Source organism: Dipodomys spectabilis, unplaced genomic scaffold (assembly GCF_019054845.1).
Source record: "Dipodomys spectabilis isolate Male_0828 unplaced genomic scaffold, ASM1905484v1 ptg000122l, whole genome shotgun sequence".
Taxonomy (NCBI): Eukaryota; Metazoa; Chordata; class Mammalia; order Rodentia; family Heteromyidae; genus Dipodomys; species Dipodomys spectabilis.
The window spans coordinates 1,287,813-1,431,991 of NW_024870799.1; the positions used below are offsets into that span (position 1 = coordinate 1,287,813).

The window sequence follows — 144,179 nt, forward strand, 5'->3', positions numbered from 1 at the left end:
CCATTTTTAAGTTCTGTGTTGATTTCCTTTTTCAAGATTTTGAAGATTTCATCAAAGAGGTCCTTCACTTCTTTAGTTAAGTTAATTCCTAGGTATTTTATTTTTTGTGGGGCTATTACAAATGGAGTTGCTTTCCTAATTTCAGCCACACTTTTCTCATTGTTGGCATACAGAAAAGCCATTGATTTTTGGGGGTTAATTTTATAACCTGCTACTTTGCCAAAGTTTTGAATCAGCTTGAGTAATTTGGGAGTGGAGTCTATGGGATTCTTTAAATACAAGATCATGTCATCTGCAAAGAGGGAGAGTTTTATTTCTTCTTTCCCTATTTGGATCCCCTTTATGTCTGCATCTTGTCTTATTGCTGTAGCTGGGCATTCTAATACTAGATTGAAGAGAAGTGGAGAGAGTGGGCATCCTTGTCTTGTTCCTGAGTTAAGAGGAAAAGGCTTTAGTTTTTCACCAGTGAGTATAATGCTGGCTGTAGGTTTGTCATATACAGCCTTTATTGTATTGAGGAATGTTCCATGGATTCCTAATTTTTCCAAAACCTTCATCATAAAGGGGTGTTAGATCTTGTCGAATGCTTTTTCTGCGTCTATTGAGATAACCATGTGGTTCTTATTCTTGCTCCTGTTGATGTAATGAATAATATTAATTGATTTGCGTATACTGATCCAGCTTTGCATCCCTGAAATGAATCCTGTTTGATCGTGGTGTATGATTTTTTGGATGAATTGTTGAAGTCGGTTGGCCAAAATTTTGTTGAGAAGTTTTGCATCAATGTTCATCAAAGAAATGGGTCTATAGTTCTCTTTCTTTGATGAGTCCCTGCCTGGTTTTGGAATGAGGGTTATGATGGCATCATAGAATGTGTTCGGTAGTGAGCTTTCTCTTTTGATTTCATTGAAGAGTTGGAGGAGAATTGGTGTGAGCTCTGCTTTGAATGCCTTGTAAAATTCCGCTGTAAAACCATCTGGTCCTGGACTTTTCTTAGCTGGGAGGTCTCTTATGGCTGTTTCTATTTCAGTGATTGATATGGGCCTGTTAAGATCGTTTAACTCATCTTGGCTTAGTTTTGGCATGTCAATATTTGCTAGGAAGAGGTCCATTTCTGTCAAGTTCTCAAACTTATTAGCAAAAAGTTTTGAGAAGTATTCCCTTATAATGTTCTGAATCTTGGTTGTTTCCGTGGTGATGTTTCCATTCTCATCTCTGAGTTTATTAATTTGGGTGTGTTCTCTTCTTTTTCTGATAAGATTTGCTAAGGGTCTGTCAATTTTGTTAAGTTTTTCGAAGAACCAACTCTTTGTTTTGTTGATTCTTTCTACAGTTTTTTTGGATTCTAATTCATTTAATTCTGATTTAATTTTGATTATTTCTTTCCGTCTACTGGATTGGGGTTTATCTTGCTGCTCTTTTTCAAGGAGGTTTAGATGTGTCATTAGATTGTTAGCTTCAGATCTCTCCAATTTGTTGATGTAGGAGCTCAGAGCTATAAACTTGCCTCTGAGTACTGCCTTTGCTTTGTCCCAGAGGAGCTGGTAATTTGTGTGTTCATTTTTGTTGAATAGCATGAACGTTTGAATTTCCTTTCTAATCTCTTCCATGACCCACTCATGATTCAGCAGTGTGTTGTTCAGCCTCCATGTGATACCGGACTTTCTTTGGTGGCTTTTGGTGTTGAGTTCTAATTTTATTCCCTTGTGGTCAGAGAGAATGCAAAGTATAACTTCAATGTTTCTGAATTTAGACAAGTTTGCTTTGTGGCCTAAAATGTGGTCTATTTTAGAAAACGTTCCATGTGCTGCTGAGAAAAACGTGTATTCTGATGCTGCTGGGTGAAATGTTCGGTAGATGTCTGTTAAGTCTAGTTGATCTATGCAGCTGTTTAGATCTGCGGTTTCTCTGTTGAGTTTTTGCCGAGTTGATCTATCTAGTGGGGAGAGTGGTGTGTTAAAATCCCCAACAATTAATGTCTTTGTATCTATATGGGATTTGAGGGAAAGTAGTGTTTCTTTGATAAATTTGGGTGCTCCATTGTTTGGCGAATAGATATTTAGAATTGTAATATTCTCGTGAAGGAGAGATCCTTTAATTAGTATGTAGCGACCTTCTTTATCTCTTCTCACGAATTTTAATTTGAAGTCTATTTTATCTGATATTAGGATTGCAACTCCCGCCTGTTTATGGGGTCCGTTTGCTTGGTAGATTTTGTTCCAGCCTTTAACATTGAAAATGTGTTTGTTTTTACGGGCAAGATGTGACTCCTGCAGGCAGCAGATAGAAGGGTCTTTTTTTTTTTAATCCAACTAGACTGTCTATGTCGCTTAATTGGAGAGTTCAGTCCATTAACATTAAGAGATAGGACTGAGAGATATTTGGGAGTTCCTGCCATGTTATCTACCTTCTTGGGGGCTGCGAAAACTGGGTTCTTCCTATGGTTCTTGGATTCTCAGTTTGGGTGCAGTTTCTTGGCCTTTATTGCGGTCTTGTTGGTTTTCTATGTGTAGGACATCTTTAAGAATCTTTTGTAGGGCTGGTTTGGTGGAGATGTATTGTTTCAATTTTTCTTTGCTATGGAAGGTTTTCATTTGGCCTTCAGTTATGAAGGAGATTTTAGCTGGGTACAGTATTCTTGGTTGATAGTTGTTTGTTTTTAGGGCAAGGCATACATCATTCCCGGCTCTTCTTGCTTTGATTGTCTCTGCTGAGAAATCTGAGGTGATTCTAATTGGTTTCCCTTTATAGGTGATTACCCTTTTCTCCTTGACAGCTTTAAGGATTTTTTCCTTGTTCTGAGTTGATCCTGTGTGGATTATAATGTGGTGGTGGGATGTCCTATTCTGGTCTGGTCTATTTGGGGTTCTAAAGGCTTCTTGTATCTGGACAGGCCTATCTTTTTGCATGTTTGGGAAGTTCTCTGCTAGGATCCTGTTAAACAAATTTCCTAGACCATTAACTTCTGTTTCTAGGTGCTCCTCTACACCCATTATCCTTAGATTAGGCCTTCTGATGGTGTCTTCCAGGTGTTGGATAGATCTATCATATTTCTTGGACTTGTCTTGGATGGTTGTATGTTCTTTCTCTATAATATCTAGGCTGTCTTCAATCCCTGAGATTCGATCTTCTGCATGGTCTAACCTGCTGTAAAGACTCTCTACTTTGTTTTTTATCTCTTTTCCTTCTAATTGGTCAGCTTTGATGGCTTCAAGTTCTTTGTTGAAGCTCTGTTTTAGGTCTTGTATGAATTTCTTTACTTCCTTAATTTGGTGTTCTGTGTTTGTCCTCAAATCACTTAGTTGATTGGTTATGGTTTCTTTGGGCTCCCATTCCTTCTGTTGAGTTCCATTCATCATTCCCTTTGTGGTCTCCCTGACTTCCTTCAGCTCTTTGTTAATGGATTCCATGAATGCCTTTAGTGATCTTTGTGTGTTCTCTACCTGGTCTCTCAATTCCTGTATTACTCTTTGATTAGCTTCCTCCCGTTCGTGGGATTCCTGCAGTTCTCTTTGAGTGTTCTCAGCCTGCTCACGCCATTCCTCCCTTTCTCTTTGAGTATTCTCAAGTTGTTCACGCAAATCCTGTATCAGTTTTTGAGTAGCTTCCTCACGCTTATGATATTCCTGTATAAACTTCTGGGATGCCACCTCTCTCTCCCTATCACGCTCATACAGAGTCCTTTGCACGCTGTCAAACTTCTCGTTTATCATGTTTGCCAGCAGTGTTTGTAGAGCTATTTGGGAACTCTCCTCTGGATTATTCATTATCTGTTCTAACCCCTGATTATCAAGATTGGGAATTGAGATACCCCAATTTGCCATTTTTCTTGTGTTTTTCCCTCTTACTCTGCCCATTTGAGATGAAGATAGCACCAGTTTTGTGCTAGAACACTATCTTAAGGCAACCATCAACCAAAGTTTACATTTGTACAGTCAATAGTCTACAGATACAATCTAGTTCAACAGATACATCTATTCGACATCAAACAACTATATGTTAAAGGACTTCGAACCGCAGAGAAGAATTTGGAAAACCAGAAATTATTAGGGTTAGGGAGAGATGTGGGTAAAAAATAGGAATAGATTGGTGTGGGGAGGCACAGGGAGAGTTAACTATGTCCTAATCATAATGCAGGAAATAGGTTGGGTAGGATGCAAGTAGAGAGAGAGAGAAAAAGAAGAAAGGGAAAGGGGAATGAAAAGAGACCAGAAAAAAAATAGAAATGTAAAAATTAATGTTATTATAGAGATTAAAAGACCATCTATTTAGAGAGGAATGTGAATATGTTGAGAGAAAGGGAGGGACATAGAGGAGATGTGAAAAACTTTAAAAATATGCTTAAAATATTATATAGGTATAAAGAGGTAGTACTGCTATTAATGAATTTAAGTCTCAGAGGTTTTGAATTGAGTAATAAGTTTGTGGATTAAGTGTGTACACAATGGGGGATAGGGTCTACTAGTTAACTACGGGTTTATCTGAGGATGTGCAGGCCAAGAGTTAAGTCACATAAAGAAGAACAAACGAGGAAAATGTGGAAATGATAGGAAAGTGAGAATAAAAGATCAGAAGTTCAGTAGAGCTAGACAAAAAACAAAAAGATAATTAAGAATGAAAGAAAAAGAGAAAGAAGACAAGAAAAGAAAGGAAAACACACATTCACGTATTCCTAAAATAAAAATTATAAGAGGAGAAAAAAAAAAGTTACTGGAAAACAATTATTTTTTCAGAAGAGGCAAAAATTAAAGATTAATAAAAGTTTTAGAAAAGGAAAAAATTTTTTTTATATATATAAGGTAACAAAAAACGAAAAAAAAAACAAAACAAAAAAAAAGAAAAAAAGAAAAGAAGAAGAAGAAAAAAAAAGTTCTTTGATTTTTTTTGGGGGGGGGAGGGGTGGGAAGAGTCCTGTATCTCCCTTTTGTCTGTAACCAGAGTCTGGTTGGAGTCTCTGGTCAGCTTGAGGTCCTGTGGCTTGATTGGTTTCTTAAGTCAGTTTGTTGGAACAGGCAGAAAAATGCTCTGCTTCATCCAAGATTTTGAGATCCCCCTCCCAGGTTAGTTTACTGGGAGGGTGATCTGCTTTGAGAATCACAAAAGAGGGGGATGCAGTGATGAGGCTAGGTTCTGGGTAGAGTTGAGGCCTTTCAACAAACTGTAGCTTTTCCCTGGGGCTATTTTGTGGAAAAAAAAAACTCACAGCACCCAGCCTGGAGCCATCTCCAGGTTTCTGTTTTTCAATCGATTGTGATGGCTGCTCGAGGGAGGGGCAGCCTCTGGCTCTGGTTACCCGGTGAGGAGAGCCACTCCAATGGCTGGCGCCTGAGCTGGGTGACTTTTCCCTGGATGGAACTGAGTCTGTGAGGTCACTTCTCCGTTAAGTTCTTGTGACCTGCTAAATGACTTGTTTTATTCCAAGTCCTGAGCTGGAGCTAGCCACTCCTCCGAGCTTTGTCGGTATCCAAGATGGAGATCACCTGTGCTGGGGGGGGGAGGGGTGGCCTTCCCTCCTCTGCTCCCTGAGAAGGAGTGAGGAAATCGGGCTTCTACTCATGCCGAGTCTTGGATCCTGGGTCGTCTCTGGTCTGCAAAGTGCAGGATGCAGTTGTCCGCTGCTTGTCGGTTCTTGCTGGTGTTGAGTAGAATCTGCTTGTCCGCTGCGTCTGGCTCCTTCATCCCGGACTGTGTCTCAGGTATGCCCCCGTGGCGGTGGTCGCCACCGCGACCCTGCCGCTGCAGCAGCAGCTGCTGGCAGGCGCTCAGATGTGTCTGCTTGGCTTCCCCTCTCTTGACTAACTCTCTGTCCTGTGATGGCACACTTGGTGTGATTCTCTGGCTTGGGACTGTTCACTGGAACTCTGAAACTGCTTTCTATGCAAGAGCTTGTTCAGATTCCAGCTGCTCCTCCACCATCTTCCCGGAACTCTCCACAGGGTGCATTCTTTCATCTGGTCCACAAATAAGATGATTGTGCACATAAGAAAGTTGAAGCTCAAATATGTCCCCATATCAGGGCCAAAATTAAGTATGTATTGAACTCTAATGAGTTGTCTCCTGGCTTATTTTTCTCGGTTGTGACCCTTCCCTGTTGGGCTCATGGCTAGTGCCCTATCACGTGGAACCAAGGACCCTAGGCATCTGTAGCTGAGGTCTGTCATCCTGCCTACTCAGGAAGCTGAGCTCTGAGGATCTGGGTTCAAAACTATCCGGGACAAAAAAGGTCCCATGAGACTATTATCTCCTACTCACCACTTAGCAACTTGAAGTGGAAGCCAGCGTTGCTGACTCGTGCCTGTTATCCTAGCTACTCAGGAGGCAGAGAGCTGAGGATCACATTCCAAACCAGCCTGGGCAGGAAATTCCTTGAGATGGTTATCTCCAGTGAACCACCAGAAAGCCTGAAGGAGTGCTGTAGCTCAAGTGGTAGAGCTTGAGCTGAAGAGCTCGGAGACATAAACCAGGCCTGACATGGGAAGTGGCACAAATGAAGGCTTCCTGTCAAAACAGAGCACTGGGGAGAGAAAGAGCTTGGGGTACAAAGAGGCCTTTTTCTCCTGGACTTCAGAGCCCACCCACATTCATCCTCACCAATTGCCCCCAGATGAATTGCTACAACGCTGTACAGGAGTGAGGCTTTTGTTCTGCCTGTTCCAACAATGAAGCAGACTTCCTCCAGCTGCCTGGGGTGCACAGAAACACTCAGGCTACACTGGGAACAGTGAGGGGAGCCCCGGAACATGCACTGTCTTGAAAGCACTCTCTGTGCTATGAAATCATTCTATTCAAAGCAAATTTCCTAGCTGGGTGCTTTTCTTCATAGAGAATCTGGATGTTCACCAATAGAAATACATGCATACATACACAGACACATGGAGTTACTGGCTTTTTTATTGTGTGGCAGGTCCTGCGGCTTGAACTGTGAACCTAGACATTTTCCCTGTGCTCTTTTTGCTCAAGGAAGCATTTTATTGTGTCTTAAACCATGATTACTCTAGGCTGGGGTGCAGCTTTTACACCCACAGATGATCCAGGGATCCTAGGATCCGAGTTCAACTCCCAGCACTGGCAAAAAAAAAAAAAAAATCAAACCAACACAAATGGAGGAGGAAAAAACCAGGAAGTTTTACATAACTGTTTTACCTTTGTTTCCTTTGCACTGTGACCATCCTGGGTCTCAATGACTTGGCTTGAAAATTGAACGTGACCTTGCATGGCTGAAAGCTGGTGGGCTATTAGTGAAGCTCAACTGACACATCTAGGCCCTGAGTTGGATTCTGGGACTGGCACCTACACACTGCTGAAGATCCTAGGAAACTTGTTCCTATGTATAGGAACACTAATAGGATGTTTGAAATGTGCTAACTGAATTACTAATTAGCTTGTCATTCTATAAGTTTGTATGCAATAAATACAACTCATTGATAATTTAATATTTATTAAGTCTTGTACTGTGATTAATTAATGGAGGCATAATTTTAGACCAAATAGTTGGTAGTATTAGAATATATAAAAGTAAGATATAGACATCACTTTATATAGAGTTATACACTAAAATCTACATAAATGTCTATCTGTCTCTGTATACATTTATGGATGCATATACATACGTAAATACACACACACACACTGAAATCTACACATCTATGTGTTTGTATATTGGCCACCCCTAGGGCTTGATCTCAGGTCCTCAAAGTTGCCCGACAGCTTCACTTGCATCAGACTGGTGTGCTAACATTGACTCATTCATGAAGTGGGCCTTCTAGGTCCGGAGTTCAAATAACAGAACTGCCAAAAACTTGATCCTGGTGGAAGAAGCCAATTGTCACACTTATTTTCCTTATCGGTGAAAGTCCTGGGTCTCAGGAATGATGTACAATACATAGGCAAATTTATGTCCTACGAAATAGGATGTAAAAAATGTTATATGTGTAATCATACTCACTAAAATACATAATAAATAAATAAAACAGAATAAAATGAATAACTACACTAGCTGCAATATGCAGTAAACGTGTATGTAAATATAAACCATGGATTTAAAATGTATATGAGTGCTAGGACTTGAATTCCGGCCCTGGAGACAGGTCTGACTTTCTTGTCTTCCAGCATGGTGAGCTTCCCCTTCCCCACAATGCTGCAGATTTACCCAGACCCTGAGTTCAAATCCCAGGCCTGGCAGAAAAAATGGCCTGAATTCCAAGCCAAGGATCCTCAAAATATTTTATATATTTTTAATGTATGTATGTATGCATATATGTATGTATGTATGTATGCATTTTTATTTTGTCAAGCACAAGGCTTGAACTCAGGTCCGTCAACTCTGCCTCAGCTTCTTTTACTCTAGCCACTGGACCCACAGCGGAACCTGGGTTCCTGGGCCCCAAAGGCTGATAGGAAACAAAATAACATAAGAAAAAAAAAACCCTGACAACTTGCATATGGCTGAAAGTTTTACATTTGTTTTCTTTGCAAGGTGACCTTCCTGGGTCGGAATGACACAGTTGAAAAGTGTTGGTAACCTAGCATTGCTGAAGGCTGGCAGACTATCAGGGAAGCCATAGGCCAACATGGCAACATAGGCTCTGGGTGGGAAGCCCGGTCCTGACCTTACCAATGGCAGGAGATCCTAAGAGTCTTGTTCCTATTCATAGGAATACCGATGGAAGGTTATGAATTTCAAGGTTGAATTGGTTGTTCCTGAATGATACTACTATAAAATTAGAGTTATTTTAGGAGGCCGATGGAGTTTAATGAATATTTTTGGCACGCTAAATGAATACTATTAATTACATGGACGCAATTATTTTGGGACAGTGGTTGATTTAATTAATAATTCATTAAGGATGAAAACAATATTAATTACATGGAGGCATAATAAGTACTCAATAATTGGTAGGAAGGTAGCATATATAACTGAATATTATATAGACATCTCTGGCACTCTATAAAGATCTATATTTATTTGTGTACTACCATCTGCATGTCAATCTGTTCTTATTTTGTCAAACCCAGGGGCTTGATCTCAGGTGCTGGGAACTACTTGTGGGCTCAATATGCACCAGGCTGGCATGCTGACATTCACCCATTCATGCATTGGGCCTTGTAGGCTGTGAGTTCAGATGTCAGCACTCACAAAAATTGAATCATGGAGTTAGAAGCCCATGGTGACACATGTTTTCCTTTTCTGTGAAAGTCTTGGATGTCAGGTGTGAAATTTCATACATAGGCAAATCTATATCCTCTGTAATAAATGTAATAAATTTTCCATGTGTAATAACAGTCAATAAAGTAAATGGCAAATAGATGCATAAAAGAAAAAATTTAGTGAATAGATACACTAAGCACAATATGGAGTCAACATATGGGGCTTGATTTCAGGGCCTGGGAACTGCCTAGGAGCTGAATTGGCTGCTGTGCTTACAATCACTCATTCATGAACTTCTAGGCCATGAATTTAGATCCCAGCACTGCCAAAAGTATAATCTTGGAGTGAGAAGCTGAGCATGACACGTTTTCTTTTTCTTTGAAAGTGCTCAGTGTCAGGTAGGATGTATAATTTGGATGCAAATCTATATGCTATGTAATAGGATGTCATAAATGTAATAAATGGCATAGGTGGAATAATTGTCACTACAATAAATGATAAAGGGTTGAATTAGTGAATCATTCTAGATTAAATTAGATGCAACAATTATAGGAAGTGTGTTAAGTTTTATTAATATTTTATTAAGCATTACCAGAATAAAAATTACATGGAGACATAATTAAATACCTAATAATAGGTAGTGACACATGATGCATAATTTAATTATATATAGACATCTGTCTCATTCTATAAAATATGTAAATATATGTATATATGTACATATATAATAAACAATAACAGAATATTGAGTAATTATTAATCAATACTTTATTAATTGCTCAGCTGGGATGCATCATTAAATGGAGACATAATTTATTTATTTATTTATTTATTTATTTTTATTTTTATTGTTTGGTCGGTCGTGGGGCTTGAACTCTGGGCCTGGACGCTGTCCCTCAGCTCTTCAGCTCAAGGCGAGCGCTCTACCACTTGAGCTACAGCACCACTTCCGGTTTTCTGGTGGTTTATTGGAGAGAGGAGTCTCACGGTCTTTCCTGCCCGGGCTGGCTTTGAACCGCGATCCTCAGATCTCAGCCTCCTGAGTAGCTAGGATTACAGGCATGAGCCACCAGCGCCCGGCTGGAGACATAATTTAATATCTAATAATTGGCAGTAATTCCTGCAACTACTGCTGCTTCCTTCTTGCCCTCATCACTGGCCTGTCAGTGCCAAAAAAGGCCTCCAGGAGAACCCCTGCACCCCTGCTCCAAATGTATCCTGTACTTCCAGTGACTCCTGGTGGTCAGTATGATCTACATGACCACAGAAGAGCATGAGGATAAACGTTACACACAGACATGAAGAACTAGTATGATGGCTTGACCTTCATGGCCTCTGAAAATGAAGGTTTAACCTGCATAAATTTTGCTTCACTATGAATTTTCTATTTTCACACTGAACACCATATACTTTCCTTGTGCTTCCTTTATTGGTTTTTGTCTTATTCTCTCCAAACAAGTATATTATCATGGGTTGAGACCACGTCTCTGGTGATGGCATCAGCAGATCCAAGTGGAAAAGAAAGTGGGACATAGAGTACCCATCCTTTTCACAAGAGTCCACCACAGGTCAGAAGAGCAAGTATTAGGAGAGTGGGCACAGCTGCTGCTTCCCTCTCTGAAGCATGGCTCAAGTTTGGAGAGGGATTTCAGGACATCTGAAATATTGAATTATTGAATTATTGAATTATCTCCAAGACCAAAGAAACAACCACATCTAGTAATTGAGCTCACAAGTATACCATGGAGATCCAGTGAAAATGATCAATCAGATGAAGATAGGACACTGTTTAAAATACAGAGAAACAATAGGATTGGCACTATTGGCAGGAACAATTTGTGTGCAGAAGATAGGGCCAAGGAAGATGAACTGTAGTTGATTGACTAGAAAATGGTGGCAGAGAAGAAACCAGTAAAGGCAATGAATGTGAAGATGGAGAGGGTGCCATGGAAATCTCAGATGGTGCTTCTACTGCAAGTAGTTATTCTTTGGCAAGTGATAGTAGGAAACCTGAGCTTCCTAAGGCAAGACCTGGCTTTATTGCCTAGCTGGACTAAAAGTCAAGATCCTCCTGCCTCACATTGCAGAGTTCTAGGATTACAGTCATGCATAACCACATTTATGTTTGAAACATTTAACTTTCATGTTAGATTATTTCTTTTTCACCTGTGGCCTTTATAAGCCTGACTTGGACATTTTTGGACCTTGGCATGAACATTTGTCTGGATTATGAGGAAAGAATAATTATTCCAACAGTTTCCCATATTGAAACACCCACTCCTTGGGTACTTGTCAACTCACTGTGTTCATCTGGCCTGTGTGGAGATTGTCCATTCTGCTCTGGTCCTTAAGAGGTCTGCTAGATTCTCAGCTGTGTACCAGAAGAACACAGAGATGGAGGGTTTTAGATAGCAATGAGAAAAAAGAAATTTACTTCACTGAAACTCGGTTATTTGCCTTATTTTTGCCTGTCATATTTACCTTGCTCACAGTTTACATTCTTTTATGGTATAATGAAGTAATAACATTTATTTTCCCCAGCATTTAAGTTTAATTCTTTGTTTTCATTGAGACAAACTTCTGAGAAAGAACAACTAACCTCATGCTCATTTCCACAAATGGATGTTTTTATTTTCATATTCCCTTGTAAGACAATAATTCTTGGTGTGGAAAGTTAGGAAATAGAAATAGATTAAAATTTTAAACATGATACATTTATTTGTGATGTCAGTAGGCTTTGGAATTTTAGTCACTAAAATGTGTGTGACTACTACGCTTACTCTTGCCCACTCTGGTGAGAGCATCCTTAATTACTAAGTTATTAACAAGTGAATGGATTGCCAGGCAAACTTTGAGAGTTTTTGTTTTCTTGGCAAACCATTAAACATTTCTTTAGAGGAAAAAATACCACACTATTTCTTCTCTTCATAGAGTCTACTATACTTCAGTTAATTCATCTGTAACTATTAGTATACAACTGAGTGAATTTGCTTTTGGGTTTATTGGAGCATTCTAGCAGCCACAAATAAGGGAAACCATGAAGCTTGTGTTCTCTGGGTCTGGATTACTTCCCATAATATAATGCTTTCCCAGTCTTTCCACATTATTACAAATGGTAGTGCATCATGCTCTCTGATGGATGAGTGGGATTTCTCTCTGTTTGTGTGTGTGTTTATACATACATTTATATATATGTATATATATGTACATATACACACATATATGTATATATTTATATCTATATATACATATATGCATATAAAATGTGGTATACATGTATGTAACTTCATACATACATACATATATATATATATATATATATGTGTAACCTCATACATGTATGCCACATTTTATTGATCCATTCACCATATGAGGGTTTTCTGGGTACTGGAAAGTGAGAGACATGAGCCTTATCCCTCTGTTTGTGGGAAGACATGAGCTCTTGTAGCAGCAGTACTGAGCCTTGTTACCCTTTTTTATGGCCTGAAGTGGTAAAAGCTGATCAACAATTTGTTCATTTTTGCAATTCCTGGGGCCTGAACTCAGTGCCTGTGCACTGTCCCTAAGCATTTTTTGCTTAAAGCTAACATACTAACCTTTGAGCCACAGCAACACTTCCGGCTTTTTCTGGGCATGTGGTTACTGAAGAATCAAACTCAGGGCTTCATGCATGCTAGGCAAGCACTCTACCACTAAGCCACCTTCCCAGCCCAATATTTTATTTTTTAAAAGCTAACATGTAAAAGAACCAACTACATGAACAACTGTATTACAGGAGGCGAGCTCCATGACTAGAACCATGACTTCCCTGGCCAGAAACCTGGGAGACCAGGCCTTTGCCACAAGTCTCCTGTGTGGTCAGCTTCCAACCACTGAGCATCGTTTCATTGGCCTGAAAGGAAGGAGAGTTTTGAGATGTGAAACATGATGCAAGCAGACAGAGGGGGCCTCATCCCCTACTGTCAACAATGAGCATGGGTACTCACAAACCCCAGACCCTGTGGCACACATGCTAGTAGACACTAATTATGAATTGTGTGGAGTCATGATCCAATGGGCAGATGGGCTGGGCTACTATGAGAAAGGCATAACCTCCTTCAGAATCATATGGACTCCAAAAATGTGAACTAGAAAAGGTCTACTTTGTGTTTGAGATTATTGTTTTAACTTCCTTTATCTGCACTCTGTCCTCTAAAGCCAGCTCCCATGTGTGAACTCTTCATATGCAGAAAATGAGCCATAAATAAGGCCAAGTAATTGTTAATCTTATGGAAGTCAGCCAGGCATAGAATGGCTGTCTGGGGTTTCTTTTCCTCTCTGAGTTACAAAAAGTGACTTGTTCCTGAGACACAGAGCCCATGTTCTAATGGCTGAGCTATTACTGCTGGATATCACATTTCACCATGTGGATATAACTATAAGAGACAAAGCAGCCAGGACTTTGATGTTCCCAAAATTATTGCCATGCTGAGTGAGTCTGACACATGACTTCGAATGACTGCATGAAGGAAGTGGACATTCTTTTGTTTGTACAATATGTAATAGTGTATACATCGATACATGCTTATTCACTTTACACTGACTTTAATTTTGTCCCAGGTTTTCATTTTGGTTTCAGAGGAAAGTGTCTGGATTTACCATTCCAGCAACAGGCTCCCAGATGCTCATGCAGGGTGAAGAGGGGAGAATGGGTTGAAATGATGACTTCCTTCTGTGTTTCCCTGGCAGTGCTGAAAACCAGACCCAGAGATTCTGGGCTTCAGGTAAACAAGCAGTGGATAGAGTCTCCCTTCTCAAGAGATGAAATCTTCATGAAAAGTGCACAGAGGACACTACAGTTTCCACTGCTTTTTTACTTCCACGCAGTGCACAGAGCACACGAGCAAATGCTGGAGGGCACAGGTATGGCTGACTCACCACCCTTCAAGAGAGTCAAAAAAGATGAACACAGTGGCAGGGGACCTGTTCCTCAGCAGAAAGCCTTGCAAGGTTCTGAACATCACCCTAAGTGAGGCTGGCATTTGAGCACAGTCTTGGACAGGTCATGAGCATCTGAAGAGTGTGGAATGTTCTGCTAATCCACAGGTTGACTAAGCAGCCTCTCCTTGGGGGAAAAGGATCTACTATAAGTAAACACTTATCAGAAATCTCACTAAACCTTGTTCTTTATATTAAGTCAGTTCTTCAAGGCAGACAAGTGAGAATGGATAAAGGAGAAGGGCCCTAGGACCACTGAATTTTCCCATCTTAGAGCATCATTTTCTTTCTCAACATACAGTAGGGAAGCCACAGCCTAGTCCAGCTAGCCAATAGAAATATATTCTCAATAGTATATGCCAACATGTTGAGGTCCAGAGAACTCAGTGATAGTGGTTCCACTCTGTTCTCTCAGTAACTTCTCTTCTCTTTTTTGAGATAGGGTCTAATCTAAGTAGGACTTTGGGCTAAGCTCCCTGTGTATGCAGATCATAGGCATGTACCACCATGACTAGCCTCATTACTTCTTTTTGTTTTCTTCCCTTTGAAAGTCAGCCAATAGCTCTAACATCGCTCTCTTCCATTTACATTCTATTCACGCCCTTATCTGGTTCTCTCCATCTGGTCTAACTGGAGCCATCTGTCTCTAGCCAGCACACTGTCATGGTGGTCCATCTTCCTTCTTCCCAGCTAGCTCCATACACATCTGTTTGTTACTAGGGAGTCTTTCCTGACTTGTGCTTTTCACTTTTCCAAATGACTGGATGTGCAAGACAATAAAAGGAGTTCCTGAATTTTGCCAAGAGTGTGAATGACATGGCTGATTCAAGGCTGTTAACTATTTTCCACTTAAACACACAAGCAGTGGGCCAGGATTGGTGGCTCACACCTGTGATCTTAGCTAATAAGTAGGCTTAAATCTGGAGGATGGTGGCTCCTAGACCAGCCTAAGCAGAAAAGTCTTGAGATCCCACCTTCAAAATAATCACAAAAGAAGGGCTGGAAGTATGGCTTACGGTGAGCATACAATCTGAGCAAGAGCTATCATAGTGTAGGTCACCTTGGGCTGCTGGTAGCACAGGCCCTTTAGTCCCAGGTCTGTACTAATAACATCTCTTCAATTCCAACTTTGTGTATGAGTGTGTATGTGTACAACTTCACATACTCATGCACTTGTTGTGTACACTGATAATATTAAGTTGCACGTGCTTATGTTGCAGAGACTTCAATCCAATTTGAATCTTTCCAAACACAATGAACCATCAAGAATTCTACCACTGAAACATTCAGTACAAAGATTCCACTTCCAAAATGCCATTTGGTTAGATGGTGTTTACCTATCCATATTTACTTAGTCTTTCCTCTAGTTGACCCTCATCCTCCCATACCATTGCACCTCCACACATTCCCCCAGATTATTGTTTACAATGATCTTAACAGTTTCCTGGAAATAAAGATTCTTTAGTGGTAGAATTAGCATTTAATTGTTAGCAAGTCACCTTCTTCAGTAATAACTCACAATGAGCTTAAAGATCTACCCTTAATCAGGTAGGGATAGGTGGACACAGCATAGTAAAATGGACAAAACAGCATTTCAATGCCAGGTGGAGCACTATGGGACCTGACCCGATACCATCATGTGCTAAACATGGACCTCCAAGGTGAGGGCAGAATACCCTCTTGTACTTATGGGACTCCTGGATATCAGGAAAGTAGGAGGCTGAGACCTGAGTCCAACCCTTACTCTTCTCAAATTGCCGGCGAAGTTTCAGAAAAACTCAGTAATCTGCCCAAGGAAGGTATGCTAGGCTACAGGTGAAGAAAGACAGGAGCCTAAAACGTAGCATGCAATTTCTGAGAAGACACCTTCATACTTACTAAGAACTTATGAGCTTATAGAAATGGATTGGTTGTGGTCAGACAGTGTGGGTATGCAAGCCAAGGAGGGGACTGACCACTTCCTTACAGTATCATCCTATAGTGGCAAGAAGAGGAAAATAACCCCAAATGGGACTGCACTGGTCATCTACTTGATGTCAAAGTATTAGGGCTGAACAATACTGAGTGTTAACCTGGACTGCTGGTCAGAGAGCTGGAAAAGTAGGGAGTAGGATGTGAATTGAATGATAAATAGAGGGATGAGTTGATGGAAAGAATTGTCAACTGCAACATCACATTCAGATCTACCAGAGATCTCTCATAAAGGGCCAATACAGTCAACCATGTGAACCCATTAGCACTGGTCATTCTTGTTTGCTAGCCAATCACTTTCTGACTTATCAGACATACACACACACCACAAATGGCCATGGTTTGGTGGACACAGAGGGCTAGAATATAAATGTCAGTAAATGCCTACATGTTAGCAGAGAGTATCAAGGTTTAGCCACCCTGCACTGTTCATTTCCAAGATTCTCAGCCTGTTAGGTCCTTGTGGCAAACTCAGTGCTCCAATGGGAATAGATGCTGCCTCCAGGCCTCCCTTTCGTATTCTCCAGGTCTCAGAAGTCCCCAAAAGGCTGGTCTGGAAGTGTGGGGGAATAATGCAGGCAAAGCCCAAGTGTTGGAGGCTCCAATTCATAGCAATGATAGGGTGATGCAGAGCTCTGGATTGTGTTGTGCCTCCAAGGGAAGGAGGCACTGTTGGCACATGAGTGCATCAGGGCTTCCTGATCCTCCCTGCCCAACAGCAGCTGTTCTGGATTGAGCAGCACACTGGGATGGGGTATGAGGCACCCTGGGGACAAGTACCCACCAGTAGAGGGATGGATAGGGCAGGTAAATCTACAGACAACAGTGCCAGTACTGGGGAGCTGTGCTCTTTTATCAACTTCTCCACATTTCAGTTTTCAAAAACAACTTAGACTTTAGAGTAAGTTTCAACCTATGGAAAATTTACACAAGTGTGTTTCCTTCACTGCCCTAGCTCTCCCTTGATTCACATGTCATAAAACATATTATTCAAAGTCAGAACATTTCCACTGAAGCCATATTAGTCATTAAACACAAACCCCATACCAACCTCAACATTGCCTCCTTCTGCCCTTCTCTCACTCAGGAGTCCATCTGGTCCTGCAGATCATTGCTCTCCTCCCCTTTGAGGGGCCAAAGTTCCAACCAAACCTCCATCCTTGGCCATTGTGAGGGGTTCTGCTCAGCATTTGCTGTCTTGGTAGACATAGATTGAGGGATGTCGACGGACTGTTCCTCTTTGGCAGGAGTCTACAGAGCAACAGATGCTGCAGCCATCTCAGTGAATCACACTGGGGCACCGAGGTCACCATGCTTATCCTTGTTCATGGTACTCGTGTTAGAACTCAGAGTACTGTACTTGCTAGGTAGGTGAGCTATATGCCTATTTTGTGCTGGTCATTTTTTAGTTATGGTCTTGCTTCCTATCCAGGTACATGCCTGGGCCTGGACTCACCTATTTTAAGCTTCCTGTTGTAGTGAAGTTGATATTCATTGCTAGCTTAAGAGGAGAAGTCACCCAGTTTTTGGCCTGGGCTGGCCCTGAATAATGATCATCCAAATCTCAGCATCTTAAATAGTTAGGATTACACATGTGACTTCCAGCTCCAATGTGCCTTCCTTCTCAACCCTACCAACTCAGCAGTGACTGACAGCTTGCTCTCCTCAGTTACTCTTACCCTCTGGAATTTCAGAGAGGAGTCATGCATTTTCTTTTTCACTGTACTCTAATTGCTCCCAAGATTGCCTGAAATTGTACTATCTCCCCTCATTGTAGGCTCCCCAAGGAAGTGATACCCTTGGATACTGGATATTTCTACATGAGGAGGTAAACTTAGCTGTGAACCCCAAAGGGAGATCCTGTTATTTCAGCTGTGGGCTGTCAGTTCCTTCCGCAATTCCCTCAGCTACAGTCATTTTCCATGACACAATGGTCTTCCTGCACTCCCCACACTGATGGGTACAAAGACAGCATCATGCCAATTGGCCAGGTCAAACTATGGGACACTCAGTGGTGGAGCTGGAGGAGTTGCACTTGTCCCCTATCCAATCTGACATCCAGTCCCTCCCTTCAACAGAATTCAATCTCTGTGCATTCACCTCTCTGCCAACACTCTCAGTCTGTCTCTAGAACTAAGGAACAAGGTATATGTAATTGAGAAAACACAAACACAATCTCTCATCATGAATGGACCAATTTAAATAGTGAAAAAAATGAACCACAAAATTATACTGAACCCCTCTCCCCGCTTCTTTTATTTGTGCAAGTTTGCTCCCTAATTGCTCTTGTGTGTTTGTTGGGGAAGGTGTGTGGGTATGGGTGTGGGGGACATTGTGTATAATAGGATTGAACTCAGGGCCTTTGGCTCTTAACCTGGCTCTTTTTGTTCAAAGCTGGCACTCTACCATTCCAGCCACTGATCCCTAGTGGCTTTTTCCAGGCTAATTGCAATAAGAATCTCTTGGGTTTCTCTGCCTACACTGGCTTCAAACTGCAATTCTGGTATCAGCCTCCCAAAAGGCTAGTATTACAGGTGTGTGTGAGCAACTAGTGCATGGTCTCCCACTGCCACTTTAAAAGGGCAGCTTTTAAAGTGAAGTAAAAGAAAATTCTTGATTGAAAACTGAGTATCAGTGTGATTTAGGTAAATCTGGAGGCTCCTCATGGGAGGAAAGGCCTACATGAACCAAGTAGGTTTGATGAAATGTCCCCAGAGAACACACAAGATACCCTGAGTGGAACAACACCCAAAGCACAGGTTCTTAGGACATTGTCTAAAATAAGTTTTTAACCAAGGTACTCACAGATGTGCCTCCTATATCCTTGGGAAAGATACCAGTAGAGCAGCCATCTGAATCCTGTCCTACGGAGGTACAGAGTGTTTGGAACCAAGCCTTTTCCTTGGTCCAAACCACATCACAAAGAGACAATATGGATGCTTCTAGTCCAATGGCTGGGCCCTTTACTGCTACAAAATTAGGCTTCTTAGACTGGATGAAAGTATTCACTAAGTTTCTAAAGTTAAAAAGAATACACAGGGAACAAGTAAAAACATTGCATATGTGAGCAGATGACAAAAATATATTCTAGATTGGAAGTTGCCAAGGAGAAACTGTGCAAATCATAAAAACAGATTTCTTAAAAAGCCTCCTCCCAGAAAAGGTAGACTGTGGATCTACCTGCTGCAGGTTGTAAAGGCTTACCTACAGCCTGGATATTACACAGTTGTGGCTGCTGCCACCGATTGTAGGTGACATAGCCAGAACGGCTTTCATATTTACAGTGGCTCTTGGCCACTCTGACTATTGCATATAGCATTTCCAACTTTTTCTCTTTGAAGACCCAAAGATCATACTGATTTTAGGGAGTTCTTTTTTTTTTTTTAGGGAGTTCTTGTATCCAAGAAAAAGGAAAATTCAGAGTGAACTTGGCACTAAGATTGTCTGGTACTGACTGAAGGGTTATTGACCAAGGGATATAACCTGCCCCTGCAAGGAGACTTTACACATTGAATTGGAAACACGTATTTTCTAAGGTCTTATAAACTGGACTAAATTAACTTATGGACATGGAGATAAGCTAATTTAAGACATAAGGTTGGAAAGAAAGATCAGCAAGCATCTCAATGCCTGTATCCCATTATGTGTTGGTGGATGCTACTGCCACAGGAAATTGGAGAGCAAAGCAGACATGGGAGAGGGTGGCCTTTGCAGGGGACAAGAACTTGCCATAAAACACAGCCAATGCTGTGCTGGAATTTGTTTTATAGGCTTTGTAGTTCCAGGGAGGTTGATGCTATACTATATAGGGAATCTGCTTCTTCCTCCCTACCATACAGCTGATTCTGTTTTCAGAGGTAGTTTCTTGTTCTGATTTCACACAGTAGATCAAAGCATAAACTTATACCTATATACATATAAAGTTATTCTTTATAGGTAGTTTGAGCCTGACCATTGAACAATAACTACAACTTTTCATATACAGAGTTCTAAGCCAGGGCTTGACTGACAACAGCTATTGAAGCACTTCCTACTAGTTCCTCATCCTCTGAATACTATCAGATGGAATATAGTGCTGCATCTCCCCTCCCCCCTTCCTCCCCCCCCCCCTCCCTCTGCAAGTCCTGCAGTTGAACTCAGGGTCTTCTGCTTAGTTGGCTGGCACTTGGCTACTTGAATCACACTTTCAGTTCTGTTTGTACTAATCATTGGAGGCTCAATTTTAACAGACTTTTCTAATTGATCTGGTCTTAACACAAATCCTCTGGATGTATCTCAGACTTTTGAGTAGCTAGAATTACAAGTGTGAGTCAATGCTTCCAGCTAGATTATATTGTAAGGAGGGAGGTTGGGAGGTTTGTAAGGAACACAGGAGAACAGGGCTTGCAGATGCAGATTCCAGCAATTGGTGTGAGGTGTAGTCTGTTAGGTGAGGCCGACCTCATCTCAGCCTTGCCAATTGCCTCCAAGGTAAGTAATGTTTTGCATTATGCAAGAATTGATCCTTTAAAAGAACAAGCTGCACTAATATCTAAGGTTTCTAAATGAGATGGCCCAAGGCATTATTCGAAAGCTCACAATGGAGTTTAATGATAAAGCTGTGGTACATGAACACATAAGAATCAAAAACTGTCCACGATTCCATGCTTCTCCCATGATATATTTGTACATATATAAAAAATTCTCATCTCAAGCCCAAAGAAACACAGGTCCCATGGTTTCCCTTATTTGCAATGACTAATGTATGTCTGAGACAAGCAGAAATGTTCAGAGGAGTTGATGTTAGGTGAAATGAACCCCAAGATAAGGACTCACATTTCTTTTCTTTCTTGCTATTGTTTTAAACATATTTATAAGATGATTGCTTTGTGGTTTTTTATGTCCCTTCTCCTCAGTATAAACCCTGTTTTCACTGTATTTGATGTTGCTATAATTTGTGGAGGGGAAGGGAAAAAACAAATTGTTTAAACAGGGATACAGGTGGACCCATTGCAACAATGAGACGTACAAGATGTTATGTCAAAAAATGAACTTTACAACTCTGGTGTGGTATGGGGAGGGAGATGGGAAGGGATGGTAAGGGGAAACAAAGGAGGAGGGAACAATGCTTGATAAGAAATGTACTCATTTGGGCTGGGAAGGTGGCTCAGTGGTACAGTGCTTGCCTTGCATGCATGAGGCCCTGGGTTTGATTCCTCAGCACCACAGAAGCAGAAATAAAAAGCTGGAAGTGGTGCTGTGGCTCAAGAGGTTGAGCGCTAGCCTTGAGGTGAAGAGCTGAGGGACAGTGACCAGGCCCAGAGCTCAGGCCCACGACCGGACTCCCCAACCCCCCAAAAAGAAATGTACTCATTACCTTGCTCATGTAATTGTAACCCCTCTGTACTACATTTTCAAGATTAAAAAAAAATTCTGGTTTCAAAGTCTTTGAGGAAAATCAATACCAGGATTTCAATAGGATTGATATATTGTTTTATAACTGGAATTTCAATTTTTGCCTAGAATGGTAATAATGTCAAATGAAATTATGTCTCTATTTCAGAGGTCCATGCTAAATTCACCAGCAGCCCTGCTCAGAGGAAGGGTGCAATGATGATGTGTAAACTCATTTGTAAACATGAGTTGAACAGAAACTCAGTTTGTTAAAACACAGCCACCCACCAAATCTTTGTAGAAATGACCTGTCAGGAGAGACCTCTCCGGTCCACAAAGCTGTACGATCATGTACTACAAAAATCCAGCGGCAGTGTGGCTAGTGGTAAGAGATCATGATGGACCTAAAGAGGAAATGTGTACAGTTTTGTTAAGTAAGTATACATGTGGTTGTGTTTGCTAGCCATGAGGCTTGAACAGAGGGCCTGTGCACTGTCTTTGAGCCTCTTTGTGCTCAAGGCTAGTGTTCTACAAACTAAATCCCAACACCACTTCCAGCTTTTTCTTAGTAGTTTATTGGAGATAAGAGTCTCATGGACTTTCTTGTCTCAGCTGGCTTCAAACTGCAATCCTCAGATTTCAGCCCCCTGAGTAGCTAGGATTACAGGCATGAACCAGCAGGCTCCTGGTTTTTATACTTATCCTTTAAAACTTAAAATGAAAGCCCATAAACATTAAGAGGTGTACAATGCAGCATACACAATTTGTATTTGTTCCCATTGGATCATCTGTGAACTGAGTTAAAGGCTGTCTTAGATATGGAAGGGAAGGAAAGATTTTCCACAAAGTTAGTTTTTGAAGACATTATTATTCAATAGAATTCCTTCTGAGAAGACACTTGACAAGATCAGATGTTAGGTCAAACACTCATGGAATGGTGTAGGAATTGTCTGGGGAAACCAGGCAACAAAATTTGAATTAGGAGGTAGTGTGCTTCCTTCCTCAGCTTACTCAGCTTTATTATCTGAAGAAGAAAGGAATGAGTAGGAAGAGATCAAGTTCTAGGGCCAGTTTATGCGTTTGTTTTGTTCTCTCTCCAAATCCTGTAAGATAGGAGTGCTGAGTAATAGCCTCTTCCTTTGGAAAGTCCCCACATTATCTCACTCTATCATGAGAGGAGACCTCACTTCTGTGGAGATAAGCTTGCTCTTGGGTCCTTCAGACACATAGTATACAGACATCAAAAGTCCAATGCTATAAAAGGAACCCAAGATACTCAGTTTTATCAATGATGTAAGGGCCATTTCATGACAATGAATCTGCAAACTGGGTATCATCAAGTCCAATAGTGGAAATAGCAGCCCTGGACAATTGACGATGTAACATGTTAGTTGATCTCCATTCTCTCTTCCATTCTGAATATTTACGACAATGAAGATCTTTGCCTCAAAAAGTTTAAGGAATTTGGGTACAGACTACTATAAGCATTTTACTAGTCGACAAACTAGACTACAGAAAACTCATGCCCAGACTGATGTGCTTTGCTTTGCATAGAACAGCAATAAACAGTCTGTACATTGCTTATTTTCTGGAAGGAGAGACATATGTGCTGGGGACAAAATACACTGTAACTATGAAACAAGAGGAATATCATAGGAAAAGAAAGACCCATCTGTACGGTATTTTCACAATAATAATAATAAGAAGAAGAATGAGAAGAAGGAGAAGAAGGAGAAGAAGGAGAAGAAGGAGAAGAAGGAGAAGAAGGAGAAGAAGGAGAAGAAGAAGAAGAAGAAGAAGAAGAAGAAGAAGAAGAAGAAGAAGAAGAAGAAGAAGAAGAAGAAGAAGAAGAAGAAGAAGAAGAAGAAGAAGAAGAAGAAGAAGAAGAAGAAGAAGAAGAAGAAAGCCTTTGTTTCTCTGAAGGTTACAAGAAATGGGTATTTCTGCAGTTTGAACAGCAGGTGGCACTTTTAACTACTTTACAAGTGAGTCCAGTCTGTTTGTTGTTGTTTTTGTTATTGTTGTTGCTGATTTAGCTTAGGATAGAAACCTAAGTGATATGGTGAGAGGGCACAAAATCATTTAAAATGATCTTGGAAACATTAAAAAACCTCACCAGTGAACAGATTGCAGTCTAAAAATGTACCAAAAATCAAGCCCTGAACTAGTTCTGTATGAGTGTAGCTAGCACACAGACCTTCTGTAGGTAGCTTTCCTTGTCTAGAACAACCTACTCAAGCTGTGTACAAAGGAAAAGAAACAACACTAGAACTTAAAATTTGGAAATGCCCAGTGCAAGTTGAGATGTATGCATTTCTAGAGTCTTCCTAGCACTAGGGGCTTTTGAACAACAATCTCTCCAACAACAATCTCCTTGGCCTTTGCAAGCTGCCTTTTCAGGTATTGCATAGAAAGCCCCCTTGCTGTGTGCTCTGCCACAACACTAAGACCATCAGTGTTGTAGGATGATGGGGAAACTTCTCCCAGGACAGAATGTGGCCATTGTTATGTTTAGCAAATAATTAACCTGTCAAACTGGGCACCAGTGGCCCTTGACTGTAAACCTAGCTACTCAGGAGGCAGAGATATAGTATGCCAGTAAAAAACCAGCTTGGGCAGGAAAGGCCTTGAGACACTTATCTCCAAGAAACCACCAGAAAACTGGAAGTGGCACTGTGGCTCAAGTGATAGAGAGCTAGACTTGAGCTGAAGAACAGAGAGACAGCCCCTAGGCCTAAAGTTCAAGTCCCATGACCGACAAAATAAAGGAAAAAAAAGTAAAAGAAAGAAAGAAAGAAAGGGAAAAAGGAAAGAGAGAAAGAGAGAGAGAGAAAGAAAGAAAGAAAGAAAGAAAGAAAGAAAGAAAGAAAGAAAGAAAGAAAGAAAGAAAGAAAGAAAGAAAGAAAGAAAGAAAGAAAGAAAGAAAGAAAGAAAGAAAGAAAGAAAGAAAGAAAGGAAGAAGAAAAAGTCGAAAGAAAAAAACCTGTCATGATGAGAGATATGGCAAAGCTCCAGCCTCTGCAGATAAAGACATCCTGACCTGGGAGATGGCTCAAAAACAGAGGCACTGTTACATTCTCCTGGTAAGAACCAAAGCTCCCACTGGAGCCCATACCATTAGAATGGAGCAGATTCGCAGCACATGCCTACAGCCCCAAGTCAGTGTGGCCAGAGTGATCAGCAGCCAAGCTTCCAAGTCCCCTTTGATTCCTGCCTCCTGGGCACATTGTGGGCCAGCTCAGAAGGAGGTTTCAGAAGAGCATAAAGAGCCATGAAGCAAAGCAGTCGTGTAGAAACACAAAGCACATGACTCTCACCTCTGGTCTTCCAGAGTTATTCTCAGATTATTTTGTGGATAAGAAGATGTGAGTGAATCATCTTGCTTCCTGAAAAATATCTCTGTATAGGTAGGCATTATTTGCCTCACACTGAAAGGCAACCACTTCTCAAAAGGCTGGTCTCATCTGTGGCCAATAAATTTCCTTTTCCCGGCCATCATCCCTTTAACAGACATCTGTATGTTGGCTGATAGCACATCCGTGAATGGAGATGTACCTGCGAAGGTTTTGAATCCATAGTGGTCCATGATGTCCTATCACCATTTCTCTCCCACTGTCATCTCAGAATTAGACCAGAAGCTGGTTGCAATCACAGCACATATCAACACAAGACTGTCAATACCTGAACCTTGTCAAAGTCTACTTCAAAAATAGCTTTCAGTTTCAATCTATGTCTGACAGAGTATCTACCCCCTACTTTTTTGGTCTAGGATATATGGAGCTATAAACTGGGAGACTTAGAGAATAAGATTAGAGAGAATGGGTCTCCTAGACAGGATCTACTATAGGTATGACAAGTTAGAAGGAAAAAGAAACAGCATAAGGAAATATTAACATGGCCAAAGTGGTCAAAAGACATCTCTCCAATGCAAGAATGTGTTTCTGACAAACCTGTTCTTGTTGGGCCATGGCCTGGTATGATGGTGCCACTTTACACTCTGGTCCCAATAGAGTAACATACATGTCATGGCTTCTTCCTTCCATGGCCTAGGCTGACTACCAGAGGTTTATTCCCTGTTTTTACCTCTGCTTTCTAAAAGGGTACACACATCAAGGGGCTCTCTTCTTTCCCCCTACAAATATTCTACCAATGTTCCCTCGTTTCACAACTCCTCATTGCCAATCTAGGTGCTGCTGTTCTATGAGTACTAATGTATCCTCTCCTGAGCCTAACATTTGTTGCCTTTCCTCCTTTTGGTGCTGGGGACTGAACTGAGAGTCATGTGCATGCCAGGGATGTACTCTACTACTGAGCTGCATCTTCACCTCTGAACTTTGTTTATCAAACTTGTCAAGAACTCTATTAAGTATTTGATACAATTACTAAGGTACATGAGAATAAGGGAGATGCTGCACTTAGCAATTGGACAAAAATTCACCGATCTATAGGAATCACCTCCACATTAGCTTGTGTGGCAATGAATGCAGAGCTCTGGCTAGGAGAAAACAAAAGTCATGCCTGAGAAATACATGGTGGTCTACTGGTAAAATTATCAACAGGAGTTTTCTAAGGAGTGAGGCATGAGTCATTAATTATGAACCAAGAACTACTTCTTCAAAAGTGTAAAGAAATAAGCCAAAGCCACCAGAAAAGACTCATGAAAAGACTCATAAATGGGTACTTAAGAGAAAACAAAAATGTTCTTAGTCAAACACTGGTAGATAGGATGGGTGGTGCCTCCATCACAGCTTGGCCTCAATCCTTAACCCACTGAGGAATGAGAGTGCCTTGGCCAGGCCTGCCTTCAGTTCTGACCCAGCAGCCTTAGAAGATTTGGGTTCATCCAACCTGGTAAGTTCTAGGACAAGAGACCCAGGGGTATCAACACTTACTCCCTAGGACTCCCACAATGGAAGCTATTTGCACTTTGATCTCCCTGGGGCAAGGACACAAAATAACCTGCTTCTAGTCACAGATCACTCTCTGGGACAGTTTACTGTCTAATGAGTGAGACCAGCTTGGCTTAAAGATCTCTATCCCACCCCTCCCCACCCTACCCCAACCTCAGGGCTGGTAGAGGAAAACTTACGGAACTTACCATCTCCCAACTTTACTAGCAACAAGGTACTTGCACCTCACCCAGAAGTACCTTTTCCTTAGAGCTTTCTATAAGTTGCAGTATTCCCATAGCCCTGTTTCTGTAGAAAAAGGTACTCTTACAGGTTATTGGTGGCCATGGAGGAATGCTTGGCACAGACAACCTGCCTGGAGCCTCACTGAAAGAAGAGTGAAAGATTCTGGCAAAAAGAACCAGTGATTGATTTGGCCTCCAGTGAAAACAGAAGTGTTCACCCTCTTCCTGGCCATTGTAGGTTCTAAGCAATTGAGATTTCTGTTTCACTCATGTAAAGTAAACATACCCAACAGGCTAGATCCATCCACCCTTATATCCTTACAACACCCTGTGGGCCTCAGACAGCTTTGACTGCTGGAAAAATGAACATGAGAATGGGTCATTGGGAGAGGCCATGTCTCCCCTCCTCTGTTTGACTTGGAAGTACTGTGTCAAGCAGTTCTTGATACACTATGGGATTGGTCAGCTTCTCAGCCTCTCACTCCCTCAAACAGCTAGAATCACTTCTGTACTTAAAGCTGCCAGACACCTTGAGAAACTACCCTGGCAACCAGGAACTTGCACTCATCCTGTGAGTGCTGCTTCATTGCCAACTGAACTCTAAACACAGGGATCAGTGTTCCTGATACTGTTTCTGGGGAATGTGACTGAAATCCCTCTGATGGGACATGAGACAAGAACCTGTGGTTGTCTGAAGGAGAAGTAGCATCTGGATCTAGTTTTCTTTCTCTTCAAACTGCTTTTTTGCTACTTGCATGCTTTTGAGAGATTGAAAACTATAAAACTGGGCCAGGGGGAAAACAACAACATTGGCACTTGTCATCCTCCTCTTCAAAATAGCAGAAAAACCATGAATTTAATACTCCTCTTGAGCACCAGTCCTATATTGCTAAGATTAAATCCTTCTGGCCAAATTTATATTTCAAATACACTGAAAGAATAAAAAGGATTCTAAAGAAGAATAAGGGCTCAGGGTATAAAATGTATACTTCTTTATTTATACAAATAGGGTTTTAAAACAATCATATTTAAAAGAAATCTGCATTTTTACATTCACTGTCAGTGAGTTCCTGACAGAGAAGGCTGAGCATGATGATACATAGCAAGGTCCCACTGCAGGACAACAGTAGCTCAGGAAAGCACCATTTATTTGAGAAGCAGTAGGCAGGCTCTGGCATTCCTGTTGCACTGCTAGCAATGGGAAGTCTTAAACCTCTTCTTCCACAAGACTTCTTCAAATTCCCCCTGTTCATCAGCAGTGGCATCTTTGATTTGCTGGTACTTGGACACCGGGTCATTGATGTTGCTTTCAACCTCAGTGAACTCCATCTCATCCATGCCCTCACCTGTATACCAGTGCAAGAATGCCTTGTGCTGCAACATGGCACTGAACTGCTCTGAGGTGTGCTTGAAGGGTTCCTGGATGGCCGTGTTGTTGCCAATGAATGTGGCCAACATCGTGAGGCCATGTGTGGGGATGTCACACACAAGTGTCTTCACGTTGTTGGGGATCCATTCCGCAAAGTAGCTGCTGTTCTTGTTCTGCAAGTTGAGCATCTGCTCATCCACCTCCTTCATGGACATGCGGCCTCGGAAGATGGCAGCCGCTGTCAGGTAGAAGCCATGGCGGGGATCACAGGTGACCATCGTGTTCTTGGTGTAAACATCTGCTGGGTGAGCTTGGGCACTGAGAGAGCATTGTACTGCTGGCTGGCACGGCTAGTCAGGGGTGCAAGGCCAGGCATGAAGAAGCGCAGGCAGGGCAAGGACACCGTGTTCACAGCCAGCTTGCGCAGGTCTGCATTCCGCTGGGCAGGGAAGCGCAGGCAGGTGATGACCTTGATCATGGTAGCCAACACCAGGTGGTTCAGGTCTCCATAGGTGGGCATGGGCAGCTTCAGAGTGCAAAAGCAGATGTCATACAGGGCCTTGTTGTCAATGCATAACGTTTCATCTGCATTTTCCACCAACTGGTGGACAGACAAGATGGTGTTGTAGGGTTAGGTGAGGATGATAGGGTTAGGTGGATAAAGGCTCAGCCCAGCACTGGGAACTAGAGTGTCTGGATGTTAGGGAGGTGGGGTGCCCGTTAGCCATCTCCCATGGACTATGATGACATATCAAATATGAAGTTGTCTGGTCTGAAACTCTGGCCAAATGGTTCCAATCTCACTGAGTCTAAGGTGCCAGTGTCCAACATCTTGGGCAAGGGCATGACACTGAAGGTGTTCATGATGCTGTCTGGGAACTCCTCTCGGATCTTGTTGAGAATCAGGGTGCCCATGCCTGACCTGGTGCCACCTCCCAGGGAGTAGGCCAGCTAGAAACCCTGGAGACAGACACACCTTTCTGCTCACCACTTCCAGCACTGACTCCACCAGCTCGGTTCCCTCTGTGTAGTGGCCCTTGGCCCAGTTATTGCCTGCTCTGTTCTGGCCTATCAGACACAAAGACATGATGAGACACATACTCCAGGAATAATGACTTTGCTATATGCATTGTGAAGACTATAGGCTCCTCTGAGCAACTTTGGCTATTATTTTAGATACACTGGTGAAATAAAGGAAATGTTTTCTTTTTTGGGGTCCAGTCGTGGGCCTGAACTCTGGGCCTGGGCGCTGTCCCTCAGCTCTTCAGCTCAAGGCTAGTGCTCTACCACTTAAGCCACAGCACCACTTCTGGCTTTTTTTCCTGATTATATGGTGCTGAGGAATCGAACCGAGGGCCTCATGCATGCAAGGCAAGCACGGTACTGCTGAGCCACCTTCCTAGCCCCCAGGAAATGTTTTCAATGTATCTGGGACCCTACAAATCAACCAGGTTCTAAAGAAAGTAAAGACAATGTGGAGGAAGATACATTTTAACCCAAACCACGTACTTCTAAAAATGAACAGAGCCTGGTGATGGGAAGGGGTCTTAGTGGTAGAGTGCTTGCCTCACATGCACAAGGCCCTGGGATCGATTCCTCAACACCACATAAACAGAAAAAGCCAGAAGGGATGCTGTGGTTCAAGCGGTAGAGTGCTTGCCTTGAGCTGAAGAGCTGAGGTACAGTGCTCAGGCCCAGAGTTCAAGCCCCACGACCGACCAAAAAAAATGAACAGAGCCTGCCTCAATACTGGAAAAGTACTTACTTTCACAGGAGGAACAGGAGAACAGAATGGTCAGAGGGAAGCTAAGCTGCAGGCACTTGTCTGCACCTTGCTCACACATAGCTGTGCTTTGATTTCTGGTGTCCTGAAATGGTTCCCTGTTATTGCCAGGTATTTGAAAGGGCCAGCAGCGCTGAAACCTTGTTGGAGGCATTCCCTGCTCACTGTTCATTCCCTTCAGAGGCTGTTTGCAGACTGGTATTTATCTGTGCTGATTGAGTGGACAGGGACATGACTCCCGTGGACTGAAATAGGTGGGTTAGGTGAGGATGATATCTAGTTGAATAAAGGCTCAGCTCAGCTCTGGGAACTGGAGTGTCTGGATGTTACGAAGGAGGGGTGCCTGTTAGCCATCTTCTATGGACCATGCTGACGTACTAAATATGAAGTGTCTGGTCTGAAACTCTATGGTTCTGATCCTACTAAGTCTAAGGTGCCAGGCTCTAGGTCCACCATGATGGCCCGAGGAACATATTTGTTGCCTGTGGGAACAAGAGTTGACTTGGGCCTATACTTGACAAGGAACTTAGGAGCAGAGCTTATGATTCTAAGTGGCTCTCAGCATTCATTATAGAAATTACAGCATTTCAGACATGGAAACAGAAAAGATATCTTGAGAATGAATCACCATGCAAGAGGCTTCAGCAACTTTAAGGACGTTTGCAGTTGTCTATTTCCATGCATTTTATTCCTTTGCTTTGGGCATGGTGGCTGAAATCTCAGCTACTCAGGAGGCAAAGATGAGGATCAGGCTTTGAGTCTAATGGGGCAAAAGAAAGATGACAACACCTTTTTTTTGTTGTTGTTGTTCATGGTGGGGCTTGAACTCTGGGCCTGGGCACTGTCCCTCAGCTCTTCAGCTCAAGGCTAGCACTCTATCACTTGAGCCACAGTCCAACTTTCAGTTTTCTGAGTTGTTTATTGTAGATAAGGTTCTCAGGAACTTTCCTGCCCAGGCTGGATTTGAACGATGATTCTCATTTCTCAGCCTCCTGAGTAGCTAGGATTATTGGTGTGAGTCATCATTGCCTATCAGCAAGAAGCTTTCTCTTTTTTGTTAATTTTATTTTTATTGTAAAGGTGCTGTATAGAGGAGTTACAGTTACATGAGTAAGGAAATGAGAACATTTATTGTCGAACATTGTTACCCACTCCTTTGTTGTTCTCCCACTATCCCTTCCCTTCCCCAATTAAAAGTAGCTAGGTGCAGAGCACCAGTGGCTCATGCCTATAATCTTAGCAACTATGGAGTTGGAGATCATCACTGTTCAAAACCAGCCTGGGCAGGAAAGTCTGTGAGACTCTTATCTCCAATAAACTGATAGAAAACCAGAAATGGCACTGTGGCTTAAGTGGTAGGGCTGCTTGTCTTGAACAGAAGAGTTGGGGCACAGTGCATAGGCCCAGAGTTTAAGTGCCACTGCCGACAAAAAAACAAACAAATAAAACAAAAGAGCCAGGTGTGGCTCTTCAGCAAGTAGATGTAGGGGAAATTCAAGTATAATGCTTTCCTGGGGAAAATACATAAAATTCATATTTCTTGTGTTATAATTTTTCAATAATTGTTATCAAATAGCACATTTCCCTGTATTCAAATACTCAGAGCAACCTTGGGCAATTACTTGCAATTTGCCATTTAACCTGATTTTTCAAAAGGGATATCAGTTAAAATGATATAAACATGAGTTTGAGACTGCCCCCTTCCTAAACAATGACATGAAGAAAACTGGCCATCCTGCCTGATATACAGGATCTAATAAAGACACAACATAAAATACTGTTCATAGCAGTGACACAATTCCACACAACGACTCTCAACCAAGGAACCACAAGATTAAAGTCTTATATCTTACTTAAGCAATATCACCACAAAATACGAAGGTGAGGACATCCCCAAATGTAGATCTATAAAACTCAAATACATTAAATAGCTCTGTCCTTTTGTTTGCACTTTTTCATTGGTTTATTACACAGGAAAACCAATTATCTACGATTCTGTTTGTATACAATGATGTAGAATGGAAACTCTTTATATAAAATTAAATGAATTTCACATTGACAGTTACAAAAACTGACAATCTACTCTGTAGACTTCAGTAAGGTTGTTTGTATTAGGAAAGACAATATATATCACTTAAAAGCAGTGTTTACACATTATTATTGGGTTTTTCTACATCACAACAATGTTTTTTACTTTAAAAACCTTAAAAAGAATTTATTGTTGGCTAAGTATTCATATTCAAAATGCTGAAGTCCAGAAGTGTTATAGATTTCAGGGTGAGACACTTTATTTATGCTTTATGATTTGGACTATTCACATATATATTAGTGACTGAACATCCCTCTTTAAAATTTTAAAATTTTCAATTTCAAAATTTTTTTTTAGAAATTTAATCTGTATTTTAAAGAGGGCAATGCAACTGGGCTCTGGTTGCTGAAGGGTGAAATTCTAGCTACTCAAAAGTCTGAGATCTTAGGATCGCAGATTGAAGCCAGCTGGGGCAGGAAATTCTGGGAGACTCTCATTTCCAAGAAACTACCTGAAATAGTTGGTGTCATGCCACCTCCTGCGGAGTCTGCATGAGATAGCCTTAGACAAAGAGCTTTAAGGAAGCATGCCTGCAGGAAGGGGGTGTTGGTTCAAGGCTTCCCATACACTTGGCTGCACCTTTATAGCCTCTACCTTTATTCTTACTATATTCTTCTTGGCTGTACATTCATTGCTTTTATTCTCGTTTTGGCTATTTTTCTATTGATCCGTGAACAGAGCATGTTGTTTCTTTCCAGTCCAATAGAGATGACTTCTCTAAATAATAAAGACTAGGACCAAAGATTAAATGTGGGCGATGCCCCAATCAATCATCTGATGTGACGCTGCCTCCAAAAACTCCTACAACTTCACAAGCGGTTTTGCGGCTCACGCATAGTAAACATAAAAACTTAAAATTTCCAAATATGTTACAACAAGCAGAATTAATGAATTAAACTAAGCTAGAAGGAGTTATCCCAGAAGCCCAGAGAGTTCTAAAAAAAGGAACCCCTGGTAATAAAAGGAAAAGAAAGATTGAAGAGATGAAGGACAATGCCTATGCCCAGAGTTGAAGCCCCATGACAAAAAAAAAAAAAAATCCAGGTGTGGCTAGTCAGCAAGTACAGGTAGGGGGAATTCAGTAAAAGGCTTTCCTGAGGAAATTCACAAGTGTATACTCAAAAATTAAAACAAAATATATGGTGGAGGGGCTCAGGTGGATACAGCACTTGACTTACAAGATTGAGGCCCCAAATTCGAACTACAATACCACCCTAAGAAAGGCAGGAACTCCTTCCTTGTCATTAGTATTCCCCAGGGACCTATTCTGCCACAGTATTGGAAGCCAGACAGGAGACACTCACTAGCTGCCTCGTTGTAATATACCTCGATTCTCTGCAGCTGTAAGCTGCTGTCTACATAATAGTTGCCAGTGCAGTCAATGTTGTGCTCGTCGCTTAGCATTTCCCAAAACTGAGATGGAACTAGAAGTGTATTATGGCCTAAAATGTTAACTGTCCAAACAATGGATTTTAAAATAACTATAAGAAATCCAAGTCCTGTTGACACAAATATTTTTGTAAAAAAATTAATTTTTTAAATTAAAAAAAGCACAAAAATTGATGGTATTTTAGTTTTGTTAATCTCTTTGCTATCTGGCTGAATAGAAGACATCTGGGTTCTCCTATGTTTATTCTATCTTACGAGATACCATATTCTGTTTGGATTCTATGATGAGAACCTGGCCTTATATGGACATGAAATTGCCAAAGCAGTAACTTGAAGACTCAGCTAGAAGGGTCTCCAGAACCCCAAGGGTCCTCAGAGCATACACCGACAACCACGGATTTAGAAAACACCCAACTTAAAGGAACTGAGATAGGGCATGAAAACTCAGAGAAATTTGCATTAAGGTTGATGAACTGTTCTCAATTATCTAATACTCATCAGTTGACAAAAAGGGAATCCTCTGTATCTGTCAGCTCAAAGACACTGCACTCCTTTCTTTCAAATCAGACCAAAAATGCATTAGTCTATTCCCAGGAAACTAAGTACAATGACTTGAGTCTCAGGTAAGACTAAGACATGCAAGGGATTTGAAACCACCCCAGCCTTGCTTAAAAAACCACACCCACCTGGGCCACACAAATTAGGGAAATTGGGGAAACTATCTGGGGGACTTGATTTCTAGGAGGTTAGGGACTACTATGGAGCCCCACCTACCTCAGCCTAGACATGACCACCACCACCTGCACCCTCCAACCCCGTCCTCTTCCTCCTTATCCCCCTAAATTTGAGACTAGGATCCTAGGCCAGTGTCATGCTCCCCTTTGAGCCAATCTGGTTGCCACAGTGGCTTGCCTGTATGTACACGATCTCCCTCACGGTGTAGGGCTGCAAAGCAGTTGGATGCGTGTCCTCAGCAGTGGTGTACACCGAGGAAAACAGGTAGGGCTGGGGAGCAGGAATCTGACACAGCCAACTCAGATCCCCATTTAAACCTCTGGTTGTTATGGGGCAGAGGAGATGGGGTGGACTTGATAGGCAGAGCCAGCAGGTGCTCCAACTCAGTCTGCCTACTGCTGGGTAGTCAGAGATAGCTACCTGTTATCACTTAGCCCTGGCATCCAGCTGTCAGCCTCAAGTCAATTAGCACAGCTGCCACTATATTTGGAACCTCTTGCCACACTGCCATCCACCTCCCACCCTGACTCACAAGAGAGGCTGAACCCTGGGATCCAGGAAGCAAGAGGAGGGGCTTCCTCTACACAAGGTACTTGTGCCAGAAGCCAAGAACAAGCCTACCATCTATTTTTGATAGGAGGGCCTAGAACTGAAGGGGCACGTTCTGTTGGATTCCATGACTGATTTCCATTCTGGGAAGAGTCAGGGGCTTAGGGCCTTGCCTTCATACTCAAGTTTTCTTTTCTTTTCTCTTAAAAGCAGCTTGCTTTATTACTTAAGCCATAGGTCTACTACAGTCTACTTTTTGTTTCATTTGGCTTCTGCTCCAAGAGTGAGAACTCAGCTCCTGCTCTGTGTGTGTGTGTGTGTGTGTGTGTGTGTGTGTGTGTGTGTGTGTGTGTGTGTGTTTGGCTGGAGTTAGGCACGTTGGTGTTAGGGCTTGAAATTAAGGCCTGGTGACTCTTTCTGAGATTTTTACTATTATTGAGATTAGGTGATTACCTAAATTTCTCTTATTTCAGAATATTGTGGAATAGTGATATTTAGTTGAAGTCACAAACATACTTTAACCTTCACAATGCAAATTGTCATTATTATGGTCGATAAAGTTTGTGAATTCTATAAGCTTTGACAATACAATTCTATAAGCTTTGACAATACAATTATTTCTTCCAGGTGATATATACATTTCTTTCCTTTTGCTTATTGTAAGACGTTCTGTCTTTCACTCTCATTCCTCTCCTCTCTTTCTGAGGTTTTATTGATTTACTTAGTTAACTGAAGGGTAGATGGCTCTACTACTTGAGCCACAGCTAAACTTCTGCCTTTTTTAAGTGATTAATATGAGGCAAGAATTCCATGGGTAGTCCAGGGCAGTACAGAGAGGCTTGAAATCTGAGGATCAGAGTTCAAAGTCAGCCTGGGCAGGAAAGTCAATGAGCCTCTTATCTCCAGTCAACCTAATAGGTGGAAGATAGTAGAGCTGTAGCCTTGAGCAAAACACTTCAATTTTAAGTCCCTCGACTGAACACACTGAAGCAAGTTTCATGGACTTTCCTGTCCAGTATGGCTTTGAACCATGACCTACAGATTTCTGTTTCCTTAGCATTCAGAATTATAAGTGTGAGTCAACATTTACAAATCTTTAATTACCTCTTCTTTCACCTTTTCAGTTATTTATTATTTCTTTCTTTTTGGCATTTGTTATTAGGCACTAGCTATTATGCTGATTTTTTGTTTCCTTGAAACTACCATGACCTACAACTTTGACCACAGGTAAACTACAGGCTGTTTTTCTTTTTTGCAGCTCTTTTTCTAGGGCTTAAACTCAGGTCACAGTGACTGAGGTTCTATTTTTTTTTAATTGAGTGGTGGTTCTTAGGTCTTGAAATTAAGTCATGATGACTTTCCTTGAGGTTTATTTATTTTTACCTTAATAGTAGCTGGTTTCACTACTTGAGTCACAGCTCAACTTTTGCATTTTTTTGTGGTTAATAGTAGATTAGAATATCAATAGAAAGTCAAGAGCATTACAGAAAGGACTGAAATCTGAGAATCATGTTTCAATGCCAGTCTTGGGCAAGAAAGTCAATGAGACAATTATCTCTAATAACCACCTAGAGGTTGGAAGAAGTAGACCTGTAGCCATGAGCAAAACATAGCAAGTTCAAGCCCCCATACTGAACACAGTAAAATATGTCTCCTGTACTTTCCTGCCTGGGCTGGCTTGAACCAAAGTCCTCAGTTTTCAGTAATCTGAGCAGGTAGAATTACAGTTTTGATTTAGAAGGCCTTAATATGCTCCCTTTCCACCTTTTCATTTATTTGATTGTCCCTTCCCCCTTTTTCAAAGTTCATGTCCTTTATTATTAGGGCCTACTCATTTATGCTCAGTATTTAATTAATTAATTTATTGATATTGTCAGTTTTGGGGCTTGAACTCAATGCCTAGGAACTGTCCATCAGGGACACAGCAGGCACACTACTATTTTCAGACATAGTGCCACTTCTACTTAGTTGGAAAAAACAGTCACCAGGGGACCTTTTAGCCGAGGCTGGCTTCCAAATGTGATTCTCAGATCTAAGCTTCCTGAGTAGCAAGGATTGCAGGCATGAGCCAGAGGCACCTGGCTTGTTTTTTTAGATCAAAACTAGCAGGCTCTATATTTAGGCCACACTACTTCACTGTCCATGAGATTTTTGGCCTTTTGTTTTTTGCTCAAAGCTAGCAGGAACAAAAACTCAACTCCTGAGGTCTTTTTTTTGGGGGGGGGAGGAGGCTTGAATTCAAGGCCTAGTGACTCTCGCTGAGGGTTGTTTTGTTTTGTTTTGGGTATTTTGTTTTTCATTTCAAAGCTAGCAGGCTCTACTACTTGAGCCTCAGCTCAACTTCCGCCTCTATTTTTCTTTTAGTGGTTAATAGTAAATAAGAGTCCCATGGGAACCAAGGCACTACACAGTATCCTAAAATCTAAGGATTACAGATTAAAGCCAGCCTGGGCTAGAAAGTCCATCAGTCTCATCTCCAATTCAGCACATGATACAGGAAGTAGTATTTTTAAACTTGAGTAAAAACCCTCAAGTTCAAGCCCATGTCTAGCACACTCAAAAAGAAGTTAGTTGGACTTTCCTGCCCAGGCTGGATTCGAACTGTGATCTTTACATTTCAGCTTGGATTAAAGATATGAGTCTATATTATAAAAAACTAATTGGCTCTTTTCTTCTTCAAATACATTTATTTATTTGTTGGTTCTCTGTCTTGTTTTTAGGGCCTCACCAATCCTGCTGAAGGATAGAATGCTCTAAAACTTTAGTAACAGTTGCAATTTGGTTCATTTTTTGGTTTTGGTGGTTAGTAGGAGGTAAGTATAGACACTCCCACAAGGTCCTGACTTATACTGATTGCGGTTCATTGTCAGGAGACAAGGAAAGTTCATGAGACTCTTATCTCAAATTAACCTCCAAAAGATTGGAAATGGTCAAGCAAAAACTTGTAGATCATATCCCAGAAAGGAACACACACACACTCATACACACACACACACACACACACACACACACACACACACACACACACACACACACACACACACACACACACACACACACACACAATGGGCTTTCCTGTCCTGGTTGGCTTGGAATAGTAATGCTCAATTTCAGTGTTTTGAGTAGCTAGAATTTCAAGTGTGAGCCACCAGTTTCTTGTTAATTTTTATCATTTTTAAGACTCTTTGTGCTCTCTTGCACTTTTTAAAAAAATTTATTTTGTGGTTGTCTTAGTGCTAGATCTGTTTTTCACTTACCTTTTTTAAAACTTTTTTTCTTAGCTTTTTTTATGCTCAAGGTTGCTGCTCTACCACTTCAGCCACAGTTCCACTTCTTTTTGCTGATTAGTTGGGAATAGGAGGCTCATTGATTTTCCTGCCCAGGCTGGCTGTGAACCACAGTCCTCAGGTTTGAGGATACTGTGTAGTGCCCTTGGCTTCCTGTGGGAAACTTCTGTCCTATTTACCACCAGAAGATAAAGAGTGTGGGGCAGAAGTTGATCTGTGGTTCAAATAAGAGAGCCTGCTAGCTTTGATTTAAAAAAAAATACTTGGAAGTCTAATTCTGGTACTAATTGTACACTATTCAAACAAAACAAAACAAAAAAACAAAAACAACTTATGCACAGTGACCAGGTAATAAGGATTCCTAACTGATAACCTGAACTCATTTCCCAAAGCCTTTTTTAGATATATATGGTCATTTGTGTCAGCAGAGGAGAGATTAAAGAACAAGGCTTTACAGGCCAGTTACTCAGGACTTGGAAATCAGGATCCATTGGCAAAGCTTTTCAGAAAATGACTAAAAACTCACTCTTCACAATTCCAAATGGTTCTTCCCTCTGTGCAAGGGAAAGAGGGATGAGAAGGAAGAAATATGGGAACTAAGAACCCTCAAACAAGGTAAGTTATGTTAACTTTATTAGATAAAGTAAAACATAGGTGTACGGTGTGCAATCCAGAAAAGGACATGTCACCTCTGTGTGGATCCCAGTTAATTTAGTTAATCGATGGTAAGGAGTAAAACCCACTATTGTATTTATAGAAAGGAGGTACATGGCAGGCAAGTCAGTTCACTAACCACAAGGATTTTGAACATAAAGGAGTGAAAGTGTTGACTCTGTTTGGGTAACAGGAAGGAACAGAGCTGAGGAGGACTGAAATGTGCAGACATTCCCCAAGAAAGATCTCACTGACATCAAGTCTTCAGATGCATGCTGGTTGCCAGTGGCTTATGCCTGTAATCCTACTCAGAAGGCTTAGATCTGAGGATTGTGGTTTGAAGCCATCTGGGATAAGAAAGTTTGTAAGTCCTTTATGTTTTACAACTCAAGAATATTCATATTTGTTGCTAATTGCAACCCAAGGCAGTGCAATAGGATACCAAGCTGAAGAAAATTAGAAAATACACGGACAGGTATAGAGAAAAAGAAAAAAAAAATCAATGAGGACCTGGGGTCCCAAGGCTTACTGGCACTTGGGCCCCAGGTCATACAAGCAATCATATTTATTTGGATTCACACTGGGAAGGTTACCATGGATACATGCAAAAATGAAGCTTCTATATTGCAACCAGAACCACCACAGTGAGTGAGAAACACTGGTTCCCTTTTTGTTTTGAGAAAGGAGAATGCAACCTAGAGAAAATCCAGACATTTGGTCTATTTTATCTAGCTTCCTAGGTTAAGTTGTCAATTCTTTTACCTCCCAGGCTTCAAGGCCTTTAAAGCACTATGGAAGGGGGCAATAGCTTAACACTCTCCACAGCTGTGCTTTTTTTTTAAATTGTGAAAATACCATACAGAGGAGTTACAATTACATTGACAAGATAGTGAGTACATTTCTTATCAAGCATTGTTGCCTCCTCCTTTGTTTCCCCTTACCATCCCTTCCCCTCTCAACCCCCCTTCCTTACCCCCACCCCCTACCGAAGTTGTAAAGTTCATTTTTCAACATAACATCTTATACATTTCATTGTTTTAATGGGGTGACCTGTAACCCTATTTATATATTTGTTTTTTTTTATTGTGAAAATACCATACAGAGGAGTTACAATTGCATGGGCAAGATAATGAGTACATTTCTTATCAAGCATTGCTGCCTCCTCCTTTGTTTTCCCTTCCTATCCCTTCCCATCTCCCATCCCTCCCCATGTCGCGCCCCCCACCCCTCCCTCCAGCTCTTCCTACCTCCCCCTCAAAGTTGTAAAGTTCGCTTTTCGACATAACGTGTTGTACATCTCATTCATGCAATGGGTCCACCAGTATCCCTATTTAAACAATTTGTTTTTTTTCCTTCCTTTCCACAAATTATACCAACATCAACTACAGTGAAAGCAGGGCTAATTCCATGGGGAGGTACATACAAAGCAACAAAGAAATCATTTTATAAATATGTTGGAAACAATCTCAAGAAAGAAAAAAAAACATTTGAATCCTTATCTTGGGGTTCATTTCACCTAACATCAACTTGTCTGACAGTTTCTGTTTGTCTCAGACATATACTAGTTATTTCAAATAAGGGAAACCATGGGACTTATATTTCTTTGGGCCTGGCTTACTTCACAGAGCTGTGTTTTAACCTTTGCATAGTCAGCTCTCAGCTTTCTGAGTACTATTCAGGTGATGTTCCAACCTCTCAAACCTTTTCCAGGTTCAACAGCTCAGCTTGAGTCTCCTACACCTATTAATATTAATAGTATGGATTACAAACAGTAAAAAGAGAAAAATAACATTATACATTTAAATAGAAATAACTGACTTCATTCATTTATACAGGACAAAAAATTTAGCACTGCTGTTTAAGTCACTAATAACACTTTTTTAAGATATACTTTCATGGCTTTCATAAAACTTCCTATATAGTCCTTAGAGTGTCTTTTTACCTCCTATTTTTATTTATTGCATTTGCATAGTAGTATATCATCCTTAAAATCATATCAACTCATAATTAAAGTTTATCTTGTAAGTAAATACTTGTGAGACTTCAATAAAATATCAAAAAAGCTGAAAGTGGAGCTGTGGCTTAAGAGCTATAGTACAAGCCTTGAGCAAAAGAGGCTCAGGGGCACTGTCCAGACCCAAAGTTGAATCTCTAGTGTCCACACATACACCCCCACCCCCACCCCAGACCCCACACACAATCAGATGATAATGTCTACGAAGTTCTTCCTTAGGATGATCTTGGTGATGTCAGCAACTGTATCAAGTTTCTTTCTCTTACATGCCTTTGTGGTAGTAGACAGCAGAGTCACTGTAGTATAACACATGTCTAAGACCTGGCATTAGCAAAGGCTATCATGTAACATATCCAACATATAGTCCAGCTCTCTTGATGGTAGATCTGCACATCTTGGGACTTGATGGGACCCATGTATTCTTCAACTAGCTTTCCCATCCTCTGTGCCACCTGCTGCAATGATTCATTATCCACACCAAATAGGCTTTCATAACCTTTCCCTAATTATCTGAATACTGGATGCCAGAGATGTCACAGAGACACTCTGTGGCTATTCCCCTCCCTGACAGTCCATTTTACCTCCTATGCTCTCCTCACAGATGTGGGCAATGGTCTCTGAGAGACTTCGTGCCTGATCTTGGAGAGATTTAGTTTTATTGTATCCATAAGCTTTGGGAAATCATGCAGTGAAGGTCCAGGTTAGGAACATAGCTCCTCCTTCTGGAGGTTTTCCTCTATGTTCTCTTGGCCATTGAACAGAAGTGGGGTCTCTGAAAGGGAACTTATATGGTGTTCTCTGTCTGTCTTGGTCCATATAACATAGAACCACTTTCCCATCCCTTTAATGATTTAGACATGCTCCATGTGATTTGTGCTGCACTGCTCTCAATGTAGTAACAATGTAGAGGACACAACTGGATGTTGTGTGGATAGCTGTCCATACTTGGGCATGAGTCCCCTTCCAGGCAGGACCCATAACTCCATGCTGGGAAAGTGAGAGGAAGATTAGCTGGCTTATATCTGTGTAATCTGAATGACCCCAGGAGGCATTGAGGCCTCCTCTTCATGCCCATGGCCCCTCAGCATATTGATAAAGAATGACACACCATGCCCAATCATCACCAAAATGCTCACCTGGTCCTGGGCATTATCACCACCGTCTCACCCACTTCTAGCAAATTCTCTTTTTCAAAGCCTTGCCAATCCTCCTCCTTGCATTCTCAGTTAAAATACTGCTGTCCATGAATAAAGAGCAGAAGACAAGGAAACAGGTACCCTAGGGAAAGTAAATACTGGACCTCTTCCATGGTGAGAAGATAATGCAACCTGCAACTATAGAATAGCGAAGGAGTTAAGATGGTTGTGCACACAGTTTGTGCAGAAAAAATGCCAGACCTAGTATGCCCTGTTCAGAGTTTCAGTCCATAATCGTCTCTAACAAGGACATCTCAGGTACAGATAAACCAAGTTCTTAGTGTCTTTCCTTCTTTTATTCTGTGCCTTTCTGGGGCTTGCATTCAGGAAATGGATACTATCCCTGTAGTTTATGTTTTTCCCCTCAAGGCTACTGCTTTACCACTGGAGCCACAACTCTACTTCTAGGTTTTTTTGTACATAATTGGAGATAAAAGTCGTATAGGCTTTCCTACCCAAGTTGGCTTCAATCACTGATCCTCAGCCTCATGAATAGCTAGGATTACAGGCTTGGCCACTGAGCCTGGCAGCAATACTCTTCCTTTTTTATTTCCTTTTCTTTATTTTTTTTGTAAGTTATGGGCCTGAATTCTGGGCTTGGGCACTGTCCCTCATCTCTTCAGATCAAGGCTAGTGCTCTACCACTTGAGCCACCACTTGTGCCTTCCAGCTTTCTTTCTGCTTATATGGTACTGAAGAATTGAATTCAGGGCCTCATGAATGCAAGGAAAGCACTCTACCATTGAGCCACCTTCCCAGACTCATCTTTCCTTTTCTTAAAAAAATATTATTAGGAATATGACGTTCAGAGGGTAACAGTTAAGTCAGTTAAATTAAACAGTTGTCAGGTAATGAATACATTTTTGGGGGACAATTACACCCCTTCCCTTGCTCTCAGTTTATCCCTTCCACTGTGGCTTTTTTGTGGTTAACTGGAGATAAGAGTCTTCCAGACTTTGCTGCCCAGGGTGACTTTGAACCACAATCCTCAGACATCAGTCTGCTGATGTGCTAGGATTAGAGGCTTGAACTTTAAAGTCAGGATGACTGTTCTGAAGATTGTTCTATATTGCCTATGGGCTGTGGGCCTGAATGGACTTAGGCAGTGAATGCCAGGCAGGTCTGTCATCCGGAAGCATGTGTCCTACTTAAGCCTGACTGGCTCTCAGAACAGATAGGTGATGCTTTCAGAGCAAGAACCAGTGTATACTAGCTCAACAGAAGTCCTCACTATATTTATCTCATTCAACAACTACTGGGTTGCTTATATTATCAACACTTTCTTTCTTAAGAACATTTGTATTGTAAGATTGAAGTAACTACAGATTTGTAATGGCCTAGGAATATATGTGTGTTATCAGATTTAATATCCAAACTACATAACTGCTCTGAATCATGTTTTATTTATCTTAAAGTAGTTCTTGAATAATACTCTTTATTAGTAATGATATTATTAATATAAGTATTAAAGTTCTTCAAACAAGTTTCTCTTATTAGATGACTCCTTACAGTGACATTGATATTACTTTCTTTTTTTTGGGGGGGGGGTCCAGTCGTGGGGCCTGAACTCTGGGACTGGGCGCTGTCCCTCAGCTCTTCAGCTCAAGGCTAGTGCTCTACCACTTGAGCCATAGCGCCACTTCCAGCTTTTTTCTTATGTGGTGCTGAGGAATCGAACCCAGGGCCGCGAGCATGCAAGGCAAGTGCTCCACCACTGAGTCACCTTCCCAGCCCCAAAGATTCTTTTTTTTTTTTTTTTTGGCTGGCCGTGGGGCTTGAACTCTGGGCCCGGGCGCTGTCCCTCAGCTCTTCAGCTCAAGGCGAGCGCTCTACCACTTGAGCTACAGCGCCACTTCTTACAGTGACATTGAAAGCATCTTCTGGACCAGCAATGGAAAAGATACTTGGTGAATACTAAGAATGAGGGATGAGAAGTGTGAAAAACAGAACTAAGAGACTTACAAGTGTGACTGGGAAACATCTTCCACAGAGCAGAATCCCAGACTTTTGAAGGTTAGTCGGTCTGAGAATAGGTCTTCAACCAGTTCACGTGACCACATGGGTGAGTCTCAATGTTGCCACATAGATATTATTTTGATTCCTATATGAAACACTCATGTCTGATGGGCTTTCACAACACCAGATTTATGAAAGTTTGCTGTCTTCTTTCCTTCAATATTACTTCACACTTCAATATTGAGTGCATTTTTTCTTTTAAAACATGAAAACTCAACACCATCTTTTGGACTGAGGTGTTTCCTGTCTCCCTAAAAATAGCTCTGTTATTTAAGAGGCTTCCTGACAGGTTCCAGTGCCTCACTTCTTTAATACTAGCTACTCATGAGGCTGGGATTTGAAGATCAGAGTTGAAGCCTGCCATGGTAGGAGAGTCCATCAGAATCTCATCTCCAATCAATTAACAAAAAAGCCAGAAGTGGAGCTATGGATGAAGTGGTAGAGCAGCAAAAAAGGCATAAGGGCAGGTTGCACTCAGCCTCAGCCTGAGCCCCAGCCCAGCCTTCAGGCACACACACACACACACACACACACACACACACACACACACACACGTGTCTTCCTGCCAGGCTTGTCCATGGGGTCCCATTAAATCGTTGGAGACCTGTCTTCAAATGGACTCACCCTTGTATTCACATTAATGTGGAAATTGGCTCTCAGTCACCTATAGATCTATTGGTTCAGGTTGTGTATTTTGCATCCCACTTCCTCTGCTTGTTTTCTGAGGTGAGTTTTGTAGCTCAAAACAGCTGTCCATACACTTCAAGATGCTGCTTATGGTCCCAGGGCCTGCATTCACACTCCAAATGGAAAAATAAAATATAACCTGAGACACTCTGCTTACTTTGAGGACCATCTATCCAGGCAAGGGCAGCTCCCTATGAATGGCATACTGGAAGCCAGGCTCAGGGTGTTCAAACAGACAGAAGCGAGGTGTGGAGGGCCTGAGTTGTTCTGAGGAAAAGCAGAGAATGGAGGAAGACAGAGAAACTGGGAAAAGACAATCTACCTTCCCATGTTTCCTTGCAGTTCCTGATCAATAGTATAACCTTTGCTAATTGTTCTGCTGTGTGTGTGTGTGTGTGTGTGTGTGTGTGTGTGTCTCCGTGAATGTTTGCATGTACACAGTAGTTCTGGGCCTTGAATTCAAGGGCTGGGCACTGGGATGTCAGGATGAATGTGAGCAAGTATATCATATGCGTGTGTGGAAGTAACTCCATCAAACCTCTCAGTGTGTGCAACTAGTATATACTAATGAAAGTGAAAAAATGATTAAGCAATGCTCAAACTCCTTCCTAAGCTATTTAGAGATAACTTTAAAAAGTATGAGAAAGCATTGTTGGTAGGGGATATGAAAACAGCTAGTTAAAACTATGGGATTATTCAAGCCAGGTCCTAGTGGCTCATACTTGTACTCCTAGATGCTCAGGAAGCTGAGAACTAAGGATCATTATTTGAAACCTGCCTAAGCTGGAAAGTTATGACACTCTATATAAGATATACTACTCAGAAAAAGCTCAAAGTGGTGCTCTGGGACTCAAGCGGTAGAGTGCCCTAAGTTCAAACCACAGGACTGGCAGAAAAAAAAGAAACAGTCCAAACTTAAGATGTCTAGGGAGTTTTAGAATAAATATCCTATAAAAACAAATTACTATATCTTGGGGTTCATTTGTTGTTGTTGTTTTAGATTTATTATGTAAGTGTTTGGTTTCCTTTGTATATTCTTCCCCCTGTGGTATATCCCCTGTTGTCACTGTGCTTGACTTTGATACCCTGCATCTTGTAGATACATTTTTCTAATTTGGGGAGGGGAAGGGAAATAACAAAATGCTAAAACAAGGACACAGGATGACCCGTTGCAACAATGACACCCATAAGACAGTATGTTGGAAATGAACTTTACAACTTCGGGTGGGGAGGGGAGGAGTGTGGGAGGTGGGGGAGGTAAGGGATAGTGGAAGATAAAAAAGGGAAGGGGTAACAATGCTTGACCAGAAATGTACTCATTGCCTTATTTATGTAACTCTAACCCCTCTATAGACTCTTTACAATAAAATAAAATTTAAAAAATGAAAAATAACTAGTTACAGCTAAAGTAGGAAAGGAAAAAAAAACCTTTCACCCACTGGCCTGTGGCAACAGTAATTAGAAATATACAGTCAGTACAAATAAATTGCAATCCCCCTACAGATTCATGCCTATGGCTACTTCACCTTCTTTGTCCCCAGGGGAAAGTCAGGAGAAATCAGTACAAGCTTCCTATCCTGTGACTACTCAATACCTGTACCAAGATTGTCATCTGTAGGATATCAGATGGAAAAAGTCAACATTCCTTCCAAAAGGGTCTCAAATGAGTCTTATAAACCATAGCCTCCTACTGTCCTGATTTAAATCTTATTTCCCTTCCCAAGCTACAAATACATATAAACTTGTGGAGGCCTCTAGAGAGATGGACAAAGACTTATAAAATATATACTATATTTCACACCTGTAGAAAACTAAAACTAGATCCTTATATAGCACCCTGCAACAGAATCAACTCCAAATGGATCGAAGACCTTGGAGTCAAAGCAGATAGCCTGAAAACATTTCAGGAAGGAAGAGGAAAACCTCTAGGTCTCCTTGGCACATGCCGAAAATTTCTTAATAAAGGCCCAGAAACACATAAAATCATAGAAAGGTTGGACAAATGGAATTGCGTGAAACTGCAGAGCTTCTGCATGGCAAAGGACATAGCTAGCAAGATCAATAGAAAGCCCAAGTACTGGGAGAAGATCTTCACTAGCCATACAATGGACAAGGGTCTCATATCTAAAATATATTTAGAACTCAAAAAATTAAATTCCCCAAAAACCAATCCTCAAAGAAACAACTGCCCCATGAATAAGTGGGCTAAAGACTTAAAGAGAAAGGTCTCTGAAGAGGAAATAGGAATGGCCAATAGACACATGAAGAATAAAAATGAAAATCAAGACAATGTTGAGATTCCACCTCACCCCAGTTAGAATGGCTATAATCAAGAACTCTAATAATAACAGATGATGGAGGGGATGTGGTCAAAAAGGAACCTTACTGCATTGTTGGTGGGAGTGTAAACTTGTTCATCCACTTTGGAAAGCAGTATGGATATTCTTCAATAGACTCCACATAGAGCTTCCCTATGACCCAGAAATCCCACTTTTGAGCATTTACCCAAATGATCGCAAACAAGGCTATATTAAAGCTACCAGCACAATTGTTTATTGCAGCATTATTTACCATAGCTAGGATATGGAACCAACCCAGGTGTCCCTCAGTAGATAAATGGATCAAGAAAATGTGACATATATATGTATATATACATATATATATACATATATGTATATATACATATATATATATAATACACACACACACACACACACACACACACACACACACACATACACATGTACACAATGGAATTCTATGCCTCCATTAGAATTACATCACCCCACTTGTTAGGAAATAGAAAGACTTGGAAAAAATTATATTAAGTGAAGTAGGCCAGGCCCCCCCAAAACGTAGGTCTTATAGTTTCCCTTTTTTTCAATATCTAGTATATGTCTAGGACAAGAAGAAAAAATCAAAAGCTATGTACATATGACTATATAGGATGATGTTAAGTGAAATAAACCTCAAGATAGTAACTCAAGTGCTTTTTTATTTCTTGCTATTGTTTTTAACATATTTATAATGTACTATGTGATTTTTTTTGTTTCTCTGGTATGTTCTTCCTCCAGGGTATTACTCTGTATTCACTGTATTTGTTTCTGGTGACCTGCGTCTTATATGTACATAACAAGATGTTTAAATAAGGATACAGTTTAACCCATTGTAACAATGAGATGTACAAAACACTATGTTGAAAACAAACTTTACAACATTTGTGGTGGATGGGAGGTGTTGGGAAGGTGGGGAGGGAAGGGATGTTTGGGGAAAAAGAAAGGAGGAGGTGACAATGCTCACTAGGAAATGTGCCCACTACTTTACTCATGTAGCTGTAAACCTTCTGTACAATATTTTTACACTAAAAATATTTTAAAAACAGCTTAAAGAATATATACTATGTTTCAATAAATTGAAAGAGGATTCATAAAAGGCATGTTTTGAATTTTATTTTTAAAATAAAATGAGGGCTGGGAAGGTTGCTTAGGGGTAGAGTGATTGTCATGCATGCATAAGGCCCTGAGTTCCATTACTCATCACCACATAAGTCGGAAAAAGCCAGAAGTGGTGCTGTGGCTCAAATGGTAAAGCACTATCCTTCATCTAAAGAGCTGAGGGACAGTGACCAGGCCCAGATTTCAGATTTCAGGCCCCATGACTGACAAAATGAAAGAGAGAAAGCAAGCAAGCAAGCAAGCAAGCAAGCAAGCAAGCAAGCAAGCAAGCAAGCAAGCAAGCAAGCAAGAAAGAAAGAAAGAAAGAAAGAAAGAAAGAAAGAAAGAAAGAAAGAAAGAAAGAAAGAAAGAAAGAAAGAAAGAAAGGAAGGAAGGAAGGAAGGAAGAAAGGAAGGGAGGAAGGGAGGGAGGGAGGGAGGAAGGAAGGGAGGGAGGGAGGGAGGGAGGAAGAAAGTTGAGATAGTGTCCAGGGCCAAAGTTCAAGCCCTGAAAAAGTACCCCCTCACCAAACACAAAATCATACACAGGGCTGAGATTCAGCTTAGCAACTTACCATGCATGAGTTTTGATCCCTAAAACAAGGAAAGGGAGGGATTGGGTGAGGGAAGAGAGAGGGAGGGAGAAAAGTATAGGGAGAAATAACAGCATATAGAAAAGAGGGTAGCTCTGCATAATAAATGATATTCACTAGGGTACATGGTCAGGCAAACATTTTCTGTAAAGGAACAGAGTAAGTACATCCAGGCCTTGGGAGTCACATGATATGCCTTAAGTATTCCATTCTTCTGTGGCAGTGTGACAGGGGACACAGATAAAATGAATGCATTATAACTTTACTAACATTCACTGAAACTTGAATTCTATTTTTATTTGAAATATGGCTAGTGTAAATGTGTGTCTGAATTTTTAATTTTATGTAATTTTGCTTACTGTAAGTATTGTCACTTACAACTTTGTGGCTGGCTACTCCACTGAGTAGAACAAGTCTGGCCTCTGATGAAGTCTTAGAGCACATCCAAAGTAATCCAGGAATACAAGCCACGGAAGTCACTCAGCTTTTTGGTAGTCACAGTAAGAAACAGTAAAATAAGAAAATAAATAAAACCTTCAATTAAAAACACCAAAGGAGCTTTAATAAAAATTCAGCAAAATTTATCTAGTATTTAAAGCTTAATCCTCAGATTTCAGCATTCTGAGTAGCCAGGATTACAAATGTGAACTACTCTCATGTGTTTGTTAGTTTTTTAAATACCAAGTCAGCCTTGTTACTTACCTGGCACTTGTTACTTACCTGGCAGGGGAGATACTATGATCATGAAGATGGTTTTCCCAGGGCCAGGCTTATCTATTGCACTTCAGATGTGCTGACCCCTGAGATTTCCCCAAATGTGGGAAATTCGACTGTATAATTTGTGGTAGTGGGGGACTGTGTTAGTTCTCTCCACTGGATAGATAGATAGATAGATAGATAGATAGATAGATAGATAGATAGATAGATAGATAGATAGATAGATAGATAGATAGATAGCATTGTATTTTATATTGGCCTCATCTGCTTTCCTGCACTCAGCAGTCACTTGGTCCTAAGGACTACTATAAAGGATGAGGTACCTCTAGGACTACTTTGTAGTTGCTAGGAACTACAAGGAGTAGGGAAATCAGCTACAACTCACCATGAGAAAATAAATGAGGAAGTTGGGTGCAGGTGGCTTACACATGTAATCCTGAGATCTGAGGATTGCAGTTCAAAGCCAGCCCATATAGGAAAGCTCATGAGATTCTTATCCTCAATTAACCACCAGAAAACCAGAAGTGGGCTCTGGCTCAAGTGGTAGAGCACTTCACTTGAGCTGAAGAGCTCAGGGACAGTACCCAGAGTTCAAGTCCTATGACTTACAAATAAAAAGAAAGAAAACAAATGAGTGACCAGAGCCAATGGCTCATACCTGTAATTCTAGCTAGTTAGAAGGCTGAGATCTGAGGATCAAGGTTCAACACCAGCCTAGGAAGGAAAATCTATGAGATTCTTATTTCCAATTAACCACTGAAAACCGTAAGTGACAATGTAACTCAAAATGGTAGAGCACTATCCTTGAGCACAAAAGATCAGGGACAGGATCCAGGACCTGAGTTCAAGCCCCACAACCGACCAAAAAACAAAAAAAAAAGGAATGAGAAGCCACCTTAATGAAATAGCTAGGCAAGTACAATATACAAAATAACTCCTCCCTTCCTTCTTTTCTTCCTTCTATTCCTTCACATCCTTTCCCCCTTTCTATCCTAGAACTTAAACTCAGGGCCTCATGCATTTTAGGTAGGTACTTTACCAGATGAGCCATACACCTGCTTTTTTTGGCTTTAGTTATTTTTCTTTCTTTCTTTCTTTTTTTGGGGGGGGGAGTCCAGTCGTGGAGCCTGAACTCTGGGCCTGGGCACTGTCCCTCAACTCTTCACTTGAGCCACAGCGCCACTTCTGGCTTTTTTCTTTTTGCTTATGTGGTGCTGAGGAATCGAACCCAGGGCCTCAGGCATGCAAGGCAAGTACTCTACCACTGACCACCTTCCCAGCCCTCATTTTTCTTTTGTTGGTTATGTAACTTGAACTCTGTGCCTGGGTGTTGTCCCTGAGTTCTTCAGCCCAAGGTGAAGGCTCTATTTTTTGAGCCACAGTACCACTTCTGGTTTTCTAGTGGTTTATTGGAGATATGAGTCTCACTGTGCTGCCTGGCCTGGCTTTGATCTGTGATCTTCAGATTTCAGCCTCCTGCGTGGCTAAGATTACAGGCATGAGCCACCTGCGCCTGGCTTGGCTTTAGCTATTTTTGTGGTAGGGTTTTATGTCTATGACCAGACCAGCATGGACCATAATCCTTCTTTTTACCCTTTCTGAGTAGATGAAATAAGAAGCACAATGCATTGGGTTCAATATTGATTGAGATCTGATATTTTGAATGTTTTTCCTGGGCTAACATCAAATCATAATCCTCTCTGTATCTGTCAAGACCCAGCAGCTAGCATTACAAGTGTGAGCTCCCATCCCTGGCTCAAATTTCTGATGACTAAAACATCTGAACAGAGTTTTAATAATTTTAAATGTTGAATTTGGGGGCAATGGGTGCTCTTACTTGCCTAGTTGCAATTGCACCAAAAATTCCAAATATTAACTTTTGATTTCCTAGAGTACATTAAATAAGCAGATAAACTTTAAAAAGCAATTAACTAAAGAAAAAAGCTAAACAGAATACATCCTTACCATTGTAACTTTGGACTAACACCTTGTCAATCATTGCTTCCATCATAGGTTTTTGTCTGGGCAGTATATGCCATACACGGATCATGCCACCCCCAAGGTTGTGGGCTAAACAGCCTATATCCACAGGAGTGAAAGCCAGGCTCTAGGCAAACACACCAAAGAAAGGCAGGGTCCAGCAGCATTGTACGTGGCAATGTCCCAACATATGACCCAAAGTTTTAGGGCAGCTTAAATAAAGCTTTTTCCTTAGGAATAATACTGCATTAAGGCATACCTCTTCTTCTGGGTTTATCACTGCTTAATTGGAGACAAGTCTCATGGACTTTCTGCTTGGGCTGGCCTGAAATCATGTTCCTCAGATCTCAGCCTCCTAAGCAGCAAGGATTATAGGCATGAGCTACCAATGTCTAAATTGATTATTCCTTTAATAAAAATCAAAATGGCTACAGTATGGTTTAACAGAGAGCTTGAATCCTTTTCTGAGCCTTATAAATTTTCTGACTAGAAGCAGAATGACAAACTGACATATGGGAAACATTGTACCATATTAAACCATTTTTCAGAAGAGTATCTGGCTCATCAGTTTGGCTCTTGTCCTCCTATTCTAATGTTGACTTTTCTGCCCGGGCTGGATTCAAAACACAATCCTTACATCTCAGCCTCTTGAGTAAGATTATAGGCATGAGCCACCTCTCCCTAGCACCATCCACATTTCTGTACAAGTGAATAAAACTCAGTGATATAGTGTCTACCTCTTTAACCCAAAGCAGGTAAGAAACCAAAATTGAATTTGAAATTCAGTTGAATATGAGTCTATATTCTTAACAACAGGGTTGTAAACTATTTGGTCTTTGCACAAGTCTCTTAGTAGATACAGCGCACATGTCATGATTTTTCTATTTCAAATGGTCCATGAGAGATAGCTCGGCATGGTATGGTAAGCCTGTAATTCCATCAGTTGGGAAGCTGAAGCAGAAGCAAAATAAGTTCAAGGCCATCTTGGCTATGTAGTGAGATGCCATTTCAGAAGGGCAGGAAGTAAATGGCTCCTGATTATATAAGCCTTGGCAATTACTTTCCCATCTTCTGTGTCTACAAAGAGAAGCCTAAGACTCCAAGGCCAAACAGAAAACATGACCCAAAGACTAACACAAAACAACTGGATACCAGCTGTGTCGACTCATTCTTGGGCCAATAGAGTGTCAACCAAAGGCACTCTTGAACAGTTGAGTCTATGTCCCCTCCTCTTCTCTTCAGAAAGGGTCATTTCAAAATCATCATTCCTAGAAATTAAAAGACATCAGTGATATTAGGATTTCCATTCCAGCATATTTACAAGTCAGTGAACACTTAAGACATTGGCAACTATACAATTAAGTGACTAGCAAGTGGAACATGGTACATGAAGACACTAATAGTTCATAGTATATGGTCTGTGAATTAGAACTTATTAAATTTGCTACCATAGCTGCAGCAGGTGGAGTAACAGTTGGGGGAGGCAGCAGCAACCTTGGCTCCAGCCCCTTGACCTCCAGAGTGCATCATGGAACCTAGCAGCCCTTCACAGAGGCTGGGAGAGAAGAGAGCTGCCATGGAATGCTAGGATCATGCCTCTGGTGTGGCATGCGACCATCACCTCACTTCTGCTTCCTGGCTAGATAAATAGGGGCCGCATGCCTGTGTCACCTCACTCCTGCTTCTGGTCTGGGTGGGTAGGAGCCGTGTGCCTGCACCACCTCACTCCCACTTCCAGTCTGGGTGAGTGTGGGCTGCATGCCTGTTTCACCTCACTCCTGCTTCCACTCTAGGTGAGTGGGGGCCACGTGCCTGTTTCGCCTCACTCCTGCTTCTGGTCTGCATGAGTGGGGGAGTAAGGGTCATGCTGCCTGTGTCACCTCACAACAGCCTCCGGTCTGGGTGGGTAGGGGCCATGTCCCTGCATCACCTCACTACTGCTTCCTGGCTGGATAAGTCTGGGCTTGGTGCCCTTGTCACCTTACTCTGTCTTCCGGTCTTGGTGAGTGGGGGCTGCTTGCCTGTGTCACCTCACTCCTGATTCCAGTCTGGGTGAATAAGGGAGTAGGGGCCATGTGCCTCTACCAACTCAATCTTGCTTCCGGTCTGGGTTGGTCTGACTGGCTGTGAGCTAATTACTATGTCCAGATGCTGTTTACCAGCCCATGCCAGGCGTTAGACTTTTCCAGTTCTCATAACAAAGCATGACATTAATGGATTAGGATGGCACCTTGCTAGGTTTGAGAACCATGTTATTAAATTGTGTGTGTTTGCATGTGCACTGGTCTTGGGCCTTGAACTCAGGGCCTGAGGTCTATCCCTGAGGTATTTGATCAAGGTAGAGCTCTACTTCTTGAGCCACAACTCAACATATGGCATTTTTTTGTGGTTAATTGGGACTGAAAGTCTCCCAGATTTTCCTATCTGGGCTGGCCTTGAACCACTATCCTCATATCTCAGACTTTTCAGTAGCTAGGATTTACAGGTGTGAGCTACTGGTGCCTCTGTATTTGCTTGATTACCATCGAGAGAGAACTGTGCTTGGTAAGTGTTCTGGAGGAAAAAGAATTGAACTCTTCCAATGAGCAAAGGTGAAAATACTCAGGTTCTAGCCCGGCATTGGTGGATCAGGCCTCTAATTCTACCAATTCAGGAATGTGAAATCTGAGAATTGCAGTTAGAAATCAGTGTGTGGAGGACAGAGTTCTTGAGACTCTTTATCTCCAACAAACTATCACAAACCTGGAAGTGGCACTGTATCTAAGTGGTAGAGCACCAACCTTGAGGGAAAATGCACACAGACAGCACTCAGGCCATGAGTTCAAGTCCAAAGACCACAAAAAAAAAAAAACAAGAAAAAGTTGGGTTCTTCAGTAGAAGTTTATCATTATAAATATCTCTTTCCCATTACATTTAGATCTGTCATAGATGTATGAATCTTAGGGGAATAAGAAACTTGGCTAAAAAATATAGTAAGCATTGTGTGTGTGTGTGTGTGTGTGTGTGTGTGTGTGTGTGTGTGTGTGTGTGTGTGTGTGTGTGTTGCCAGTCCTGAGGCTTGAACCTAGGACATTAATCTCTTGATTGGCTTCCTTCCATCAAGGCTGGTACTCTGCGACTTGGTACACAGTCCTACTCCCAGATTTTTAATTGTTAATTGGAGATAACAGTTTTACACACTTTTCTGCCTGTGGTGGCCAATTTTGGAATGTGATTATTTTGAATCATGCTGTAAAAAATGTGTGTGCAAATAGCTGTACTATAAGGCTGACTTACATTTCTTCAGGTGTATATGTAGGATTTCTTGTGTGGAACTTCCACACTGATTTCTGTTGGGGCTGCGATGATTCACTTAATTGCCATCATTGTGTAGGGTATCTTTCCCCACCTCCTTGCAAGTATTTCTGTTTTCTTTTGTAATAGGCATTCTGATTAGGCAGACATGAACTTCAACATAGATTTGATTTGCATTTCCTTGATTACTAACGGTGTTGAATATTTTCATGTATTCCTTAGACACCTACATCAGTTTTGGGGAACTATCTAGTCAATTCACTTGCCTATTTATTGATTAGATTATTTGTTCTTAGGGTGTTTCATTTTTTGTCTATATATTCTAGATATTAGGATTTCTTCTGTTACTCAAAAGGCAGGAGTTTAGGCTTATTTTACTTAATCTTAACAAAAGATGCCTGTGAGCTTCAAATTATTTAAATGATGATTGATTTAAAAATGAGAAGGATGTGGCTCACAGAATAGAGTGTCTGTCAACATGTACAAGTTCTGAACTCAGGGTACAGTGTCTACAAAAAAAGAGATTCTATTATTTTAGAACAATAAAAGCTAATAAGCTACATTTTCTCAAAATATGTAATTCTAAATATTTCACTATTCTTCGTGGTAAAACTATTGCAAATTTTAGCACAAAATAATAATTTTAGGTTCTATTTTTTCCTTGGTAATCATTCAAGCCAGGAAAACTGAAGAAAATACAAGTTTGGCTAGGTGCTGATGTCTCATGTCTGTATTCCTATCTACTCAGGAGGCTGGGACATGAAGATTGCAGTTCAAAGCCACCCTGTGCAGGAAACTCCATGAAGCTTATCTACAAATAACCACCAGAAAACTAGAAGTTGTGCTGTGGCTCGAGTGCTAGAGTGCTTTCCTTGAGCTGAATAGCTAAGGGACTGCCCCTCGGCCCAGAGTTCAAGCCCCACGACTGACAAAAAAAACAAAAAAACAACTTTGTATAAAGAGTAGAATCTCCAAGTTTTTATTCAAGTTTTTTAATTCTTGTGGCAAATGTTTTCATTGGATAGAAAGTGGACAGATTATATGTCATTGTGATAAACTTGCTACTATGTGGTTGCTTTTCTCCCATTTATAATTTCATCCATCTAACATTGTTGAAGATGAAAAATCCATCAAGGACAAGACATACTATTTGGAAAAACTGGTAAGTTGAAATGACTATTACTTTCTAGTTTGGCAAAGAAGCTGTGATTTTCCTTCCCTCCCCAGGATTTGAACAATGAAAAAAAAATTGTCTTGGTTTTTCCAAAAAGTGAGGAATACAGCTCATATTCAAATAATTAGAAGATAATGAAATGAATGTTTAGGATACATAATATGCTTAATTTTGAACCTTCCTCTCAAGAAACTTCCAAGAAACTTAGCACACATTGGTTAGATATTGATATCAAAGAGCCCACTGCAGGTACTTCATACCTATAATTGTCTACTCAGAAGGATGAGATCTGGGATTGAGATTGGTGCCAGCATGGATGAAGTCCCCTGCTGTTAGATCATATGTCTCTTCCTCCCATCCTCAATGTGAAGTTGTCTCCCCAGATTACCATCTTTCTGATTCATTGATATTATCATTGGGATTTCTGGTTTTCTCCTTCAGCATGAAATTTGCATGGAGAAGGCCATTTATAGCTGCATTCACATGTTTCTCCAGTTGCCTACGGCTTAGTAGCTTTGTGTAGAGATGAGCCTTAGTGCTTAGTACTCTTGTATAGAGGTGAGCCTGCTCTGCTCATGTAATATCAGAATTCAGTCAGGAAAACTCATCAAGCTGTGGTCTTGTAGTTAATAGTCATTTCTTCTAATTATTTTTTTCCTCCTTGTGTATCTAAGTCCACATAAGGGTGAGATCAGTGGCTGACACCTATCCGTTGTGATGGAAAAAGAGGTTGTGACATCATAGAAGTTATTGTGAAGCTGCAGGATGACCCCACCATGAAAGCACCCAAAATGGCAGGTTCCCACATTCACGAATACATTAAACAAACCGTCATTCACTCTCTGCTAGGTTTAGACTCAGCGTTTCCCTTTCCTATTTAAATTAAAGAAAAATTCAAGACATGCCTTTTTTGATTTGTCATTGAATTATTGATATGTCCCTCCAAACAAAAGAAATAAGAATGCCATTTAATGGAATGTAAATGTAAGGCATGGAAAAAAACAACATAAAAGTTCCTAGGGAAAACATCAAAAGTGGCAGCTGCTACAAAAGTTGGTTCTTAAAACCAACTGGTGTCTCACACCAGTAATCCTAGTATAATATAAGTTAATGAAAGTTTTCTTTTTGTGCCAGTCCAAGGGTTTGAACTTGAGACCTGGGCTCTGAGTTTTTTGCTCAAGTCTAGCAATTTACTACTTCAGTAATATCTTCACTTCTAGTACATTTGGTAGTGTAGTGGAGATAAGAATTTCCAAGATTTTTCTGCCTGTGCTGGCTTCAAACTGTGATCCTCGATGTCAGCCTCCTGAGTAAGATAACAGGCATGAGCCACCAGCTAAAAGTTACTTTTGTGAGATATAAAAATTTACTTATGTAAGATATAAAAAGCAATATAAACAAATGAAACATTAGAACAAAACTGGAACAAGTTATATAGAAGACATAAAAAGACCAACACCAAAGCCCCAAGTTAAAGCCTAAGGACCACCACAAAAGAAATAAAGAAGTGTAGAAGAAAAGTAATAGACAGTGACAGAGTTTTAAATTAATCAATCACAGGTGGCTTACACATGTTATATTAACTACATAGGGGACTAAAGTCAGAAAATACCATTTAAAAGGCAAGCCCAAGCAGGGAAACCCATTGGCCATTTTTCTGTGTGTGCCAGTCATGAGAGTTGAATTTGTTCTACTTTATTCAAGACTGGAGTTCTATCAATCTCAGCTTTTTGGTGGGATCACTACCAGCTAACTGGAGATAAAGAGAATCATGGAATTTCCTTTGCAGGCTGGCTTCAAAACTGTGATCCTCAGATTTCAGCTTCCTGAGGTATTCTGTGCATTGCATGAGACTCTTATCTCCAATGAACCACCAAAAAAATAAAGAAAAGAACAAAAAAAAACAGCTGGAGGTTGAGCTGTGGCTCCAATGGCAGAAATGAGACTGATTTCTGGGACAGCACCCACATCTTGAGATAAGCTTCAGGACCAGTACAAACAAGAATAAAATAAATAAATGAAAAGAAAGGTAGAAGAAGAAAAGGGAGAGCAAATTTCAGAGGATAAAATAAAAACTGAGGTAGCTTACACTTGTTATTAAAGTTACTCAAGGGTCACACATCTGAAACTCAGTGTTCAAGGCCAGCCAAGGCAGGTGAGTCCATGGACTCATCTCTAATTAGTCAACTACAGTTTTTAAAAAAATCCACAAATTGTGTTGTGGCTCACGTATTAGCATGCTAGTATTAAAAATGTACTGGGACGGGGCTGGGAAGTTGCCTCAGTAGTAGAGTGCTGCCTTGCATGCATGAGGCCCTGGGTTCAATTCCTCAGCAAAAAATAAGAAAAAAAGCCAGAAGTGGCACTGTGGAACAAGTGGTAGGGCTCTAGCCTCAAGCTGAAGAGTTGAGAGACAGTGCCCAAGCCCAGAGTTCAGGCCCCATGACCGGCAAAAATAAAAAGTACTGGGACAATACCCAGGCTCTGATTTATAGCCCTAAGCCCAGCATACATATAGAAATAAAAAATAGAAATTAAAAAATGTATTGGAAAATCCAATTAAATTTTCCAAATGAGCCATGAGTTTTTGTTTCATGTGTGTAATCCTAGAAACTAAGATAGATGAAATCTGAGGATTATGGTGTCTCATCATCAAATCACCAACAAAACAAACAAACAAGAAAACAGAAGTGAGGCTGTGATTGGAGTTGTAAGGCACCAGCCTTGAGTGAGAAAGCTACAAAACAGTGCCCTGAGTGCCTCAGAGATCCAGCCTCTGGATCACAAAAAAAAAGATAAGAAAAATAGAACCCAGGGCTGGTGACTCATGCCTGTAATTCTAGAAACTCAGGAGGCAGAAATATGGGGATCCAGTGTAAAGACCAAACTTAGCAAGAAAGCCCAGAAGACAGTTCTTTGTGGCACATCCTAGGGCTGGAACTGTACTACTCCCAGATTTGTGGCAGTTAATTGGAGGTAAGGATCTTAGACTTTCTGCTCAGCGTGGCTTTGAACCATGATGGTCAGACTTCAGCCTCCTGAAACAGGCCAAGCCTTGCATGAGTTCTAGCTCCAGGACCATCACCCACAAAACAATGAAATGAATAAATGTAAAGAAGGGTAGAAGAAGAACCAATAACCGAGGCTTCAATAAGCCAATCAGCCAATCATAGGTGGCTCATAACTGTAATTCTAGTTACTCAGGAGGCTAAAATATGAGGATAATATTTAAAGACCAGACCAATTAGGAAAGTCCATAAGACACGTGTGTGTGTGTGTGTGTGTGTGTGTGTGTGTGTGTGTGTGTGTGTGTGTGTCTGTATGTCTGTGTGAGAGTCCTGTTGCTTGAACTTGTACTGTTTTTCTCAAGGCTCTATTATTCTCAGCTTTTTAGTTGTTATAATTGGAGATATCATGGACTTTCCTGCCCAGGCTGGTACAAACGTTGATCCTCAGATTTCAGCCTCATGAATGTGGACTGGCTCTACTCATTTCTAATTAACCACCAAAACAGAAAAAAAAAAAAACCCTGGAATTGAGCTGTGGTCAACTGGCAGAACTGGGCAATAGTATCTGGTACAGCACTCAGACCCTGAGTTCAAGCTGCAGGACAAACACAGAAGAAATAAAAGAAAAGGAGGATAGAAGTACAAAACCTCTATCAATGATAGAGGTTGAAATGAATCAAACATTGGTTGCTCACACATGTTATACGAGGTACTCAGGAGGATGAAATCTAAGGATCACAGTTCATGACCAGCCAAGGCAGGAGAGTCCATGAGACTCATGAGACTCATCTATCTAATTTGCCACCAAAAATAAGCTACAAGCTGTACTTTGGCTCATGCGGTTGAGTGGTAGTCTTAAACAGTAAGCTTGGAACAGCACCTAAGCACTAAGTTGAAATCCTAGACACATATTTCAAAAAACAAAAAAAAAAAAACACAAACTAAAAATGATGGGAAAAGAGAAAGCCAGTTTCAAAATGAGCATTGGTTTTGGTTCATATGTGTATTCCTAGCTATTCAAGGTTCAAAGCTAGACTGGGCAAGAAAGTACATGAGACCCTTATACCCAACTACCCAGTGTAGATATCATTGTAGTTGTAAAACATTGTATTTGTTGAAAAAGCTAAAAAAAAAATTGTTTATTGATCCAGGGATCAATTCCTGGTGCTAAAAAAATGTAGGAGAAGAGAAGAAAGGCCAATTGTAAATTGAAACATAAGCCTGGTGCTTGTTGATCGTGGGGCCAGAAATCTGAGGATCCACTTTCTTTTTTTCTTTTTCTTTTTTTTTTTTGGGTCCAGACGTGGGGCCTGAACTCTGGGCCTGGGCACTGTCCCTTAGCTCTTCAGCTCAAGGCTAGTGCTCTACCACTTGAGCCACAGCGCCACTTCTGGCTTTTTTCTTTTTGCTTATGTGGTGCTGAGGAATTGAACCCAGGGCTTCATGCATGCAAGGCAAGCGCTCTACCTCTGAGCCATCTTCCCAACCCCTGAGGATCAACTTTCAAGGCCAGGTCAAGAAGCAAAATCCAGGAAACTTTGGGTGTATGTGTGTGTGTGTGTATGTTTGTTTGTGTGTGTGTGTGTGTGTTTGTATTTGTGATGTGTGTGTTTGTGTACCATACTTTGCTAGTACCCTAGCATTATCAGATTTTGGGTGGTGAATTGGAGATAAGAGTGTCATCGATTTTCTGCCCAGGCTAGCTTTGAAACGTGGTCCTCAGATTTCAGCCACCTAATTCAGCTGGAATTTGAGCTATGACTTAAGTGGCAGAACTGGGAAAATATTTTCTGGGACTCCACCTAAACCCTGAGTTGAAGCCCCAGGACATGCACAGAAGAAATAAAGAAGAGTAGAAGTAACCAAGGAAGAGTGAGTGACAAAGGCTTAAATGAATCAAGCATTGGTGGCTCATACATGTTCTACTAGCTATACAAGTGGCTAAAATCTGAGGATGATGGTTTATGTCCAGCCCTGGCAGGAGAGTCCATGAAAATCTTGTCTGTAATTAATCACCCTCCCCAAAAAAGGGACAAAAAGTTATAGTGTGTCTCATGTAATAGAGGATAGCCTTGAATAAAAACTTCTGGGACAGAATATGAGCCCCAATTTGTAGACCCAGTAACAACACACACATGCAAAAAAAGAGTAAACAACAGTAGATAGTGGAAAGCACATGTTAAAGTTTTAAAATGACACAAGGGTTGTTGGTCCTGTGTATAATCCTAACTCCACAAGAGGCTGACATCTGAGGATTGTGATATCAAGTCAGCCTGGGCATAAACGTGCTTGAGATGCTTATCCAAGCTACCTAGCACAAAGCCCTGAGCTGAAGCTGAGGTGATAAAGTAGCAGCCTTTGTTTAAAAAGCTAAGAAATAGTCCCCAGAGCCAGAGGTCAAGCTGTAGGACCACTAAAAATTACAAATAAAAACAATAAATAAAAAGGACAGTGGAAGAAGAGAGACTGAAATCTGAGGATCAGAGTTCAAAGCTAACACAAGCAAGAAAATCCATGAGACTTTGTGTGTGTGCATCTCGGTGCCATCCTGCAGCTTGTGTGTGCCATCCTTGAACTTGTGCTGGTTTGTTCAAGGATAGAGTTCTACCACTCCCAACTATTCAGTGGTTAATTGGAGGTCATAGTCTCATGGACTTTCCTTCCCAGGCTAGCTTGATTTATGCTAGGCTTTGTCTCAGACTCTTATCTCCAATTAATTGTCAAAAATAAAAGAAAAAAAAACCTGGGAATTGAGTTATGGCTCAAGTGGCAGAATTGGGCAATCAGTTTCTAGGACAGCAACCAAGCACTGAGTTCAAGCCCCAGGACAATCACAGAAGAATTAAAGGAGGGTAGAAGTGCAGAAGGAAGATCCAATGACAGAGTTCAATGACAGATCAAATGACATTGGTAGCTCACTGATGTTCTATCAGCTACTCAGGAGAATGAAAGCCTAGGATCACAGTTGAAGGCTAGCCCAGGTAGGAGAATCCCTGAGATTCTTATGTCTCACTTGTCACCAAAAATATGCCACTAGCTGTGCTCTAGCACATGTGGTAGAGTGCTAGTCTTAAACAGAAAGCTCTGGGACAGCACACAGACCCTGGTGCTTATGCCCTAGCACAGACACTTACAAAGAAAAGAAAAAAAAGCACAAATTATAAAAGATGGGAGAATGAGAAAATTATAGTTTCAAAATGAGTCATGAGTTATTGGTATATGTGTGTATTCCTAGCTACTCAGAAAGATGAAATATGAGGATCACCGCTAAAAGCCAGCCTGGGCAGGAAAGTGATTGAAATTCTTTTCTCCCACTACCCAGTAAAAGCTGGAAATGAAGGTGTGATAGTAGTTGTAAAGTACTGAAATTTCATGAAAAAAAACTGGGAAATAGTTCCCTGGTCCATAATTCAGCCCAAAGTCGACCAAAAACAAAACTGAAAGAAGAGGAGAAATGACCATTTGAGATTTGAAAATAAGCCTGGGGCTGGTGGTTCCTGCTTATTATTTTAGCTATTCATGGAGCTGAAGTCTGAAGATACATTTTAAGACCAGTCCAAACAGGAAAGTCCATGGGGCTTTTTTACTGTGTGCCTAGGGCTTGAATTTGAGTATTTAGTTGATGCAAATAGTCTCATGGACTTTCCTATCCAGGATAGCTTCAACTTCAATCCTCAGATTTCTGCCTCCTGTGTCTTGCTGGGCTTTACATGATACTCTTATCTCCAATTAACCACCAAAAGGAAGAAAAATAAAACCTGGTGATTGAGCTGTGGCTTCAATGGCAGAAATGAGAAAATAATTTCTGGGACAGCACCCAGATCTTGATATTAACTTCAGGACCAACATACACACAAACAATAAAATAAATAATTGCAGAAAAGTTAGGAGAATAAATGACCAATTCCAGAGCTTAAAATGAGCCAAGCATAGGTGGCACACATCTGTGATGGTAGCCACACGGGAGGCTCAAATCTGAGGATCACAGTTGAAAGCCAGCCCCGGTAGGAGAATTCATTGACTCAAATCTAAGTAGCTACTTAAAACAAAACAAAAACTAATAGCCACAAGTTATGCTGTGGTTCATGTCTTAGTGTGCTAGTCTTGAATAAAAACTTCTGGGACTGCAACTGGGCTGATTTTTAGACCCAGGACCAGCATACACAAGAAAATAAAAATACAAATAGAAAGGTGTAAGAATGGCTGGGAATGTGGCTTAGTGACAGAGTGCTTGCCTACCATGTTTTAATCCCTGGATTTGTATCCTCAGTACCTCATAAATAAAAAAGGCTAGCAGTGGCACAGTGGCTCAAGTAGTAGAGTTCTTACCTTGAGTAACAGAAGTTCAAGGACAGTGCCCAAGGCCTGAGTTCAAGCCCCAGGATTAGTAAAAAGAACCCCCCCCCCCGTGAGAAAATCCAATTAAATTTTCAAAATGATCCATGTAAGAATGTTTGGTCGATATGTGTAATCCTACTGACTCATAAGAATGAAATCTGAAGGTTGTTGTTCATAGCCAGCCTGGACAGGGAAGTGCATAAATCTCCAACTAACCAGCAAAAAACACCAGAAATAAAGCTGTGGTTGTAGTTGTAAAACACCAGCCTTGAAAGAATAACTTATTGAAACAGTGCCCTGGCTCAGAGATTCAGCCTCAGGATCACAATAAGAAAATTAAATGCTTGGAAGTAGAGAACCAAGAACTGTTGGCTCATGTCTGTAATTCTAGAAATGCAGGAGACTGAAATATAAGATCCTGTGTAAAGGCAAACCCAATCAAGAAATTACAGTAAACTGTTTTGTGTGTAGTGGCCACACTGGGGATAAGTTTTTGTTGATTGAAGGGAGATAAGAGCTTCATGGACTTTCCTGCTCAGGCTGCTTTCAAACCATGATGGACAGATTTCAGCCTTCTGAATTAGGCCAGGCCTTGCATGAGTTCGAGCTCCAGCACCAACACACACAAAAGGAGTGAAATAAATGAAAAGAAGGGTAGAAGAAGAGAAGAAAGACCAAGTAACAGAGGTTTTGATGAGACAATCATTGGTGGCTCATGTCTGTAATTCTATATACTCAGGCTGACATATGAGGGTACTCTTTAAAGCACAGCTCAGGTATAGGTGTTCATAAGATACGTGTGTGTGTGTGTGTGTGTGTGTGTGTGTGTGTGTGTGTGTGTGTGTGTGTGTGGGTTTGCTAGTCCTGGTGCTTGAACTTGCACTATTTTGCTCAATGGTCTACAACTCTCAGACTTTAGTGGTTAGTTGGAGATAGGAGTGTCATGAACTCTCCTAAATTTTCAGCCTCCTGAAATTGGCCTAGCTCTATATGATTCTTTTCTCTCCAATTAACCTCCCCTCAAAAGCCAAATGTTATGGTTGGTCCCATGTATGCCATGAGACAACATCTGAGCTTCAATTTCTACTCCCAGGACAAGCAAAAATGGAAAAAGAAAAAGAAAAAAAGGTGGAAGCAAGCACATATTAAAGTTTTAAAATGACCCAAATGTTGATGTGTGTAATCCTTACTACACAAGAGGCTGACAACTGAGCATTGAAGAGTCAAGTCAGCTTAGGAAGGAACGTGCTTGACATTCTTATCTCTAGCCACATGGCACAAAGCCTTGAGCTGTGGATGAGGTGGTAAAGCACCAGCCTTGAGTTTAAAAGCTAACATATAGGCCTTAGAGTCAGAGGTCAAGCTACAGGACCAATAAAATTTTCAAAGGAGAGAGGATGAAGAGAGGCTGAAATCTGAGAGCATGGGTCAAAGCTGGCCCATACAAGAAAGTCCATGAAGCTTTCTCTGTATGTGCATTTGTGTGCTATCTTGTGGCTTGAACTTATGTTGTTTTGTTCAAGGACAGAGCTCTACCACTCTCAGGTTTTCATTGATTAATTGGAGCTAAGAGTCTCATGGGCTTTCCTGCCCTGGTTGGCTTTGAACCATGAGCCTCAGAATTCAGCCCACTGATTCATGCTAGGCTTTGCATAAAACTCATCTCCTATTAACTACCAAGAAGTAAAAAAAACAAAAACCTGGAGTTGAGCTGTGACCAAAGATGCAAACTGGGCAATCACTTTCTAGTACAGCACCCAGGGCTTTAGGTCAAGCACGAAGACAAAACAAGTATAGCCACAAATTATAGTTTGGCCCATGTGGTAAGCTACTTGTCTTGAAATAAATCTCTGGCATTGTATCAGGCCCTGATTTGTAGTCCCAGTACTAGAACATATACAACAATAAAAGCAAGGAAAATTTTAAAAATAAAAGTGAATAAAACATATTAATATTTTTAATTGATCAATGGGTTTGTGGTTCATATGTATAATCAGAGCACCTCAGGAAGCTGAAATCTGAGGATCATGGTTTGAAGCCAGACTACCCAGAAAAGTACATTTGAAACTTATGTCCAATAAACCAAAAAAAGCTAGAAGTGGAGCTGTAGATGAAGTTGTAAAACATCATCCTTGAGTCAGAAAGCTAAGAAACAGAAGGGCACTGCTGGTTCTAGCCTGTAATCCTACTACACAGGAGGCTGAGATATGAAGATCATGGGTCAAAGCCAGCCTGGTCAGGAAAGTTCATGAGACTCTTATCTGCAGTTAAACACCAGAAAACCTGAAGTGACTCTGTGGGTAAACTGGTAGAGCATTTGCCTTAAGCTGAAGAGCACAAAGACAGCACCCAAGCTGAGAGTTCAACCCCTACCTCCCTTCAAAATAACTAAGAAACAGCAATGTGGCCCAAAGATCAAGTCTACTGGACAAAATTTAAAAAAGTATTGAGGTTGAAGGCAAGAAAGAGATGGTTAAAAATAGTAAAATAAGCCAGGTACCAGTGGCACACGCCTGTAATCCTAGCTACTCAGGAGGTTGATATTTGAGGAACAGTTCTAAGCCACCCCGGGCAGGAAAGTCCGTGAGACTCTTAACTCCAATAAACCACCAGAAAACTGGAAGTGGTTCTATGGCTCAAGCGGTAGAGTGCTTGCCTTGAGCTGAAGTGCGCTGGGACAGCACCTAAGCCCAGAGTTTAAGCCCCATGAATGACCAAAAAAATTAATATAAGTCAGCAGTTGGTTTCTCATGCCTGTTAATTCTAACTACCCAGGAGGCTGAAATCTAAGGGCTGTAGTTCAAAGCCAGCCCAAGCAAGAAAGTCCATGAGACTTGTTTGTGTAATTACCAGTATTAGGGCTTGAACTTGCCCTGTTTTACTCAAGGCTAGAGTTCTACTACCCACCGCTTTTTGGTGATTAATTGGAGATAAGAATCTCAGACTTTGCTGCTCAGACTGACTTCAAACCAAGATCCTCAGATTTCATCCTCCTTAGTTGTGCTGGGCTTTGCATGAGACTTTTCAAAAGAATGAATCTGGAAGTTGATCTGTGGTTCAATTGGCAGAACAGAGAAAAATCTCTGAGAGAGTGGCCACTCCCTATATGCAGAAAAAAAATGCTAAAAGCTTTCAAAAATAAATAAAAGTAGTTGTAATATAGAAAAAATAAAAACAAGTTTAATATGATATAAAGAAAAGCTATGTTTTTTTTAATGTGGCAAATGAGAACATAGTACAAAGTTTCAAAATGACATACTGAGAGTAAGGGAAAAAGGAAAATTTTTAAAAATCATGTAAATATTAAATACAAGCTGACATGACCAAAATATAATGTGATCAAAAGCTCTCTTATCTCTCACTTGTAATTGCTTACAAATAATTATCCCTCCAGTTTCAGCAGATACCACAGTGATTTAGACATGACCTCTCTATGAAGCCTTAACTGTGTAAGGATCTTCCTGCTTTAGCCTCTTGAGTTAATACTGCAAGCATTGCTCTCATTTTAATATATGAGGTTTCCTTTAAAACTCAGAATTAATATTCAAATAATGGATTTTCTGTAATGAATGACTAAACATCAGAGATCCACCAGAGATCCTCTGAGGAATACAATCAAAACAGTAGAAAAGCACCTACCACTCAAGGTAGGTAACAGAAGGAAGACTTAGCGTTTTTTTTGGATGTGCTGGGGGTTGAACGCAGGGCTTCATGCTTGCTAGGCAGGTATAAAATTCAGTGACATTAATTATATCCACACTGCTTTGTAACCATTACCTCTATTTGTGAACAATCTTTTCGATACTGATGGAATCCACACAATCATTGAGTAATAATCACCCCAATGACCTGCCCCAGAAATTTTAATCTTCCAGTTTCTCTTATGAAATGGTTTAGTCAATATGTTTCACATAAATAGTAGATTATTTTTGGTGTCCATCCATGACAGACATATATTAAATTGCAGCTTTTCTGTGGATGTCATAATCCATTTATGCATACCTCATATTTTATAAACCTGTTCATCTGATAGACACTCTAGGTATTTCCAACTTCTGACTATTGTAAATGTTGCTGTTATCATTGGCATATGAGCTATTAGTTTTTTCTTTTCAGTTCTTTTGGTTATGCAATGAGCAATGGGATTGCTGGGTAATGTGGTCATGCTATGTTTTGTTAGAAGAATGTGTCAAATTCTACCATAATTGTTATATCACTTTTCATTACCACGAAATGTAAAAATGGTCAATACAATACACAAGAGTATTTCAAATCTTCCACAGCTGTGCCCTAAAGGATCATTTTTCTTACTTTTTACTTGTTTTTATTTAGGTCATGCAGGCCTGGAACTGTGAAGCATTGTCTAGAGCTGAAGTGAGAACAATACCAAATGCCACTTACCTAGCCTCCAAAAAAATTTAATCTGGTAGTCATTTTTTTCTAGAGATAAATTTTAGTGATTATTTGCATTTTTTACTCTTTTAAAATAAGATTTTGAATTTTAAAATGACTTATATAAATGTAACATCTCTGTGTACCTTCTTTTTAATAAGAAGAAAAATTATATTTACAAAAAATATAAAAGGACAAAATAAGCTTCCCAGCAGGAAAATACATTACAATCACAGTCTGATTCTGACCCAAGCAAAATAATACAATAAGAACTCATCTAAAGTAAAATGAAGTACAGGGGCTGGGGATAGGGGTCAAAGGGTAGAGCACTTGCTTGCCCAGCACCAGCCTCTGAATCAAAACCACAGTACTGCCAAGAGATAAAATAAAGTATTAAACTTAAGGAAACATGCAAATAATAGTATGAGGGATAACATAGATGTACACACCTGTAATCCCAACACTTGGGATACTAGGCAGGAGAATTATGAAGTTAAGATCAGACTTGGCTATATAATGAGACTGCAAAGAATAAAATAAATCAAACTATATTTTTAAAGACTAGGGTGTATTTCAAGTGTAATTCAAGTAGTTTTGAATGTGCAAGGAACTGATACAATGCACAAAAATTACATGCTTTGATAACTACAACGTTCAGTTACACTGCAGTATAAGGTACCCCTTGGCTGGAATCTCTCCTGAGGAAACCTAAGGCAGTTGATGCATCTGTCTTCTTGGCTGGACTGAGGGTGTTGCTGGGCAAAATGTTTTGATCTCCATTCTTGAATCCCACTTACAACTCTTTTTTAGTAGACCACCTACAAATCTCTCCCATCTCAATAACAGGGTCTTCTGTGTTTCAAGTGAAGTTACCTTTGATATCTTTTAGGGCTCTCCTCCCCTTTGTCTGGAACTGCTCTGTTCTTAGGCCCACATTCAATAGCTTGTTCTGAGAAGAGTGGTAGTTATTTTGCTAGCCTCCTCTATCCACTGCCATTTCTTCCTCAAATTAGTCTTTGGTATCAGTATGAGTCTGCTCAGAGGGTAGAGCCAGTCTGGGCTGGCTTTGAACCGTGATCCTCAGATCTCAGCCTCCTGAATAGCTAGGTGTGAGCCACTGGCACCCAGCCATCATTTCTTTTTTCCAGGAAAATTTAGGGGGATTGAATAGCACAGCAGCACATATATTTGATAGCAACTGCCCCAGGGTGAACCAGATGCTCAGACCAAACCGCTGACCTTGATATTACCTTTGGTATCCAACAAGATGTTGTTGGACTTAAGGTCTTGGTGTGTGATTCTATTCTAGTGTGGGTAGTGAACAGCACTTATAATTTGTGTGAAGAGCCTCTTGGTTTCATCCTCATATAGGTTGCAGAATTTTCAGATCCAACCCAGGTGGTATCGTCTACTGACCAGTTCCATGATGAAATACACATACTCTTCCTTCTCCATCACCTGGTACAACCTCATGATGTGTTTGTGCCATACCGTCTTAAAAATGTCCACCTCATTCTTTAACTGATGACTGGAGAACTCTCCTTTCAGGAGTATTTTAACTGCCACTGCCATGTGTGTGAGGTGAGGATGGGCCAGCTTCACTTGTCCATTAGTACCATGGTCAATGAGCTCTTTCATCTGGTATTGTTTGATGATCTCCTCCTTCAAAGATCTGGAGGATGATTCTTTGTATTCTTCCATGCTTCTGCTATGGTGGCAGGCAGCAAGTCTACCTAAAATTAACTGAATAAAATAATGAAAAACCCAGAAAAAGTAAAAATAAATACTAAAATCCAAATAACAACTCACCCCCCAGCCAAAAATATCATGGATTTAGCTTTGAGACAGTCCAGTGGGTCACCAATCAAGAGCTCCTAAAGGTGTTAACTGACATAGGTTGGAGTATAGTGGCTTCCTATATATCCTGCATGACCTCTCAAAATGGAGCTATCACAGCCCAGCATAGTGACATCATAGAGGAAATGGACCAATCAGAGTCTGGGCCAGTGAGGTCAGAGAAAAAGTGGACCAATCATAGCTTGCCAGCATTGCTACTGTAGCTCATAGGCTTCAAAGACTGTGGCTAAGGACTCCATGTGGGCTTGAGGTTGTTCTGGTCATATTATGCCATTCCTGAAACCACTAGGACAGTACTCAAAGTCCTCTGACCTTATAGAAGACTCCTGAATCTCATAAATTGCTTCTGTGGAGACACTAACCAATAGCCTCCATTCTTGATGCCCACCTTATCCTATATCTTGTTCCACCAATGAAATGGCAAAAAGGCCTCTGCCTTCTCAAGGACAGCTGTCCTACAACTTGCTCCTGAGGGGACAAGGTCCAGAATATCTGAGCCACAATCCTCACAATTCACCTTCCTGAGTAGTGAGGATTATATGCCTGAGCCATCGTTAGGTACTTAGCTCATCGCTCACATTTGGAGGAAGTATATATATTTGTTAGAAAGGTTGGTATTAGATATGTCCTTTAGCACCTTAAATTTGTTGCCCTTGCTGTCTAATAGTTAATCTAGTGTTGGATGAGAAATTTGTCATAATATCATTGAAGATCACTTGTGTGTGATGAGTTGTGTCTCTGCTTTGGGAGATATTCTGTCTTTGACTGTTTAATTAGAATGGGTCTTAGTGTGGACCTGTGTAATTATGTTAATTGACTTCTTTAAGCTGCTAGATTCCTGCATAGAAGGGTTCATGCTTTCAATCAAATTTGGGATGGTTTTGGTAATTATTCCTTCAAATACTATGTATTTTTTTCTCCCTGTATGTTATATATATACACACACACACACACACACACACACACACACACACACACACACATTATACATACAATACATATTCACATTGAGTATGTGAATACACATGTATATGCCTACATATTTATATTATATATACATTTATATACATATTTTTTTTTCACATGACATCCTCTTTTGTGATTGTTTATGGAGGAAGTCTAGATTGATCCCAGCTACTCCATCAGAGTTAGAGTTAGAAGTTTTCCATTTTATTTCTTGGTGAAAATTTTCTCGGCAAGGATATTTAAACTGGTACAAATCAGAGCTAGCCTCTCTCTCTCTTTCTCTCTCTCTCTGATTTCCTGCCTGTCAGGTCTCTGAGCACAGGACCATGGCTTACCAAGTTCTTCTAGTGTGTGCTGTGATCTTCTAGTGTGTCCACTGTCATGTTGTGCTTCAAAGGCCACCACGCCTGCACCTGGAAGAGGAGCTGTTCCAAAGTCAGCCTACACAGGTGTGCCTGCCTCTTTCTTTATGTCAAAGCCCCCATAGCTACTGGGGTGGACATAGTAGATGCCAATGTGCCAGGACTGCTGACTGCTGACTGTGGGCGACTCAAGCACAGCCTTTTTTACCCAAGTCAGAGGTCTGCGTTGGATCCTGGGGGCATTGCCCTGTTAGTGACTGTGCTAGGAGCAAGGCTGTGCACTGCAGAAGCCTCACTGTGGCCTGACTTCTGGGGAACAACATATGTCAAAGGCTTCTCTGGGCTCTTTTCAGAATACATGGGCATGTTCAGGAAGCAGAAGCTGACTCAAGGGGCCCCTAAACACAGGGTGGGCAATGGACCTTGGAGGAACAGGGCTATCCAGTTTGGCAGGGGGACAGGTGATGAGCCTGTATTAGTAGACTGCCAGCTTCCTAATGAAAAGTTAGACTTTCTTGCTACCCAGAAATATCCCCCTAAAACTGGATGCACCAGAGAGTCCCATGCTGGTGAGGGGCAAAATCCCAAAGACCAAAGTAGACAGACCAGGAGTACATGGTGCTCTTGGTGGGCAATTCAACGCTGGCACTGGCAGGAGGAGCTGCAGGTTCCCTAACGCTGCATGTCCAGGGAAGCCAGAGCTCAAGCAGACACCAGGATTGGCTAGCTATACACTAGACAGGCTGGAAGGTGAAACCTTGCTGGATAGCTTTGCAGAGTCTGCAACTCGAGGCACCTGAAGGCACAAGAAGCTGCCTAGCATCTACTCAGACAAAGAACTTGGGGACAGCAGCTTTCCCAACTTGGAAATGAGTGTTCAGCTCACTAGAGGATGCTTGGTCAGTTTGGGTCTGGGAGGAATGGCAGGCCTGCTGCTCGATGGAGCAGATGCCCCTTCCAAGGCTTCTGGGGAAAGGGGAGCTCCTCAAAATGGGCTCATGGGAAGGCTGGTGTGTCTTTCCCAAAGAGAGCACCTCCAGCTTGTTTGGCTGTTTGCTTGGGTAGGGAGTCGCCCCTCGGGGACAGTGATATTAGGAGATAGTGTTTGTGAGATTATCCCCAAATGAAACAAACCCCTGAGGGAGCAAAAGAGTAAGGATTGCTGAACTGCCCACAGAAGGTGGAGTTGAGGTCATGGCTGCTTCTGTCTTGAAAGACCCTGAGGCTTTGTCACCAGAGGACAAATGAGTGGACACTGGCATGGAGCCTGATAATTTTAGGAAAATTATCAGAGAGCCCTACTTAGCTTGCATGTCACTCAGCAGGACTAATACTGGGTGGGGAGTTTGGGCTGTTGTCGGGAGCCCTAAAGGGAGTCTTTCTGCATGATAGGCTTGACTATCTCACTGGAACATCTCGAGGCTGTTTACAGAATCTGGTCTTTTCATCCTGCCCCAAACAAACACCAGGTAGCTGCTAACGACCACCTTTTCACACTGCCCTAAGCAAACATCCTGCAGCTGCTACCGCCAATGAAAAAGCTTCCTTATTCTAAGCATATAAATACCCCTGTGTGAAAAATAAAAATTTGCATCTTGATCAGAATCCTTGTCTTGCTGTCATTCTTCGTGTCTCTTGTCCCTTCATTCCTTCTTGCTTAGGTTCATTGCCCTCCTTGAAGTCCTGCGGGTGGGGATAGGCTGTAAAACTGGGTATTACAGCTTGTTCTTTTTGAAAGGCTGAGGACTCCTTCTGGCAGCGGTTAGAACTTTATGAGGTCTGAGAACATTATGTGATTAGGTGTGGTCCTCTGAGCTTCATCTTTGGGCTGTTATAGGGCTGAGCCCTCCCTCCCTGCTGTCCTGGTGCTCTCAGGATGTGGGCTGGTGTCTGGCGGGTAGAAAAGGGCAGTGTGTTTACCCCCTGACACTCACTGTGAAGAACTATAGTTGGCAGGGAGGATTGTGCCATTGGGAGGTCTGTATGTTCTTTGAGTAAGGGAATCTACACACCTCAGAGCACATCTTGACTTTCTCTCTGAACATTTGTTTTTTTTTTTTTTTGGAATAGTAGTCTCTGAAATGCCTAAGAGTTCTAAGGCTCCAGAAGCTTTCTTGATTTCCAGACATGTCCCGGGCTTGTTCTTTTTCATCTTACACAGCTCTAACTTCCTCCTTTAGTCGTGGTCTACTGAGCCCTTTGGCTCTGGCATAAATGAGAAAAGACAGGCAGGGCTGTCTTGTTGCTAAGGAAAAACAGACAGGGCTGTCTTGTTACATAGTTTCATTTTATTCTCCAATGTTGGTAAATAAAGCCATCAGATTGGACTTCAGGAGCTGCCCAAGATCATTGCTCCATCCTTTTTCCCTGCTCTTACCATACTGCCTTTCCATTTAAATTTATTTTCATTTTCAATTTTTGTATTGGTGATTGAATTTAGGGCTTCAATAAGCCAAGCGTAGTGATGTGAACCTAAAATCTTAGCTTTTGGGGAGGCTGAGACTGCAAAAGTTGTGTTTTCAGATCAACCCAGGCAGAATTCTTTGAGACCTCATCTGAACAGAAGAACCTGTGTACAGGGGTGTGCACCTCTCATCCCAGCAGTGATGGGAGAGGAAAGTGGGAGGACTGAAATCCAGCTGCACACCTGAGCAGGTAATGAGACCCTGTCTCAAAAACAGCAAAAATTATACAAGTGTGGCTCAATACTACAGTGTGTATCTGGAAAACATGAGGCCCTGAGTTCAAACCTCAGTACCATAAAAGGAAGACAACCAGTTATGTTTGGAAAGCTTATTAAAAGTAGTCTTTTTAAAAAAATGTATTTTGATATTGGGTTTGAACTCTGGGCATTGACATTTTACCTTAGTGAAAATTTTCACATAAGACTGAACTTTGTTTTTTTGGGATACAGTTGACCCAGTGTAACAATAAGATGTACAAAACACTAAGTTGAAAATGAACTTTACAACTTTGGTGGGGGTGGGATGGGAAGGGTGTTTTGTGGAGGTGGGAGGGAAGGTAGGGTAGGGAGAAAACAAAGGAGGAGGTAACAATGATCAATAGGAAATGTACTCAATACCTTGCTCATGTAAATGTAACCCCTCTGTCCAGCATTTTTACAATAAAAATGTACAAAAAGAGACTAATCTTATACTATTGAGCCACAGCTCCACTTCTAGCTTTTCGTGTGTGTGTGTGTGTGTGTGTGTGTGTGTGTGTGTGTGTGTGTCTGTGTGTCTGTGTCTGTGTGTCTGTGTGCCAGTATTAGGCTTGAACTCCAGGACTGGGCACTGTCCTTGAGCGCTTTTGTTCAAGGGTAGTACTGTACCACTTGGCCCACAACTCTCTTACTGGCTTTTTGTGGTGAAGGTGATAAAAAGTTTTGTGGACTGTTCTTGCCCCGGCAAGCTTTGAACGGAGATCCTCTGCTCTCAAACTCCTGAATGGCTAGGGTTATGGGTGTGAATCAGCAGTATATGGTAGGAGAAGTGTTCTTAAGCAGAAATAATGTGGATGTGCTGACCTTGTGCAATTTGGTGGCATGCTTTTTTTCTTAGAAAGGAATTCCTTTACTGGGAGGCCAGAGGTTACCCTGGAAGCTAGGAAGGCAGAGGAAATGCAATCTCCTATCTCCAGAGGGACCTTTGGTATGATGGTTGTAAGACCATCATCTTCCTTTATCAGAGCAGATATCTATGCTAACCTGAAGGTAGCATTGTTTTCTTCATCAGCTTTGTCTTGGTTGCATTAAATAAGAAAATTACTTGATAACTCTCACCAAAGTTCACCAGAGAGAGGGGGGAATGAAGCTTTAAAGTGAGGCATTAGATACTACACGAATATACCAGAGGGGGCAAGGAGAAATGAGAGTTCATAAATACAGATTTTTATTTAAACAAAATAGGGAGACGACATGAATATATGTCAGTACTGGACAAGTGTGCTCAAAGCTTTCTAATAAACTAGCATTTAAAGGAAGTATTTTTGTGATGCAGGACTGCTCATATTACCTATGTAGATTGTCTAATCCCTTCACTGTCTTCCCAAGGGAAGATACTGTCCCTCCAGCTCAGAGCAGAGCATCTAAGATAACATCTAGCAGTGGAAGATCATTCAAACAGCTGGTGAAGTGTGGACAAGCTGCTCTAATCCTGTTTCCACACAATTCTAGCCTTTGCTGTATAGAGTTCACAGATCAGGGGAGATGCTTGAGAATACTGATGGACCCACAAGTGTGTGTGTGTGTGTGTGTGTGTGTGTGTGTGTGTGTGTGTGTGACAGTACTCATATGCCAGCATGGGGCTTCTTTTGGTCTCACAGGTGTTTACTCCTTCTTCCCCAAGTCTACTGAAAAGATTTGTCTTTCACTGCCTGAAATGCAGCAGAGGAGGAAATGATACCCGAATTCTCAACTGGTAGATCAGATGGGTCCTTCTATGTGCTCTGATTTATACTAATGCTAGTGTTAATACTAACCCATCCCTGGGAATATTAGCTGACACTTTTTGTGTATTTTGGCACTAGTTTTTTTTACATGGATTAAGCAAAAAATTCTCATAAGAATATCAGGACATAGTGTTAAGTATAACATTCTGTATACATACAAACACACATACTTGGCAGCAGTCTTCATTATGTAAAGTGGACCACGAACTGTAGAGAAGTTCAATGAATGCCTCTCAGGGACCAGATCCTACGGTCAGCACTTTGGAGCAGGGACTCACAGGAGTTTGACCAACAAGTTGGAGAAAAGATGATGTGGATCACATGCCATTGTTGGCTACTGGCCTGATCTGGAGGGATGCAGGTTTTGCTATCCTAGCACTGTCCCCCATGGCCTGGCCTGGCCTGGCCTCACCCCAACCCCACCTAATCTTTGGCACAGGAAAGACAGTTTTGTCCTTTTGGCCATACATTCATCTGACACATAAGGTTGGCTCCATAGAATTTCCAGAGGACAGCAGGAAGATATTTAGAAGATACATTAACTGAGGTCAGAAGGGCAAAGACTTACTGTAGGTCTCACATTTGGTTAATAGTGGGGGTTTTTGACTCCTTGATTCTCACAATGCTCCCTTAGAAAAATAATCTGGTAGATTGGAAAACAAAGAGGCAATTTAAAAAATCTATATGTAATGTTAATTTTTATTCTTGAATTACTAAAATGCATGCAGAACCTGTCAATTCAAGAAGCACAAAATGGCAGATAGTGTGAGCTTTACCCCTGTCCCTCTACTGTGGCTCTCTTGTTCCAACCTGGGGTGACCACTGCTACTAGTTAGTTAGGAATTCCTACATCTAAAGTAAATGTTCACAAAAGGAGACTTATTGCCCACAGCTACCAGAGGTCCACCAAACTGCTAGCTTAGAACAAGGCCAAATTTCCTTTCACACTATAGAGATTGAAACTTCTACACTCAGGTTCATAGCCCTGAGCCAAGTCTGTGCTGGAACCACATGACTGAAGGTGATAGCTCCTAATTCACCAAGGAAGAAATCTTCAATAGCTGGAAGTCCGCTCTCTGCCTTTCCCAATAGGTCACAGTATCAGCTATGAGGACTAAGGATTTACACAGGATTTTCAGAGATTACTAGACATTGGGGCTTAACTTTTGTAATGGCAAGTTTTGCTTCAGATCAAATACTGGGCCTGCACAACAGCAGCAGCTCAAGTGGAAGTGATGTCCAGAACTTGTGTAAATGTCTCAGAACATTTGAATTTTTTTTTTTTTTTACAGAATTGTCTTTTTTCCTACAATCCACAACTGTGGTCAACTGGGGGCTTTCTTACAGATAGCTGACAGAAGATACAACACTGGATCTAGTTTATACCTCTTTCTACAGACTTGTTCTGGAATATGACTGTTGCAGTCTTAGATTTACAAGTCCACTTTCTATCCCTCTCTCTTTCCCCACACTCTCTGTCCTTCAGTGGACAATTCAAATGTAACTTGTTGAAAAAGAATCTTGGAAAATTGTCTTAACGTTAAACAGTAGTGTCCACCTTTCAAGTCTGCCAATATTGTTAACCCAGCTGGAGAATAAGCAAGATAAAAAGTAAATGCACAAACAGATGCATACACCGACACACACACCTACAGCAGATAGTCACATACATACACAGAGACACAAAAATACCCCACAGGACATATAAACCTTGTTCTCTTAATAATTTAAATAGACAAAAATATGTGATTCAGGTAGGAAATCACTAGGGTGGGTGTACACCTGTGTGCACGCGCGAGCACACACTCTCTCATACACACACATACCCCCCCACACACACACTGGAGCTTGAACACAGGATATGTGTAATGTCCCTGAGATTTTGTAATGAAAGCTGCCACTTTACCCATTTGAATCACAGCTCTACTTTGGCTTTTTGATGGCCAATTGGATATAAGAAACACACTGACTTTTCTGCCCAAGTTGGCTTCAAACCACAATACTCACATCTCAGCCTCCAGACTGGTTGAACAATTTATATTCTCACTAACAGTGATAGAGCTCCCTTTGGCCACATCCATGACATCATTTGTTGCTAATCACTTTAAAAAACATTTTTATTGGCCTTCCTTACTGGGGTGAGGTGGAATTACAGTGTTGTTTTGGTTTACATTACTTATATGTTCAGATTTGTTGAACATTTCTTCATGTATCAATTGGCCATTCTTACTTCTTCTGAGAAGTCTCTCTTTAGGGCATTACTTCATTTAGTAATGGGGTGTAATTGGGGTGTTATTTGAGGGTTTCTTGGGGGCTAATTTTTTGTGCTCTATGTATATTTTTTCTATTAGGCCTTTGTCTGATGCAAAGCTCAAAAAATTCTTCTCCCATTCAGTGGGTTTTCTATTTAGCTTGTTATGTCCTTTACCAGGCAGAAACGTTTAAGTTTCATCCAATACTATTTATCTAGTCTTTCTTTGATTTGTTGTAATTCTGGATCTTTACTTAGAAAGTTTGGACCTGTGTTCTAGGAGCCATGGTGATTCCCCTGCCACTTCTTGTAATTGTTTCATGGTGTCTGGCCTTATATTGATGGCTTGGGATATATGGACAGCATTAATTTGATCTTCTTACAATTCCTTGATTCACAGAGACTGTAAAGTGGCACCCTTTCTAAGTAAGATGAGGTGGTTCCTGGTGGTTTGGAAGGAGGATGGCTTCCCAGAAGTGTGAATATGGAAATCATAAGTGGGAAGCTCAGGCATTATTATAGTAATTACATATTTATTTATAAGTACATTGAATCCCAATCAATGACACTTTTCTCATCATCTCCCCCATCCCTGAAACTCAATTCCTTCCCTTCAATTTTCCTAGTTTCATTGGATATGCATTGAAAAATATGACTTCATTCACCTGCTCCCCACTTTTGAATTTTCAGTTTCTTCATACTCATTTTATTGTACTGTTAGTTTTTCCAATTAATTACAACATTTAAAGTCTTTCTTACATTTACTGTACTTTGTGCAATATGTTTATCTATATGTGCACAAAACCTTTATGTGTTTACTTGTATATTTAAAAAGTGGACCTATCTTCCACATGTGAGAGAAAACATGCATCCTGACTTCACAAAAATTTTTCCAGGTCTATCCACTACTTTACAAATGATGTAAAAATCTAATCTAAGAGTAAAAATCCTCTGTGTATATATACCATATTTTCTTGACCCATTCATTTATTGAAGGCATTTGTGCTATATCTATACCTTGACAATAAACTGTTATATGGGTGGCCTTCCTTTATCCTGATTTGTAGTCCTTTGGGTAAATGCCCCAAACTGGTATTCTGGACCACAGGGTAGTCCTAGTTTGTTTGTTTGATTTTTAGTGTGGTTCAACAAGTTCACATTCCCACCAGCCCTGTTTTATGTTCCTTTGCCTGCACATCTGTGACAAACACTTAAGCCACGGCATTACTTCCAGCTTTTTCTGTTTAAGTGGCACTGTGGAATCAAACTCAAGCCTTCATAAATGTTAGGCAAGCACACTACCTCTAAGCCACATTCCAAGCCCTTGGGTTATCTTTTAAATGCCATTTTTTATCATGAGTTTTCCACTGTCTTGCTCATTCTGGCTTTGTACAGTGATCCTCAGATCTCAGCTTCCTAAATACCTATGATTACAAACAATGAGCCACTGGTGCCTGGCAAGTGGTGATTTTAACCTACTTTTAATTTTCCTCATTAATGGAAGAGCTGATTAGGTAACATGAAGAAAGGAGAAAGCCAGAGGCAAAAGCAAAGTAGTGGATACTAGAAAAGGACAAAAAAGTGTTACAAAAATTGGCAAAATGAAGTAAAGGTTGCAATTTATTTAACAATAGAAGACCAATGTTGCTTTTTTATTTTACAAACATCCAGTGGTTACATACTGCTGGTACATTCCATTAACAGTAGGAGAATGAGGGGACATACAAAATGTTTACTACATTTGAACTTTTCTGTATACTAAACTTATGCCAACACAATTTATTGTAAAAAATGCCAAAAAGGCCAGGTGTGATAACATATGCATGTAATCTCAACTCTTAGGAGGCTAAATTGGAGGATTGAAAGTTGTTATATAGGTTATACCAAAAGTACGTCTCAAAAATAAAAGAAAGGGAAAGGAAAAAGATGAAAGGGAGAATAAACAACTCCAACCAAATATTTCATGGGCAATTGTGTCAAAGAAAATACCTTCTTTTTTTCCTTATTGTTAGGTGTCAAACCCGGAAAATTGCCCATTGTAAACAAGTTTTTTACTACTTGAGTATGCCTCGAGCCTTTTTATTCATATGGTGTTTTTTAATTTGTTTGGTTGGTAGTTTTCATTTCTTTTTTGTTTTTTTTTTTCTTTTTATTTATTTTTTGTGAGGATAGGCCATGCTTAGCTCAGGTTAGTCTTCTACTTGTGATCCTCCTGTTTTTACCTCCTGAATAGCTGGAATAATTGGTATATGCCACCTCACCCAATATATCTCTTATTTGACTACTGCAGAAATTTTTATTTTTTATTTTTTTAAATTTTATTTTATTTTATTTGAGAACATACTGTACAGAGGGGTTACAATTACATGGGCAGGATAATGCATACATTTCTTACCAAGCATTGCAGCCTACTCCTTTGTTTACCCTTCACCTCCCTTCCCAGCCTCCCCCCTCCCCCCTACCCAATCCTTCCCCCCTTTCCCCCCCCCCACACCGACATTGTAAAGCTCGTTTTTGACATGACATTTTGTACTTCTCATTGTTGCAACAGGTCCACCTGAATCCTTAAACGACTTGTTTGTCCCCATCTCCTCCACAAGTTATGCTGACATCAAATATAGTGAAAGCGGGGGTTATACTGTGGGGGAGGGACATACAAGCAACAAAGAAATAATCTTATAAATGCATTAGAAACACATGCATGAGAGAAAAAAACATTAAAATACATATTTAAGGGTTCGTTTTCCTAACATCACATTATCTGACCTTTTCCGCTTGACTCATACATATACTATATATCTCTTATTTGACTACTGCAGAAATTTTTAAAAAGAAGAAACACCTCCTAATTAAATTTATAATCCCCATGACAAAATGAGAATGTATTTATAGTAATTTTATTCATGAAGAGAAAGGCAAAAAATCCTAAACAAAAGAAAATATTTATCAGAAATGAAGGACCGTTTACATTTATCCTTTTTCCCTCTTTCCTATGCGTGTGTTTTCCTGAAGATTTAACACTGGATTTACACATGGTAATCAAGTTATTCTAACACCAAGCTGCAACCCTACTTACATAGTTAAAATTTAGAAAACCTAATGCAATTTATCATACTGAGTAACAAAGAAATCCCATATATTCATCTGAACAGATGATGACACAAAAGTATTTAATATTTTAATATTTCTGAAAACTCTGAAACTGAAGGAAAATAGCTTTAGCTTATGTAGAATATCTATCAAACACACACACTGTTTTTTAAAAATTAGCTGAGGTATTTCTGATGCAATCAAGAGATAAATTTGTTTTCAGTGATGGAATTCGATGACACATTTGATGTTTTAACGAAGAAGAAGAAGAAGAAGAAGAAGAAGAAGAAGAAGAAGAAGAAGAAGAAGAAGAAGAAGAAGAAGAAGAAGAAGAAGAAGAAGAAGAAGAAGAAGAAGAAGAAGATCACAATGGAAAGAAAACACTGTAATTTGTGAGCAAGATGACATGGTAGTCTACATAAAAATTCAAACATGTTTACAGGTATACACCAAGAACTATTCAGTAAGTTGGTTTAACATGAAGTCAACCAATGAAGAAATAAAATCTATGCAAGGAATTTGTAGCTGAGTGGTAGAATATTTGCCTATTATCTGTGAAGGGTCCTTGATAAATCTCCTGCAAAATTGGAAACAGACCAAAAATTTAAAAACATAATACACGAAGGACAATAAAGCACAGGGTTTGGGGCAGGTAAGTGGTTTACTTCCAAAATAGAAGTAGCAGCAGATGATTTTGGTGGTACGTACTTGGAATCCAAACTTCCATTTCTTTGGTGGTTCAAATGTTCAAGACCAGTCAGCTAAAAAAAGCACAACAAATAAACAGGAGGAGGAGGAGGACCATGAGAGAAGAAAAAAATAGAGATCTGAAACAAATTAAACTTCATCTGGATGGTTGAAAGAAGTCTGTCAACTATATTGTTTTCTTTAAAATAAGTTTCTAGCCTTTCTACCATATGAGGACGCAGCAAAAAGTGAGCACATTAAACCTGGTGAAGCTGACCTCTCTGTATCTTGAATTTTCTAGGTTCTAGATCTTGTCCTTCAGAATGTCTGTTTACTACAAATACCTTGCTCTAAGCTATTGGGACCTGGAGTTTTGTTATAGCATCACAATGGCATTGAAACACCCAGATATATCTCTTTCTCTAAAGGATGTACTCTTTCTCTAGCTGTAGGAAAGACTGATGGATTTGGCAGTCGGAGAATTCAAGCTGAGGACCTCCAATTTGCTAGGAAGGGGTTCAACCACATAAGCCCGTACTCCATCCCTTGTCCTTCACTTTGAACATATCAACACAATAACTTATGGATTTCAAGGTTTCTGCTGTAAACTATCTGATAAGAAACTATCATGGGGTATGATGATGCTCTCTTTTCTCTCACTCCTATAGATGTTAGTAACCCACTCCATGGTGCTGTATGGAATAGGGAATTTTGCTACATTATCAGAAGATTCTGAAACGATACCACTATATTTTTTTATACCAGGCACTCCAGGTATAAAAAAAAGTCCTTGAATATCTTGAGTAAATTGAAGAGGTTTTTAAAAGCCAAAAGTTAGAGCAGCTTTTCAGATTATGAATGCCATGTAGCATCCTACTGGATTTAATTTATAAGTAAGAAAACAGCAGCTTCCATGACCCACCTAAGCCAAAAACGTTCTTGGTCTTAGTTTCTTTGCATTTTAATGTAAATGAAAAAAGTGCCAGTTTATTGATGTATAAGAGGACTCTTAGCATTACATATTTAAATAGTTGTCAAAATTCACTGAGTTGAATAGAAAACATGCTTAATTTATATTAAAGTTGTAATGTGTTGTCATTAATACATGGATGTATTGTATTAGTAAATACTGAAAAGGAAAAACTTATTTCTACAGAGGATTCATCTTGGCAATAGTCATTTTATAGGAGGCTAATACTACTTACCTTCAAAAATATCTGGATCCACTTTAGTGAGAGTTTCCCAGTTGGACACTGTCATGCACCCCTTTCTCCTAGAAATACATAGGAATCTACTTTGTTATTTGAGTGTTGGAGCAAGCTCCAAAACCTACACATGTGGTGAATGGAAGCCACTGGTGGGTATATGTTTGGTTCTTGCATATGGCCAGGGATCTAGCAGGATCAGGCCTAAGGAAATGGGTTGTACTCAAGGACAAAGTCTACTGGCTGATGTCCCCCTGGGAGCAAACACTAGGACCTGGCAGCCACCAAGGACAGAAGGCATTGGCTGATTCCCTTGTACTTCTTGCAACACTGCAATGGCAGCAGCAGTGGCATCCTATTCTACCCTCGCATCCCTGTGGAAACCTTGGCAGTAGTCCTCCAGGCTCAAGACCAAAAGAGCCAGTTGGCTCATGCCAAGCTGTGATTGATCTATTGCAGCCATTGTGAACAGTCTCTGCAATCTATTACAGTGCTGGAAGTTCCTGGTGACCTGCTTGACTCAGTGCTACGTTGACAATTGTGTGTGTTTGTGTTTGTGTGTGTGTGTGTGTGTGTGTGTGTGTGTGTGTGTGTGTGTGTGTGTGCGCGCGCGCGCGCGCGCGCGTACTTTTTGGGGGCAGTGGGAACTTTGTGTTGTTTGGGTTTGGGTATTTCCTTTTGGCTATTGCTCTGGGGTTTTTATTTTCTTAGCCAAGTTTAGGTAGATTTACTCTTTGCCATCCTAGCAGAAAGATGGGAGAACACAGTGAATTATCCTCAAACTCTTTAGAGGAGGAGACCTTAATTGAGCAATACATTATGAAGAAGATCATTGGCTATGGCAGGATGAGATTTTCATTGAATAATACAGTGTGAATGCAATCATTGGCTATGGACGGAAGAGGTTTTCACTGAACAATACAGTATGAAGGAGATCATTTGCTATGGTAGCTATCCAAATGTAAATTTGACCTAGCACCACCTCATAAACCTCAAGATGGTAGTGAAGGGAGAGTTCAACAATTGTCAGATCAAAATTGAGATGGATATTATTAAGACTTTCCATCACAGACACATGATCAGGTCGTACCAGGTGAGGGAGAAGGATGAGCACCAATACTTGGTAATGGAACTGGCCACCCAGAGACCTCCTGAGATAAATGTGAAAATCATACCGCCTATTCAATAATTAGGTTGTTCAAACAGACTGTGTGTACTGTGCATTACTTTAACAAAAATAGAAATGCACACTGAGACCTTAAACCCAATAGCATCCTGTTGGATGACAAATGCAATGTGAAGGTCAATGACTTTGGCATAAGCACAAGGATTACCCAAGGGTGGTTGCTTAAGGACATATTTGGTACCTTGATTTTGTCCCTATAAAATATTCCTGCAGGGCTGGGAAGGTGGCTCAGTGGTAGAGTGCTTGCTTTGCATGCATGAGGCCCTGGGTTCAATTCCTCATCACCACATAAGCAGAAAAAAAAGCCGGAAGTGGCACTGTGACTCAAGTGGTAGAGTGCTAGCCTTTAGCTGAAGAGCTGAGGAACAGAGCCCAGGTCCAGAGTTCAGACCCCACGATTGGACCCCCCCCAAAATATTCCTGCATGAAAACCACAATGGCTGCAAAGTAGACATCTGGTGCTTGGGAGTCATCTTTTGTATTTTATGGAGATGGCAAATTTCCCATTTGAATATATGAATTTTAGCCAGATACAGATAATTGTCTTGGAGGTCACGTATATTGCTCCATTCACCTGTCTCCAAAAGGACAAAATATCATCTTGAAACTGTAAACTGCAGACTCAAAGCATAGGCAGAGTATAGAACAAATAATGGAGTCTAGCTCAACCAAGTCGAGGAATATTTCTTATATCCTGATGAACCACTATGTAATGAGCTGAACCCTATTATTCTTGCACTCATGTGTGACATGAGTTACAGCCTGCTTGATACCCACAAATCAATATTGGACAGGACATTCAATGAAATCATGGCCATCTATTTTTTTTTTATTAAAAATGACTTAAACTAGAATGCCAGCAGCAAAATTAAGTCAATGCCTACAATTGTTCCAGTACGCCCATCTCATGTAGAAATTTACACCTTTCCTGTTCCTCTACAATGGAAAACCTGACTTCCTGCCTGTCATTTGAATTTCAATTTTCCTATGATGACAAACCAACAATACTGAAGAGAAGTGCCACTCTTCCTTCCATTCTCCTCTGCTTCCTGCAGAAGAACTCCTGTTCCAGTATGATCACACACCATGAATCTATGGTTTAGTTTAGTTCCTCTTTCTTCCTGAGGAACAATGGGAGATGCTGGTAAGAGGACAAAGTCCTTCCCTTTGGATAGTTGGACAATAAGATCACAAATTCTATCTCAAATAAGAGACAGGATTGGAGGAGAGTTGCTAGTAGTATACCTACCACTATTTGCAGAATATGATGCTGTGTGCAGGCCTAAAAATAACATTCACAGATTACAAAGAAAGTTTTTTCAAGAGAAAGGGTTCAGAGCCCTTCCATAATAAAACAACAGTACCCAGGTCTTCAATTCAATTTCACACTGGGGAATTCCAGCTTGAATCCTTATCTACAGACTTGGACAGTTCATCTAACAATCATTCATCATTTTGGATGACATGGACAATACCCATTGTCCAGGTAGGTGTTTTAGTACTTTAAATATTGGAGAAAAAAGGTCTAGGATGTATCAAAAATAAGGTTTTCCTTTTTGGTGGAAGATTTACCTTTTTAGACTACAACCCACATAATATTTAAAGAAAGGATGGATATGGGAGGAAATCTTTCAGTTCTTCGTTTTTTTCAAGTTTACTTATTGAATCTTTCAGTTACTGAACCTGGCTTAATTTGTGAGGTATACACACACATACACACAAACACACACACATGCACATATATATATGTCGGGTCTTCATCTGTCCCGCGAAAGAGGGACGGAGTCCGAGGAAAGGTAAGTGCGGCCTCTCACCCATTCCTCATTCTCCCTCAGCCCTGGAGACAATCAGATGCAGCAGGGAGTTGTCAAGCAGGAAAACTCATTTATTAACACAGAGCAAGCCATTTTAAAGCAGAAAAAGAGTGGGTGGCATGGCAGGGGAGGAAGAGGAACAAGTCACTGTCAAGGTCACACCCTATCATGCACCTAAGCTTCCACGGGCTGTTTACACACTGAACATAAAGCAAATTGGACTCTGCCCACTCAACTCCCTCTCAGCGCCATCTTTGCTGCCCATGTTCTCTACAGATTCCCCCTTTTTTGTTTTAATGCAGACCCACCTCCCAGTTAGTTATCCTTTCCCTTCCACTGTAAAGGTTATTTTAACAGGATTACATTGGTAAGGATAGCATTGGCTATGCAGGGGGTTCAAGGCAAGTCTGGGGGGCGAGATTTTCCAGATAAGGATAGGGAGGGCCCTTGTGCATGATCTAAGGGCCCATCCCAGTTACCTCACATCCACACCTAGCACAGTAATAAACAGTCCCACCACAGAAATGTCCGAAGCAGTTCAATTAATTCCTGGGCATATATAAAAGTCAGTATCTCGTAAGGTCATCCTCTTCAGAATATGGGAGCAGCTTGGGTATTGGGAGTTCCACACATGCGGCATGGTGCATCCTCGTGGGACCCCACACTCAGGCCATTCTACTATAGTCCAGAAAAACAAGGAAAATTTAAAACAAATTCTGCAGACATAGCAAAGGAATCCTGGGCAACTGGTGTCTTTTAAGTAAGACAGTTCCTTGTACGTACCTTTAAGCAAGCACAGGGGTCAAAATGACCTTTGAGCTTTACTGTCAGCTCCCAAAGGCTCCCAACATCTCCCCAGTCTTTGTTTAAAGAAGCGAACCCACCTGTCTTAGGTTGGGTGGACCACCTTGTCTGCCTTACCCATCATTGGGAACTTCTTCAAAGTGAAGTTGAAGGCCCTGTCTTAGGTTGGTCAGACTGACACCCCCTCTTATCCATCTCTGGCTGCGATTCCTCTTGGGGAAATTTATTCACTTGGAGCTTGATCTTATGTAACTGGCTGGCTAAGCTCATAAGAGTTTTGCAAGGAAGTCATAGAAAAACCATCAGCAAAAGCATTACCAGGCCAAAAAATGTCATTAGCAGTCCTTTTACATTAGTCAAGGATGGGATAGCAGTCTTTGCCACTTCAGAGTCCAGAGGGGGGGCTTGTTCTAATCCAGCTATTTGCCTGTGGGGTTGAAAAAGACCTAAACTGGAAGCATAACAAAAAGTGGTTGTTTAGCAATAAGTATGGATTCAATAATGCTGCTATACGAGCAATTAGTAAAAGAATAATTACAGCAGGTAACATTAAAATAATTGGCTCCTACAGAAATATTAAACAGTCGATACATAATGACATAGGTCATTATGTATCAAAAGGAAGGTCAGGCCACCAGGTCGAAGGGATTTCTGCATTGCCAGTGCTGATCATTGCCCAGGTCACCCATTGAGGTTGATGCAGATCCATAGGGCCACTGCCAAGACTGGGAGGGCCAGGACAGCCAACAGCTGGAGTATCAACAACTGCAATTGTTAGAGAACACAAGAGCTTCTCAAGGGCTGGTTGCCCTTGGGGATGGTTAGTAGTTATCTTTCTGGCTTTTCTCTTTTAAACACAAGCCTCGGCCACCATAACCATTTTTCTTTCCTTGTTGGTTAGCTTATCCTTAGGCATCCTACTGTATAGAGGAGATTGGTAAAAACTTAAGGTTCCTGGCAGGGATCCAAATGGGGGCTGTCTCCCCTATGGGAAAAAAGAATCCAAATCCCCTGCCCATAGTAACTAGGGGGTCAGGTCTTCTCCATTTTTGTGTCAGGGGGTCCTTCCACCTGACTTTCACTTGGGGCTTAGAGTTTAGTTGTCCCCATTGCTTCCGTAATCTGGATTCAGTTGCCCCTTTTGAAAAATTTAAAATGTTAACGGTAAGCAAAACTATCTGTAACTGTATATGGGGGCTAACTCCCCCTTTTTGTTTTAATAATTGCTCCTTAAGACATTGGTGATTTCTTTCTATAATTTCTTGGCCTTGGGGATTATAAGGAATTCCTGTAATATTTAATGTGCCATTTGTCAAAAAACTCTGACATTGCTTTACTAACAAAACAGGGTCCATTATGGGTTTTAACTTGTGCTGGTAGACCCAAGGTGGCAAAGCATTGAAGAAAATGTGCTTATGAATGTTTAGTTCTTTCTCCTGTATATGATGTGGCCCACCATGCTCCTGAGTAGAATCTATAGAGACAAAGATATATTTAAACTTGCCTAAAGCTTGGAGATGAGTAACATCCATTTGCCAGAGGATGTTAGGTTTAAGGCCTCTGGGATTTACCCCTGGTGGTTGTAATGGGGGTACTTTTAAGAAGGGCTGGCATGTTTTACAGGTATGTAATATCCTTTTGAGGTCCTTTACAGGAATCTGAGGAGATCTATGCTGAACACCTCTCCAATTAATGTGGGTTAAATCATGCAAACAGGTAGCCTCTTGTAACATTAATACTTGCATGCAAGTCGCTAACTGGTCTGCCCAATTATTGCCTAGGGATAAAAACCCAGGAAGTTTTGAATGCCCTCTCAAGTGCTGAATATGAATAGGGGCTCCCGCCCTTCTAATAGGCCTTTAAGGATAACCATAAGAGGGGAAATATTGTTTTCATCCAGCTTACTATGTGCCTGGGGAATATGAGGAAGCAAGTTAATCATTTATAGGCTATCAAAATACAAATTAAAGGGTTTTTGAATGTCCTGAAGAGCCATAATTACGGCCTGCATTTCTTTATATTGTGCTGACCCTTGACAAGGTTGAAATCTTTGTTGGCTCGGGGTCTTTTGTTGCTCCTCAAATGCTGCATATGCAGAGCCTGCTTTACCTCCATCAGTAAAAACATGGAGGGCTACAAGTTTAGGTTTGGTCAATGGCCACTGCTCCACCCAGATAGGGCTTCTGGGCTTCTGGGGACAGTGGCCTTTAGGATTGGGGGTGCACCGAGCGGGTCCCCTATGTTCTTCTCTGTAATTATGAAAGTTAAAAAAATCCTTTTCCTTAACTCCCTCTAGATCCTGTTTAAGCCTTTGTGCTTCTTCTCCATCCAGGATATCATCATAGGCTGCTCAATGGTCTGTAGTGACCACGACTTCCATTTGTCTTAGCGTGTCTTGCCCTAGTAAATTGGCAGTGAGGTTTTTTGCCACTAAAGGGCATATCTTTCCCTGTTCTCCATCTGGGCTAGTCCATTTCATAAGGGCGACTGTCTCTTTGGACTAGGAGTTGCCCCCTACCCCCCAATATCGGGGGCCCATGTGCAAGCTTAAAGTCCAAGGGTACTTCCTCCTCCCTGAGTATGGTTTGATCTGCCCCCGTGTCAATTAAACAGTGAAACCTCTTTCTGCCTATGAGAATACTCATTTTAGGGTGGATTCCTTCTACCAGGGGGACGGTCCAATGGACCTCGGTCACCCAGTCACGAGGCTGCCTGGGCCTCACAGCAGAGGGGGTTCCTCCTTGAGTTAACGGGGCTGGAGGATGCCCCTCCCCTAGTTTAAACGCTTCCCATTTACAAAAAATTTGGATCGATAATCCTTTTTCCAATGGTACCCCTTCCTGCACCTGGGGGAGGGTGTAGGGAGCGGTTTGGACCACCCAGGCCGGTTGTCGGAGGGATTGTTGTGAATAGTCCCTCTTAAAGTACCTCTCCTGCCCACATTTAAAACAAGTCCCTCTCCCCATTGGTCCTGGAGTTCCTTGGCCCTGGGCTTCCAGTGCCTGGGTAATAGCCTCAGTCATAGCAGATGTCTGAACCTGTAAAGCTAAAGCTAATGATTGGGACTGGTCCTGTTGCATTACCACATCCTGTGAGGCCACCACCCACCTGCTCAGGGAACTCTCTCTCAATCCCTTGCAGGCCATGTGGTGGTCTGCATTCATCCCTTCCCAGACTAGCAGCTTTATAAACTGATCTCGGAGGTTTCCTGCTGGCAGCTTGTGGTTAATACTCTGTTAGAGTTGGTCTACAAACTCAGCTAGAGGCTTACCCGGTTTTTGTCTCACTCCTCCTATGGGGGACTCAGTAGTCCAATCATCCAGTTTGTACCAAGCAGCAAGTCCTGCCTGCCTCACCTGGTCACAGTATGGGCCAGGTATTGTGGCCTCTTGGACAACCAGTGTAGTACCCTTCCCCCGTCTCTGTTAACATGGCATAAATAATAGGTATCACGGGTTATTCTCTGCTTTCACTCTGCATTCCCCCTTAAAGAAAGCACACCGTTTAATAAACTGAGAACTAGTAAGGACAGCTTTGGCCACATCCAGCCTAGGGACACATGGGTGAAAAGCAATGTCCTGTAATAGGGTTTGAGCCCAAGGAGAATTTGGGCAGTACTCCGCCACCGCCTTACAGAGCTCTTTAAGATCCTTAGCTTCCCATGGATACCATTCCAAGGACCTATAAGCTCCTGGTGCCAGAGTGACCGGATACGCTTAGAGAAGTGAATTCTGTGGCCTAGGGTCCAGGCTTTCCGGTGGCCCTTTACTTCCAGGGTCGGCCTCCGAGTAGGTTACTTCCCCAGCCCTCGGCCCCTCCATGGAAGGTCGGTAGGGGTCCGAGTCTTGCAGGTCCCTCTCGCAGGTCACGTACCTCCTCTCCAATCAGGGGAATAGGGAGGGGGCCTAGGACCATCAGGGGCACCTGAATCAGAGGGGGTAACCTTCACCCTTGTTTTGACTTCCACTGTGTATGTTTCAGTGCGTTCTCCGTCGAATTTGACCCATTCCTTTTCTTTCTCACTTCCCAAGTCCTAATCCTCCTTTACTCCTTCTAAGCCTAATGTTGCTTCCTCCTCCTTCTTCTGTGAGATAGTATTACCCATACTAAGGGTTTCACTTACCCTGAGAGACCACTTAGCCTCGGCCGGTATCTTTTCCTTTCGTGCCCCACGTTGGGCACCAGATGTCAGGTCTTCGTCCATCTATCCCACGAAAGATGGACAGGGTCCGAGGAAAGGTAAGTGCGGCCGGCCACAGACCCATTCCCCAGCCTCCCTCAGCCCGGGAGACAATCAGACGCAGCGGGGAGTCGTCAAGCAGGAAAACTCGTTTATTAACACAGAGCAAGCCATTTTTAAAGCAAACAAGAGTGGGTGGCATGGCAGGAAAGGAAGAGAAACCAATCATTGTCAAGGCCACACCCTATCATGCACCTAAGCTTCCATGGTCTGTTTACACACTGAACATAAAGCAAATTGGGCTCTGCCTATTCACCTCCCTCTCAGCACCATCTTTGCTGCCCATGTGCTCTACAGTAAATTGGGCTCTGCCCACTCTCCTCCCTCTCAGCGCCATCTTTGCTGCCCACGTGCTCTACACACACACACACACACACACAGTATATATATACATACATAGTATGTATATATTTCACAAATATATTACATATTAAATATATCATATAATATTATATATGTAAAAAATACACAATTTTGGAGATGATATGTCATGGAATTCTCTGCCTTTGCTTTAAGGCAACATTCTCCTCATCTCAGCTTCCTAAGAATCTAAGATTATAGACCGGGACTAGGCAAAAAAGATTTCCTTTTAAATGCTACCGAGAGCCTGTCTTTAATTTCCAAGAAACACTAGAAACTTGAAGATAATAGAATGACGAAGTGAAATAGAACACTTCACTCACTGGAAAACTTTCAAAATTTATTTTAGACAAAAATTAGGGTCAGTGTTTAGATCTATCCTTGAAAAAATTAATAAAATATTAAAGACAGGTATAGATCCCAGTTGGAAGTGTGGAAGTAAGAAGAAGGCCCATAAGTTCAAGACCTAGTACTGGTCCATAACCATATATTTAATGAAAATTAATTTTGTAGGCCAGAACTTGTTTTTTTTTTTATCTTTTGTGTTCAGAGGAATGTCTGCATTATGTGTAAACAGACTGCTCTACAAGGTATCTTTCTGGGTTATACAGTAGTTATTACATGGCTCTATGTAGACATTCAGCTTTCTAATGATTTTTTTCTACATAAATCAATAATGTTAATTAAGTGTCACGAAGAACGCCAAACCTCCATTTTCGTGCCCATCTCCATCCTTGTCCTCCCTATTGTCCAGCAGTTTGTGTCAGTCAGCATAACTGAAGCTGGCACATGGAACAGACATGGACTCGATGGATCCTGGCTGTGATATGGTCCCAAATATAGCAAATACCAGAATCAATGAGATCCAAGCAGCAGTCCAGGGTTCCTAGTTGTATGAATGCCCTCGGCTTCCAATGGTCTCACCTGCTCTACCAGAAGCCTGTTAATGGCCTGTCACCATCAAAGCTCACACTGAAGTTTAACTTCTCAATGTAGCAGTGTCAGGAGGTGGAACCTTTAATAGAGGATTCTGTCATAAATGGATTAATGCCATCTCATTAACTCTCAAGGGACTAACATGATCACTGTTAGCAGTTGTAAAAAAACACCCTAAGAAATGGAAAAACTTGGAAAAAATTATATTAAGTGAAGTAAGCCAAGCCCAAAGAAACATAGGTCCCTTGGTTTCCCTTATTTGCAATATCTAGTATGTGTATGAGTCAAGCGGAAAAGGTCAGACAATGTGATGTTAGGAAAATGAACCCTTAGATATATATTTTAATGTTTTTTTCTTTAATGCATGTGTTTCTAATGCATTTATAAGATTATTTCTTTGTTGCTTTGTATGTCTCTCCCCCACAGTATAACCCCTGCTTTCACTATATTTGATGTCACTATAACTTGTGGAGGAGATGGGGAAAAACAAGTCATTTAAGGATACAGGTGGACCTGTTGCAACAATGAGAAGTACAAGTTGTCATGTTGAAAACGAGCTTTACAAGGTCGGTGTGGGGGTGGGGGGGGTGGAGGGGGAGGACTAGGTGAGGGGGAGGCTGGGAAGGGATGTGAAGGGTAAACAAAGGAGGAGGCTGCAATGCTTGGTAAGAAATGTATGCATTATCCTGCCCATGTAATTGTAACCCCTCTGTACAGTATGTTCACAAATAAAATAAAAATTAAAAAAAAACACCCTAAGCCCTTACTCACTCTCATTCTAGAACATGCCATGATTCCAAAATCGTATATGATGTGATGCACCTAGAGGCCTTGTCCCATGCACTACTATGCTATTTAGAATTTCCAGCCACCACTATTGTGAGTGAAATAGACCTCTTTTTCCGTATGAAGTATACAGCTTCGGGATTTTGTTAAATCATGACAAAATGGACTGAGATGCTATACTTTATTGTCTTTTCCATAGAACTGAGGATAAAACTGAGGGCCGTTCACTTACTAGGCCGATATTTTACCACTGGAGCCCTCTAAGGCTCCAACCTTTTTTTCTTTTACAGTTTGCTTTTCATGTAGAGTCTTGTGCTAGCTTCACTCAAGCCAGCCTCAGAACCCAATCCTCCTATACCTCTGCCTCTCAGTAGCTGGGATTATGGGCCTGTGACACCATACTTTGCCACTTAAGAAGGCACTATTCTTTTGGGGAAAGATGATACAGACCACTGAGTTCTGTGTGTGTGTGTGTGTGCGTGTGTGTGTGGTGTATGTGTGTGTATTCATGGAAATTGGTCATGATGATTTATTTAGTACTGAGAGTGAATCTTCCTGGATGATCTGTATTCCTAATTCCGTTCACTCAAAAAAATTGCTTCTCTGGGTCTAGTGAGTCACAGTTGTAATCCTAGCTCCTCAGAATGCTGATATTTGAGGATCATATTTTGAAGCCAGGTGAACCAGGAAAAGTCCATGACACTCTTATCTTCATTTAAACACCAAAAAGTCACAAGTGGAACCTTGGCTTAAGTAATAGAGTAGTAGCCTTGAGGAAGAAAAATAGGAATAACAACTGAGTTCTGATCAAGTTTCAGGACCAGCACCCAAACAAAATCTCTAGATAACAATGGGCTATTACAATGAGCTCTTGTGCTATTGCAGGACACAATGAGATGTATAAGTCGTTATGTAGAAAAATGAATTTTACAACTTTGGTGGGGAAGAGGGGGGTGGAGGAACCGGTGGAGGGGGCAGGGGGGAGGATGGGAAGGGATAGGAAGGGAAAGGAGGAGGCTACAATGCTTGATAAGAAATGTACTCATTATCTTTACCATGTAATTGTAACCCCTCTGTACAGTATTTTCACAATAAAAAAAAGAAAAAATGACACAATTATACTTAATGAATTATCTCTACAGGACAGTTGCACTGAAAAATTCTAGTATTACTTCATAAGGTATGTTCTTTCTGGATCATCTTTTTGCCCCATTGTTTCTCTGAGAATGATGTCTTGATTTTGAAATAGAAGAGAAAAATTCAGTGATGAATTTGGCCTCTGGATCCCTCCCTCATCTATTATTGACATGTTCTCTCTTTTTATTTTTTGGCAGTCCTGGGCATAAACTAAGGGCCTGGGCACTATCACTGAGCTTCTTTTTTCTCAAGGCTAGCACCCTCCCATTTAAGCCACAACACCACTTCCGGCTTTTTCTCTTTATATGGTACTGAGTAATCGAACCCTGGGCTTCATGCATGCTAGGCAAGCACTGTACCACTAAGCTACATTCCCACATGTTCTCTTTAAAAAATATGTCTAACCTGTTTATTTCTGTCCCATCTCTGAAGCCACTGCCAAAGCTCTTGAATCTATTTGTTTCACTCCTAACTGCCTTTCATTCACTGTAGCGCAAATTATTTTCTACTCCATCGAAAGAATTATCTTTCATTTTCTTAAACTGCATACTTGATAAGCTAAAATCAAACAACAACTCAATATTTCCAGTGTTTGAAATTGAGGACACTTAGATTAATAAATAGTTCATAATGAATAGCTAATAATCTACCGAAGTCAATGCACAAAAACCCAGATGCTTGGGAAGTCTTTTATTTTCTGCTAACCCCACAATATGCTCTGGTAGATAACAAATTTAAAGTCTACAGATGTAATTAGTTCCCACAAGAGGTGCTTATGAGTTACTTCCAAGGAGTGAGTGCAAATTAAGGCCTTTCTAGAAGTCAGTAACACAGAGTGAATGAAACAGTAAGGAGGGTATGTTTGTCAAGGAAGTATGGGGGTACCTGGCAGCTGACAACAGTGGCTGTATGATAGGTGTCCAGACAGCAGAAACCATAATCTTACAGCTAGAGGATCTAAAACCTACCAGGCATCCTTTAAGTTTGGAAGAGGTCCACACATTTCATGAGAGATTATAGCCTGGTGGCCTCCTGCTAGAAACTGAGCAACTGCTACAAAAAAGCCACACCTAAACTACTAGCTCAAACTTGTAGCCTACAATAGTTGATATTCAGTGAGCAAACATTAAATTTCTGGTAACTTGCCACACAACATGACAAAAACATCACTCAGAATGCTGGTGGCTCACACCTGTAATCCCAGCTACATAGGAGTCTGAGATCTGAGGCTCTAGATTCAAAGGGATTTCAAGCAGCAATGTCTATGATACTCATATAGAAAAAAACCCTGGAAATTGGTATGGCACAATACCCTAAGTTGAAGACCAAGTACCAACACACACACACACACACACACACACACACACACACACACACACACACACACACACACACAAATTGAAAAATGAAAACATTTGTTGAAAACAACCTGGTATTTTCTTTGCTGTGTGTAAAACTCTAACATATCTTAAACTTTTCCTTGTGCTTGAAGAAATTTATTAAAATTCTATAACTACACAATGACACAAATGTGTTGACCACACACTTTTTATATATCATATTGCAATTTTTACTGCAAACAGAGGAGTTTTCCTACTAATTTAATCTAATTATTGGCAGAAAGTGAATCTCATATCTTGGTATTTCTCACAATACCTTAGTTGAAATTAAACATAATGTTCTTAATTAATCAAAAGGAAAAACTTACACTATATCTAAGGGACATTCCTTTTTGTCATTTTTCCTACAAATGAAATTAATTGATTGCAGCACTTAAAAAATATTTTATGCCAAATTAGTACAAGATTCTGATTAAAACTGAAAAATTTGAAGTGCTTTCAATTTCTGCCTCATTTAGATAAAGTACTTAAAGATGTCTTTGGTTTTCCATAAAGATATCATATCCAAAAATTCATCCATACTGGAGAAATAAGTTAACTATAGGCTACCTATAAATTCACATAGATGTTTCTCAATTCACTAGAGCAAAACACAATAAATTCCGACCTAATTCTATAAATATCCCATGAAAATATCTAGAACATTCCATTTTTCTCAGAAAAATGAAAGCTGCCAACAAACTCACTAATAGTAAGAGAAGAAAAAAGAGCAAGGTTGTGATGGCTGACATTTTACAAAACCCTTATTCGCATATGGGTATACACACAAAGCCATACAATGTTCAGGTTTACCTGGTAAGAAAAAGAACTCACCCCACAGAGAGAGAAAGACAATTGGGAGGAAGAAGATAGACTTAAGAATTACCTGAATGCATATCTTCCCATGTTTCCATCCATTTGCTTCGTAGAGTTTTCCTGGTGCCCCATTGCTCACTAAGTCAGACCTCAGTCATCCAGCGGAATCACTGGCACCCAGGACTTAGGTAACACCAATAATCTGCTCTCCCTGTGCAAAAATCACCAACTAAATGAAAAAGAAAACAAAGTCTATTTCAGGGTCACATAAAAAAGAACCCCCCCCACACACAAAGAACCACATGCTTTGGGGAGAAAGAAAATTGTGTGTGTGTGTGTGTGTGTGTGTGTGTGTGTGTGTGTGTGTGTGTGTGTGGTTTGTGTGTTGGTAGAGGTACTTAAACCCAGGACTTGGGAACTATCCTTTAGGTGCTACCCTTTAGCTTCTTTGCTCAAGGCCAGTGCTCTGACACTTGAACAACACTTCACCTTTTAGTCATGAAGACAAGAGTATCATAATGTTTCCTACCCAGGCTGGCTTTGAACCTTGATCCTTAGATCTCAGCCTCCCAGTAGCCAGAATTACAGGCATGATCCATTAATGACTGGCATTTGTGACAGACCAATGTATTGACTTCAAACCCCAATACCAGCACAAAAACCAAAAGCAAAACCAAACTTTATAGCATATAAATATACTGATAGCATATTAAACAAATATAATGAAATGTAGAGATCTTGGTGAAGGATATCAGAGAATGACATCATTATTAGCTTTTCTGGCTTTAGAAAACCTAAAATTACTTTCATAAAAGTAAAATAACTACAGAAACACCTAGTACCAAGGTGTATGTTTCAAATAAACCACCTGTTGAGAACAAACTGAAAATGCAGAGGAAAACTAAGAATTTTAGAATTAAGTGATTGCTACGCAGAAAATATACCTGATCATCTGTACCTTCCAACTCTTTCAAATAGGCTACAGTAATGACACAAAAACTATTCTCCTTCTCATTACTCCTTATTTAAAAAACAGGTCTACTTTATTCTCTTTAGGAATACTTTGAATATTTGATTCACTTTTCCCAAAATGTGACTAAAGAAACTCAGTCTTTCAACAACTCCAAATTTTTTATCTTAGCATTTAAATAATTATATCATGTATCTTCTTTGGGTTGGGGGTATCAGAACAACTTTTAACTTGTTCTTTTACCTTTGCTGTTGGGTAGGTTTATTTTCACAAAAGAGAACAGGGAAACACTCAGTAGATCACCTGATTTAAATGTAAGTGGCTAAAGCTACCAGCACAACTATGCTTATTGCAGCATTATTCACCATAGCTAAGATATGGAACCAACCCAGTTTCCCCTCAGTAGATGAATCGATTAAGACAATGTGATATACATGCATATATAAATCTACATATAATGGAATTCTATGCCTCCATCAGAAATACTGATATTGCCCCATTTGTTAGGAAATAGAAAGACTTGGAAAAAATATATTAAGTGAAGTAAGCCAGGCGCTAAGGAACATAGGTCCTATGTTTTCTGTTATTTGCAATAGCTGGTATATATCTAGGACAAGCAGAAGAAGTCCGAAGCTATGTACATATGACCATATAAGATGATGTTAAGCAAAATGAACCCCGAGAGTACACACGTGGTGTTTTCTTTCTTGCCATGGTTTTAAACATATTTATAATGTACTTTATGATTTTTTTTATTTCTTTTGTATGTTCTTCCCCCATGGTATAACCCCTGTTTTCACTCTATTGATTCTGGTGTCCTGCATCTTATATATACATTTTTCTAATTTGGGTAGGGGAAGGGAAAAAAACAAAATGCTTAAATAAGGATACAGGTTAACCCATTGTAACAATGAGATGTACAAGACACTATGTTGAAAACGAACTTTACATCTTTGGAGGTGGGGGAGGGGATGGAAGAGTTAGGAAGGTCTGAGGGAAGGGATGATAGGGGAAAAACAATGGAAGGGGTAAAAATGCTCCATAGGAAATGCAGTCATTACCTTACTCATGTATCTGTAATCCCTCTGTACTGTATCTTTACAATAAAAATATATGTTAATAAAAGGAAAACAATAAATTTAAGTGGTAACTTACTCAAGCGGCTGAGATCTGAAGATCATGGTTTAAAACCAGCTCAGGCAGGAAAGAGAGAGACTCTTATCTCCAACTGAAAACCAAAAAGCTGGAAGATGTAACTCAAGTGGGAAGGTGCTAACCTTGAAAAGCAAAAATTGGGGATGGGGACAGAGGACACCACCCAGGGCCAAACTTCAAACCCAATGACCACCACACATATACACAAAATTCTAACTAACAAAATTTCATATCTACATCATCTGAACTGCCTAATTGGAAATGTGCATAAGAACTTAAAAATATTTCTATTTTTAAGAAATACATTTTAATACATTTCTACTGTAAAAATACTGTATATAGGTGTTACAGATACATAAGCAAAGTAATGAGTACATTTCTTATCAAGCATTGTTGCCTCCTCCTTTGTTTTTCCCCTACCATCCATTCCCTCCCACCTCTACAACTACACTCCTCCTCCCTCCCCCCCTAAATTGTTAAGTTCGTTTTTCTACATAATGTCTTGTACATCTCATTGTTACAATGGGTCAGCCTGAATCACTATTTAAGCATTTTGCTTTTTCCCTTCCCCTCCCCAAATTAGAGAAGTGTATATACAAGATACAGGGCACTGACATCAAATACAGTGAAAATAGGGGTAATACCATAGGAAAGGAACATACAAAGAAACAAAAAAATCACATGGTACATTATAAATATGTTAGAAACAATAGTAAGGGGGAAAATAACCTGTGTCCCTATCTTGGGGTTCATTTCACTTAACACGTCTTATCTGTTCATAAGAAATACATTTTAAAAAAGAAATATATCAACACAATTTTTTATATGTGCAAAATCCATTATTATTTGGGACCATGACATTGTTTGAAAACTAAGAAAATAAAGGTTGATCTAAATATACATATACCTCTTTCATTTGCACACTTGTAATTTTCCCTTGGATTTTAAGAATAATATAGTGTTTTCATCCTAATGCAAACCAGATGACCCAACTAGTCACAAACACATCAAGATAACAAACAAGGAATGTGTAAGAACTAATTTTTTTGGAATCCTTGCAAAATGATCTAATTTTCGATTTAATTGTAATTTCCCTTTCAGTACAATATGTAATTGGGAATTACAGAGTTCCATCCTGTATATTTAATGTTCGGGATTTTGTGTTTCTCTCTCTGTATGTAATTTCCATGAGTGCATGAGAAAATGGAAGGAAATCCACTATGTGTTCTCTTCTTCTCCCTCTCCCTCTCCCTCTCCCTCTCCCTCTCCCTCTCCCTCTCCCTCTCCCTCTCCCTCCCTCCCTCCCTCTCTCTCTCTCTCTCTCTCTCTCTCTCTTTCTGCTTGCCTCTCTGCTTGTGCCCTTGAGAGGTGAAGTGCAGACGGGGTCTCAGGGAACCTCCTCTAGATTCCTTCTCAAAGCAAGCCATCCTGGCTTAAATTCTCTTATCTATAACTTTCTCTCTCTCCTCAAGTACATCCACATTGTGTTACTGTGTGATCTGTCTGCCTTTTTGTTTATATATTTGTCTGATTCCTATTTGTCTGCTTCCTGTTTGCCTGCTTCCTCTTTGCTTACTTACTTAATGTTCCACCAGGTTTTCTTACCATCCTGACATGTTTTTTGCCATCTTGGCCATGTGGTTGGTTTTTATACAACCCCACACTTTTAACAAGTACTTAAAGGTCAATTAATATGATAGTGTGTCTTATTATCAAAATTGTTTTAAAGGTTTGACTTTTACTTTGTTTGGTGTTGCCTGTTTTTCTAGCATTGAGCCCATGGTTTGATCATAAAATGGGCAAAATGTATTTTGCCACTAGAATTCTGAAGAACTTATGCCCGATTTTCATTTTTTAAAAAAAATCATGCCTTAAAATTTTTGTGCAAAAGTGTGTGTGTGTGTGTAAACATGTTTAAAGTACTTTCATTGTAATGGATAAAAATTGTTATCATGGTCTAAAATTATTTGCTTTTTCATTTAATGTAACTAATGTAAACCTGTGTTAAAGGACATAATTATTAATTTTGCTGTTTGTTAAAAGGAAAAACTTTTATCAACAGTAGTGGTGATGTGAGCCTAAAATCTACCAAACTGATCTGACCCTACTGCCTGACTAGGAAGGTCCAAAGTAAATTGTTTTGAGGCAGTTCTGAGATAACTGGCTCTACAGGCCAAAGTTAAAAAAAGGAAATGGTTTTAAATTCAAACCACAGAGAAGCTCATCAATTTTGGTGTAAACAAATGTGTCTACGAGTTATGACATTATATTTTTTTTAAAAAAAGAAGGGAAAAAGAAAGAAATTAACATTAACCACAAAACAGTTGAGTAGCATGATATGAGTACATCTTGAATTTTACAAGATAGGAAAAAGAGTGAAGCCTTGCTAAAGTCACACAGGGGGTGGACATTGAGAGGAGTGAAGCCCTGGTAAAAACGAAGCATTCTGGAAGGAAGGGAACAGAGCATCATTAAAGTGGCTCCTGTTGGCTAGGCAAGTCAGAGAGGGACAGGGCTAAGGAAAGTAGCAGGAGTTGGCTAGGTGGGGCTATTAGGGGCAGAGCACTGTTCTCACAGTTGAAGGGTTTCCATTCACTGCAGCTTGCTGAGCAGGTGAGCTGGAGACTGAGGCTCTCGTGACTTTTGTAGTGGATTTAAATTCACAGGTAGTGATTTCAGATGCTGTGTAGAGAGAGGTCTTATTACCTCACCAGATCACAAACCCTCTGAATCTGGCCACCACCTGTCCACATTTAGCTGACTCATGAGACACTTCCCTCATTTGAGAGATGATTTCTCAACTTTTCCATTGAGTAAAAGAAAAAAAAAACTCTGATGGCAGCACTTCCTATCAGCAATGGGCTGGTTCTTCATTCGCCTTCTCTGAAAATATCAGCACACATGAACATATAACAGCTCCTGTCATCTCTCATCTTCCAACCCCTGGTCTTTCTGAGCCCACTTGGTCCTTTCTGAAACCCGGAAGCTATTTAGGATGCCAAGAACAATATAAATCATGTAGAGTCTCAGCTCTAAAGAACACTTACCTGAAATTTCTGAGAAAATACAAAGAACATAAAGGAATGGAATGAATATCTTTTGATAACCAAAGGAACTGAAAGATGTGTGTGTGTGTGTGTGTGTGTGTGTGTGTGTGTGTGTGCAATATAATAGATAATGACAAACACTCCACTCTAACACCCTTTCTATTATCAGAATTATGTAATACATAACACATGAACCAAAAGGTGTTAGAAATTTGCAACTCCAAAGACTTCAAACCCTGTTCTAATACCAAAAGGATGAAATTCTCATGCCATCTTTTGAGGCAGTACTCAATACCCTGGTGGTATTTATTTATCAAGATTCATTATAATGTCACCTTCTTTTGGATTTTTTTTTACTTTTTCTGTGACTGGAATCATGAATCCTTAGAATTGTATGAATAAATGTCCCCAAACAATATCACAAGAGGCTTCTCTAGTCTGGATAGGTTTGTTCTGGGAGAAGCCATTCTGACAGCAGGCTAGGAACACATGAGAGAAATGGTCTTATGTCAGAATTGTGGCCTTAACAGGTTAGCTTCAAACTTAAATGGGATGGAGGAAGAAGTTCCATTAGAGGTCATCTCTCTAAAGGGTTTGGAAACCAAGAAAAGTGATGGTGGACTCAGTTGTTAATTGTTATTTGAGACCTCACTATGGGTAACATAAAAACAGTAGCAACAGCCAGGCACTGGTAGCTTATGCCTCTAATCCTAGCTACTTAGGCTATACGGACTACAGTTGGAAACCAGCCTATGCAGTAATGTCCACCACACTCCTATCTCAAATTAACCACCAGAATTCTGGATGTGGAGCTGTGACTTAAGAGATAGGCTGTAATCCCTGAACAAAAAAAAAAGCTCAGGAGCATTCAGGGCCTGAGTTTAATCCCTAGCTCAGGCACAAAAATGTTAGCAGCAAAAACATGTCTACTATGGAGATTTCAGGACAATTTAGGATGTGGATGTTCCAAACTACCCTTGGAGACTGTGTTTTGATAGCGACTCTTACTTTGCCTATAAATGAAGTGTGCCTAACTTCAGCAATGAGAGCGGACATGGGTAGAATCCTTTCTGAATGTGGGAAGAGGAGAGGCTAGCTGGATGATGGAAGAAGTCTAAGTTTGCAGCCCTTAAACACTGCTCTTACATGGTGGCAATCACCTGATAGTCCCCAGGGTTACCTGGGAAGCATGGAGAATAATATGGAAGAAAGTACTTCTTCTTTTTTTTTTTTTTACTAGAGAGTTATAAGATGAATTGTTTTTCTTACAGCATAAAGGGAAAAGTTGTGTCCAGAAAAAGGAACCAATACCTCACCGTCCTGTGTTGATATTGTGACATCCTGAACCAGATTGTCCTCTAATTCAAGCTGCTTGTGAATGATTACCTGCTATGTAGCCCTGTGCTGGTTGCTAGGTGGGTACCCCCTTGGCCACCATAGAAAACTGTCACTTTCCACTTAGCAGGTAGTCCTACTGGAATCTGTGGCTGCCTGGATATGATCCCATGCCCCCAGGACTAGACTAGAGGCTGGACTACCAGGCTCTAACTGTGCAACCCTACACACCTATACATGCTGAAGTGGAAGCACTGGGACTGGAATGACATCCTTGGGCTGGAAGGAAGACCAACAGGGGAGGGAGAAATGGAAGAAATCTTTGGAGCCAAGATGAAGAAAACAAAGGATTCATTTTGTCTAAGAAAGGGAAGATCCAGCCTAAAGGCTCTCCTTGCATATATGAATGTATGAGGACTTGTTGGGACTATAGCTAGCAAGTGCAAAGTCAAGATGTACCCTATGCTGGTGGCAGAGCCATACCTGGGAGTATCCAACATCTTTGGGCCATTGAGTGGACCCTTTATGTCCTCTAGACATGGTAGCAATGGCTTATCATATCTAAGTGGAAGCTAGGCCTTAGACTCACCCCTCACTCCACCAGCTTCACCAATGTACTCTCCTCAGCATCCACGCCTGACAACGCAGAAGGTCAATGTATACTCTCTTGTGGCATCTGGGCTGGTCCACACTATGAGCACTTAGACTATGCAGATTCTCTCTGTTCTAAATCAGAGGATCTTTTCCAGATATGACCTCCCTATGGCACATGCTCATGTCAGTGAAAGCTGATTTCTGTGATAGTGTGTTAATAATTGTCTAAAGGGAACTGGGGAAAGTAGTATCATCCATTGGATCCATGTGGATTTAGATTATGGTTTGGTAACTAGCAACAAGCACAACAAATTTGGTCAATAAGTCAATATCAAGGACTACTAAAGCTCCACACTGGTTACACATACCTATAATCCTACCTCCTCAGGAGGTTGAGATGTTAGGCTCAGAGTATGAAACCAGACTGTCCAGAAAATTCCTGTAAAACTCATAAGTACAACTAACCATGAAAAATCTGCAATTGGTAGATCTCTGGCTTTGAGCTTAGGGATAGTACACAGAGCCTCCATTTCAGCATCAGTACTAGCATGCGCGCACGCACACCACACACACACACACACACACACACACACACACACACACACACACACACACACACACGTGTGTTTACATGCCCAGACACACATATGTTAACTAGTTAGGCATGGAAGATTGAAATGTAAATTCAGTCTCTAGGCATATGCTATATTTTCCTATCAGACATTAATTACCAGGCAAGATTTGAAATTTACTGTAGCAAGCATTTTAATTTTTATTGCCCAGCTTCTGCCACTGCTGGGATCACATTTCTTTCAATCTCATATATCACCTCAATCTACCTTGCTCCTTTTAAAATATGTACATTGAGTATAATGATTGTATTTATCCACTCTTCCTTTCTCCATGCCTTTGCTCCTTTCCCTTGACTTCATCCTGCCACCACTCCTCACCAAAAACACATGTTCCATCTTCCTGATATTTATTTTCTTAAATTGTAAAAATTACTCAAAAGAGTTACACCACTGCAATCCTCCCGTGTATATGCTATACTGTAATTAATCAGCTTGTATAGAAATGCCTATGACCCTGTATGTGTTTTCACAAATGTGTATACTTTAAATCTAACGTCCATATGTGAAAGAAAACATGTTCCTTGTATCTCTGGTCTAGACCTACTTCTCTTAACATGATTTTGTCCGTCCATTTCCTTAAAATGATACAATAATATTCTTCCTGATGGATGAGTTAAATTCCATTGTGGATCTATACCACATTTTCTTGATCCATTTGAAGGCATCTAGGCTGATTCCTAACTTGGCTACAGTGAATAATGCAACAATGAACATGGGTGTGCAAATATCTTTACCATATCATGACTTGTAAACATTTGAATAGATTCCCAAGAATGGTATGGCTGGATAATCCTATGTTGGTTATTTTAAGAATCCCTAAACTGGGGCTGGGAAGGTGGCTCAGTGGTAGAGCACTTGCCTTACAAGCCTGAGGCCCTGGGTTCGATTCCTCAGCACCACATAAGCAAAAAGAAAAAAGCCAGAAGTGGCGCTGTGGCTCAAGTGGTAGAGCATTAGCCTTGAGCTGAAGAGCTGAGGGATAGCATCCAGGCCCAGAGTTCAGGCCCCACTACTGGATCCCCCAAAAAAACAAAATCCCTAAACTGCCTTCCATAATTTCTACACCAGTTTATATTCTCACAAATAATGCATCCTCACCAGCATTTGTTGTTTGTAATTTTGATGATGACCATTCTCACTGGGGTGAAATGGAGTCTCACTTTTTCTGATTTGCATTTACTTCATGACCAGAGATGTTGAGCATTTCCTGATGTGTTTATTGACCTTTTTTACTTCTCTTCTTAAGAAATCTGTATTTAGTTCTTTTGCCCATTTATTTATTGGGTTATTAATTCTTTGACTTATAATTTCATAAACCCTTCATTTCTGGATATTAGACCCTTATTGAATGTTCAGCTGGTTCTCCCATTCTCCTATTTTCTGATGCTATTTATTTCATTTGTCTGAAATATATATATATACTTGCTGTACATTAGTTTCAAATGGAAAGCACAAGTTTAATTAAAATAATTGATTTTAGCTAGGTGCAGGTGGTTCACACCTATAATTCTAACTAGGAGGCTGAAATCTAAGAATTGTAGTTCATATATAGCTTAGGCGGGAAAAGTCCAGGAGACTCATCTCTAATTAATCAACAAAAAGCCAGAAATGGAGTTCAGGGTCAAGTGATGGTGCAGTAGACTTAAGATGGGGTGGAAAGCTCAAGGACAGCACCTAGACCTCTGAGGTTCAAGCCCCAGGCATGCACGCACGCGTGCGCGCACCCACCCACCCCCTACACCCCCACACACATATACACACACACACACAGTTGATCTTTATTATATTCATTTTGCTTCTTACAATATATTATCTTTTTTAAATTGGTTATTTTAAACAATTTGAGAAAATTGATAGAAATGATGCAGACGTTTTAATTTTCCTGAGTCCATTTGAGAGCTTATTGCTAATAAGCTCTGATCACCCTAAGTGTTTTATTTGATACCTCTCTAAATAAATATGTGCTTCTATATAGGGCCAAAACAAACAATCCAGGTCCAGAAATATATTCACATTAATACATCACAAGAAACTAAACTTGAAACTCCATTGTTTTACTAGCAAACATAACCCTAATATTATTCAGTCTTGGCAATCTCACTTGCCAAAAGGATGGTTGGTATTCCTTTCTTATTGTTTTATTTTCATCTTATTTAATCTTTAGGTAGTTTTGCACAGGGTATCCATCCAATTTGTCAGTTTCTAAGGTCTCTTTCATCTGTGATCACTTACCACTTTACTTTCCTACCCAAGGCATTTCCAGCCAGGCCCAGTGTTGTGGTGTATACTTAAGGAACCCACTCTCATTGCAGTATGATTTTCTCTCCTTTATACCATTCAACCTTGTTAATTGCATGTAAGATAACTTCTTGTGACACACAGTAGATTATGTCAGTGGTGTAGATCTTTAAAACACAAACTGGTTAAGACACAGAAAAGTAAACAATTTCTACTTAGAATAGTGCTCCCATCTTTACATGGTTATTAACTATTTAAACACCTTCATAACATATTCAACTGGAAAAGATTATAATTATATTATTATAGTTGACCTCTTTCTTTCTTTCTTTCTTCCTTTCGCTTTCTTTCTTTCTTTTTCTTTCTTTCTTTCTTTCTTCCTTTCTTTCTTTTTGTCATTCATGTGGCTTGTACTCAGGGCCTAACACTGTCCAGGCTTTGAACTGCCATCCTGAGCTCAGCCTCCTAAGTAGCTAGGATTACAGGTACAAACCACCAGCTTCTGGCTAAAGTTGACCCTCTCATTGTAAGAAAATTCTCCTTCTTTATTGTTTTTTTTTCATTGATTGCCATGTCATAGCTCCATTTCTGACTTTTATGGTACTTAAGATAAGTTTTACGGAGCCAAGTACATGGTAGGTACTCAGGAGGCTAAGCTTTGAGGCTCATGGTTCAAAACCAGCCCCAGGCAGCAAAGTCTGTGAGACCCTTAGTTCCAATTAATCACAGAAAAAAAATGAGAAGTGACTAGAGTTTAAGCCCCAGGACTAGGCAGAAAAAAAGCAAACAATCAGAAAAAAAGTTTCATGGACTTTTCTTCCCAGACTGGCTTCACACACATCCTCAGACCTCAGCCTCTTGAGTTGGTAGGATTATAGGCATAAGGTCCCAATAAAAGAGCTTGGTCAGTTTTTTAGTCATATATAAACATCACTACATCATCAGCCCTTGTTTTGTTCAAAGTTAAATTTCTGAGATCACCTATATTGCTGTGTGTTCTGGTGGTTTATATAATCTGATTGCAGTGTACTATTCATTTATGTAATTGTTCTACTCATCCATTGTAATGTAATTGATATTTGGGTGGTACTTAATTCCTAGCTGTTCTGAATAGTGCTCTATAAACATTCTTGTAGATATTTTTAGTGAACATCTTACACGCATTTTCCCTTTGGCCAATAGTGAGAACCATGTTTCTAGAACTTAATGATGTTGCAACTTCCATTCCTAAAAACAATGTAAAGCATTCCACTGACTCCCAATTCTCACCTCACCAGGTTTTCATTACAAAATTAAATATTATTATTATTACTATATGCCTGTAGTTAAAGAAGCACATGATTTTTCTTTTTTTTGAGGTCCAGTAATGGGCCTGAACTCTGGGCCTGGGCGCTGTCCCTCAGCTCTTCAGTTCAAGGCTAGCGCTCTACCACTTGAGCCACAGCACCACTTCTGGTTTTTTTTCTTTTTGCTTATGTGGTACTGAAGAATCGAACCCAGGGCCTCAGGCAAGCAAGGCAAGCACTCTACCACTGAGCCACCTTCCCAGCCCCAAGAAACACATGATTTTTTGAAACACTGAAGCTTTAAATAACAAAAAGTATTATCTTTGCAAAAAAGCTCTCTCATGTTATATATTATATATATTATAGTATATACTATGTCTACACAATTATACTATAATATATCATAGATATAATCTATGATAATCTATAATATATTAAATATCATAGATAAAATCTATATTATTTTATGCCATATATAAGCTATGATATAAATTATATATTATAGATATAATCTGATATAGATTACATAGTGTTATTTATCATGTATAATATATAGTATATGTTATATACTATTATATATCATAGATATAACCTATGACATATATAGATATAATATTGATATTATAGATACAATCCATAATGTAATTAATAATATAATATAGATACATAAGAATATAATTACTACAGATATAATATTTAATATAATATAGATATAATCTATGATAAATATACTGCAAAATAAACTATAAACATTTTGTAATTATAAAGAAATATAATAATCTATTATATATATATATATAGAAATAAATCAGTCTTAACTGAAAGATACTTTTGTTCCAGTACTGGGGCTTGAAATCAGGGCTTCATGTTCTTAGATTTGTGCTCAAGTCTGGCACTCTATCACTTAAGTTACACATCTATTTTCACCATTTTGGTGGCTTGTTGGATATGAGTCTCATGGATTTTTCCCACCAGGGCTGGCATTGGAAACTTAATCCTTAGATCTCAGCTTCCTGAGTAGTAAGATTACAGGGTTGAACCGTGGATGCTTGGCTAAAATAAATCTTTTAGAAAGATGCAGTCTGTGGTTCACTGTAAATATGCTGCTTGTATGAGAAGGCACTAGGTGGTCATGTTGTTTTACTGTGGAGATCAGAGTCAGGGAGAGGAGGGAAAGGAAGAAGGGAAAAGAAAGGAGGGGAAATGAAGAGAAAATAAAGAAGGGAAGGGAAGGGAAGTGTCACGGTCGCACTATTATCATATAGAGATAACCTTATGATTGGTTCTTCATAATTAATTAATGGTTTAAATTCTTTATGTTAGCTGGGTACTTATGGCTCATGCTTGTAATCCTTGCTACTCAGAAGGCTGAGATCTGAGGATCACAGGTCCACCTAGGCAGACAAGTCAGAGAAACTTATGTCCAATTAACCACTAAATATCCAGAAGTGGAGCTGGTGCTTAAGTGGTAGAGTGCTCGCTTAGCCTGCAGGAAGCTCTGGGTTTGATTCCTCAGCACCACATACACAGAAAAAGCTGGAAGTGGCGCTGTGGCTCAAGTGGTGGAGCAGTATCCTTGAGCAAAAGAAGCTCAGGGATAGTGTCCAGCATTAAGCCCCAGGACTGGCAAGGAAGAAAGAAACAAAAAGAAAGAGAGAGCAGGGGGAGAGAAGAGGAGAGAAATAAGAAGAAGGAAAAATGCTCAGGGACCGCACACCAGGACTGGCAGGCAGCAGGACAGAGTGGGGGTAGAAAAGACATGCATTCTCTTCCCTTTCCTTTAGATAAAATGATTCCTGTCAATATGACATTAGAGCCGATCATGAAAAATTGAACAATAGTAAGCCTCTGATTATATGTAAAGCAAAATATAAATGTCTATAATATAAAACAGAAGCAATAAATAAAATATAAAAATATAGTGATAAAGGCTAAGCTTTCTTTAACACCTTCATTAGGGCAAGCACTGAAACTGCAATTTTACTTTTTTTTTTGTCCGTCGTGGGGCTTGAACTTTGGGCCTGGGTGCTGTCCTTCAGCTCTTCAGCTCAAGGTGAGCACTCTACCACTTGAGCTACAGCACCACTTCTGGTTTTCTGGTGGTTTATTGGAGATAAGAGTCCTACAGTCTTTCCTGCCCGGGCTGGCTTTGAACCGTGATTCTCAGATCTCAGCCTCCTGAGTAGTTAGGATTACAGGCATGAGCCACCAGAGCCCAGCTTGCAATTTTACTTTTAATGAAACCCCTAAAATCCTTGTTCCCTAATTCAGCTTGCCCCAGGCCGTTTGGCCTCAGTTTTGTTTAGAACTTTCATCACCAAGCTTTCTCAAAGAAAGTGGCTTTGAAGTGTGCAAGCTATCACAGTGGTTCACGAAAGATGTTCTCCTATTTATATCTCAGCCACAGGAATTGCCTCCATGAATTGCATGTCCAGTTTCAGTATACTTTCCTTTGCAATGTCATATTCTGCAAATTAAATAATTGAGGACAAAAGAATACAGTACTAGATGATGGTGATCTAGATGCATTGAACTAATGAACAGCCATGTTGAATTGAAACTTTTTTGTAACTTTTTTAAAAAAAGGTCCCCTCATAATAAAAATAAATAATAAGGCCAGGCCTCGGTGACTCATGCCTGTAATCCTAGCTACTCAAGAGCCTGAAATCCAAGGATCCCACTTCAAAGCCATCCCTGTTAGGAAAGTCCATGAGACTCTTATCTCTAATTCCCTACCAAAATATTTGGAAGTAAAGATGTGCCTCAAGTGATAGAGTGCTAGGCTTGAGTGATAAAACTCTGAGTTCGTGCTACAGTACCAGCACAAAAAATAAAACAATAAATGGAAAAAGATACAGTATTAACTATTCTTGATTAAAATTATATTTATATAAAATTCTAAAGCCTAAACTAGAGATGGTAGCCTGGATTCTGAGACAGAGCCTGAAGACCGAGATCTTAGAACTATAGGAACGACCATCTTAGCATTCAAGACATCAAATATTCAAAATGCATAATACAGACATAAATTCTGTGGATATAAGGGGAGAAAGCACTGCCTCAGACCCAATTTACCACAATCCTAATATTTGAGTTCCATAACTAGGGTTCAGATAAAATTGTATGGAATTCCAATAAATAAATACATACATAAATACATAAATATATAAATCTAGCTGGACCCTGGTGACTCAAGCCAATCATCCTAGCTACTCAGGAGGTTGAGATTGTGAAAATCAAAGATCAAAGTTAGCCCAGGCATCAAAGTCTATGACATTCTTGATAATTAACCACAAAAAACAGGCAGTAGAACTGTGATTCAAGTGTTAGAGTGCCAGCCATGAGTGAAAAAGCTAAGAGTCTATACCCAAGCCATTGTACCAGGAGAGACAAAGAGAGAGGGAGGAAGGAGGAGAGAGGGAGGGACTGGTGGGGCAGAGGGAAGAAGAGAGGTTCGTGGGTCTTAGGAATTGTGTGACTTAAGGGAACGCTTGTCAAGGTGTTGCTGCAATTATGTTACTTCTCTAATTAAGAAATAATAACAAAAACAAAAGACAAATATGAAAGCAACCCAACTTCACTTTGAACTTGACCTCTCCTGCATTTTCTTTTCTTGTTTTATTCACAGGAAAGGGAGTTTAATGTAAATAATATTTCTAAATAAACAAGCCATGACACTACTTTTCTACCCCCATCCCTTTTCAATACATTTAACTTTGGCTACTATTTAAAAAAAAACTGAAGCAAAAACAAAAATTTAGTACTTGATATTTCTCTCCTTAATATAATTAAATATTTTAAAACTATCAAACTATAAGTAAATGTCTGAGCATTAAGATACATAGGTATCTAGGGATCACTTGTAGGTATAAAGTAGTTAAAATGACCCAAAGCTATAGCTCTCTTGCAAACAAAAGTCCTACACAAAAGTCGAAAAGAAAAGTTAAGCAAAGCAGACAGAAATGGAACTCTTATTTCTTTCAATGGTCAAAGCAAGAAAGATGCTCAAATTTTTATACAGAGATTAAAAAATAAGAACCACTGCAATACAAATAAGAATTTTTTCAATTTATAAGATGCTGGGTAGGAGAGAGAGTAAAAAGAATCAGGGGAAGAAATAAACGCCAGACAGGATGAGTCACATCATGCTCTCCACCTCCCGCATCATCAAATTTCCAGTCTCTAAAATAAACAACTTGGTTAAAACTCTTTTTACCAATGGTATAAAACCTTTAATTTATTCACAGCATGGCTAAACAGAAGCATGGTGTCTTTTTTGTTGTTGTTTTTCCTGAGAGCATGTTTCACACCATTCTTTTCTAGGACTTGAGATATAAGATCTTTTATTCCAGAGCAAATAGAACCTCTTGTTTGTATAAAACCTGAACTTGTTCCATGGTATCCATGAACTTTGAAGGGAAGAGTTACCTCCTAACTACAATAGTGAATCACTTAGTAGCTTTAATAATCCATTGAGTCATCCTTCCAGAATCTTCCTTGAATTTCATCAGTCTTTTCTTTTGTTGCTTAGAGAACTTGGGCTGTGGTTAGATGAATCTCATATAAGACATACTCCTTAATGGTTGAGCATCATAAACTTTCTCAAACAGGCAACTCTCTACATTAACCTAATTGGATTTTCTTGATATGCAAAGCTAGGAGGGTAGTGGGAGAAAAAAAAGCAAACTAAATGACTCCAAACCCAAACTCTAGCACTAACTGTACCCATAAAAACAGATGGCAGCAATTTTAGTAGAGTAGAGACTTACAAGGGAATAGTAAATTAATACATCTTGGAAGCCCTGCATTCATGTACCCTGTAGTCAGACTGTAGTAGTTTTACTTACATTTTTATTTCTATATTTCAACTTTCCCACCTAGCATGTCACATTTTATTGACATTGAGGGTTTTTTTTTTTTGCCAGAATAAAGACATATTTAAACTAATTGAAATAATATTGATTCCTCAGTAGGGAAAATGGTGCGTTTTTTTAAATTATAGTAATTTCATATCATGAAAGAAGTTGGGGTTATTTCTTCAGGAATAGTCACAAGTTCTTTAGACTTAAAGGTGTTTAAAAAGTCCCTAAATCACACTGGATCTGTATTTGTTGCCTTGCAGTCTCTTCCCCATCGCTAAAGGAGGGTAGACCTGGCTGAGCCAGTGGGACTGGTCTAAGCTCTGTGTCTGGTTTTTAATGTCCACAGGCTTGGCAGGAGCTCCTGAGGTGAGAAGTTTATCAGCCCTGGGCTCTTGGAAAAGTTCATCACCAAAGAATGTCCCCCAAGGGAACACAACACAACCCAGCTCTGTCATCTGTCTTCTGCTTCTTATTAGAGAAGTCCTTTAAACAGCAGATTTGTTTTCCTAGCACTTGAGCATGCTCAGATGCATTGCTTCATTTGCTGACTATTTCACTGATGGGGGGGGCGGGGAAGCAAAAAAAAAACCTGCTACAAGAATTTCCTTAGTAACCCTGAAAGGTCATGGGGTTCATCAAAGCACTTCCCATTTGGAGCACTCTTTCTACCCAGCATTTTCTCTAATAATTTCTCTAATACTTCCAGCATTTCATCTCTGTGGCCTTTTTGAAAAAGTGAAAAAGGGCTGTCCACTCACCAAAAAAAAAAAAAAAAAAGAAAGCAAAGAGGGCTGGGAATGTGGCTCAGTGGTAGTGTGCTTGCCTAGCATGCGTGAAACCCTCGGTTCAATGGCTCAGTACCACATACACAGAAAAAGCTGGAAGTAACACTGTGGCTCACGTGGTAGAGCCTTGAGCAAAAGATGCTCAGGGGCAGTGCTCAGACCCTGAGTTCAAGCCTCAGGACTTGCAAAAAGAAAGAGAAAGAGAGAGAGAGAGGAGAGAGATGGACAGAGAGACAGAGGCAGAGGCACAGAGAGAGAGAAAGAACGAAAGAAAGAAAGGAAGAAAGAAAGAGAGAGAGAGAGAGAAAGAAAGAAAGAAAGAAAGAAAGAAAGAAAGAAAGAAAGAAAGAAAGAAAGAAAGAAAGAAAGAAAGAAAGAAAGAAAGAAAGAAAGAAAGAAAGAAAGAAGGAAAGAAAGGAAGAAAGAAAGGAAGAAAGAAAGGAAGAAAGAAAGAAAGGAAGGAAGGAAGGAAGGAAGAAAGGAAGGCAGGGATGAAGGAAGGAGGGAAGGAAGGAAGAAGGAAGGAAGGAAGGAAGGAATGAGAGAGAGGGAGAAGGAAGGAAGGGAGGGAGGGAGGGAGAGAGAAAGAGAGAAAGAGGAGAGGAGGGGGGAGAAAGATCCATTGGAAGAAACACATTTCTAATAATTCCAAAAATTTTCTTCCCATTCCCATTCCACATTCCCAATTAAACAATTCTAAAACTTGCATGTGCATGTGGAGTATCCACACTCTCTCAGGTATCGTTTTTAAAGGAATAATCAGCTGGGTGCAGATGACTCATGCCTGTAATCCTAGCTACTCAGGAGGCTGAGATCTGGAAATCATGATTTACAGCCTGTCTAGGCAGTTAACTCTTTGAGACTCTTATCTCCAATTAACTACTCAAAAAAGTCAAAAATGGCACTGTGGCTCAAGTGATAGAGTGATCACCTTGAGCAAAAGAAGCTCAGAAAGTGTCCATTTTGCTTAACATCATCTTATCTGGTCCTATGTACAGAGCTTTTGACCTTTTCTGCTTATCCTATACATGTACTAGTTATTGCAAATAAGGGAAACCATGGGACCTATTATGTTTCTTTGGGCCTGGCTGAATTCACTTAATATAGTTTTTTCCAAGAGTTTCCATTTCATAACTTTCTGATTGAGGCATAGAATTTCATTACATATTTATACCACATTTTCTTGATCCATTCATCTACTGAGGGGCATCTGGCTTGGTTCCATATCTTAGCTGCAATAAACATATTTGTGCTGGTAGCATTAGAATGGTCTTGTTTGTGATCATTTGGGTAAATACCCAAAAGTGGGATTGCCAGGTCATAGGGAAGCTGTATGTGGAGTCTAAGCGAAATGAACCGCAAGATAGGGACACGTTTTTTCTTTCTTTCTTGCTATTGTTCCTAACGAATTTATAATGTACTATGTGATTTTTTTTCCATTTTTTATTTTATTGTAAAAATACTGTACAGAGGGGTTACAATTACATGGGTGAGATAATGAGTACCTTTCTTATCAAGCATTGTAGCCTCCTCCTTTGTTTCCCCTCCCCATCCCTTCCCATCCTTCCCCTGCCCCCCCCCCACCCAATCCTCCTCTCCCCCTCCAAAAGTTGTAAAGCTCATTTTCGACATAACGACTTGTACATCTCATTGTTGCAATGGGTCCACCTGTATCCCTATTTAACCAATTTGTTTTTTCCCTTCCCCTCCACAAATTATACCAGCATCAAATACAGTGAAAGCAGGGGTTATACTGTGGGGGAGGGACATACAAAGCAACAAAGAAATAATCTTGTAAATGTGTTAGAGATAATCACATGTAAGAATAATACATTTGAATACATATTTTAGGGTTCATTTCCCTAACATCAACTTACCTGACCTTTTCTCTTGACTCAGAAATATACTAGTTATTGCAAATAAGGACAGAAGGGAACCTTACTTCATTGTTGGTGGGAGTGTTCAACCACTTTGGAAAACAATATGGAGATTCCTCAAAAGAGTCCACATAGTGTTCCACTAAGACCCAGCCATCCCACTTTGGGGCATTTACACAAATATTCACAAACAAGACCACACTAAAGCTACCGGCACGACTATTTTTATTATTGCAGCATTATTTACCATAGCTAAGATATGGAACCAACCCAGATGCCCCTCAGTAGATGAATGAATCAAGAAAATGTGGTATATATACACAATGGAATTCTATGCCTCCATCAGAAAGAATGACATTGCCACATTTGTTAGGAAATGAAAAGACTTGGAAAAATTATATTAAGTGAAGTAAGCCAGGCCCAAAGAAACATGTGATTTTTTTTTGTTTCTTTGTATGTTCCTCCCCCATGGTATAACCCATTTTCACTGTACTTGACGTGGTTCCCTGCATCTTATATATACACTTCTCTAGCTTGGGGAGGGGAAGGGAAAAAGCAAAATTCTTAAATAGGTATACAGATTGACCCATTGTAACAATGAGATGTACAAAACACTATGTTGAAAAATGAAGTTTACAATTTAGGCAGGGAAGGGGGGAGGGAGAGAGTGTAGTTGGGGAGATGGGGAGGGAAGGGATGGTAGAAGAAAATCAAAGGAGGAGGTAACAATGCTCAATACCTTGCTTCTGAAACTGTAACCCCTCTGTACAGTATTTTTACAAAAAATGTATTTAAAAGAAGGAAAGAAACAAAATGTCCAGACCGAGTTCAAGCCCAAGGATTGGCAAAAAAAGGAAGCAGACTTCTATATGTAATAGCATTCAGGAATAATAATAATAATAATAATAATAATAATAATAATAATAATAATAATAATAATAATGGAAGAATGATATCTTGTTTTGGTTTTGGCTTAGTTTTAGTGCTTTTAGTTTTGGGTTTTCTTTTTGTGACAGGGTCTTGTAATACAGCCCAGACTGCCTTGATCTCTTAATCCTCCTGCGTCCAGAGTGCAGGGATTATAGACATGCATTACCAAACTTGGCTACTTTTTAAAATAATATAGTATACATAACCTTATTTTAATAATAGTATATATATATATATATATATATAAAACCTTTTAACTATTTTAATAATAGTGTATATTACCTTTTAATATAGTGTATATGTATAACATTATTCACATTATGCTTTTTCTTTGGTTTTTGTTGTTGCTGCTATTTTTGAGTGTGCTAGTATTAGGGCCTGTGCACTGTCCCTAAGATTTTTTTCCCTCATGTCTGGTGCTCTACCTTTTGAGCCACAGCTCCACTTCTGGCTTTTCTGCTGGTTGCTAATCCTATAATGGTAAATTGATTAAAAGCCTGTTTCTATGTGACAATATTCTAGTTGTATGTATGTATTCAAATGTATTTCTTAAAATTCATGTAATTCTTAGAAACTCTAATATTACATTTTATATTATATATTATTATGTTACATAAGTTATATTACTAGTTCTTAAAGATTCTAATATTATATACGTTTTTTTTATTACCATTGATATATCTAGTTTGACTTTGTTGTTGGTGGTGGTGGTCATGGACCCTGAACTCTGGTCCTGGGAGCTGTCCCTCAGCTCTTCAGCTTAAGGCTAGTACTCTACCATTTGAGCCACAGCTCTACTTCTAGCTTTCTGCTGGTTAATTGAAAATAAGAGTCTCATGGACTTTCCTAACTGAGCTGACTTTGAACCACAAACCTCAGATCTCAGCTTCCTGAGTAGCTGGGATTACAGATGTGAACCATCAGTTCCTGCTTCGTGTGAGTTTCTGTGGATTTTTCTTTTCCCCAACTCCAGTGACTGAATCAGCACCTTCAAAGGACCCATGACCACATGTCAAGACTCTACCAAGTTCCAGATGCCAATGTATGGTACGGAATTTGGTCTCAACTCTGATATAAAGCAGCAAAGCAGGAGGAAGGTGGCTTTGTAGTCAACCTGACTCAGGTTTAAACCCTTGCACTGACACTTAATCTTCTAAATAACCTTGAGCAGGTTATTTTACAGTTCTCTGGCTTCTTGAAATAAAATTAATCACACTGAGTTATTGGTTCTATTGGTTGGTTTAAAGATAGTTGACAATGCAAAGTAATGCTTAAGTCTAACCTTGATCTGCTACTTTTTAATTCCTCAGCCTGAAGCATGAATTATTCTGTATCTAGACTCCTTCATTCTCAACATGAAGACACTCATTGTGATTTCTCATAGAACTTTGGAAAGATTAAAAATGGTGTGTGTGGAGGAGGCCAGTTGAGACTCTTGTGTGTCTGTGTGTTTCTGTGTACTAGGGCTTGAACTCAGGGCCTAGCCACTATCTCTTCTTAGCTTTTTCCCTCAAGACTGGTGCTCTACCAGTTGAGCCGCACCTCCACTTCTGGGATTTTGATAGTTTCACAGACTTTCTTGTTCAGGCTGGCTTCAAATCTAAATCCTCACATGTCAACCTCCTGAATAGTTAAGAGAGATGACAGGTGAGCAATTGCCACCCAGATTGGTAGGATTAAAACTCTGCCTTACAACATTTGGAACATGTTAAGTGAACACTTGATGTTATAGTTATTTATCTTCCACAAAATTTGTCTCAAGTTTCTAGCATTCGTAACTACGTGACACCTTAGAGACGCGGTCCTTTGAATTGTCCTGGGGAGGGGGGGTGCTGTGTCTAGCTGTATTCTAAGACTCTGTGCTCATAATGATGATGAGAGGAAAAACTGGCCAAGTGAGCAAAAGAAATTTATATTTGTACAATATTCTAGAAAATACACTTCATTCTTTATTCTAGGACTTGTTTATTTAAAAATGTTTCTTATCATTGGAATATCTGATCCTTAAAGAATGAATTAAAAAGCTGGGTGCTGATGTTCATACCTGTACTATCAGCTATTCAGGAGGCTGAGATTTGAGGAGGGAGGTTCAAAGCCAGCCTGGGCAGGAAAGTCCTTGAGACTCTTATCTCAGATTATCCAGGTGTAGCTCAAGTGGCAGAGCTTCATCATGAATATAACAGCTAAGTGAGAATATGAGACCATAAGTTCAAGCCCCAGTACCAGCACTCCCCCACTCCCCACCAAAAAGCTCATAACTCAGTTGCTTTCTGCACCTAAATATCTGTTTATTTTTGACTGAAGTAGTTGGAGCTGAAGTTGGAACTGCTATAGCAATTAGGTTACTTTGAAAATATTTACTATTTTCATTAAATAGTGTTTATGCTGGGAAAAATGTTTTACCACTTTCAGCATTGCTTTTAGAATGATACATATTTATGTTCTAATGATATATCCAGATTTGGAACCTTTCTTATATTTAAGATTCAAAAAAATGATATTGACATAATTTTTCCTCAAGCATTTGTATAATTCTATGAATAATGATTTTCTTTTCTTAACTTTTCTTTTTCTTTTTCTATTGTGAAAATACCATATAGAGGGGTTACAATTACTTGGGAAAGATAATGAGTACATTTCTTATCAAGCCAATAATTACTTCAATAATCATCCAAAATATTCTGATTGAAAGAAGAGATAAATCTATCATTGAATGGGGAGAGAAATGTGAATATTTAAAATCATCATTCAGACATATACTAGTTATTGCAAATAAGTCTGAATACAATTTTGAATTTAAATTTAAAGCATAAGAGGACACCTCTTATGCTTGTAAGAGGTGTCCTCTTATGCTTTAAATTTAAATTCAAAATTGTATAAAATACCAACTGGAAAATAGAAGTATTGTACGTATTAAAGCCCAAATCTTTGTTCACTTAGTTTCTCCAGAGTTGTTATGAGCAGTTATGACAGGGTTTTGCATTGTTGGTTACTGTCATTGCTTCTTTTTACAAAAAGGTCAAATACTCACCTGTCTGTTTTCCTTAGACTACATCAGTATAATGTCAGGTACTCTTTAGACCCATTTGATATGTTTTCTTCCGCATATTATTTCCAATGTTTAGAAAGTTCTTCATAGCCATTTGGCTATTTCCTATGAACCCTGCCTATTTTAAAAAATATTTGTCTATCTAAGCCTGCGCAGTGTCATGAAGCTTCAAGTTATGACTGAGATGGATGGCCACAGTAGAATTGGAAGTGAACTTGTGACTTTGGGCAATAAATGTGTGCATTTTCGTGCTAGCTTTTTTTGTATAAGATAACTCTTAGAGATATACGTTTATTTATCTGTTGTACATATTTGATTACAATTTTAATGTTTGAATGATTGCACCCATTTGCTTTTGCTATGTACAAGTTACGATATATTTTCTGTTCCTAATAAGTGAAAATATAGTAAGTGAAGACTAATTTAAACAGGAAATAAACATTCTGTCTGTGCTTAAAAATGATAAAATCTTACTGTGTCATAATTCTTTTTTTTCCTCCTGACTTCCAAAAGAACAGTGCTCAAGAATCAGCACCCTACTGCTGCCATTTGGGGCCTGAGTTCACACAGTGGAACATGGGCTGACAAAGGAGAAAGGCCAGTGTTGGCTCACGTAAGAGGGGTGGTCCTGGAAGTCCAGAAAGCAACTACAGCAGAGGAAAGAACTCGATTATACATTGCAGTGGCAGGAATAGGACCCACACATTCAAGGTGCCATCTGTGCACAGTCCTACAGTGGTAGCCAGAGTTCAGGAGGACCAAGGCGTGGCATTTGTGTGATCTGAAATGACCCAAGTTCAACAACGGGGATTTCTGACACAAGCAGGTCTTGGAGATTCTGGGCCATGTTTCAAGTCACGTTAACTGATGCATGGCTGAAGCACAGAGATTTGTGTCAAAGGCATCTGTGACATGTCTCACTGCCTAATGACCTGACCCTACCTGATACCGCATAGAGTGACAGATTCTGAGGTCACTGCCACCCTGTGCAGCTGCACTTAAGAAACCTGCCTAGCACGAGGATGCTTGGTTTGTCTCAATCCACAACAAGGAGCCATATTCCAGTGGAAATCCTGCCACCAAGGAGAGTTATTCAGTCACCTCAAGATTCTCACAAAAAAATCTAATGAAGAAGAGAAACTAATACAAAGAAACATAGGCTGTGTGGTTACCCTCATTTGTGGGAGCTAGAATGTGCCTATAAATCTGTACGTAAACACACTGGATGTTTTAAAAAAAACACAATTCACTAGGACATGATAAATTAGACACATCTCTAGGCAATCACACACAGTAAGACCAAAGGAGGATATCTTAGGATAGGAACACAAAGGCACTATGCCTATGCACCTCTGATCATACAAAATGATATTTATCCAAATGAACTCCAGAAAAATGAAACAAGAGGTTTTTTCTCATTGCTGTTTTTGTTTTATTTTTTCTTGTCCATGTATCTGTCTTTTGGAGGGCATGCAGGGACATAGAAATGGAGGGACAAAGGAGAAACAAACGCAGCCGTGGTATTCACTGGACACTGTGGAAAATAAACTCTACAGCTTGTGTTTGGGCATGGGAGGAAAAACTGAGAGAGAGTGAGGGAAGGGGGGACATTGTCCAAAAAGAAATGGACTCATTACTGGACTTATGTGACTGTAAGCCCACCTGTACATCACCTTTAAAATAACAGTAAAAAATGCATTAAAGTCAAATACCTCAGTGGCTGGTAAAAGTGCAGTAGTGGCAAAGGTCATGTGATGGGACTCTGCCAGCCACAGAGGTCTGGAAAGCCTTAGGCCAATCGTGAACTCATGGCCTTATGCAAATACCCATGACACTCAGTCAGTCTCAGTCGTGAGTTGCAACTCTTATCCACACTTGTGGTCTGTTGTGAAGTGTTCATGCCCAAGATGTTCTCTTTCACCCCTGCTGACACTCGAGGCCCTGCTTTGTTCACTGAGGATGGCACTGATTCTGCTCTGTACTCTCTGTACTTCTGACCATGTTGTGACTTACAGTGGTTTTTTAGATTGTAGTCTTCCAATACATGTGTTTGCATCTATTAACATACAAACATTATTTGCATATTAAACACTTAGGCATGTTCTTCACTTCTCAAAATCCATGGTCTTCACATTTCTCTGTTTTAGTCACTGTGAGAAGAGCTCACGGGAAAAGCTTTGCAGGCCTCGGCTAGACAGCTGGTGGGTACAGAAGTGGGGGCCTCAGCTGGGGCTCCCCCAGGACCTGGTGCTGTGTGGGTAGCAGGTGGTAGGGGGGGCCTGGGGTATTTGCACTCCAGTCTGGAACCATGAGGGCTTGAAGATGAGGGGGTTCCATAACAGGGTATTGGCCTGGGGATCTGAGGCTCAAAAATAGTCCAGGAGGAAGTGGGCCAGAGACTGCTGGGGGGAGGGGGTGCTGAGGGTGCCCTGAGGCCTTAGACTCCCACTGTGGCCTGAGGCTCAGACTCTAGGACCTAGAGCTAGAGGAGATTATGTGGGGACCTTGCAGCCCAGGAATAGGGGTTCCCCCAGTCTCTCCCAGCCCTTGCTATGGTACTGAAACTTGAACTTCGGGCCTTGAAATCTTGCTTTCCACTAAAGGCTGGAGCTCTACCCCTTGAACCACACATCTACTTCTAGCTTTTGGGTGGTTAATTGGAGATAAGAATCTCTGCCAGCCATCTGTCCTGTGATTCTCAGTTCTCAGCCTCTTGAGTAGTTCGGATGACAGGCATGACGCTGAGTGCCCAGCTCAACTTTCTTTTTATTTGTCATGTAGAGTTTTCATATTCAGGAATTCAGTTTGATTTTTCAATAATTCCAACTTTAGTAAAATTATTTGTCATATCTTTCTTGTTTCTTGTGCTCTTAATTTGCATCTTCTTTGCATTTATTTATGGGTTTATTTGCTCCTTTTTTTCAGTTGTGGGGCTTGAACTCTGGGTCTGGGCGCTGTCCCTCAGATCTTCAGCTCAAGACTAGTGTTCTTCCACTTGAGCCATAGCACCACTTCCAGCTTTTTCTACTTATGTAGTGCTGAGGAATCGAACCCAGGGCCTCATGCATGCTAGGCAAGCACTCTACCACTAAGCCACATTCCCAGCCCCCATTTGTATCCTTTTTTCAGCTCATTTAGTTATTCATTTATATTCCCTTTGGATTCAATTAGGTATTTATTTATCTTCTCTTGGATTTCACTGAAGTGTTTATACATACCTTCTTTTCTCTCATTAAATGTTCTTATCATCATTCTCCTGGTTGATCTCAGTGTGTGAGGTTCCATCCCCTTACTATCATGTAGAGCCTTTGTTATAATATCACTTACTTTTTGATGCCTCTAATTGCCTTTCATTTGTATAATTTGTGTGCTCTTTGTACTGAACTTTGCTCATCTGAAATTTGTTGTCATTTCTGGTTTGGAGTTTCAGTTATCTAACAACTTTCCATGGAATTATTCTGTCTGACTTGGCAGGTTTGGGTTGTGGCACGGTTTATGTGTCATTTCTCACCACTGGCTTGGGTATAACAAAGTCCCCAATTCAATACCAAGTACCATTAATTGCAATGCCAGATATATATCTGACATTGTACATATTCTATATGTAATAGAATACATTATTCGTACAACTGGTCATAACTATGGGAAAGGAACTAGTGTTCCTATATGCTATAGGAAGGGGTTAGACAAACAAAATTTATTTGTGTAAGAGTTAAAAATAAGGAACCATTCTTGTGCAAGAATATAGTTCAATTATTGTGGAAAAGAATGATATCATTAGATATTGCAAGGGACAGAAATGTTTAGAATTTTTTAAAAGAAAGGAGAATGACACAACTTAGTTCATTATGAAAGCTTGAAAAGTGAAATAAAAAATTAGAGAGAAAACTGGCACCAGTGGCTAGCAACTGTAATCCTAGCTACTCAGAGGGTTGAGATCTGAGGATCGTGGTTCAAATCCAGCTCAGGCAAGAAAGTCCATAAGATCTTATGTTCAATTAATCACTGAAGTGGCTATCTGGCTCAAAGTGGTAGAGCACTAGCCTTGAGGAAATGAGCTTGCGGCTGTGCCCAGGCCCTGAGTTCAAGCCTCATGACAGGGATAAAGAGAGAGACAGAGACAGAGAGACAGAGAGAGACAGAAAGAGCAATATATTAAAAAGATATAGGTAAAAGCAAGCAAGCAAGCAAGAGAGAGGGGAAGGGAGGGAGGGAGGAAGGGGAAGGAAGGAAGGAAGGAGAGGGAAGGAAGGAAGGAAGGAGAAAGAAGAAAGAAGGAAGGAAGGAAAAGAAAAGAAAACTACCAAGTTCTCATACTTGTAATACTAACTACTCAGGAGGCTAAGGTCTGAGGACTCTTGTTCAAAGCCAGCCAAGGCTAGAAAGTCTGTGAAATTCCTATCTCCAGTGAACCAGCAAAAAATGAAAAAGGGAAGTAGAGCTGTGGTTCAATTGGTAGAGCATCAGCCTTCAGTGAAAAAGCAAAGCAAGAATAAGAAGCTGTGAATTTGGAGTACAGTATATTTATTTTCTTTTGGTACTTCCTAACTTTGTACTGGTAGCACTTAGCTTGCTAACTTGCCTTCCTGATTTCCCCCAGATACCTGTGCCCTTATTTCTGGCATGTAGAGACACAGGGACTCCTCATCCTGGCTTCTTCCTCCGCCAAGGTCTTAATGCTATTTCCAATGACCCCAAGCTCCAACTTAGCAAGAAGACTCACCTGGACACCAGTGATTCAGACTTCTAATCCCAGCTACTCAGCAGGCTGAGATCTGCAGATCAAGGTTCAAAACTAGACCAGGTAGGAAAGTCCATGAGACTTTTATCTCCAATTAATCAGCAAAAATCTGAAAATGGAGCTGTGGCTCAAGTGGCAGAGTGCTAGCCTTGAGCACTAAGCTAAGGGAGAATGCTTAGGCCTGGAGTTCAAGCCCCAGTAGTGGCATACACAAAAAATTGTTAAAATTCAACAGATTGATGCAAATGTGTATATTTTCTTCGGTAATATAATTTCATTTTCCTAAGCTTATTTTTGTTTCATTTTCTTCTGATTAAGTTGGTGCTCAAAAAAACAATTTTGCATATATGTATATATACATATCTGTGTGTATATGTATATACTTATGTATATATGAGTGTTTGTCTTTCTTTACTCTATCCCTATTGAAGCTTTTCACACATTGTCTTTTGTTGTTGTTGTTGTTGTTACCAGTACTCAAGCTTGAACTTAGGGCCTCATGCTTTTGCTTGGCTTTTTTGATCCAACTAGTGCTCCATCACTTGAGCTACATATACACGTCTGGCTTTTCGCTGGTTAATTAGGGATAGAGTCTCTTGGCCTTTCCTGCCTGAGCTGGCTTCAAACTAGGTTCCTCATACCTCAGCCTCCTGAGTAGTTAGGATGACAGGTGTGAGCCACCAGTGCCAGTTTCACATTATCTTAGTGAACATTTTAATTTCGCCTTCACACTGCCACCCACTCTGTTTGATTAAATAATATGTTGATGTGCTCAAATTTCTGTTTACTCTAGCACAGGAATTCCAGCCAAGATAATTATATTCATGGCTTCAGGAACCTGCTTATTATAAAATATTGAAGTAGGAAAATTTGTCTTTGTGCTATCCAGCACAGGATTTTTATCAATTTTGTTTCCTCTTTCCTCCATTTTTCTTCCTTGCATATAACAACCTACTTTATTTCTTCCCATCAATTCATGGCTTTAAGTTCTTCCACCCATAGTACAGAGTTAAAAAATATAATAACATGGTCAAACACCTGTAATCCTGGCTACTAGGAATATTGATATCTGAGGATTGTGGTTAAAATCCAGCCCAGCCTGAAAACTCTGTGAGACTCATCTCCAATAAACCAGCAAAAACAGAATTGGAGCTATGGCACAAGTGGTAGAGTATCAGCCTTGAATGCAAAAGTTAAGAGATAGTGCTCAGGCCATGCGTTCTAGCCCCAGTACTGGCACATGAAAATTAAAAATACTAAAATGAACAATATCCCATCCTACTATTTTCACTAAAATACTAATAAATATGACAATTGTCTGTTTTTGTTTTTGTTTATCAATATGATATATATCATCTTTGATTCTAACAGTATATTTTTCTTCTTTACCAAGCTTGTGACATTGTCAGGAATTCAAGACTAAATGAGAATAATATTCTAAAGCAGCATGTCAGCATTTCTTGATAACTTAAGTTAATTTAAATCTGTTGAGAAAAACTACTTACTGTAGGAAAAATCAGCCAAGCAAGAATGCAAAAGCCATAAGTTCAAGCCCCAGTACCCAGCACATACCACACACACACACACACACACACACACACACACACACACAGAGTACTTACTAAATCCAAAGTTGTTTAAGGCACATAAGCAAATGCTAGTAAGTTACCAGTACCTATTTTGTATTCCAATGATAAAACAAAGTTGTAGATAAACAAGGCCACTTCCAACAAACCAGATTGTTGGTGTTCAAGACCTAACTTGAGTCCACTCCATTTGATGCAATACTGTTCAAAGGAACATTCATTCAGTGAGGAGTAAAACATTGTACATCTGTCAGAGATAGATGTTAACAGATATCCTTGACTTTTAACATTATAGGTGGTATTTGAGCCAGATGCTGGTGGCATATACCTGTAATCCTGTCTACTCAGTGTTCTAGTTTGAAGCCACCCAGGTCCAGAATGTCTGTGAGACTTTTATCTCCAATTAACCACAAATAAGCCCGAAGTAGAGTTGTGATTCAAGTGGTAGAGCAATAGTCTTGGACACAAAAGCTCAGGAACAGCACCCAGGTCCTCAGTTCAAGTGCCAGAGCTAGCAAACACATACCAAAAATGTGGCATTTGCAACCAAGGAATACATTTTAATTTGATCTCTTTTTAGCCAATTTAATGTCTGAGCTCTTGATCTGCAAGCCTCTTGGCCACTCTACTCCTGGAGAATAACAATTATTCAAGTGGAAAAGAAGGATCTAGAATGATTCTCCATTAGAGATGCTGATGTTTGAAAGACTATGCGAAAAAAAAAATACTTCAGTCTCTAAAAGAATATAGCACTCACAGTGGAACCTCTGAATTTGTTAATTGGTGTATCTAGGCTTGAACTCAGAACCTGGACTTTGTCCCTCAAGGCTAGCACTCTACCACTTGAGACACATCTCCACTTCTAGTCTTTTTGGCAGTCAACTGGAGTTCAAGTCCCATGGATTTTCTTATCCGAGCTGGCTTTGAATAACGATCCTCAGATCTCAGCCTCCTGAGTAACTAGGATTACAGGCTTGAGCCTGTGATGGCTAATTGAAATTTAATGGTACCTACTACCAGAAATGGTAGTTAAGACATTTACATCCACCACAAAAGTCCAAGTTAATTTCTGCTTTGGTTTCTCCAACACACTTAAGAAAAAGATCATTAGAGATCTATCATTAAACCTTAATAGTAGAATTCAAATACTCTCTGCTTATTTTATTTTTTTTATAACTGTGAGAATACCACACAAAGGAATTACAACTACATGGGCAAGATCTTGGTTTATTTTGAGTCCTGCTAAATCCTAGATGTCCAGAGACAAATCCCAAAATACAAGTGTTACGAGGTCAGAGACAGGAGAGTTCCCTGAAATTGCATTAAAATTCATATTAACAATAATATCATTTATTTAACTACCAATCTAACAAGTACAGTGAATATAATTTTGTCCAAGCCTTTCCCTTTCCTAACAAATGGAGTAATGTCATTCTTTCTGATGGAGGCATAGAATTCCATTGTGTATATATACACATTTTCTTGATCCATTCCTCTACTGAGAGGCATCTGGGTTGGTTCCATATCTTAGCTATGGTAAATAATGCTGCAATAATAAACATAGTTGTGCTGGTAGCTTTAGTGTGGTCTTGTTTGTGATCATTTGGGTAAATGCCCAAAAGTGGGATTGCTGGGAAATAGGGGAGCTCTTGTGGAGTCTTTTAAGGAACCTCCATATTGCTTTCCAAAGTGGCTGAACAAGTTTACACTCCCACCAGCAATGTAGTAATGTTCACTTCTCTCCACATCCCCTCGAGCATCTGTTGTATTAGAGTTCTTGATTATTGCCATTCTAACTGGGGTGAGGTTGTATCTCTATGTTGTTTTGATTTGCATTTCTTTTATGGCTAGAGAGGTTGAGCATTTCTTCATGTGTCTATTGGCAATCCTTCTTTTCTCTTCAGAGAAGTTTCTCTGTAAGTCTTTAGCCCACGTATTTATTGTGCAGTTGTTTCTTTGGAGATTTGTTATTGGGGGATTTAATTTTTTGAGTTCCAGGTATATTTTAGATATGAGGCCCTTATCCATTGTATGGCTAGTGAAGATCTTTTGCCAATCTGTGGGGTTTATGAATCGTGCTAGCTATGTGCTTGGCCATGCAGAAGCTCTGCAATTTTGTGCAATCCCATTTGTTCAGCCTTTCTTTGATTTGTGGTGTTTCTGGGTCTCTATTAAGAAAATTTCGCCCTGTGCCAAGGAGACCTAGGGTTTCTCCTATTCCATCCAGTAATGTTTTCAGATTGTCTACTTTGACTCCGAGGTCTTTGATCCATTTGGAGTTTATTCTGGTGCAGAATGATATATAAGAATCTAGCTTTCATTTTCTACAAGTAGTTAACCAATTTTGCCAGCACCATATACTGAAGAGGCTGTCTTTCTTCCATTCTATTTTTTGAGCTCTGTTATCGAAGATTAGTTGGCTATAGGTCTGTATGTTCATTTCTGGGTTTTCAATTCAGTTCCATTGGTCCTGAGGTCTGTTCTTGTGCCAGGACAATGCTGTTTTGATTAATATGGCTTTGTAGTAGAGTTTGAAATTTGGTATTGATATTCCTCCAGTCCTGTTCTTTCTGTTGAGGATTGTTTTTGCTATTCGGGGTCTTTTACTGTACCATATATATTTTTGGATTGCCTCTTCTAATTCCTTGAAGAATGAGGTTGGAATATTGATAGGTATTGCATTTGGAGATAGCCCTCGGAAGTATGGCCATTTTCACGAACTTGATCTTTCAAATCCAGGAGCATGGAAGTTTTTGCCACTTCCTAAGTTCTGTTTTGATTTCCTTTTTCAGGTTTTCAAAAGTTTTCATCATAGATGTCCTTCACTTCTTTGGTTAAGTTAATTTCTAGGTATTTTATTTTTTGTGGGGCTAATAAGAATGGAGTTGCTTTCCTAATTTCAGCCCCACTTTTCTCATTGTTGGCATACAGAAAAGCCATTTTTGAGGGTTAATTTTATACCCTGCTACTTTGCCAAAATTTTGAATCAGCTTGAGTAATTTGAGAGTGGGGTCTGTGGGATTCTTTAAATACAAGATCATGTCATGTGCAAAGAGGGAGAGTTTTACTTCTTCTTTCCCTATTTGGATCCCCTTTATGTTTGCATCTAGTCTTATTTGTAGCTAGGCATTCTAATACTAGATTGAAGAGAAGTGGAGAGAGTGGACGTCCTTGTCTCGTTCCTGAGTTAAGAGGAAATAGTTTCAGTTTTTCACCATTAATTAGAATGCTGGCTGTTGGTTTGTCATATACAGTCTTTATTGTATTGAGGAATGTTCCATGGATTCCTAATTTTTCCAGAACCTTCATCATAAAGGGGTGTTGGATCTTGTCAAATGCTTTTTCTGCATCTATTGAGATAACCATGTGGTTCTTATCCCTGCTCCTGTTGATGTGATGAATTATACTAATTGATTTCTGTATATTGAACCAGCTTTGCATCCCTGAAATGAATCCTGTTTGATCTTGGTGTATGATTTTTTGGATGAATTGTTGAAGTCGATTGGCCAAAATTTTGCTGAGAAGTTTTTCATGAATGTTCATCCAAGAAATAGGTCTATGGTTCTCTTTCTTTGATAAGACCCTGCCTGGTTTTGGGATGAGAGTTATGATGACTTCATAGAATGAGTTCTGTAGTGAACTTTCTCTTTCAATTTCATTGAAGAGTTGGAGGGTTATTAGTGTGAGCTCTGCTTTGAAGACCTTGTAGAATTCCGCAGTGAAACCATCTGGACCTGGGCTTTTCTTAGATGGGAGATCTCTTATTATTGTTTATATTTCAATGCTTGATATGGGCCTGTTAAGGTGATTTAACTTACCTTGGTTTAGTTTTGGAATGTCAGTATTTGCTAGGAAAAGGTCCATTTCTGCCAAGTTCTCAATCTTATTAGCATAAAGTTTTGAGAAGTATTTCCTTATAGTGTTCTGAATCTTGGTTGTTTCTCTGGTGATGTTTCCATTCTCATCTCTGAGTTTATTTATTTGGGTGTGTTCTTTTCTTTTTCTGATAAGATTTGCTAAGGGTCTGTCAATTTTGTTAATTTTTTCGAAGAACCAATGTTTTGTTGATTCTTTCTATGGCTTTTTTTGGATTCTAATTCATTTATTTCGGATTAAATTTTAATTATTTCTTTCTGTCCATTGGGTAGGGGTTTATCCTGCTGCTCTTTTTCAAGGAGGCTCAGATGTCTCATTAAATTGTTGGTTTAAGATCTCTTCAATTTGTTGATGTAGGAACTCAGAGCTATAAACCTGCCTCTGACTACTGCCTTTGCTGTGTCCCAGAGGAGCTGGTAATTTGTGTGCCCATTTTTGTTGAATATCATGAACATTTGAATTTCATTTCTAATCTCTTCCATGATGCACTCATGATTCAGCAGTGTGTTGTTCAGCCTCCATATGTTACACGAGTTTCTTTAGTGGCTTTTGGTGTTGACTCCTACTTTTAATCCCTTGTGGTCTGAGAGAATGCAAGGTATAACTTCAATGTATCTGAATTTGGACCAGTTTGCTTTGTGGCCTAAAATGTGGTCTATTTTGGAAAATATTCCATATGCTGCTGAGAAAAACGTGTATTCTGATGCTGCTGGGTGAAATCTTCGATAGATGTCTGTTAAAACTAGTTGATCTATGCAGTTGTTCAGATATGCAGGTTCTTTGTTGAGTTTTTGCCAAGTTGATCTATCTAGTGGGAATAGTGGTGTGTTAAAGTCCCCAACAATTAATGTCTTTGGATCTATGTGGGATTTGAGGGAAAGTTGGGTTTCTTGGATAAATTTGAGTGCTCCGTTGTTTGGCGAATAGATATTTAGAATTGTAATATCCTCCTGAAAGAGAGCTCCCTTAATTAGTATGTAGCGACCATCTTTATCCTTTGTAAATAATTTTAGTTTGAGGTCTATTTTTTTTATATTTTTATTTATTTATTTTTTTATATTTTATTTTATTTTTGTGAACATACTGTACAGAGGGGTTACAATTTCATGGGCAGGAAAATGCATACATTTCTTATCAAGCATTGCAGCTAGTTTGAGGTTCTATTTTATCTGATATTAGGATTGCAACTCGTGCCTGTTTATGGGGACCGTTTGCTTGGTGGATTTTGTTCCAGCCTTTCACATTGAAATTGTGTTTGTTTTTATGGGCAAGATGTGACTACTGAAGGCACCAGATAGAAGGTTCTTCCTTTTTAATCCAACTAGACAGTCTATGTCTCTTATTTGGAGAGTTAAGTCCGTTAATGTTGAGAGATAGAACTGAGAAGTATTTGGGAGTTCCTGCTATTTTATCCACCTTCTTGGGGGCTGTGGCAGTGGGATTCTTTCTATGGTTCTTGGATTTTCAGTTTGGATACGGTTTCTTGGCCTTTTTTGAGGTCTTGTTGGTTTTCTATGTGTAAGCCATCTTTAAGAATCTTTTGTAGGGCTTGTTTGGTGGAGATATAGTGTTTCAGTTTTTCTTTGCTATGGAAGGTTTTTATTTGACCTTCATTTATGAAGGAGAGTTTAGCTGTGTACAGTTTTCTTGATTGATTGTTGTTTGTCTAAATGGCATGGCATACATCATTCTAGGCTCTTCTTGTTTTGATTGTCACTGCTGAGAAATCTGAGGTGATTCTAACTGGTTTCCCTTTATAGGTGATTGATCTTTTCTCTTTGACAGCTTTAAGGTGCTTTTCCTTGGTCTGAATTGTTCCTGTGAGGATTATAATGTGATGCTAGGTTGTCCTGTTCTGGTCTGGTCTATTTGGAGTTCTAAAAGCTTCTTGTATCTGAATAGGCTTATCCTTTTGCATGTTTGGGAAGTTCTCTGCTAGGATCCTGTTAAATAAATTTCCTAAACTTCTGTTTCTAGGTGCTCCTCTACACCCATTATTCTCAGATTAGGCCTTCTGATGGTGTCTTCCAAATGTTGAATAGATCTATCATATTTCTTGGACTTTTCTTGGATGTTTGTATGTTCTTCCTCTATAATATCTAGGCTCTCTAAATGCCTAAAACTTCATAGGAACATAGTAAATATCATTGAATACTAGATACATGGCTTTGTCACTCTCTACTAATACGCATTTATTGGCATACTACCACCTGCCTATCCATTTATGGCTATTTTGGCCACCTCTGGGGCTTGATCTCAGTGCCTGCCAAGAATTTCATCCTGGAGTAAGAAGCCAAGTGTGACACCTGTTTTCCTTTTCTGGGAGAGTTCTGGGTGTCAGGCGTGATGGAGAACAAGTCTACAAATCTCGCTGCTATGTGATAGTATGTTTAGGTGTCCTCACAGTCGGTAAAATAAAAGGTAAATAAATGAATAAAAAAACAAATACAATGAATAACCACACCAAACATGATATAGACTGAACATCTCTATGGAAGTTCAATCCTATTTTTAAAATATATATAAGGTGTATGACTGGGGCATGAATTCAGGCCTAGGAAACAGGCCTGAATTTCTGGTCTTCAAGCATACTGAGCTTCCTCTTCCCCCACAGTGCAACATAGTTACCCAGTCCCTAAGTTCAAATCCAAGGCCTTGCAGACAAAAAATCGCACATTCCAATCCAAGGGGATTCATTAGCATTTTTAATATTTTTTTTAAAGTTCACTTTGCCTTTATTTGAAACATTTTGATTTTATAAAATGAGAGTTTTTCAAAAAAGAGGTTTAAACTTTTACATTTCAGCATAGCACATTGGTGTTTTTGACCATCTGCCATAAAGAGTGAGAATGAAAATGAGGATATCATTTCTCCCTAGAAGGTTGGGACAGTTGATGTTATTTCTTCTTTTTTCTTTTTCTTTTTTTTTGTTGGTCGTGGGGCTTGAACTCTGGGTTTGGGTGCTGTCCCTGTGCTCTTCAGCTCAAGGCAAGCTCTCAAGCACTTGAGCCACAGCACCCACTTCCAGTTTTCCAGAGGTTTATTGGAGGTAAGAGTCTCAGACTTTCCTCCCTGGCTGGCCTTGAGTCGCCTTCCTCAAATCTCAGCCTCCTGAGTAGCTAGGATTATAGGCATGAGCCACCCATGCCCGGCAGTTGATGTTATTTCTATTTAGAGTTATTTTTACAATTATAAAATGTCTGCAATTGTGTCCTGTGAGTTTTCCTCAGTGCCTACCACGAAATAGACTAGGGGAGTCCTCATACCACCAAAGGTTGAGTTTCTGAATAAACACTTCTGTGAGGACAGTAAGTACTTGTAAGCAATTTGGGAAGAAAATGGATTATAAAATGAAAAACAAAAACATTGGTACTAAGAGGTAGCTCAGCAGTGGAATAGTTGCCTAAAGAACATAAGACCCTGGAAGAAAAGTTTCCTAAAGCTTAGAATGTTACAATTTTGTATGAACAAACTTCTTTCCTTTTTTTTTTTTTTGTCGGTGGTGGGGCTTGAACTCTGGGATTGGCATTATCCCTGCGCTCTTCAGCTCTTTGCGAGAACTTTACAGCGTGAGCCACATTGCCACTTCTGGTTTTCTAGAGGTTTATTGGAAGTAAGAGTCTCCTGGACTTTCCTACCCAGGCTTGCCTTGAACCGCCATCCTCAGATCTCAGTCTCCTGAGTAACTAGGATTTTAGGTGTGAGCCACTGACGCCTGGTGCATGAACAAACATTTTAAGATTGATTCTAAAGAAAGAAACTTCGAACATACTTTTGTACAAATAATTTATTGGAGGTAAGAGTCTCCATTAATGCCATGGTTAAGGCACTAATTCAGAAGTATTTTTTCATTGGCTAGTTTCTTAGTTTATTTATATATATATACATTATTAATTTATATATACACATTATTACAAACATAGCTTTGAAGTGTACCTAAGAACATATGTGCTCATGTAAAATCATACAAATGCACAAGCTTGATATTTTTTTCAGTTTGTTGGTACCATAAATTAGGTGGGATTTGTGTACTGTTGTTTTGTTCTCTGTTTTTGGAGGATTTCTCTCCCCTTTATCCCCCTACCTCCCTCTCCCCGCACTTGAACTCAGCTTGCTCTTTCTTGGCTTGGTTGTTCGTAGCTGATTTTCTACCACTTCAGCCATACCTGTAGATGGGCTTTTTGCCAGTTAATTGGAGATGTCATCTCTCAGGCTTTTCTGCCTGGATTGGCTTTGAAACTTCGTCTTCTAGTTCTCACCTCCTGAGTAGTTGGGATTACAGATGTGAGCCATTGGGGTGCCTAGGGATAAATTAATTTGGTTGATGTATTCTTTCTGTTTTTCTAAGCATGGGATGATCTACTATAGTATTTCAATGAATGTCTTGGGTCTGAAGTAAGATATATAATACATATGCAAATCTCTACAGTTCTAATGAGATGTAATCAATTTAATACATGTTATAAGTGTAATAATAGTCAGTAAAATAATGAATGAATAATACAAAAAATAAAATAAATACAGTCAAAGAAAATTACAATAAATATAAGTATGTAGATATTAATCATTATTTCAAATGTGGATGAATATTACATTAACAGGGCTGGGGATTGAATTCAGGCTTAGGGAACAGGCCTGAATTGCTTGTCTTCCAAGAGGGTGAGTTTCCCCATCCCCACCACCCCCAGTGAATTAGAGTTACCCAGACTCTGAGTTCAATTCCCAGGCCTGGCAGAAAAAAAGGGCACGAATTCCAAGCCAGGGAGCTTCATTAGTATTGTATGTATGCATAAATGTATGTATGTATGTATGTATGTATATATATATATGTATATATATATATACATATATATATATACATATATATATATATATATATATATATATCATGGGACTTGAACTCTGGCCTTGAGAGCTGTCCTTGTGCTCTTCATCTCAAGGCGAGCGCTATAATGCTTGAGCCACAGCACCACTTCTGGTTTTCTAGTGGTTTATTGGAGATAAGTGTCTCACAGACTTTCCTGCCCGAGGGCTTTGAACTGTGATGTTCAGATCTCAGCGTCCTGAATTGCTAAGGTTACAGGCGTGAACCATAGCCGGTGCCAGGCTATTTTAAATATTTTTAAATTATTTATTTATTTATTTATTTATTTTTATTTTTTGCTCAGCATGAGGCTTGAACTGATATCATGGCAACTCTGCCTCAGCTAACATCACCCTAGGCTGGGATGGTGCAGCCTCTGGACACACAGCCCATCCTGGGATACTAGGCCTCGGGGGCTGACAGGAAAACAAAATAAAAATGGCACCAAAAAGAACCAGGAACCACCCACAGATGGCAGTTTCTTGGTTTTCCTTCCTTGCATGGTGACCATCCTGGGTCCAAATAACACTGCTGCAACCTGTAGGTCATCTGGCATTGCTGAAGGCTGGCAGGCTGGCAGCTAAGCCATAGGCCAACCTGCACACCTAGGCCCTGAGTTTGAATCCCAGTCATGCTACTTACAAAGGGCTGGAGAGCCTAAGAAACTATTGCCTGTCAATAGGAACACCAGAGAAATGTGATCATTGTCATGGTTGGATGAGTAGTTCATCAATCAGTCTAGTATAAATTTAGACCCAATAATCACAGAACACAGATTGATTTTAATTCATAGTTTATTATGCATTAAAAGAATACTATTCATTAAATGGAGTCCTCACTAAAGACCTGAGAATCTGTATGAACATAGTATATGTCATTTAATTCCACATAGACATCACTGGCAGTATCAAAATATCTAAATATATATTTATCTGTATACCATCATCTGCATAGAAAGGTACTGCTATTTTGGCCAAACCTGTGGCTCCATCCTAGGTCCTGGGATCCATTTGGCAGCTGAATGGGCTAGAGGCTGCCATGCTGACACTCACCCATTCATGAATTGGGACTTCTTGGCCCTCAGTTCAGGTACCAGCATTGCCAAAAATTTCATCTCGGAGTAAAATTCCAAGTGAGACACCTGTTTTCCATTTCTGTGTAAATGCTGGGTGTCAGGTATGGTGTACATAGTATGTGTGCAAAGCTACATGTTACGGAATAGATTGGAATAAATGTAATAAATGATATAGGTGTACTCACAGTCCATAAAATAAAGGTAAATTCAATCAATCAATAATAATATATCACTCCAACAAACACGATACAGACTGAATATATAGATGTAAATATAAATCACATATTTAAAATGTCTATAAATGTTACATTTTTCGGGCTGGTGTTTGAATTCAGGCCTAGGAAAGAGTTGAGAAGTTCATGCATGATTCACATAAGAAATGATAGGCAAGACCTCTGGCACAACAATTATTTTTCATTAAGACCACGAAATGTGACAATAATAATTACATTCAGGAAATCGAGGCATTGGGAAAGATCCAAGAATTGGTAGTCACATGGCAGATAGAATTCCAACAAAGCTTGCCACATCTTCTCTATACAAGTAGGTATTTATTAGCATACTAGCTTCAGCTTTTGAATGGATGAATATGGTGCACAAACCCCACCCCGGAGCTCAATATCAGGTCCTGGGTAGGGCCTAGATACTTAATAGCTCAAAAGATGGTATGCTCATATGGACCCATTAGAAAGATAGGCCTGCTAGGCCTGGAGTTCAACTCCCAGCAATGCCAAAAGGTTCATCCTGATGTGAGAAACTAATCCTTACAGCTGTTTTCCTGTCCTGTGAAAGTCCTGGGCCTCATCAAGGATGGAGAATGCTATATAAGCAATTCCATAGCCATGGGAATAGGTTGTCATCCATGGCAGCACAGATATACATGCCACCATACTCAATAAAATACAAAATACATCCATGAATAAAACTCAAAATTAAAAAATAACTACATTGAAAGCAAGATGCATACCACACCTGTATATAAATAAAGATCCTATGTTTAAAAGAGGTAGGCTTCATATTTTGTCCACTGCTGGGGCTTCAAATCAGGCCCTGGACCAGGCCTCACATTCTAGTCTTCAGGGATGATGAGCTTCCCCTTCCCCCACAGTGCAACGGGGTTACCCAGATCTGAGTTCAAATCCCAAGCCTGACAAAAGATTCAACCTGATGTCAGAAGCCAGTCTTTACACCTGTTTTCCTCTCCTATGGAAGTCCTGGGTCTCAGCTAGGATGGAGAATGAAAGCATAGGCAACCCTATAACCATGGGAACAGGTCATCATACATGTCAGCAGAGTTATACCTGTCACCATACTCAGTAAAAAACACAATACCTCCATGTATTAGACACAAAATAAGGAGAAGGATTGCACCGAACGTAAGATGCTATCCACACATATATGTCAATACATATCCTATGTTTCAATTATGAATTTATGCCTGTTTATGACTTAGCTCCTTAGTTACTCACAGGCCGGTGCCCTCACCTTGACTCTTTCGCCAATTGGGCCTGCTAGGCTCTCAGTTCAAATCCCAACACTGCCAAAACATGAATCCTGATGTGAGAAGCCCATTGATCCACCTGTTTTCCTGTCCGGAGAATGTCCTGAGTCTCAGCTAGGATGGAGAAGGTGTAGGAAACTCTATAAATATGGGAATAGGTTGCCATCCATGTCAGCACAGTTATATCTGTCATCATATGCAATAAAATACAAAATGCATCCCTGAATAAGACACACAATAAAAAGAATAACTACACTGAAAACATGATGCATTCCACACATGTATGTGAATAGAGATCCTATGTGTAACATAGGTGGGCATATGATTTTTGCCTGAGCTGGGGCTTCAATTCAGGCCCTGGGACCAGGCCTGACTTTGTAGTCTTCAACGATAATGAGCTTCTCCTTCCTCCACAGTGCAACAGAATGCCCCAGACCTGAATTCACATCCCAGCTCTGGCAGTAAAATTCTTAGCTAAGGTGCTTCATTCATCATTTTTCAATTTTTTAATATTTTTTTGCCAGACATGGGGCTTGAACTCAAGTTGTGGCAACTCTGCCTCAGGTCTGATCATCCTAGGCTGCAGCCTCTGGACCCACAGCCCATTCTCGGATCCTAGGACCCCAGGGTTTGTAGGAAAAAATAAAAAGCTGGAGGAGAAAAAAGTGGCGGGAAGTTCCACCTGGCGCTTTTAGGTTTATTTTCATTTGAATGTTGACCATGGTGAGACTGAACCCGGTGGACTGCAGACTGAAGGTGACCTGGTGTGGCTGAAGGCCTGCTGGCTATCGGGGGAGCCACAGGACGACCGGGCAACGGAGGCCCCGATGTCGAATCCTGGTCAGCCATCCTACATTGAGGGAATGGCAGGAGTTCCTGAGATACTCAATTCCTGACCTAGGAAGAGCCGTGAAATGTGATCAATCTCTTCCTTGAATGAGTAGTTCCTGAAGATTCGAGTAGGAAATGATAGTCAAGACTCATGGGGTATCGATTATTTTTAGTGAAGAATTGATGAAGCGTGACCATAATCATCACAGTCATTAAATAGAGGCATTGGGGAAGATCCAAGAATCTGTAGTCACAGGGTAGATTGGATTCCATCATAGGTCACCATCTCTCCTACTCTATACAGATAGGTACTTATTTGCTTACTACCTTCAGCTTATGAATGGATGACTATTGTGCTTCCCCTGCCTTACCCCTGGGACTCGATCTCAGGTCCTGGGAATGGCTTAGCTCCTTAGTGGCTCACAGGCTGGTGTGCTTACCCATTTGCCTATTGGGCCTGCTAGGTGCTAAGTTCAGATCCCAGCAGTGCCAAAATATTCATCCTGTCAGAAGCCAGACATTGCACCTGTTTTCCTTTCCTGTGTGAGTCCTGGGTTTCAGCTAGGATGGAGAATGCATAGGCCACCCTGTGGCCATGGGAAAAGGTTGTCATCCATGTCAGCCCAGTTACACCTGTCATATATACTCAAGAACATACATAATACATCCATGAATGGCATGCAACATAGAGAGGATAACTACGCTCAATTCATGAGGCAGTCCACACACGGATGTGAGTATACATCCCATGTTTCAATGATGCATTGAGGACTCTTGTGGCCTCCCTGGGGCTTGATCTCAGCTCCTGGGAACAGCCCAGCTCCTTAGTGGCTCACAGGCTGGTTTGTTCATGTGTACCCATTGGGCAGTTGGGCCTCCTAGGCCCCGAGTTCGAATCACAGCACTCCAAAAATTCACCCTGATGTGAGAAACCATTCGGTGCACCTGTTCTTCTGTGCTGTGCAAGTTCTGGGTCGCAGCTAGGATGGAAAATGCATAGGCAACTCTATTCTAATGAGAATAGCTTGTTATCCAGTTCACCACAGTTATATCTGTCATCCTATACTCAAGAAAATACACAATACATCAATGAGTAAGACACCAGATAAAGACAATGACTACACCGAACCCAAGATGCCGCCCACCCATGTATGGAACTAGAGATCCTCTGTTTAAATTCTGAATTTATGACTACTATAGTGCCCACCGGGGCTTGATCTCAGGTCCCAGGAAAGACCTAGATGCTTAGTGGCTCATGTGCTGGTGTGCTCACCATGACTCATCCACCACTTGAGCCTGCTAGGCCTTGAGTTCAAATCCCAGCACTACCAAAAGATTCATCCTGATATGAGAAGCCAATGGTTGCACCTGTTTTCTTATGCTATGAAAGTCCTGGGTCTCAACTAGAATGGAGTATGTCATATAGGCAACTCTATACTCGTGGGAATTGGTTGATAGCCATGTCAGGATAGTTATAACTGTTATCACACTTAGTAAAATACATATTGCATCCATGAATAAGACACGAAATCAAGAGAATGAGTACACTGAATGCAAGATGCCGCCCACCCATGTATGGAAATATAGCTCCTGTCTTTAAATTATGAATTCATGAGTATATTGATGCCCGCGGGGCATGAGCTCAGGTCCTGTGAACGGCCTAGCACCTTAGTGGCTCACAGGCTGGTGTGCTCACCTTGACCCATTCCCCAATTTTGCTTGCTAAGCTCTGAGTTCAAACCCCAGCAGAGCCAAGAGATTCATCCTGATGTGAGAAACCAATGGATCCACATGATTTTCTGTCCTGTGAAGGTCCTGGGCCTCATCGAGGATGGAGAATGCTATATAGGCAACTCTATAGCCATGGGAATAGGTTGTCATCCATAGCAGCACAGATATACCTGCCACCATACTCAATAAAATACAAAATACATCCATGAATCAGACTCAAAATTAAAAGCAAGATGCATACCACACCTGTACGTAAATAGAGATCCTATGTTTAAAAGAGGTAGGCTTGTTATTTTGTCCAGTGCTGGGGCTTCAAATCAGCCCCTGGACCAGGCCTGACATTCTAGTCTTCAGGGATAATGAGCTTCCCCTTCCCCCACAGGGCAACGGGGTTACCCAGATCTGAGTTCAAATCCCAGACCTGACAAAAGATTCATCCTGATGTCAGAAGCCAGTTATTGTGCCTGATTTCCTCTAATGTGGAAGCCCTGGGTCTCAGCTAGGATGGAGAATGAAAGCATAGGCAATCCTATAACCATGGGAACAGGTTGTCATCCATATCAGTACAGTTGTATCTGTCACCATACTCAGTAAAATTCACAATACCATCATGAATTAGACACAAATTAAGGAGAAGAAATGCACCGAATGCAAGATGCTTCCCACACATATATGTCAATACAGATCCTATGTTTCAAGTATGAATTTATGCCTATCCTGGCCCTCCCTGGGGCTCACTGTCAGGTCCTAGGAATGGCCTAGCTCCTCAATTGCTCACATGCTGGTGTCCTCACATTGACTCTTTCACCAATTGGGCCTGCTAGGCTCTCAGTTCAAATCCCAACACTGCCAAAAGCAGAATCCTGATGTGAAAACCTATAGGTCCACCTGTTTTCCTGTCCTGTGAAAGTCCTTAGTTTCAGCTGGCATGGAGAAGACATAGGCAACTCCATGGACATGGGAATAGGTTGTCATCCATGTCAGCACAGTTATATCTGTCATCATACTCAATAAAATACAAAATGCATCCCTGGCTAAGATACACAATTAAAAAAACTATGATGCATTCCACACATGTATGTAAATAGAGACCCGATGTGTAAAATAGTTGGGCATATGATTTTTGGCAGTGCTAGGGCTTCAATTCAGGCCCTGGGACCAGTTCTGACCTTGTAGTCTCCAAAGGTGGTTAGCTTCCCCTTCCCCAACAGTGCAACAGAGTTACCCAGACCTGAGTTCAAATCTCAGCTCTGGCAGTAAAATGGTGCGAATTTTGCACTAGGATGCTTCATTCGTGTGTGTGTGTGTGTGTGTGTGTGTGTGTGTGTGTGTGTATACACATTCGTAATATATATGAATGTGTACATATATATACACACACATTCATATATATATATATATATATATATATATATATATATATGCCTTACCTCTGACCATCCTATGCTGTGGCCTCTGGACCTACAGCCCATCCTCGAATCCTAGGACCCCACGGCTTGCAGGAAAAAAGAAAGCTGTGAGGGCCAAAAAGTGGTGGGAAGTTCCACCTGGTGCTTTTACGTTCATTTTCCTTTGTACGGTGACCATGGTGCATCTGAACCCGGCGACCTATAGAGTGAAGGTTACCTGGAGTGGCTGAAGGCCTGCAGCTGTTGGGGAAGCCCCAGGCCATCCAGGCCAAAAGGCCCAGAGGTCGAATCCTGGTCATCTCCCCTACATTGAGGGATTGGCGTGAGATCCTGAGATACTTGTTTCCAGATCTAGGAAGAGTTGTGGAATGTGATCAATCTCATCCTTGAATGAGTAGTTCTTGCAGGATGTGAGTGGGAAATGATAGGCAAGATTCCTGAGGTATCGATTATTTTTAATGAAGAATTGATGAAGCGTGATCATAATCATCACAGTCATGAAATGGAGGCATCGGGAAAGATCCAAGAATCAATACTCACAAGGTAGAGTGGATTCCATCACAGGTCGCCATCTCTCCGACTCTAAACAAATATGCACACTATCTTCAGCTTATGAATGGATGACTATTGTGCTCTCCACCTGCCCTACCCCCAGGGCTCAATCTCAGGTCCTGGGAACAGCCTAGTTCCTTAGATGCTCACATCATGGTGTCCTCACCTTGACCCTTTCTCCAATTGAGCCTGCTAGGCTCTGAGTTCAAATCCCAACACTGCCAAAATAGGAATGCAGGTGTGAGAATCCAATCCGTCCACCTGTTTCCTGTCTGTGAGAGTTCTGGGTCTCAGCTAGGATGGAGAAGGCTTAAGCAACTCTATAGACATGGGAATAGATTGTCATCCATGCTAGCACAGTTATATCTGTCATCATGCTCAATAAAAAAAATGCATCCATGACTAAGACACACAATAAAAAGAATAATTGTACTGAACAAATGTATGTGACTAGAGATCCTATGTTTAAAATAGATAGGCATATGATTTTTGCCAGTGCTGGGGCTTCAATTTAGTCCCTGGGAGCAGGCCTGACCTTGTAGTCTTCAAGGATGGTAAGCTTCCACTTCCCCACAGTGCTATAGTGTTACCTAGACCTGAGTTGGAATCTGAGCTGTGGCAGAAAAATGGTGCAAATTCTGAACTAGGGTGCTTTATTAGTTTTTAGGTTTTTTTTGTTTTTTGTTTTTTTTCGCTAATCAAAGGATTTGAACTCACTTCATGGCAACCCTGCCTCAGCTTTGATCACTTTAGGCTGGTGAGCTGCTACAGGCCCATAGTCGACCCTATGATCCTAGGCCCTGAAGCCTTGCAGGAGTAAAAAAAAAAAAAAAAACCCACACAGAAAAATAGCCACAGGATGGATTTTTTACATTTTCTTCCATTGCATGGTGACCAACCTGGATCCAAATTACATGGCTACAAAGGGTACTTCACTTTGCATTGGCCGCGGCTAGCAGACTATTGGGGAAGCCACAGGCCTGTATGTCATCATAAGCCTTGATTTTGAATCCTGGTCCTGATACCTACCAATGGGGGAACTTCCCAAGAGACTCGTTCCTATGCATGGAAATAACTATGGGATGTGAGCAAACTTATGATTAAATGAGAAGTTTCTGCGGGCATCATTCTAGTCTAAAATTATATGCAATGATCCTAGGATGTTGATTGATTTTAATGAATGGTTTATTAAGCATGAAAACAATACTATTCCTTCAATGGAATCATAATAAATACCTAAGAGTTGGTAAGAATGTAGTTGATGTCATTGAATCCTAGGTAGATGACTCTGGAATTCTATACAAATATATATTTATTGATATATACCACCTGCCTATCCATGTACGGCTATTTTGTCCACCCCTGCGGCTCAATCTCAGGGTCTGGGAACTGACTGGCAGCTTCCTTGGCTAGAGGTTGCGGTGTTGACACACCCATTCATGAATTGGGTCTGCTAGGCCTTGAGTTCAGATCCCAGCACTGCAAACAATTGGATCATGGAGTAAGAAGCCGAGTGTGACACCTGTTTTCCTTTTCTCTGAGAGTCCTTGGTGTCAGACATGATGGAGAACACGTCTACAAATTTAGATACTATGTGATGGGATGTCATCAATATAATAAATGGAATGTGTGTCATCACAGTCAATAAACGGTAAATAAATGAATAAAACAAAAATACAATCAATAACCACAATATGGACTGAACATCTATATGTAAGTATAAATCCTATCTTTATAATGTATATAAACAGTATGTTTTCCAGGGCTGGGGCTTGAATTCAGGCCTAGGGACCAGGCCCGACTTTCTTGTCTTCAAACATGGTGAGCTTCCCCTTTATCCACAGTGCTGCAGAGTTTCCCAGATCCTGAGCTCAAATCCAAATTAGAAAAGATGGCGAGAATTGTAAGCCAGGGACTAAATTTGTGTGTGGGGGGGAGGGGTTTTTTGTTTTGTTTTGTTTTGTAAAGCAAGGTCTTAAACTCAGATCATGGCACTCTGCCTCAGCTTCTATCACCCTAGGCTGTGGTGCAGCCACTGGAGCCACAGCCGATCCTGGGATCCTAGACCTCCAGGCCTTGTGCTGGGAAAAAATATGCACAGAAAAAAAGTGGCAGAGCTGGGCGCCGATGGCTCACACCTGTAATCCTAGCTACTCAGGAGGCTGAGATCTGAGTATCTTGGGTCAAAGCCAGGAAAGTCCATGATACACTTGTCTCCAAGAAACCCCTAGAAAACTGGAAGTGGCGCTGTGATTCAAGCAGTAGAGTGCTTGCCTTTAGCTGAAGACCACAGGCACAGCGCCCAGGCCCAGAGTTCAAGCCCTATGACTGACGCCACCCCCCCCCAAAAAAAGTGGCAGGATTGCGTTTTTACATTTTATTCCTTTGCACTGTGACCATTTGGGTCTGAATGACACGGCTCCAAAGGGTACTTCACCTTGCATTGCTGAAGGATGGTGGGCTATTGGGGAAGCCATAGTCTTGCATGGCAATGTAGGCCTAGTGTTGAATCCCAGTAATGACACTTCCAGATGGCGGACATCCTAAGAGACTTGTTCCCATATTTATTCACATATTTATTGATATATACCTCCTGCCTATCCATGTATGGCTATTTTGTCCACCTCTGCGGCTCAATCTCAGGGTCTGTGAACTGACTGGCAGCTTCCTTGGCTAGAGGTTGCTGTGTTGACACACCCATTCATGAATTGGGTCTGCTAGGCCCTAAGTTCAGATCCCAGAACTGCAAACAATTGGATCATGGAGTAAGAAGCCGAGTGTGACACCTGTTTTCCTTTTCTCTGAGAGTCCTTGGTGTCAGACATGATGGAGAACACGTCTACAAATTTAGATACTATGTGATGGGATGTCATCAATATAATAAATGGAATGTGTGTCATCACAGTCAATAAACGGTAAATAAATGAATAAAACAAAAATACAATCAATAACCACAATATGGACTGAATATCTATATGTAAGTAGAAATCCTATCTTTATAATGTATATAAACAGTATGTTTATGTAGTAATAATGATGGAATGTTATCAATGGCACGGTTGAATGAGCTGATCGTGACTACTACTCGTATAAAATTAGACAGCATGATTTCAGTAGACTGATTTTATTTAATATGAAGCATTAAAAGAATACTATTTCTTAGAGAGACACAATAATTTCAGGACACTGATTTACTTAATAGTTTTTTAAGGATGAAAACAATAACATTAATTACATGGAGGCATAATAAATACACAAGAATTGGTAGGAATATAGTCTACATAACTGAATAATGTGTAGACATGTCTGGCACTCTATAAAGATATATATTTATTAGCATACTACCATCTGGGTGTTACTCTGTTCTTATTTTGTCAAACCCTGGGGCTCGATCTAGGAACTGCCTAGGAACTGCCTGTCAGCTCAATTTGCCCCAGGATGGTGTGTTGACACTCACCCATTCATGAATTGGGCCTTGTAGGCCGTGAGTTCAGATGCCAGCACTCCCAAAAAATGAATCGTGGAGTAAGAAGCTGATGGTGACAAACGTTTTCCTTTTTTGTGAAAGTCCTGGGAGTCAGGTATGAAGTTGAACACATATGCAGACCTATATCCTATGGAATCAATG

At 40.4% G+C, this 144,179-nt stretch overlaps 1 non-coding gene and 1 pseudogene across 1 annotated transcript; one reads left to right on the forward strand and one right to left on the reverse strand.

Annotated features, from left to right (window-relative positions):
- Positions 1–26,819: 26,819 nt before the first annotated feature.
- LOC122115622 lies at positions 26,820–102,672 on the reverse strand (annotated as a pseudogene).
- LOC122115634 lies at positions 49,110–49,273 on the forward strand. The gene has a single exon (XR_006148822.1). It is a non-coding gene; the product is annotated as a U1 spliceosomal RNA (small nuclear RNA).
- Positions 102,673–144,179: the final 41,507 nt, after the last annotated feature.